At 40.7% G+C, this 144,179-nt stretch overlaps 4 protein-coding genes across 7 annotated transcripts; 3 read left to right on the top strand and 1 right to left on the bottom strand.

The window, feature by feature from the left end:
* The first annotated feature begins 4,598 nt into the window (after nt 1-4,598).
* ECHDC3 (enoyl-CoA hydratase domain containing 3) lies at nt 4,599-26,457 on the top strand. 2 transcript variants are annotated; one of them, XM_054593755.1, is made up of 5 exons: nt 4,599-4,984; nt 8,158-8,279; nt 10,007-10,104; nt 14,366-14,566; nt 21,010-26,457. In XM_054593755.1, exons 1-5 carry the CDS (start codon nt 4,815-4,817, stop codon nt 21,319-21,321), a joined length of 903 nt encoding a protein of 300 aa, XP_054449730.1. In that variant the 5' UTR covers nt 4,599-4,814; the 3' UTR covers nt 21,322-26,457. The 2 variants fall into 2 exon arrangements, with proteins under 2 accessions (XP_054449730.1, XP_054449720.1); XM_054593745.1 differs by having other exon boundaries at nt 4,682-4,984; nt 14,366-14,561.
* A 29,241-nt stretch (nt 26,458-55,698) lies between these two features.
* On the top strand, nt 55,699-104,736 carry LOC129086956 (sperm-associated antigen 6). 3 transcript variants are annotated; one of them, XM_054593706.1, is made up of 11 exons: nt 55,699-55,741; nt 55,826-55,921; nt 74,972-75,138; nt 78,834-79,017; nt 82,087-82,292; nt 83,374-83,547; nt 84,910-85,062; nt 87,531-87,722; nt 94,869-94,985; nt 100,561-100,706; nt 104,456-104,736. In XM_054593706.1, the coding sequence occupies exons 1-11, from the start codon at nt 55,717-55,719 to the stop codon at nt 104,523-104,525; spliced, it is 1,530 nt and encodes a 509-aa protein (XP_054449681.1). In that variant the 5' UTR covers nt 55,699-55,716; the 3' UTR covers nt 104,526-104,736. The 3 variants fall into 3 exon arrangements, with proteins under 3 accessions (XP_054449681.1, XP_054449689.1, XP_054449696.1); XM_054593714.1 differs by lacking the exon at nt 84,910-85,062; XM_054593721.1 differs by lacking the exon at nt 100,561-100,706.
* Nucleotides 95,407-96,828, top strand: LOC129086974 (elongation factor 1-alpha 1-like). Its single transcript, XM_054593733.1, has one exon. It carries the CDS (start codon nt 95,407-95,409, stop codon nt 96,793-96,795), a length of 1,389 nt encoding a protein of 462 aa, XP_054449708.1. The 3' UTR covers nt 96,796-96,828.
* Nucleotides 104,737-119,855: 15,119 nt separating the features above from the next.
* Nucleotides 119,856-143,613, bottom strand: LOC129084805 (pre-mRNA-splicing factor 18-like). Its single transcript, XM_054591019.1, is given in 8 exon segments — nt 119,856-120,015; nt 120,147-120,201; nt 136,164-136,191; nt 136,524-136,560; nt 137,023-137,141; nt 140,022-140,093; nt 141,696-141,836; nt 143,593-143,613. Coding segments are annotated over 8 exon segments (633 nt in total).
* Nucleotides 143,614-144,179: the final 566 nt, after the last annotated feature.

Genomic DNA, 144,179 nt, shown 5'->3' with positions numbered 1-144,179 from the left:
AACAAACTCCAGAATTTGCGCTAAGTGAAAACAGAAGGAAGTTAATTTCATCCTGCACTGCTCCCCTGCCCCATGTAGTTTCTAAATGTTCACCCAGCTGAAGGCATGGGTCTTCGTGAAGAAATTTTAGGTTTGGAAAAGGCATTTGGATATTAACTGGTGGGTTATAAATAAAATATAAAATAAAACCAGGTATTGAAAAGCATCTGCAGCTGTTTGGAACAATGAACATCTGAAACATTCCTGGTTTATGGGTGCTTGACCCTCTTATGATTTTTTCAGGAGAGGAGGGGGGACAGATGTGGGGAAAGTGAGGGTGAAGCTGGCACTGGAGAGGCAGCCGGATGCCAGAGGGGCCTCTGCTGAGAGTAGCTCCCGCATCTTTCACATTGTGCCTTTGCACTGTGTCTTTACATACCTGTCTTAGAAGGACCTGAAATCAATAAAAAGTTCAAAAACCTTTCCATATGCAGCTAAAAATCTGCCCTTTTCTTTCTCTGCACCCTGAGGAGTTCTGAAACTTCCTTCATTCCTACATCAAGCCTGAGACACCAGGCTCCCTAGAACTGTCGTTTATTCTGCATTATGTCTGAAACATTCTGCCAGGCATCTGTGGGTCTTTAGAAGAAATGTGAAAAGTAGCGAAGACACATCTGTACAGCAAAGACATGTGGCGCAGGGGAGGAGCACATAAATCAAAGGCAGAGAGAAGCCTGCTAGCAACCTGGAAGTCAAATTGTGTCAGGGAGAAGGCCCACGTGCAAAACTAGATTAGAAGGGCACTGAACAAGGGAGAAAAAAGATGAGCAGCCCCTACCAAAATTAATGAGAGGCAGAGGGAGCCTGGAGAAAGAGACAGAATGAAAAGACTCTTGCACTGCTGAAGGCTGGACAAGGTTTCAGCAAGTGATATCGACTCCTGCTCGGATAATGCATGGCCATCCACCTCTACTTTGCTGTTTGTGTACCTCCACTCTCAGGCCAGAGCTTCGGGCTCTGGAAGAAGTGAGGGGAGGAAGGAGACATAAAAGGGTTGGGAGAGCAGGTGTAGGAATGTAGATGAGCATGGAAACTACCAGCGTAGCACTGTCCTTCATGTGACCTCCAGAGCCCTGTTCCAACTTCAAAACTACTGTGCTGAGTGTGAGCAGGGCTGACAGAGCCCCTCTGAAGTGGGATGATGAGCCTCACAAGTGATCCTCAGCTGGCATCCGTAAAGCACTGCGTGCGGGCGCTGGCACAGAGCGGGGCTTCTTAAAGAGTAGCTGTTATTATTATTAGATAAAATGTGAAAGCAGGTGGGTATTGTTCCTAAAACATTTCATGTTCATCAACTCCTGTGTTGGAATAAAGCAGTCCCTTCACCCCCAGCCCCAATTCTTAAAATTTAATACATATCTAATACATTTAACAAAGACAAACAGAAACAAGCAAAAGTTAATGTCAGAAAGCTCCATCTACCATCCATTCTTGCCAATAACAACAACATCCAAGATGCAAGTTTGAGCCTATCGAGACTAGAATCCCAGAAAAGCAGGTAGCTTTGACAAATGACTTCAGTGATGTGATTCTGGACCATCCAGAATGTTGCCACTCTAAGTAACTGAGCACTCCAAAAGCAATTGCCCAAACAATAAAATTACTTCCTTCTACTGACTGCCATGTGCCCCAGAGATGGAAGGGTCAACTAAATTGATCAAAAACCTCGTTAAAATCCAGGAGTTTTGAAATTTCATTCACTGTCATAGATTGTTCCATACACTGTCATGGACAATTACGACTCACGAAAGAAGTTTAAAAGCCAAAAGAGAAAACCCCAGAGGGTGTCTTTTTTAAAGCATAGGTATTAGCCTCCAAGAACTCTAAATAGCCTTCGCTCATCAGATCTGTCGCTGAGCGCATGCCCAAGCCATCCTCTGAGCAACACCTCTCTGTTTAACTGCGCTGTTCCCCATCGTTCTTATAGGGAGATGAGCCTGACTCACCGAGCCCATGAGAAAGCACTGTCAATACTTTGTACTAATCTTAGTACGAAGGTGAGAAACATCCTCTGATGGTGGACCATGATGGCGATCATTCTGATCAGACTTTATGATTCTGCATGACGTGCAGCCTCAGGTAGCATGCTCTGCCTCTTCTGCAGCACTTGACATGACTACGAGGATAAATATAAATCTCAGGGCAGACACTCAGGTGTTCCAGAAATTTAACTTCATTTTATTTATGAGCTTAACCCCTGTTTCAAACTTCTGCTTGTTGGCAGAAACTTAACCTAAGCTAGTTCAGAGTTCTATCTCTGATCCCTGAGTAATAATTATGAGTAGTTTATAACACCAAGGTCCTGTGCTTAGGTGGTTGTGCTAGTCATTAGGCAGTCATTGCTCAAAAAGACACCAGCTCTCTTCCTCCCAATATATGAGATGGTTATAGTTCCTCCTACACCAGAAGTGTGGCCACGTGACTTGCTTTGGCACGTGAAACGTGGCATTTCCAGAAGGAAGCTTTAAGTGCCAGTTCATGCTTCTCCTTGTTCCTTTTTTTAACATTCCTCTGCCATAGAAACTGCCAACTTTCCAGACAGAGGCTGCTCCATCGGGTCCCTGGGTGAGGAGAGTGCTGGCCCAGCACAGAGCTTTCCGCTGATCTGCAGTAGCCCTATAGTGAGATAAGAAATGAGGCTTTGTTGTTGAGCCACTTAGACTTGTTTTGTTGTTGTTTTTGTTACTTCACCATATTTCAGCCTACCTACAGGTCATGGCATCCATCCAAGGCGTCCTCATTCCCCCTCTGTCTTCAATTTGCTGATCCGCACTGGCTAAGCCATCTTCCATTCTCCACCTCAAAGCCTCCTCAGGTCCAGACCTCTCTCAGCGGTTTGCGAGCCCCTTTCAGAAGACGGGGACCAGCCTGTTGTCACAGCATCACAGTGGGTCATGTGAAATTCTGGGAGGTGTTCAGCCCTATCTGCCCAGGTGTTTCATGTGCCCTGGAGTCTCATGACTCCCCTGGGGTTCTAATAAGGAAAATGAGCAAGCCTGCCTCCGCCCTAGCTGAGGCTTCCCACCATTCCCACGTCTTCAGGAGGCTTTGGTCTGTCCATTTTCCAAATCCTACAACAGTTGCCCTTTTCTGGTTTTTCCTACAAGGCCTACTTGCCCTATCCTTGCCCTCAAACCTGGGGGACTTTTCTGGTCTCAGGCAGAAAGCCTTGTTCTCGCTTACCACTGCCCCCCCACCCCCACCCCAGTACACCTGTTTGGTGTTTCTCCAACCTCCATCTGCCGCGATTTTACAACTCAAAAGCCAAGAATTGCCCCGTTTGCTCTGAATTCTGTCAGACCCCTTCTTCCTTGGAGGGAATGAATGAGAATACCCCAGCTGCCTGCATGGAGCAAGGACCAAGGAAATGAAGTGGTAGTGGTGATATCAAGTGACATTTCAAAATATCCTTCTGTACATGTGTTCTGTCCGATTATGAAGCTGGGAATTAAGGAGAGCCTCACTCAGAGGCACCCAATGTGCGACTATTTTAAGCCACTGTGCAATCTCAGTGGCCCCATTTTAGTATGCTTTCAGGGGTGTCCGACTTTTTGGCATCTCTGGGCTGCACTGGAAGAAGAGTTGTCTTGGGCCACACATTAAATACATTGTGACATGTAATCACACACACACACACAAAATCTCATAATGTTTTAAGGGAATTTACAATTTTGTGTTGGGCCAGATTCACAGCCACCCCGGGCAGTATGCAGCCTGTAGGCTGCAGGTTGGACATCCCTGCTGCAAAACTCCTAGTGTAAAAGGTGAGGAGGATCTTGGGCATGGTGTCTCCCCTAGAGACTATAGGATCTTTGAGGGCCAAGACCGTATCTTCTAAGTGTTCTGCAAATCTCCAGACTTTGAGAATTTAACGAATACAGGAAGCAGTTAGCTAACAATTGAGAATGAGAACATTCTCATCATACTTAAGCTTTTAACTGCAGGATATGGCTCGTCCCATGGCACCCACTTAGATCCTGAAAAGGGGCTATCATTTCCTCCCGGGTGCATTTGAAAAACCCAAGGGACATATGTAGATCCCAGAGCTTCTCAAAGGGAGGATACAAAACATTCAAAAGTCATCGCCTGAATGGGATACCCTTCACTTCCTGAGCTGCGATTATCTGCCAGGCCTGCGCATTTTTCCGCGGGTGAGGTGAAGCAACATAGTGGCGTCCGTAAGTCACACCACTCCCCACCTGATGACATTCATTTTTCTAATCTAGGCAAACCACCATACTACTGGAGTTGGTGCAGAAAGGAACAGATCAAACCACTCCTCGCCTTTTTAACTCTTTATCTTGCCCTCCTACGGCACACCAAACGTGGAGCGCGCCGGGGGATTTAGAGTCCTGGTCCTCTACCCTAGGCTCCACCCGCCGGTCTCTCGGGTCGGAGCGCCAGTGGCCCGAGGGCGAGGTGAGGGCGGGATCGGGCCCGAAGCCTGAGAGCGCAGCGCCAGGGGGCGGGGCGTCGTAGGCGTGTTTGGGCGTGGAGGGTCAGGGGCGGGGCTCCAGGGTCCCGGGTCGGGTGTCTCAGAAGTGGGCCGTGCTGGAGGCCATTCTTTGGAGGATCCCTGGCCGCTGGGTGGCGGGCCGAGAGGCAGGGCGGCGGAGGAGGGATCTGGCCGTGGAGAGTCCCATCGAGTTCTAGGACTGGGAACTCCAGCCGGATCTGCCCACGGCGGAAGCGCAGCGGCCGGACTCACACCTGCGTCCCTCGGAGCGCTCGCGACCTCAAGGCTTCCGGCCTTCGGGAGCGCGTCTGGGGCCGCTATGGCAGCCGTCGCGGGCTGGCGGGCCTTCGGGTCCAAGGTGCCCGATTGGCTTCGGCGCGGCCTGTGGGCTCCGCTCGCCGCCGGCTTCTGCAGCAAGGGGCCGCCCTGGGCCGGGCAGCGAGAGCCGGGGCAGCGACCCACCAGCGCGCAGCAGCGGGACGGCATCAGGTCAGCGGCCGGGCCGTGGGCGCCCTGGCCTTCCGGAAGCGTCCTGCGCCCGCAGGCGTGTGGGGCTGTTCCCGGTTGGGGTGGACTGGTCGGGGCACGAGGAGAGAGGTGGGCAGAGGAGGCCAGATCCCGTCCCCGGTTGCCCCGTGCGGAGTCCAACGAGGGCCCCGTTAGTGGTCAGCGCCCCACCGCCTTGGACTCCCGGTTATCCGTCATTGTGCAGTCCGGCTCGTGGGGTAGTCCAGACGGAAGGAATAGTGGATATAGTGCTTAAAGCGGTCCCTTGCCTGGGCACAGTAGCGTTTGGGACTCTGCAAGACTCACACCTGAGGATTTCAAGTGGGACTGTCCCACGCTTCCCCTAAACTCTTAGTGCACTCGATCTGGGTTGTCATTGAACTCTCAGACTAAGTGTGGGCAGCTCGGCTGGTCGCCCCATTGCTGCTGTGGCCTTTGAGAAACCCTTTTACTAGAGGGTACTGTGCCTCATGAACTCTATCTGGCTCCAAGGCCAGGTTAAACCCAGCGGAGCTGCGCCTTGGCCGTCACCCAGAAGTGCTGGAACAATAAATAGAACGAAGGACACAAGTACTGAGCGCTGCCCTTTGGCTCAACAACCCCAAAACTCTTAAAACCTTATCTATGCACACAACGGAAACTGAACAATGAAGTAAAGGTTGAAGGGCTCCAAGCCCCGTCCAGGCCCGATCCTGACTTTTGCCTTGCCAGTCAGGGGCCCAAGGGAAGGCCCAAATAGCATATCCAAGTATTTAAAAGTTACAGATCAAACAAAATGCTAAACATATTTTCTTCTCCTGCCCTGACAAGTAGACTTTCATAAAACCTCAAAGGCCATGTTTGAATTTACAATCCTCAGGTTCCTAGGAGTCCCCCAAAAGTGGAGAACCAGCCAGAGGCCTACAGTTTTGTTTTTTTTCTTCCCAGCCTCCACTTACCTCCTCCTACCACTTTACCCCTCCTTTCTTCTAGGGGCTTGGCTCATAGGTCTACAGATTCCTCATCCATATGCCCACGTTCTGTCCTCTCACCCCTATAGACAATTCCTCTTAGTCACCCTGGGGCGTAGAGGTGCCCACTTGCCCAGCCAGGGAACTCTAGGGTTGCAGTGGCTGCAGCAGGGTTTGGAAGTGGGAGGTGATTCCACATGAGCACATCCCATTGTCTTAGTGATCTCCTGCTTGCTTGGACAGGCACACCTGGAAGAGGGCCCAGAACACTGTGCCCCAAAGTTCAAGGCCCAGGCAGGGACCCGTCCTGCCCATTTTCAAGGGCAGTTCTACTGCAAATCTGGTTCCCTCTGGTCAGAAGCCTGACTTGTGGCAAGGCAGCCGCATGACAAAAGGAGGCCTGGTTGCGTTCTCCAGCGTTAAACAGGAATCAGGAAGGGGGACGGACGACTAGAACAACCCATCATCCATTCTGGGACTCATTTAGTAGGAAGGAAGCCCCCAAATCCAACAACTCAGTCAAGCTTTGAGTGTCCTGTTTCAAAGCTGTTCCTCTCTGCAACACCACTGCCATGCAGTGAGGGCGGGCTATGAATTGGGTACTGCTCTAGGCACAAGAGGGAGCTCTGAAAATGACTGGCATTTAGAGGTTAGCAGAAGGCTAGGAGCTTATGGAAGGAGGAGAGAAGAGCCAAAAAACCTGCAGAGGACGAATGGGTTTCTAAAAGGAGAATGTAATCCAAATGGCCACTGGATTTGGTTTAGACAATTAGGAGCTGCTAGGTGAGAATAGTTTTACTGGAGTGGCAGGAACGGAAGCCTGGTTGTACTGGACTGAAAAGTGAACTCAGCAGCTTAGAGCACTCTTGACAGGGCATGTTACACACAAGTCAAAGGATTAATGGGACGCATGTGAACAGACACTGCCATGCAGCTCGGGCATTTGGGGGTTGGCATCTTTTTACATAATTTTGCCTGAGGCCTAAGAATTTAATTTCAACATATGTCATGGGTAGGATGGCAGCTTTTTAAGTCTGCTACAGCGAGCACACTCATTATTTTACTCGAAGGTTTATCAGCAGTTTTCTCACTACCATCCCCCTCCGCCCCCCGTCCAGGTTTTAAAGTCTATCAACACATCAGCTGCAAGTCATTTTTGTACCTAGGACACAGCATGTATGAGAAACAATGATGAATATCACAGCCACCTAAATGTGGCAGCAAAACGGAAAAGATATTCCAAAGAAAATGGTATTGTACTGAAATTTAGTCATCAAAGTGATTTTCCAGAACACAGTGGCACAGGAGGCTATGGAGAATCCACGCTGACACATGCGGTAGGAATATCAGATTCGGAAAAGAATGAGGAAGACAGAAAACATGGGTGGAGACTGACGGGAAACATATAAAATACATAACAATCTGGTTACTGTTGCTGCTTGTTCCGTACAACAGCAAAAAGACAACTTTTCTGTGTATAAGCGGTAAGAAGACAACACAGGTTATTTTAATCGGCATACTTAAAATAGCAAGCAAGCCTTTGAATACCAGCTTCTAGTGAGATGACATGTCCAAAGGAGCCCTGTTGCTGTACGGTTCTGTCCTTTCGTTCTTCATGAACCATTCCATTCTTGCACAGCGTGAACTATCGTGCAGCATTACAGGATGCCACTATAGAAGACGGAAAAATGTCATGTGTGTATGAGCAGCTGCACTTTGGCTGCCTGTTCCATGAGGTGGGTGGGTGGGAGGAGATGGGGGCAGGTTGTATTCTTGGCTCTTCTATTATTTTTCCTGAAGGACCATGGGGAAAAGTTGAAGGGGGCACTCTGTGTCAGATGGCTCTGGCTCCTGCCACTGTCTTACAGACTGTGCAGCCTCTCGGGGTGGGAGGCAATGATTTTGGAAACGACTCTGACTCGCCCTTTCAGTGGAGGTCAGGGTAATGTTTCTGATAGCAAACCTGGAGAAAAAGAGAAATAAATCAAGGGGAGGAGAAAACCCTGCCTGCAGTTTAGGAAGTTTCCTTGTTTTGACTTAGGTGTAATTCCAGAGGGTTTACAGACCATCTCAATTGCCTGTAAGCAACAGCAGTTCCCTATTCTAGTATTTTAAAAAACAGCTCCAAAATTAGAAGGGAACTGCAGGTATCCTCACTTGTTTTGACTGGTGCATGACCCAGTAATTATAGAATGTTATTTGCAGGAGCATTGTCTTGAGCAACCCGAAGAAGAGAAACGTGCTGTCGCTGGCGATGCTGAGCTCTCTCCGAAGTGACATTCTTTATGAAGCTGAAAGCAAAGATCTGAAAGTCATTATCATTTCAGGTACTTATCTGATCTCCATCCTTAGGGTTCTGCAGTACCCAGAAGACTTCTCAAAATTCTATGGCTAACTGGGGCATTCCTTCACTTAACAGGAGACTTGTTTGGAGGCTCCTGTACAAGAACACTAATTATGAAAAACTCTCGAGGAGGATGTGTATAAGGGGGATAAGTAGTAATTGGAAAAATATAATTAAAAAAAGAAGATAACATTTTTAAGCCCTATAAAAATTTACAAAGGCACCATTCACATAAAATCTGTTGTAGAGATTAAGTGGGCTCTCATTGAATGTTGGTGCACATGGTATTGCTCAGCAATGGCAAAATAGCCATGAAATAAAGTAGCAGGGTAAATATGGGAGAACAATAAAAAGGTAAAACAATGCAAAAAGAAAAAGAAATTCTTGAGTAGTGGAGGGGTTGGTCCTAACAATTTTTTTTTGTCTGTTTTTGACATTATTTATTTATTTAGTTTTTCCTATGCTGTTAATTAGAAATTACAGCAAACATTACTGTGCAGTGAAAATAAGTCTTTTCCTTTTTGTCAGATATGAAACATTGCAACACTAGGCTGAGCTGGTCTTCCCATCAAAATCAGATGATTGGTTTCCTCATGGGCCTGATAAGATGGGTTTAATCACTGATCCTTTGGGTAGCCTATCACATCAGCTGGGACCATGCTGCTCAGGCATTGATTGGTTTGTCTTTTCTGTTCCTACCAAACTTTCAACCAATAGCTATAGTCTTCAGTGGTACCAGAAAGGATGCCCTAGTTTGCTCATTTCTTTCCGTGTTTTTTTCCAATAAAATTTATTTCCTGAATTATGTAGTGACAATAGTGACGGTATAAATATCAGTCTCAGCATCTTGAATCATCCACAAAAAAATAAAATGAGTGATGCTCTGTGATGTACTTTATTTTGTTGTAGAAATTAAGGATCAGTATTTCTGGAAGCAGATACTCAGAATGCTACCTCCTTATCTATGGTTGAATATAAATTTTCAACTGTCTTATATGGTGAATGGAAAAGAAATAGAACAGATATTATTCATTAACCACAGAGATGTTACCCATAAGCAATAAAAACAGCTAACTTCTGAACAACACAATTTCCCCACCTGTTTAAAGGGAATAATATTGCTTATCAAAAGAGCCACAACAAAAGGAATATTTGAGATAGTGTTATCAGCTTATCAGTGGAATTCCATTTTGTTGTTGTTAATGACAGATTCCATGTAAAAATAAAGGGATTCTCTTCACACTCTGACCTTCCTGACTGCAACCCACATGGGTGTCCCTTGTCTGTAGACTAAGTGACAAGGATGCTGCCAAAGGCACGGTAGATTCTGATGAACCTATAAGATTCAATATTTTCAGGCCAGACCAAGTCCAAAAACAAAACTGCGGGACTGGAGGGACAACTCTGAAAGAAGTCCACTCACCCTGGCTCCTGAGCCCTCTCCATTGCGTAATTGTATGTCTTGATTGGTTTCTACCAAGGACCATTCAGGATGCAGATACCTCACTTTGAATTGTCATCATAAAATACTGCCTGTAACTTTTCAAGTTACCTGTAATTATTCTTTTCAAATTGGGCCATTAACTTTCTCTGTATGTCCATGCATCGATACAATTGTTCATTGAAGTTATTTAGTAGACGAACAAGTGACCTCCCCAGCCCTGCTTTTATACCTTTTTATTTTCTTTTCCCAATTGGGAATATTTGCAGCTGAAGGGCCTGTATTTTCTTCCGGACATGATTTAAAGGAATTGACAGATGAACAAGGTCCAGAATATCACTCTGAAGTATTTCAAACCTGTTCTGAGGTAAGCCAGGAGGACGGTTGGCATTGCAAACCTGAAAATGGTAATTATACATATTATAGATGGAATCATGCTTCTAGTTTAAGGCAAGTTTTTATCTATGAGACCTAACCACTGCAGAACTACTGAAACCTCTGTGGTCATTGGTGAAACCTTCATCCAAGCAACAATTTGGTTTTGACTTGTAAGATGCGACCATAGTTTGCTATTTATATTGTGATATGCCAGAGAAAGTGAAATATATGCTGGATTGATAGTCGCCATTTCCAGCATCATGGATATGTCTCAGTCTACCTGTCTTAAGAGGTACAGTGTGGAAATGTCCATCTTTAGAGAGACAGAACCTAAGAATATAATTTAAAAATTTTTTAACTAAAACAACTCTGTTAATGGGAGAGAACATTCATAAATGGAATAACAATAATGATTTTTAAAATTATTTTCAAATCCTTCTTTCAACCAACTTTTAGGATCACCACCTCCAAGTAGGAAAATTACCCTCTTCATTTTCACTTCTGCCTACTTAACCATATTAAGAAGGGAACCTACCAACACATACAGAGGAGGAAGAACAAAAACTTTGAGATGATTTATAAATGTATTAACCCCTGGATAATCAAAAATTAAATTTAGAATCCAACTTTATGTAACACATTGTTCATTTCTGGAGCATTTATTGAGCGCCTGCTATGTATATGGTACTTGCAAGATACTAAGGAAAGAGAAGAAAAGAAGTTTCCTACCAAACTGAAAATGGAAGTCTAGTTGAGAAACAAGACATATAAAAACAGTTTCATAACTTGACCCTAAGATAACTTAGCCTAATTTTTCACCATTCATTGACTTATTCACTCATTCATTGGGTCATTTATGATTCAACAATTAGATAATGATGCCCACTGTGTAGACAAGATAGAGGTGAGCAACAAGAGGTGGGGACTGGAAGGTGATTAAGATACCTTCTTGACCATTGTTTGTTTTCCTTGCCATTTCCCAGAAACCCTTCTGGGGATCACATTATATTTTTCTCACTTGATGAGGGACAGATAGGAAAAGCAATTGACTTGAGGCTTCATAGAGAGGAGAAAACAAGCCAGAACTGAGGCTTAGGTCTTTTGTTTCACATTAATGATTATGTAACATCCTGCTCCTGTGTTTGCCAAGGCTTGGTGCTTTACAAGTTAATTTCCTATTAATACCCAGTATGTTTGACCAAAATAGAAAATCATCAAAGATAACTAGTAGGGCACTTACACGCTGCCAAAAGGACCTGATTTTATTACTCTGCCAGGGTTCTACATAAACTGGGATCTAAACGGGTTACCGAAGGGCCACAGGGAACCAGGGTTCCTTCAGAGGATAAATACCAGATTTTGTGGAAGCTTCCAAGCCCTGGATGCCTCCAGCTCACTGAAAAAGACCCAGTGCCTAAACAAGACCCAGCCCTGATGCAGTCACACAGGAGTGAAAATGCATTGATTTCTTTAACATTTTTGTTCTACAAAAATCAAATTGTCGGAATAAATATGGGCGCCATAAACTTGTGCAAGATTTCGATTTTCAAGTGTAATCAACAGGCAGATTGGAACAGAATGAGCTAGATATTTCATGTTGGATTCATGCATGAGAAAATTTGATTTCAGAAAGGAAGATAGAGCTGAATTAGCTTAGTATCTAAAATCTGTAACGGATTTGTTATAGACCACAAGTACAGCATGATAGTTAATTGTTAAAAATCAGGAATAGGACAAATTGAGAATGAGAATAAATGCTTGATTATGGAAGCGTGGATAGTAACCTTTGTGAGCTGATGTGGCAGCTTTCACTAGACACCTATCCTTGCCTGCTTTCTTTTATCCTGTGAAGTGTGACAATGGAAACCCCAGCCCAGGAAGAGATTCTCCTCTTTCTCCTCACACCCCACCACAGAAATGACAATGGGATAGGACCTCTGGCTTTTGGATATAATATGGAACCCTCAGCAATGCTGTTTGATGAGGCTAGGGCAGTTAAATTTATGTCACATTTTGGAGTAGACTGCACCGCCCAAAAATTACTTCATTCAGGAGGTAAAATAGAAGGAATAATCAATTCTTGACTATTAAGGGATCAATTCTCTAGCTGCTTTATTCTCTGAATTCCTCTCTAACTTTACAAGTATTTTTTTAATTTTCTAATTATAAAAGTAAATTCTTATTATAGAAAATTCTGGAAACCTTGAAAAATAAAAGGGGAAAAAATAAGTTATTGATACCATACCATGATCATACCACTCAGAGAAAACTATAATTAACAAAAACATTCCCCACCTTTCTTTTTAATAATTTTTCTACATGTACGTATTTGTCTGAATAATCATACATAGATATGATTACATTGTATAATTGTATAACATTGAATGCTTACTATGTTCCAGGTAATATTGTGAGTACTTTAGACATATTAATTTATGTTCTGTGAAGTTGGTACTCAAGTTCTATAAAGTTGGTACTATTATATACCCATTTTACATATGTGAAGACTGAGGATTTAGGCAGTGAGTAAGTGACGAGACTGGGCATCAAACCCAGCCACCTGCCTCTAGACTGCTACACAGGCCCAGACTATCATGCTGATATTTCTCTTGGAAAATTTCACTTTAATGAGAACACAGCATTCTGTGAAATAAATATAGTCTGGTTAATATGGCCATCTCCTTAGTTCTATATGTTTATATTATTTATTGTTTTTATTATTATAGAGTGATGATTTGGTGAACATCTTTGTCCAGAGAGCTTTTTACTCTCTTAGGTTAGTACCTGTTAGTACAATTCCTAGATCAAAGGTATGAGTATTTTTAATGTTGTTGATAGACACTGGATTACCTAAATAGTGTCCCCCCAGGTAGTTTGAAATCCTAGCCTTTCACAAGTGGCAAACAGAAGACAAACTGTTCAACTCAATTCAGTCAGTTGATCTTTCATAAATAAAGTTCATTGGGTAACAGACAGGTGACACCCAGAGCTAAAACAAATCTGCCTTTCTTTGCAGTTCTTTTGCATCCTTCTCCTTGTCACTATAGCTCACTGTGAATGAGCTCTGCCACTGGCCGTCCCCTTTCTCACCCAGAGTACATGAAGCCCATAACCCATGAACAGTTTGGGGTACAGGTCCATATAAGTGCATTCTTCTTTGAGGAGGGTCACTAGCACTTAGATTCTCAAAGGTGACCCCCCTAAAAAGTCAAGAGCCACTACTATAGAATATGATGGCATTATCCTTATACATGTAATTGGTTATAATAAAGCTGACAAATATCAAATGCTTATAAGGACAAAGGTAAGTCTCTTGGGCAAAATCAGTGAAGGTGCTTTTTCTCTGAGTTGCCATCATGGGAGACAAGCCCAGAGGAAGCTCCTCTCTGCCTCTCCTCCCTCGCTGCCAGGGTTCAAAGAACTACCATTTATAAATTGAAATTACTATAGCAACACAATCTGTGTGGAGTGTCATAAAGAAATGGAGAAATAAATCAGATTATTTCATAAGCTGCAAAACTAAAGTTCTGGAGACTTAGGAGGCGCAGGGGGGATCACATGAGCAAGTATGTGGTTGCCCCGTCTGTGCCAATGGCACTGTTTTAGGAATTTTGTTCATTTTGATGACAGCAGGGTGTTCCCCACCATTTTAATAGAATTGAGAGAATATGATGGTGATAATTTTAGAAATAATTACTAAAGAAACTGCCTTCCAGTCCCTTTTCCATCTTAATTTTTCAAGGAAGTTCCAAATACCAGTTTCCGACTTTTAACACTAGAGCCCCACACAGGCTCAGTGAGAACAGAACTGTTCCCAGAGATCAGATCAGCTTTGTGCCCCTTTGGGGTTGCTGGGGAAGCAGTTGGAGAGGAGGGGGCTGTACCGTCGAAGAGGCCAGGGCTGGGAGTCGGACAGATGCGCATTCAGACCCCGCAGCACCTCTTGCGGATCTCGAATCCTGAGGCCTTAGGCCGGGTCCTTCCGCTCTGAGCCCAGTGTCCAAGTTGTAACGCAGTGTTCCTTGCCCTTGGGGCTCGCAGGAATTAAATGGCACGGTCTGGTTCTTAGTCAATATTCAATGGAAGTTAGTTCTCTTTGTGCCTTCTTTTGTCCTTTTCAAAAAAAACTAGAATCTGATACACTAATGGATATGAAAAGTGCCCTGAAAACAGGAAAGTCATATGAAACAAGCATTAATGTTGTACTTCCCTCTTGCATGGATGTGAACGGGGTGTGTTTGCTCCTTCAGGTCATGATGCTGATCCAGAATCACCCTGTCCCCGTGATCGCCATGGTGAACGGCTTGGCCACCGCTGCTGGATGTCAGCTGGTTGCCAGTTGTGACATTGCTGTGGCCAGTGACAAATCCTCGTTTGCCACTCCGGGTGTGAACATCGGGCTCTTTTGCTCCACCCCGGGGGTGGCCTTGGGGAGAGCAGTGCCGAGTAAGGTAACTGGGCCCCCTGCAGCCCCCTATTTAGTTGTAACCCTCCAGTGTACCTGAGGGTTAGTTCCGGGATTCACTTGTGAAAGTCCCACTTGAATCAGGACATTCTGCACAGGACATAGCCGGCTGGATGTGCCGCAGTGTTCCTCCTAATGTCTCACGTGGGGGATGGAACATGCAGCGTCTCACAGAGTGCTTCACTTGTGACTCATGCAGTCCACTCTTGCCTGCCCCTCAATACAGCTCGTTAGGTTTTTGGACTTTTTTGCTTGTTTTCATAAAGGCACACTTTTTCTTTGTAATTTTATTTGAAATGCAGCTGACACTCAGTTCTGTTGCACTGAAACATTGCCCGTGATAGAACAGCATGGTGACATGTGCCAGTATCAAGAGTCCAGGATACAAGTGTTGCTGGCTTATTGTTTGCTGATAATCTGTCTTATTCTAGAAAGGGCAGAAAGTAGCTGCCATAATGAGTGCATCAGCTTTATGATGGTTATATTTCAGGAGCATGAACATCCTGTGCCTGGCATGTTGAAGCTGCCCCAGGAGCCACATTGTAAAAGTTTTGTCATTGCTAACCAATGTGAAATCCATTTCCTTTACAAAGCTTTCCCCCTTCCTATAACACCATAAAGTAAAATTTACTGATCATCTCTTAAGTAGAAAGCAGTGGGTTCCTTGTTCCAGAAAAAGTTCATACTCATTCTCAATTGGAAATCTGTTTAAAAAATGGGGCGGCGGGTGGCATATACCATAGCAAGTAGGGAACTAAATTGCTCTCTAGAATATCCACTTTAGTATCTACTACAAAAATTAGCAGTCGCTCACATGCCTGGGGCACAAAAGAAATGAGACTCAAGGGAAATCAAGCCACAGGACCAAGATATTTAGAGCAGCACTCCTTTCTTTCCTCATTAGCTTTTATAGAGGTGTGTGTTTTGAGGAGATTCTGCAATCATATACCTACAAGCACACACATGAAAACTGGTTGAACATGGGCTTTGCAACTGCAAATAGTGGCCTGTCAAACAGAGCTTGCTGAAACATCCTCAGCCCAACGGGTGTTTTGATCCTGTCAGGATACACATTTACCTTGAGAGAGAGAGAGAGAGAGAGAGAAAATATAAAGTCCCTACTTTGTGCCAGTACATTAAAATGCATTCATTACAAACATATGGTCAGAGCTTATTAATAAACTATCTTATAATTGTACAAATCATTCCAGGAGGCCTTTTGCATAGTAAAAGGTGGTTGCCTGGTTGGCCTACCTATAGCTGCTGCTCACCTTCAACACCTGACATTCTGGAAGGATCCATGTTAAGGCATTTGAATCTTTTAAGTCATGATTGTCTTGACCTGGCTGGTGTGGCTCTGTTGGTGCACCGTCCTATAAACTGAAAGGTCAAGGGTTCAGTTCCCCATCAGGGTACGTGCCTAGGTTTCAGCTCGGTCCCCGGTCTGGGTGTGTATAGGAGGCAACCGACTAGTGTTTCTCTCTCATCGGTGTTTCTTTCTCATCAATGTTTCTCTCTCTGTCTTTCCCCCTTCATCTCCTACTGGAACCCATAGATGTATCCTTGGGTGAGGATTTAAAAAAATAATGATTATATATATAAAATACATAGATAGTATATATAAATCATTTTATCCTACTGACAGGATAAGAATCCATTTTTCCTTAAACTTTTAAAATCAGGACTTACAAGTGCCTCTTAAAAACTTAAACATTATATCATATTTGTCAAATTTTAAATTAGTTTTTGAGAAGAAAGGGAAAATGTGGCAAAAATAGGACTTAAGTTCCCAGTGATTCCAATTATTTTCAAAATCACATTACATAATTATCCAGCATGAGAGATTAAGGGGCAGGATGTTGTAAGACCAAAGCAACTTTCTCCTCCCACAGAAAGTTCTGGCCGTGTCAGGCCCACTCAGAAGATGGGCAGAGATGCTCCAATATTGTCCCACACAGATCCCTGATCTGTGCTCCTGCCATTCTAATCCCCTGAAAGCCTCTGAATCACAGGAGTCCATTGGAGCATTCTGGTTTTGAAGTCTGCAGTTTTTTTTTTCCCTGGTCTGCCATCCAAAAGTGTTTCAGAGTTGTAATGCAGGGGTCCCCAACCTTTTTGGCACCAGGGACCAGTTTCATGGAAGATAATTTTTCCACAGAACCGTGGGAGGAGGCGGGAATGGTTTCAGGATGATTCGAGCTCATTACATTCAAGCTCACTTCCTGCGGTGTGGCCCGGTTCCTAACAGGCCACGGACTCCCTGTATAGAAGTCCTTGCATGTGGGGCTTGTTAATGTTGGCCTATTTGGAGGCATGAAGCAGAGAGATAGTTTCAGGTCAATATTAATGAACTGAAGTTGCAGTACTGATCATCGAAATTTAGTGGGATGAAAGGCCTGTTGGCACCTAAGGCCTCTGCCAGGTTTCTGGGCTGCAGAACTCACCTGGGATCTCACTCTAGGAGAGAAACTGGGGATTCACAAAAATCTAAACCTGGACCAAACACACCTACCTGTCACCATTGCATGATTCACCCACAGGAACACATTCACACATGGGCCTGTCGGCTGCGTGGGTGTCGGGCATAGGTCCCCGTGCACGTCCACAGGGAAGCAAGCAGGTGCTTTTGTAAACTGGCCCACTTGGGGAAGCTCAGCCCTTTTGATGCCGGCTAAGGCTACACATGTGGGTCACCAGCACCCTCTGCTGGTCACCTTGGGAAACTGCTTGGCTGTGCCACAGACGGACAGCTGCATGGGAGCAGGAATGATGACATAGAGCTCTTATGTTTAAGCCAGACTGAGCCTGGGCATGAATAATATTCCACATTTGTAAAGGGTTTCTCTCCTGTGGTGTGAGTTAAATAATTCATCTTCATTGCACCATATAAACAACCTGCCTGGGGCAGCAGCTCCCTGCCCCTGTCAGAGCTGGCCCTCTTCAGACACGAGCCAGTGCCTCAAGCTGTTGGCATCAGGGGACAGCACAGGAAGGATCTGAACGCCCTCATCCCAAATCACTCATTTTTCTGCTGTAGGAACACTTTGTTCCATCTATTTACCCACGATAACGTGTGTATTTGTAGAATCTGGTTCCTCAGTTTAATTAGAACAGAGTAGAACTTCGAAGCCGGAAAGTGTTAAGGCATTGCTGCTCAGCTGATGTGCAGTTCGCCAGAGAGCCCGGAGAAATGCAGGGTCTGAGGCCCGCCCAGATCCAGTGCACCAATATCTACAGGTTTTTCCAGCCAATTAAATTAGCCCCATGATCCATCAGCTTCGTTCTTCTCTGGGTGGGGCTTCCAGCATCCCAGCCGCTGATACTGACATGCCCTGGCCACCAGATGGTTCTTGTCATAGATGGGATTGGAAGGGATCTGGAAGGCTCCTCTGCTTTAAATAGTCACCCCTTTTCTGGGGCCACGATCCCTAAAATACAACATTAGAGATTCATACAAATTTACAGCAGGAACAAGCATGTGAACAGTAGCCACTGCATTTAAGAAGTGCCTACTGAGTGCCCAGCACGATAGTAAAAGCTATACTTACATTTTCTCTAATCTTCACAATTCTGCAGGAGGATGGTAGTCTGATTCCTGTTTTTCAGATAAGGGAACAGACTCAGAGGAGTGTAATTGTTCCCTTAAGGTCTATAGTTAGCAAATGGCCTCAGGGACATCCAGACACAAGTCCCACTACCTTAGGGAACCTTAAGGACTTAACACAGGACTGCCTCCAGTCCTTTTTGTATTTTTTAATGCAATTAGCCCAGGAGGAGGAAGTGTTAAATCATCAACTTGTTAGGAGGACCCAAGAAGTGCCCTCTAAAAGGCAGTAGGAGTTAATTTAGGGAAAAGGAGGTATTTTCTTCTCTCACACCTGAAGTTTCTGGGGCCCACTACACAGAAACTTAAAGAAAAAGTAAAGATTTTGCTGATGCACTATAAAATAGCAGGCTTTCTTTTTCTTAGAGAATGCCATTCCATTTCTTAAGCTGCCTGGGTAAAGTCCCCATAAATCAACATTCTGCTAAACAATATCACCCCACTAGGCAGGTAGGGAAACTGAGGCCCAGAGAGGCATAAACTAGGTGGGGGTGACTTAGAAAGCCGGAGGTGGGCAAGGAACTCAGTCCAGGCCTCTGGCCCTGACCCCGCCCCAGTCAAAACTTCTTCCGTGAGCAGCTTTAATACCATTAAGACCTCCTTTGTCTTTTGGACAGAAGGGAGAGGTGCCAGGATAGCAGAAGCATAATCTAGTCTCACGATTTAAAAACCCATCTAAATCAGTGGTTCTAAACTTCGAGCAATATTGGCCCTGGGGACATTTGGCAATGCCTGGAGCCATTTCTGATTGTCACAAGTTGGGGGCAGGGGAGACTACAGGCACCCAGTGGATAGAGGCCAGGGATGCCACCACGCACAGGACAAACCCACACAACATTTTCTGGTCCAAAATATACAACGGCACCAATACTGAGAAACCATCATCCAAATGCTCTCTCACCTGAAGTGTCAGGGGCCCTCTACATAGAAATTTAAACAGTAATTAAAGATTGTGATGATGTGCTATATCTTATTTATAGTTTAAGCTATTCCCATTATCTTTCACTGCATAACCACCCACTCCTACTGGCTTAAAACAACAGTCATTTGTTCAGCTCACGCATCTCTGTAATTTGGACAGGGCTCGGGGCTCAGTGAGGAAAGCCAGCCTTTGCTCCACAACGTTGGCGCCCTCAGCTGGGAAGGCTTTAAGATGGGGGAGTGGCAGCTGAGGCGATCTGTGTAAGGCTTGTTTGCTTATGCTGCTCTGCAGGGAGCGCGGGTGGGACACTTAGCGGGGCCTCTCAGTGTGGCTCGGGCTTCCTCAGAGCAAGACAACTGGTTCTCAGGCTGAGCTACCAAGGGAGAGAGCCACATGGAAGCTGTATTTACTACTCTTTTTTTAATGCTCACCCAAGAATATATTTATTGATTTTAGAGAGGAAGGAGAGGGGGGGTGGGAAGAGAGAGAAACACATCAATGTGAGAGAGAAACATTGATAGGTTGCCTTCCATCTGCATCCCGACCTAGGGATAGAACCTGCAACCTAGGTATGTGCCCTAATGAAGAACCAGACCCCCAGCCTTTAGGCATACAGGACGCTGCTCCAACCAACTGAGCCACACTGCCGGGGCAAGCAGTATCATCTTTTGACCTAGCTTCCAAAGAACTACAGTGTCACTTCTTTCTACTGCGTTTGCCTTCATCCAGTCATTCACTGATAAATATTTAGTAGGTTGCCTGCATTATGCAAGGCACTCTTCTGGTGCTGGAGATACAGAAATGAACAGAACAATAAAAAGAAAAATCTCTGCCCTAGTCGAGTTTACCTGCCAGCAACATAGATAATGCAATAAACAAATAAATGTGCAAAGTATATAGTTAAATGATGAAAGTACAAAGGATTAAAATACTGTCAGAAAGGGGGATAGGGCTGAGGTTGGATTTGCAGCTATAACCGGTGGTCATGGAGGACCACATTGATGAAGTGACGTATGAGCAGAGACCTGAAGGAGATGAGGGAACAAGCCATGAATGAGGACATCTGAGGACAGAGCACTGCAGGCCAGGGAATGGCAAGTACAGGGGACTGAGGCGACAGCATGCTTGGCATGTTCAAGGCACAGCAAAGATGCCAGCCGGGCTTCAGGACTGAGCGAGGGGAGAGGGAGTGGAGAGGAACTGTGTTTCTTGTGCACCTGGAAACCCCTGTGTTAAATCATAAATCTGAGTTTCAAGAAGCTGAGCTTTGCAGAATTACAGAATGGAAGCACAATACATGGCAGGCGATAGAGCCAAGGAAACTGGAGAAAATGAGGAAGGTGTCCCCCCCGCTTTCTGCAGGCCTTGAAAACCTGGGGGAGAGCATTGTTGAAAGAGGGTGTCCTCTCCTTATGCGTTAAAATCATGCTAGCCTCCCCCGCCCCCATCTGTCCCTGGAAGGCGTTTCCTTTTCACTCCTCCTCCTTTGGGGGACAACATTGCTCTTTCAAATCAGAACTGAGGTGGTGGCTTCTCTGGACATGCCCGTCCTTCTGGAAAGCAGCCATTGCACTGGTTTGTGGGAGGCGATGGGCCTCACTGCCGTGGCGTTTTTAGTTTCATCCCATCAGATGTGGCCGCTGGCCTGTGCTTGGCTCTTGAAAGATGCAGCTCAAATCTCCTGCCTCTGCAGGGCTATGAGCTCAGCTCTGGGGAAGGAGCAAGGGGACACGGAGAGTCCCGCCCTCTCCTTGCTCCAGGAAAGACCATCTGTTCCTCATACCTGGGCCAAGGTTGTCTGGACACCAACCATCTCAGCAGAATGAAATGGAGAGGGTGGGACTTAGGTGGCAGTGGGTCAGGAGGAGTGTGCCTTAATAAGTGCCCATGTTTCCTCCCCCAGGTCGCCTTAGAAATGCTTTTAACTGGGGAGCCCATTTCTGCTCAGGAGGCCTTGCGCCACGGGCTGCTCAGCAGAGTAGTGCCAGAAGAGCAGCTGGAGGAAGAGACCCTGAGAATTGCGAGAAAGATTGCCTCCTTGAGCCGCCCTGTGGTGTCTTTGGGCAAGGCCACCTTCTACAAGCAGCTGCGCCAGGACCTTAGAACGGCCTACCACCTTGCCTCCCAGACCATGGTGGACAATGTGGCCTTGCAGGATGGGCAGGAAGGCATCAAGGCTTTCATCCAGAAGAGAAAACCCGTCTGGTCACAGTGAACTCGCCATATGACAGGAGCGAGGGCAAGTGAGCCCCGTGAGCAGCGCTCAGGACACCCCCTCCCCGATCTGATCCCCAACCATTGCTGCCTCATGATGGTAACAGAAGAGAGACTGCTTCTGTAACATTCAGAACGGCCTCACTGTGTGTGGTCTGTATGATTCCATGGGGAAAGGATGAAGCGGAAAGTCCAAGGAAGTGTTAATGTAAGGGTAGTGAGCACCTGTGCTGGGCCAGCTACGGTAGAAAGCCTGGAATTCGATACAGTTCTTCACAGGACTCGAAGTGAGGGATCACCCTGACATGGGAGAAGGTGATGATAAAATGAGGCATGAAAGAAGGATGCCAACCTGCCTCTGTTACCAGAAATGTCCCCTAAAGTGGAGGTAGTTCTGATTGCTCCAGACGCATGAACCCTTTCAAATCTCCATGAGATATTCTACACATTGAACATCTTCTTGGTTCTATTGAGAAATAATCATGTCTATGGCTTTGGAATAATCTTATGTGAGTTCCAAAGATTAAGTATTTAGAGAGGCTGGCAATTTTATCTTCATAACCGACTATAAGCAATCTGAGAGGGGGAAAGTCAACTAATTTTTTATTTTGTATGCCCATACTATGGATATACAGTGGGTGTCTGATGTTTCTGTAGTGAAAGTCCCGGCCATTGGAGCTACTGTGAAACAGGCACCTTGGGCCAATCCTGAGAATAAAAGCATTAAGCGAAGCGGGAAGGATGCAGAACACACATCCTGCCCACTAAAAATCACCTGCTCCAGACACACTTCCAAACTCTGCTCACCTGGTGAGGATCCACAGTAGCACCAGGAGGTGAGGCCCCCAGCTGCCCAAGAGCTTGGATTAGGACCTAAATATATTCCTTTCTGGCTTCTGGTTCATTATGGCCCATGAAATGTTCTAATCTTTTGTCGTCAAGCTTGCCCAGCTGTCTTACGTAAGAGTAGACTGTGTCCCTAAATGTAGTTAGTACCTCAGCCCAGATGAGAATCGCGTGGCTGTAACCAGTGGCTCTCAGGGCAGGCATTTCTTGGTATGATGTGCCTTAGTGTTTTCAAATATTTCTACTGAGATTGGCATTTGTTTTTTTCCTTCGCCAGTTTAGAAAGGTAAAAACCACTGTTTTCTTGGAGAGGAAGCACGTATTCTAAGAGTGCCCCTCCTGAGCAGAGATACCACCTGCTGGACGCCTGGCATGTGCTACACTCTCCTTCAGTCCTCACCAGGACCACCCAGTGGAGCAGGTCCCACAGTGATCTCCATCTCACACTTGAGGGGGTAATTGAGGCCCACTTGGTCCCAGCCGACACTGGATAGAATGAGGGCTCCAAACTCTTCTTGCCTCATAAAGCCATGGGGCACGCTTTCTCCTGGCCACACTGCCTCATGTGGGAGGCCAGCCCAAAGAAATGACTTTCCTGCTCCATGGCAGCTCTCCGACCCAAATAATAGACCGGGTGCTCCTTGCTACAGAACTTTGCCAGTGTGCAAGGGATGTCGGATTTGAATTATTGGCAGACCACTAATGGAGTTTTTACTACAACACTAATAACGACCTGGCTGCAGCTCTAAACCAGGTCCTGAAGGATGGAGCTGTCATGGTTTGCTCAAAATGGTGCTGTCAGTGGGCCCCCACCGCACCCTCTCTCCAGGCGGCCTGCTTTGGCAGTCCCTGGTGGTTGCCAGATCACACAGTGTAGAGGAGAGGGTGTTACAAAAACTCTCTGGGCTTTCGAGGAAGTAACACGATTTCTCTCGTTGGGCAAATGAAAAGCAAAAGTCTCCACTGCCTGTGTGAGCCACACAATACCCTCAAACCATGCAACCCCGGGGCCTCTGGGCTGCCCTCCCAGCCTGTGAGCTGATGTGCCCTCAGGGACTAGCTATAAATCTTTAGTCTCCTGTGTATAAAATCATCCAGGAAGAAAGTCTGCAACCCACCCTCTGATGTTATATAATTCATCCCAAGGCTAATGTAAATTTGGGGTTAATTTGTATCCACTTCCACTGGGACATTGAATGAAAATGTTCTGATAACCACATGTGGTGACTGCCTTCAGAAAGTCTAGTAGATTTGTCTTTCCCTGCACCATTGTACTTCTCAGGGAGCGGTGCTGAGCTCAGCCCAGCGTGCAGGGGCTAGAAAGTAAATGAGACAGGTGTTCACTCCTGCTCCTCTGGGCTAGGCACCTTTAGGAAGGCTGGCTTGTGCCCCGGGGAATATAAACAAATGGAGTGAATGACAGATTAACTTTACACCAGAGAACTTGGTGATTTAATGAGCCTAAGCTCCTGCGCAGTCAAGCTTCCTGCCCCTCTGCTACCCAGGAGTTTCGGAGAAGTTAAGGCATTTGCCACGGTGGAGCCAGTGTGTGGGCGTGGACCTGTATGGTTGTGAAGCCAGGGCCCCTGCCTCCCGCACTATATTCCTCTCCGCTTAGCGAGAAGATTGCAGTTCCAGCCTGGAGAGAAAGGCGACCAGTGTGCGAAGGAGGCCAGTCAGAAGTGGCACAGCCAAGGCAACACAGTTTGGCCTACCAAAGAGGATTCGTGAAAAGAATGACTTTGAATACAAAGAGCGCTGAGTCCCAGGGTTGCCATCAAGGAACTGTGTCACTGTGTGCAGGTGATGTATCCTCTTTTGCCATTGAACACCATTTTGACACCATTGAGTACTTTTCCTCTTAGTTCTGACATTCTGGGTTCCAGAATACTGGGTTTGGAAATTTGCTGTGAACTTGAAATGAGAAGCTTGTGTTCATAGAAAAATGCTCTTTTATGAATGGAGAACATGGGCATATTATTTTTTGCATTGAAAACACTGGACTACAATTGAGAACAAGACCTCCATCACAGACACTCCGAGCTTTTTCAGGCCGCACCAGAACCCTCCGATGTCATGGCCAGGAAAACCCTCCACCAGGCAGCTCTCTATCCAATCCGGCAGCTTCCCTTACTTTTGTTTAGGTGCATCACTCAGCCAGCACCCTGCCCTCTCTCCTTCCTCTGGAACCGCCCCCCTCCCCACCCCGCGCCAAGAGCAGCATTTTCGAGTGTGCCCTTGGATGACCTGGACTGCCCCGGTGCGGATTCCTGAGCTCCTCCCCACACCTCTGAATCACAAATTCTGATTATTAGGACCACCCCAAAAACATGCATTTAAAAAAAGATTTCCAAGTGATTCTGCCGCGCACTGAAATGCATGAACTACGGCATCAGGGTGGGAGTGACAGGCCGCCCTGGCAGCGTCTACTGAAGTAGCGGGGCCTTAGTGATGGAGGAGTGAGCAGCTGCTGGTGGCCTGAGAGGACTGAGGAGACTCACGCACTCCCAGGCGTCCCTTAAAACCTTCCACGTGGCCAGGGCGCAGGGCCTTCCCCAGCCCTCGGTGCTCAGACTTTTGGAAGCCTCACCTCCTATCCCACTAAACATCAGAATACACCCCAATTCCACAGTAGATATAATTCTTTGTGTTAGGGAAGGAAGTTGAATGATTTGCTTTTAAATTTAAAAAAATATATATTTTATTAACAATTATTTCTGGGCAATCACCAAGTAGGCAAGAATTAAATTCAACATTATTGAAGTTGATGCATAATGGTTAATAAAATACTACATTTCAGTCGGTCTTACAAGGGTTTTTCTTTCATATTTTGGAGCTCAAAACTTATTTTTCAGGTCCCAAATAGAGAACATGAAAAGCTGCAGGCCATCCAGGCTGTGCCTGCAGTATCTTGGATGAAACAGCCCAGCCCATGAAGGCTCCTGGTTAGGGAGGTTGGCTGTTCCACAGGGATATGGGAGGAGGGGAGGAGGGGAAGAAGGGAGTGAATCCGGTGTTAGAAGGTTTATATTCCCAGCGTGCAGCCTTCAGATGTCCTGACTGATTTTATATTGATGTTTCCTTTGAATCTCTTTTTCTGCCCAGGAATGTTTAAGGACAACCCACAAAACAATTTGCAAGTTGTTTATTACACTTTTAAGAAATATTTCCATCATATGTTGTATGTTTTCAATATTTACTGAGTTCTGTATGGAGATGGTAATTCCCAGTTTTAGACATTTCTGGGAATTTAGAAAAAGAAAAGTAGTATTCATCAAAGTGGAATGTAATTTAGAACTTATCAGTGCTTAGATTTGTGTTGTGATTGCTCCATGCCAGGCAGTGTGTTAAGCATTTTGCAGTTATTAATACTTTAATTCTCACCAAAGCTCCGTGAAGTAGGCTTTATGAACCCCATTATACAGATGAGAAACAAAAACACAAAGATATTAAATGACTTGCCTGTCTTCACACAGCTAATAAGCAGCATGTTCTGCTCTGCTTTTTAGCTTTTTTCAGCTGATTTAGGAAATGTGGGCTAAGAAGTCTGAAGACCTGTCAGATCATGTAGCCTGCACAGGGGAGCGGGGTTTTGAAGGCCAGGACCCTGGCCTCCAGAGCTAGAAGACCAGCTTCAGTCTAGCTCTGAGCATGAGCTTGCGATTCCTGCACCAGGCGCCCTGCCCTCTTACCCACTTGTAGGTGACCACCACATTGCATCACTTTGCAGATACTGTACTTCTGTTCTGCATGAAGCACATGGAATTATTGTTTTTAATTCACAGTCCCCTCTCTCATCCTCCCCGCGCCCCCAAGAAAAGCGTGCATCCCTGCAGGGCCATATCAATTCCTGTTCATTTTATAAATTCTCAGAGCCTGGACACCAACCAGCATAGAGCAGACTTGCTTGGACCAGTTCAATGTGGCCAGGGTGCACTCCCCCTCACAGGCTACATTACAAAGACAGGTGTTTCTGTTTTTGTTTTGTTTTTAATTCTCAGACCACATTTTCTAAATCAGTTTCAGAAAGTTAAATGCCTGAGCAGAACATGAATTGAATCAGCATTTTCTTTATAGGTCCAGGGAAGTTGTAATCATTTATTTGTGAATGTAGGTCAATATTAGGAAGTCACACCGCTCACTTGGGTGAAATCAGACCCAGGGATTCTGTAACGCCCATTTTCCTTTTTTTTTTAATCTTTTTTTCTTTTCCTTTCTTAAAATTTGTTGTTCAAGTGCAGTTGTCTCCATTTTCCCACCACCACTTCCCCACACTCCATCCACCCCCACCTCCCACCCTCAATCCTACCCCACCTTGACTTTGTCCAAGGTCCTTTCTACATGTTCCTTGATTTGACCCTTCCCCTTCCTTCCCCGTTATTCTCCGCCCTCCCCTCTGATCTGTCAGTTTGTTCTTTATTTCAGTGTTTCTGGTTATATTTTGCTTGCTCGCTTGTTTTGTTGATTAGGTTCGACCTATAGGTGAGATCATATGTTATTTGGCTTTCATCACCTGGTTATTTCACTTTGCACAATGCTCTCCAGTTCCACCCATGCTGTTGCAAAGGGTAGGAGCTCCTTCTTTCCTTCTGCTGCACCTGACCTTGTCTGATCTCAGAAGCTAAGCAGGGTCAGGCCTGGTATTTGGATGGGAGACTGTTTTCTTTCTTTACAGCACAGCGGGAACATGTTTGGGTATAAAATGATTGCATTGCTGGTGATAACACATTCTTCACATATATGTATGCAACATATGGTTGGTTAGCAAGGAGGGAAGGCATGAAATAGATTTGTTCTCCACAGAATCCATTAAAGTGGTTAAAATGCTTATTTGAACTTGAAACCAAAATTGTCTTGTTTGTTACTGTGTTAGGCACTATAGAATGGGTTTTTGTATAAGACAACTCTGACCCTCTGGGAACTTAGTCTAGAAGATGAGGTAAATTATTACTACATTATAATTCAAATACAAAATAGTTATCAAGGGACAAGAGTCAGACAGTTGCGTTGCCTCTGAGCCCAACCCTTATGACTAGCTTTGTGATGTGGGGCTAGTGCTTAACTTCTTTAAGTTTCCTTATGGTTACAATAGGGACAATCATAACACCTATCTCCTAAGTGGTGGGGAGGATTAAACTGAAATGCACATGTGGAGCAGTGTTGCTGATGACCCGCCTCTACTCCCTTCTCCCCACAACCCACCTCCATTTTACCTGCAGCCGTGGGGGGCAGTTTCCACAGGTAAGAGCTTCCCCATATCATGGACTGAATTGTGCTACCTCAGAATTCATATGTTGGAGCCCGAGCCTTCCCCCTAACTGTGACTGTATTTGGATAAAGGGCCTCTAAAGATGTAATAAAATTAAATGAAGTCATAAGGATGAAACCCTAACCCAGTAAAACTGGTGTATTTATAAGAAGAGGGAGAGACGCTAAGGATGTATGTGTACAGAGGAAAGGCCATGGGAGGACTCAGAGAGAAGGTGGCTGTCTGCAAGCCCAGGGAAGAGACCTCAGGAGAAACCAAACCTGCAACACCTTGATCTTCGGCTTTCAGCCTCCAGAGCTGTGAGAAAATAAATGCTTGTTTCATCCTCCCAGTCTGTGGTATTTTGCGATAGCAGCTCAAGGAGCCTAAGTGACTCCCTCAAGCACTTGTCTCTCTGCCTATCTGAGGTGATTTTTGGCATCCAGGATCTTGCTCAACCTTCAACAGGCCAACCTAGAAGTAGGGGGAGTTAGAGCCTCCAGGGATACCCCTCAAGCAACAGCAGATGTCCATGGATAAATGCCTCAGCCCCCCCCATTGTCTGAGGGAACAATTCTGAGATGTGTTTTCTCAGAAGGCTCAGCAGGGTTTGAGCCTCGTTACCTACAGCACCAACCTGCTCATTAATGAAAACTTCATGGGCTTCTCTCCCTCCCTGCCTGACCTTGGCCCGTGCCCTCACTTGTGCTTCCTGGGATCACTTTCCATATAACAAACTTCACACAGTCCTTGATTCAGGGTCTGCCACTGCAGGAACCCAAACTCATCCACTCGGTGAACATCCCCTCCCCTAATAAAAAAGTGAAAACAAGACTTAACAACAGAGGACCTGTTACCATGGAGCAATAGGATGGCTTTCTAAATGAACACCATAGGTGTTAAGTACTGTGGGACTCCAGGGGAACAATCAGTTTTGACTCTTTGGTGAGCAAATAGGATCATCTACATAAAGCCTCCGCTTACCCAGCTGGAAGGGGTCTTGATTCTCAGTTAACTACAAACTGTGACATCACACAGACAAGGCATTAAAGACTCAAAAATACAGGCCTAACCAGCACTGATACCAAAACCAGGATCCTCTGACCAATAACTGGAGCGACTCTCTATTGATAGCCCCTCAAAATTATTAGGGTAACCCCCTCATAACTGTTCTAAGCTTTCTGGAAGTTTATGTAGCAACATTCAGGAAAAAAGAGGTGTGTTGTCCTAAAACTCCCCTCTAGAGGCCCCTAGGGAGGGAATTTATGAGCTGCTGCATCTCTAGTCCCTTCCTCGACATTTATTGGCTTTTTGATGAATGTTAGAGCGATTTTTCTGTCAACAGCTTCTCATTAAGGGTTTGGTGATGTTCTCGCTGACCGTTATTTTAGCCAGCATCATGCCTGGTCACTGTGAGGAGAAGAGCTTCCACTCAGAAGCCATCCATCTTTGCAGCAGCAAACAGCTCAGATAATCCCACGTAAATGCCCCTCCTGCCCTGACGGCCACTCGGAGCATGCACGGAGAACTGAGACAAACGGCCCACCCTCTGGCCTCGTGCCTCTCCATTCCTTTAGGGACATATTTCAGGCTTCATTCTCTCTGTTCCTTTTTAAAATAAATTATGGAGAATGGGGTGAAATAATCACTGGGACTTATTTCTAAAAGGCGACAGGTTCTCACCGTGAATGACAAGTGTGCCTTGGAAAGTCTGGAACTAGCAGGTGTTGGAAGAAGGCGTCCACTTTTCTTAATGGACTTATTTCTTTCCCCTGTCTTAACACGATTATGTATCTGGAGATGCCTGGAGTTCCTGTCATTCACTAACATCAATGCCAACCTTCCTGTGCCCTCCTCCATCTTCCCTACAACAACTCTAACCTGGAATGGCACATTTTTAAAAGGGTTTTTATTATGAACAATTTCAAACATGGAGAAGTTGAGAGAATGTGTGATAAACTACCATGTTCACATTACTCAGCTTTAACAATTATCAATGAATTTATTAATTATATTGGCCATTGTATTAGCTGCCCCCTTCCCATCCCCTGGGATTTTGAAGTGAATCCCACAGTCACCTTATTAGAACAAAAGACACTGACATCACCCAGAAAATGCCAAGGGATTTAAGAGCTCTGTGTCATAAACTGAAGTAAAAGACCAAATATTAGAATAAGAGATGCTCCTGGTGCCCTTATCACTGAGGAAATGACAAAGGCCAGGAATCGGGGGCAGGGGCCAACATACACAGTTTCTCTTATCTCACAACAACACACTTGTATGCCTTTCCCACCTGTTTCTTGCTCCTACTCCTGCTCCTTGGGGTCACTTTCCAATATAAACTACCTGCGTACAAGCCGGGGACTCAGGTTCTTCCTTCTAGGGGAACACAGGCTGAGGTACCAACCCAGGAGAGGGTCAAAGGAGCGCCAAAAGTGACAGCAAAGGGAAGCCCCAGGGTGACCACTGGGCAGGAGGCTGGAGAGGACCCAGCCCATACAGGAGAAGGGAGGCCTCATGGGGGACGTGTCCCAGAACAGACTTAAACTGCATGTGACTGACTTCATAGGAAATTGCCATAAGAGGCTAGAAGAAGGGAGTTAAAATAGCACATGCCTTTTTAGGTTAAGTCAAAGGTCATCACTGCTGACAAAAGGATGGTGGAAAAGGTGCAGTGATGTGTTACTCAAGCGAACAGGCAAACTGTAGGAGGAAAATTTGAATCAACACCCTTAAAAAATGGCCATACCCTGTACCCTCAAAGAAGACTTGAAAATTGAGAAAAAAAATTTTTTTTAAAAACTGTGAACCAGTGTATTTTTTATATTAGCATTAAAAAAACAAAGAGCAGAATTACTCTGTGCCCAGCACAGTGTGGTAATTCTAGAACATCTGCTGGAAGGAATACCGTGAAGCCACTAAAAGTGATATGCTCAACACATGGTGGGGTCCCACACTGTCCAGAAAAGGGACAGCAATAGAAAACTGATGAGATCTAAGTTAAGTTAGTAGTTTGATTAACAGTATTGTACCACTGTTAATTTCTTAGTCATGGTGAACACGGTGGTGTAAGATGTTAACAAAGGAAGCTGCATGAAGGAGATAAGGGAGCTCCATACTACCTTTACAACCCTCTGTAAATAATAGTATTATTTCAAAATAAGTTTTTAAAGTGATATGTGTCTGTAGTAGGGTTCTCCAGAAAACCAGAACCAATAGGATAGCTGCTTGGATGGCTGGACGGATGGTTATTTTTAGAAAGAGTTTTATTAGAAGTACTGGCTCACACAATTATGGAGGCTGAGGAGTCCCATGATCTGACACGTGCAGGCTGGGGACCCAGGAGAGCCAGTGGTGTAGTTCAAAGGCTAAGAGCCAGAGGTCCGATGGTGCTAATTCCAGTCAAGATGTGAAGGCCTGAGAACCAGGAGTGTGGAGGGCAGATGTCAGTGCTCCAGCTCACAGGCAGGCAGAGAATGAGCAAATCCTCGCTCCCTCCAGCTTTGTGTTCTTGTCAGGCCCTCAACAGGCTGCGCGAGGCCCACCCACATTGGGGCGGGCCAACCCACTTTACTTAGTTCACCAATTCAATGCTCATCTCTTCTGGAAACACACTCCCCAGGAATAATGTTTAACTAGCTATGCAGGCATCCTGTATGCGGGTAAGTAGCCACATAAAATTAACCATCATAGCATCAAAATTTGCACGTGTACAGCCCAGTCCTATTAAGATACTCTCAAGGATAAACATAGTTTATCTCTAGGGAGAACAATGGGGGAGTGAGGTGAGGGTTAGAGGGAGACTTACTTTTGCACTGAATAACTTTTTCTACTATTTAATAGTTTTAAAAATATATTTTATTGATTATATTATTAGAGTTGTCTCAATTTTCCCCCTTTGCCCCCCTCCACTGGGTACCCCCATTCCATCCAGCAATCCCCTCCTTAGTTCATGTCCATGGATCATGCATATAAGTTCTTTGGCTTCTCCATTTCCTATACTGTTCTTAACATCCTCCTATCTATTCTGTACCCACCTATTTGTACTTCTTAATTCCTGCACCTTTCCCTTCATTCTCCCCCTTCCCCCTCCCAGCTGGTAACCAGCCGAATGATCTCCATATCTATGATTCTGTTTTTGTCTGCTTGTTTGCTTACTTTGTATTTTAGATTCAATTGTTGATAGTTGTGAATTTATTCCCATTTTAATGTTCATAGTTTTGCTCTTCTTTTTCTTAAATAAGTCCCTTTAACATTTCATATAACAATGGCTTGGTGATGATGAACCCCATTAGCTTTACCTTGTCTGGGAAGCACTTTATCTGCCCTTCCATTCTAAATGATAGCTTTACTGGATACAGTATCTAGGTTGTATGTCCTTGCTTTTCACCACTTTGAATACTTCTTTCCAGCCCCTTCTTGCCAGCAAAGTTTCTTTTGGGAAATCAGCTGACAGTGTTATGGGAACTCCTTTGTAGGTAACTCTCTGCTTTTCTCTTGCTGCTTTTAAGATTCTCTCTTTATCTTTAACCTTTGGCATTTTAATTATGATGTACCTTGGTGTTATCCTCTTTGGGTCCAACTTGTTTGGGACTCTCTGTGCTTCTGGGACTTGTATGTCTAGTTCTTTCACCAAATTAGGAAAGGTTTCTTTCATTATTTTTTCAAATGAGTATTCAATTTCCGGCTCTTCCTCTTCTTCTTGCATCCCTATGATTCAGATGTTGGTACATTTGGAGATGTCCCAGAAGCTCCTTATACTATCCTCACTTTTTAAAATTCTTTTGTCCTCCTGTTCTTCTGATTGAATGCCTTTTTCCTCCTTATGTTCCAAATCATTCATTTGAATCTCAGCTTCATCCCTTCCACTGTTGGTTCCCTGTAGCTATTTTTTCATTTGACTTAACGTAACCTTAATTTCTTCCTGGGTCTTTTTGATACTGTTGCCATACTCAATGAGTTCTTTGAGTATCCTGATAACCAGTGTTTTAAACTCTGCATCTGATAGGTTGGTTATCTCCATTTTGTTTAGCTCTTTTTCTGGGGTTTTGTTCTGTTCTTTCATCTGGGCCATTTTCTTTGTCTCTTCAGTTTGGCAGCCTCACTGTGTTTGTTTCTATGCATTAGGTAGAGTTTGCTATGCCTCCTTGTCTTAGTAGTGTGGCCTATTATAGAAAAGGCACCTGTAAATTGTGTGGGGTAGAACCTTAGGTGCTCACCAGGGCAGGATGGCCCCCCTCACCGGTTTGTGGCTGTGTGGGGAGGGCTCTGAGAGGGGACAGTGCTGCAGTGCTGCCTGGCTTCCGGAGGTTTGCCCAGGAGGAAGCTGTCTCTGGGGACTCGCCCTGTTTCCAGTCACTTCACTTTCTCCACGTACGCCACTGGTGCCCTTCCAGCTGTTGCCCTGGTGCTGAATCCTAGCAGGGGTGGGTCTGCGTAAGTCTGAAGTCTGTGTGGGACCTTTAAGAGGGTGTCCTGAAAATCTGGCAGTTTCTTCCACTACCTCAACCCCCAGTGATTTTTATAGCTAGAAGTTATGGGGATTTATTTTCCTGGTGCCGCAACCCTGAGTTGTGTGGTGTGGTCTGGCCTGGGGCTGGGATCCCTCATTCCTGAGGTATCCCTCCCAAGTTTTGTCCACCACATGTGAATGTGGGACTGCCCATTCCACCACCTGTCCAAGCCTCACCACCTCTCCAAGCCTCTCCACCCATCTCTGTGTCTCCCCGTGCCCCATCCGGATAAATGCTGCTTCTTTAAATCCTTGGTTGTCAGTCTTCCATACTGTTTGATTTTCTGACAGTCCTGGGTGATACTTGTTTTGTGGTCTAGTTGTAATTTTTTCTGTTGTTGTGTGAGGAGGCAAAGCATGTTTACCTACATGTCCACCTTGACTGGAAGTCTAATATTTTTAAACATATGTAAGTAGTACTAATTTCAAAAAATTAGAAGTTATGGGCACACAAGGTGTACTCTGCAGGAAGCAGATGGTGAGAGAGAATTTTGTGTGTATTCAAGAAGTGCCCTCCAATGAACAGCCACGGAAGATAAGAGAAACGATACTGGCAGGAGGCAGAGGTTCGGCCTCAGCCGACCCCCTGGGGAGCCCCCGCCCTAAAAGGGCCCACCGGAGTTCTTCCTCACTGGGCCGAACTGGTTGGGCCATCATACCTGCCTCAGTCAGTCCCTGGATGCTGGCTGTGCTGGGAAGGGCATAAGCCTGGTCCAAGTGGCTCCCTGCAGCTGAGGCAATCCCTGAGGGGTGGCAGCCAAAAGCAGCAGCCGGGGCACCAAGTCCTCCCCTAGAAAGTGGGCCTGGGTGACACATCACATGTCCTTCAAAGTATCATCCATTTTTTTCTGTTATTATGAACAAAAATACTCAAAATAACATGGAAAAACAATGATGACATCTAGAGAGGAAAAAAAACAGGACACAAATTTTTATCTACTATAATATGTAAAAACTGGGCAAAACAAACAATAAAAATATTTTTAAAAAACATCTTTATGTTTCCAAAAGGAGGACTGGAAGGAAATATTCCAAAATGTAAAAAACATCATTTTTTTCTTGGAAGTGGGACTGCACGTAATTTTTCTTCCTTTCACATTTCTATACTTTTCCCAAATTATCCATAACTTTTAAGTAATCAAAAATTTCAAAAGAATATCCTAATACCTGCTTCTGCTGTTTCTATCATTAAGCTTTGATATTGTTTCATGAGTTAATTCTGTGGTTATAGAGGACAAGGAACATTTAATTATTATCAAATAACGTCTAAAATTTTATGGTACTATGTAAGAAAAAAATTGATCCTATAAACCAGTATAAACCCAGCCCTTTTAGGCAATCACAAGTTCAAAGAAAAAAGTTGGTGGCTCAGACACCTGCTGAATTCGGATGACAAAGGGTCAATTATTTCTAGTTTTCAACACTTACACTACTAAGCTGCAGTCATAACCTTCTCCAGCAGAGGGCGATGGTAGCTTAGATGATGATCGAAGTCTTGCTACCTAACTTGGATCTAGGTACCCGTAACGGGGAAATCGCGTTTGTTTTTTTGATCCTGAGAAAAAAGTAACTTATTTAGCAAGTTATATACTAAAGTTAGTTAGTTAGTTCATCTGAGGCAGTGGCGAGGAAGAAGCTCATAAATATGGTTGTTTGCTTTGTATATTTTCTTTAGATGACAGAGTCAGCTGACCTCACAGCACCCTATAACTATTGCTCCCTTATTTTTTGTTCCATGGGGTGGTCACTAGAGGAAATGGTCCATATCAGGGTTTCTCAAGCTTGACACTATGGACATTTTGGGCCAGAGAGTTCTTTGTTGTCAGGGCTGTCCTGAGCATTGCAGAATGTTGAATGACATCCACATTCCCTACCTACTAGATGCCAGTAGCACCCTCCCACCCAGTTGTGACAACCAAAAAATGTCTCCAGGCATTGATAAACATCCATTAGGGGAGAAGCATCACCAGATGAACCCCTGCCCGAGGGAGCAACCCAGGCTAGTGTATTTGTTAAACATAGTGTAGGTGTTACAAATGAAGCAGAAATGAGCTTTCAAACCTGTGCTGGGACGAAATACTAAAAGACAGCATTCATTGGGCTCTTCCAGGCACTGGGCTAAGAGCTTCCCGGGTAACTCAGGAGTTGCCACTTCTGTTCTATACTCAGTAGAACTCAGGATCTTCAATTTCTCTCAAATAGATTCAACTCTCAGAAAACTTTAAAGAGAAATGGAAACATTACTAAGGATATCCTGAGGAGATGAAGAAGAGAAGCCTTTTCATTAGATTCTCCCTTTGACATTTCTGTTCTTGACCCCCCAAAATTCCTTTACCAGGCCTCTGGAGGAGCAAATTTTTAGGAGTCTAGAGCTCCCTAAAGTCATCCTGCAGCTCTGAGATTGTTTGGTGAGGATGTAGCTGACACATGCCTACTTGATATGGGACTGGTCTTGGTCAAACATAAAGCTAACCTCAATACCAGGTGAGAAAGTAAAGGTACAGTCTTATCTATTATGAGTCAATGGTATCATTTTCATATATTCATTTATTCACTCAATGAACATTTCAAATGGCCTGCTATAAATTAAAAAATATTTTAAAATATTATCAAACTTTTGGTTTAAACAATACATTAATTCCAAGTTATAAAAATAGAGAGTATTTGTTTCATTCTACACTAAACCTTGAGTGACCACAACCTCATTAGCTCCCTTTCCAGCACTGATTCGGGGTGGGAGGGGCTCATCCTCCTTCACTCATCTCTGTCACAGAGATGCACCATCTCTGTGACAACTAGAGGTAAGGTGATGTCTTAGTCTGCTATGGCTGCCATAACAAAATACCAAGGACTGGATGGCTTACCAAGCAGGCATTTATTTTTTCATAGTTCTGGAGGCTGGAAGTCCAAGATCAAGGTGCTGGCATGGTCCTGGTGAGGACTCTCTTCCTGGCTTATGGGTGGCTGTCTTCTCACTGTATCCTCACATGCAGAGAGAGAGCTCAGCACTGGTGTCTCTTTCTCTTCTTATAAGGGCACCAGTTCTACTGCATCAGGGCTTTACCCTTATGACCTCATTTAACTTCAGTCTCCTCCTTAATGGCCCCTTCTCCAACACAGTCACTTGTGGGAGTTGGGGCTTCAGTATATGAATTCCAGCATGACACAGTTCATCCCATAGCAGGTGAGATGGTCAAACAATTTATAGTTGGTAGTTTTTAGTACTTGATTGCAAGTGTGATCTAAACAATCAAGGAGGAAGGGCATCGTCCTCTGATCATTCTTTCCAAAGCCTCAGCTCTTCTCTGATCTTTTGCTGCAATTAATGATGTCATACCCTGATGTCAATCTCTTCCCTCATTGTTGAAGTTGGTGAGTATTAGGGGTTATTTCTATTTGGGGTGAGGTGGGATGTTTTATGTTGGGTTTCGTGTCTTGACTTGGAGCTGATTGGTTTGGTTGTTTTCTTCTTCTTTCCTACTCTGATGACAAGAAAGGGTAAGATTCCTGCCTAGGAAGGATGGAAAATTAATTGCCAAGGAAAGAAATTCTATAGAAGTGACTATTCCATTCAGCAACTAACAGTTGTCTCGTTTTTGCTGCTGAGCTGTATTTCTCCACATTTGAATCTGATTCAACAGTCCATTTTAACAAGATATAAAGAAGAGAAATAAAATTTTTAAAAAACTTATTTAGTGGGGCACAAAATTATGCTGCTAATTATATTTAATTTGGTCTGATCTTAAATGTGTAGTCCCTGGGCACACAGGCCCTCCTGCCTGAATGCCCTGCCTTTTGATGGTAGTATTGATGATTTCTTCACAGTCAGAGCTCAGATGTTTCATCTGCAACAGCCCTTCCCTTACCACCTAGTCTAGAGTCCACCAGCCACATTATCCATCATCTTATTCTAATTTTCTTCTCAACGCCTACAACTCTGATTCTCTTCCTTTTCCTCCTCTTTTTCTTTCCTTCCCCCCTCTCTCTACACCTTGTTTTCTCACACAGAAATATGGAATACAAGCTTCTGAAAGGAGGGTGAGGACTTTATCTGTCTTGTTCATCTTGGGATTCCTCATTACAAGAACATGCCTGCCATAAAGTAGGCACTAAACAATTATTTGTAGAATGAGCAAATGAAGAAATGAGTGAAGGAGCCCTGGCAAGTGTGGATCAGTGGATTGCGCGCCTGGCTGCAAACCAAAGGGTCACTGGTTCCATTCCAGTCAGGAGACATACCTAGGTTGCAGGCCAGGTCCCCAGTTGGGGGCATGTGAGAAGTAACCAATCAATGTTTCTGTCCCTCTCTTTCTCCCTTCCTCCTCCCTCTCCGAAAATAAATAAATAAAATCTTAAAAATATAAAGGAAAAGAAACGAGTGAAGGAGTTCTCTGCAAGGAGGCTTGTTATCATTGTTCAGCCTTGGGAGCTCTTGTATCTGCGCCAAGGAAGGAGGATGAAGTGCGGGGACTCTGCCCAGAGGCAGCCTGTTCTTTAACACCCAGTGCTCACACCCACAGAGGCCAGCACAAGTCCTGGAGTTCTGGAGATGGGGGACTGAAGGGCAGCAGAATATGCCCCCCCAAAATATGCCACTTGGGTATATGGAGTATTTTGAGCTCCATATACCCAAGCATTTGAGAAATGGAAAATGCAGGGAAAGACTTTCTCTGAACTCCCCTAATCTGCCTACAGACAGATCCTCCAAAAGGTGCTCAATTGTCATAAATCCCCTGCTGAGCAGTCTCAACCAGGGAAGGTGGACTCTCTTCACAAGAGACTGGAAGTCACTACCACACCCAGACAGACTTTGTCACAAACTGACACGCTTTCCACCTATTCTCCTAAGGACCCTCATCCTTTCTGAAAATCATTTCCTTTCACCTGGGAGGCCTTAGTCCTCCTTCAGCTTTTCCTATTATGATGGTATTTCAGGCCTGAATTCTAAGTCACCTTGGAGAGTTCCTCATCTTTTCCTGGCTGTCATCCATATATACATGAGGTATCTGGGTTAATAAACCTCTTTTTTTTTCTTTTAAATCTAGTTAATCTATTTTAGTAGAAGGCCTCAGCCAAGAACTCAGAAGGGTAGAGGGAAATTTACTTTTCCTCACCTTCAAGATCAACAGTGCGAGGGACCAGGGGAGAAGGTGCAGAGGAAAACGAGAGGCCAGGCTGAACGGCAGCAGATGCGGGCAGACGGGGTGAGCGTGTCTGCTTTCCCTGGGGTGACCCAGGTTTACTTCCAGGATGTGAGAGGCCTGCTGCAAACTCCTAAGTGGCGTAAGTCATGTTGGTGCCAGGAGTGGCCAAGGGTCTCATCTGGCTGCCCTGGGAGATGGCAGGACTGCCCTGGTGGGTTGAGGTCTGAATAGAGTGGAGAGCTGGTGGGGAGAACGTGAACGAACCAGTGAAAGGATGCCTTAATGTTCGAAAGACTAGTGAATAAATTCAGTTGTTTTCCTGAACTTTCCAAACCTCATATACTCTGGTATCAGGTGGATATGTAAACTTTTTATCCTTCAACGAATTTTAAATGGGCAGAGAGAACAGAGAGCTGATTAGTTTAAAAAAGAATAATCTAATGATTCAATTAAAGAGTGCACTAACACTCTATAATGTTTATACAACAGTAATGACAATACTTTTGTTTTTCTTAGAAAACTACTACTATGCAGCCACCTAATACAATTTTGTAGAGGGGAGGCATTGCAGGAAAGAATAAGAAATGTGCACGAGGGTCCTTTTCATTAATTAGTTTTCAAGAGCAGCCTAAAGTCCCTGGACTCCATCTTGTCTTCACTTTGGTAGCTCAGACACAATCACAGGTGATTGTCAAAATCTCCTCCTGGGACCATCTGAGGCAGGAGATAGTCAGGAAGGAGGAAACTCCAGAGGTGCCCCAGGAGATAAAGAACATGGATAAAGGGCCGAGACCCTGTCCTAAGTCTGGTAGTTTCTGCATCTGGAGAAGCACTGAATCCTAGTGAATCAGGACTGCCCCTGCGCAGAAGATGCTACCTGACCCCTGCTTCATTATAATGAATTAGTATTGTGGGACCCTCTTCCCAGTAGCCAATCAAGGAAAGGAAGGCCCACCCTACGGAATAAAAGTCCTCTAGCCCCTGAGTTCCTCCCTTTCTTTTTGCCCTGCTCCCGCTGCCCCTGCTGCTGCTGCTGCTGCTGCTGCTGCTGCTGCTGTTAGGCTCTTCTCCTTTCTTCTCTGCTCCACTCTGCTCAGAGTTGGCCGGTTCCCATGTTCTGTGTGGCTTAATAAATCTGCTTTTCCTCGCTTTCTGCTATAAACTCTGTGTGTTCGGTTTAATTTTTTGTCCGCGACCACCAAGAACCTGGTTACCTGTGCCCACCTGTGACACATCCATATTAGAAGCACCTGGAATATTTCACACAGGACCTGCTGAAGCAGAATCTCTGAGTTTGAAGTGATGTAGGAATTTGCAATTTTAACAAGGTCCTCCACTGGGTCTCATGCATTGTATCAACATTAAGAAAAAATATATATCCTTTCATCATTCTCTATGTATTTCTTTATGAAGTGACCAAGTAGAAAATTTTCCTGTATAGCACAAATTCACATTTAATAACCCTCCTCCAATTTTGTGTTTGTTTTGACTAGTCCTAAAGTTTCTTTTAATAAGAGAGTAGTAATCCTAGCTCATTGAGCATATTTGTTTGCTTTCTAAATGATGCGTTGACTTCACAGTCAGTCTGTGTTTATATTCCCCTTGGGGTCCTCCTGGAAAATTATAATGCCAATAAGAAAATGTGTCTCCTCAGATCCAGGAATGGGTCAATTCTAGTTTGCCAAAGCTCTAGGAAAATCCTTATTCCAAGAGAATGAGAAGAGCTAGTAATAGTTGGTTAGTGAGTTTGAATTGGACTCAACACTTGAGTTTGAATTTTGATCTTGGCACTGACCAGCTTGTGGTTGGGCAGACCCTCCCAGCTTCAGTTTTCTTGTCAATGAAAAGAGGACAATCAGATCTATCTTGAGAATGTTAGAAGGACTATGATAATAATCCATGTTAATTACCTAGCATATTTCAGTTCCTCAGTAGAAGTTATTTTTATAATAAGTTTATGGCTTAGCTGCAGTCCCATGAAAAGCAGGACTCACTCCAAAGAAAGAATTTGGGGAAGGCCAAACTATACCTATCTTCTTTCACTTATTACTCAGAAAGGGTTATAATGAAAGCGAGCCTGATAATTGGAAAGAATTGCAGGAAAACCAGAGTAACATACTTCTGTGCTCATCTATAAATTGGGAATAGTAGTATTTAATTTATAAGATTTTTGTGAAGAGTGGATGAGTTAATATATGTGAAGGCCTAACACAGTATATAGCATGTAGGAAGAGCTTATTATTATTATTAGATCATTGCTAGTAAAATTATTGTTCCTATAGAATAAAGATTAATCTTAGGCTCTGCAGTCAGGGAGAACTGGGTTTAATTCCCCAAACTTTCTAAATGGGCAACCTTGGGTATTTACTTACTTCTCTGAACTTAGTTTCATCTGTAAAATGGAGACAACGTTGATCCCTCTCCAACAGGGCTGTTTAAGGGTAAAAAGCAACAAAATAGGGTTCCTGACTCATTTGAAGTACTTGGTAATGTTAGATGTTTATATTAACAATAACAGTTTTTCATTTACTTGACATTCCTTTGAAAAATTTTTATCAAGCACCTACTTACCATCTGCCTGGCAGAAAAAAAAAAAAAGAAAAGAAAAAAAAAGAAAATGTGTCTCCTTATCCTTTCCATTTCTTGAGCACAATGTCCTAGGATGTCCCCAACTTTAGACATCTGAAACTGAGAGTTGCACAGAGATGCAGAAAACCTTGGCTAGCCTTCAGGACCAACAGAAGAAACCTCTAGGGGAAGAGGACCTTCCCCAAGGACACTTTGAGAACAACAGAAAGCTACAGAAGTCAACTTCAATAACAATGAAAAAACATCTGTGGTTCTTTCTAGATGTGTTGTATCAATGACTATTCAAATAGGCAGGATGTTGTATCAATGGCTGCTCGTATGAGAGGGATGGCCACTACCTCCTGCTTAAGCTCCTGGAGGGGTAGGGAGTTGAAATGAGGATCTTGGAAGAAATGCAAATGCCTTGAAGATAAGATCTACTCTTATGAGTTGCACAGAGCACCCAAAATAAAATAGACGTATAAAGCCTCATTACTAACCACGGTAGTTTAAATTCTATTGAATTCCGAAGAGTTTTTGGTGTTTGTCAAGAGATTCTCAACCAAACAAGTACACAGAGTAGCTTGTCTTCCCCCAAAGGGAAATCAATAGCAGGAGACAGCCTGGGGACCCACCTCCACCTCTGCCAGCGCCATCCTGCCTGCTCCACCCAAACTTCACCAAAGCAGCTCCATTCTCACCTGTTTTACATTGGGCTTCCACAACGGTTTCGATTGATTAGTATCCTGCTCCTTTACATTTTCCATTAAATATTTGAAAACCATTGTGTATAATGCTCCCTAGAGTACTGAACCTTGGGCCAAGAAAGCAGCAATTCCCCGCCCAAGAATCAAACAACGCCAGCACCTGGGCTCCCAGCGCGTCCACGCATCCCACCCTTTCCCGTCTGCCCCTCCGGCCAGACCTTGTCCTCGAGCCCCTCTGCTGCTGCGCCCCAACCCCTTTGGCGCGCCGGTTAGAGGGTGCGGGCACCTAAGCCACCCAGCACGTCCACGTGCCACCCGCCTCCCTCGGGCCTTCCTGGCGTTGGCGCAGGCACCTCGGCCGGAGTCTGTCCACGCACGCCTCCCCGCCCCGCCGAAGCACGCACGCCTCCCCGCCCCGCCGAAGCTCTCACGGAAGCCGGAGCGCATCCGCTCGTCCCCCGCCCGTCCAGCCCCGCCTTTGGCGCGGGTTTGTGTGGGACCCGGGGCACAGGTGCCCGCGCAGGCGCAGGCAGGAGCGCCGGCGGACGCAGTGCTGGGCGAGGCGGCGCTGAGCTTCAGGACCACTGACCTGAGCCTGCTGGGGATGACGGAAGGGGAGTACACGCAGCTGCACAGGGAGGGAGCCAGCCCGCGCCAGCTGGAGACAGGCCTCAACTGCGGGCGCCGGGCGGGGGGAGTTTCGCAGCGGCTGGGAGGGCTTCGCAGCGGCAGGTGGCGGAGCAGCGGAGCGCGCGTCTGTGTACTCGCTCCTGGGCTGGCTCACGCGGGCCCAGGCTGGCTTTGCTGGCTAGGTTCCTGGTCTACATCCACTTGCAGGAGCTACACCAGATGCCGCTGAGAGAGGCAGGCACACCCCCACCTATAGTGAGCCCAGAGAGAAGACCGGAGTGCGGCGCTGCTCTGACGTCCGAGGGCCAGCAGGGCAGTCAAGGGGAACAGGGCGCAGGGGCGGGGGCACAACCCAGGCGCGGAGCGAGTTGGCGTTGTGTGTCCCGTGGAGCCTGGAGGACGCTTCACCGTCCCCGCGGAGACCTGCCGCGCCGCCAAGCTGAGTCCCCGCCCCCACTCTTCCCCCACCCCCAGCCCTGCGTGGTGGTCTGCAGTTTGGTAACTCGTTCCACATCCATCCTAGTCAAGGAACATTCCCCTTCCTCAGCAGCAGAACAGATGCACAAAGTTCCTGAAAAGTAAGAAAGCTGCTGCCACCACTGCTCTGCAGTTCACCTACACGTCTTCCCTGCGAATGCCCGCTGAGCTGTGGGGGCGCCAACCTGCCACAGAGTTCTGTAACTCCAGTCCTCTACCTGAGGCTGCTAAGCGTCCCGATTGGGCTGGCCTAGAGCCTTTTCTATTATCAGCAAGAAATTCAATCTACTAAACAAAGGTTAGTCAGTAGAAACGGTTTTGCCTGAGCAGGGTTGATTTAAAGTAGAAGAAGAAACGCTATACAAACAAGCAATAAAGAAGAGGAATCTGAGTAAAATAGTCATTTGGACACAAGTGCGGAGCAAAGAGCCCTAGAGAGACTCAGAGGGTGGCAATTGGCGCCACCGCTGCCCAGAGCGCGCCTGGCAATCTAGGGGGTCCTCACAGTCCCACCTTGGAGAGCGGGCCCAGAGCCCTGGGGAGGAAGGCCTCACCTTGGGGAGAGAGGCATAACCACATGGAGACAGAATGTAATGCCAATGACAGGTTCATCTGTAGGCAGTTACCTTAGACACGTAAGTTTATTGTTATTAGTAATAATAGCCAACTTATTGTATAAATAAGAGTTTAGCCATTTCTATGTTCAAAGGGAGGACAAGTTGGCAAAAGTAAACATTGGCTTTGTTTTGCTTGGTGGATCATGGACTCATGGGGAGCCCAAGTACTAGGAGGATTCGGGCTTTGATTTATTACAGGGAGAGGACAGACCAAAAATTGCAAAGGCTCCAGGGGAGAAGTCTGGGAGTATCATGCACTAGCTCCCCATGTCCCCTCTCAGAGGAGTCACAGGGAGCATTGAGCTCCCCAGCACGGAGTTCTGGGACAAGGGAAAGGCTGCCCCAGAGACTAAGTGCCCTGAGGTTTTGTTGCCGGCCTACACTGTGGGCATCTCCTACCTGGCCCACAGCCAAGTTCCAGACCCCAGAAGGAAAGCCCACGTTTAACACAAACCACATTATTTGTACAAACCATGTAGCACAGGGAACTCCTCTTAACTAAAGGTTGTGAGAACTCTCTGGAAATCTGAGTTCCCAGATGCCGGGCGGCCTAACCCCTGGGCAGGCCTTCCTCAGGAGAGGACCCGCTAACGTCCCTGCACCCTGGTTCTCCTGTTTTGCCTGGTTCTCTTAAGAATGTTGGGGAAGGAGGAAGTTAAACCTGATATTTAAGTCATTTTATCTGTCGATTTGATTTGTGGTGTTCTCTGTGGAATCAAAAGGTGGTTAATTTTTCTTACAACTGGGTTTTTCTGAACATAAAATTAATTTAGTCATTTATTGAGCACCATGTGCCAGTTTCTGTTGTAGGCTCAAGAAATACAGCTGGAGTAAGGCAAATACTCAACTTTGAATCCCAGTGTTGAGCTGAGGCAGGTTATTTCTTTTTAAAGAGATAGCCCGCGAGATACCATTAAATATGTGATGCATACACACCTCACTGAACTCACTGGAGTGAGAAACGGCATTTTTTTCCTACTGATTTTATTTAATACACATTTTTAAAAAAAAAAGAAGAAGAAGAAGAAGGTCCTGGCTGGTGTAGCTCAGTGGATTGAATGCCGGCCTGCAAACCAAAGGGTCACTGGTTTGACTCCCCGTCTGGGCACATGCCTGGGTTGCTGGCCAGGTCCCCGGTGGAGGGCACGCAAGAGGCAACCACACATTGATGTTTCTCTCCCTCTCTTTCTCCCTTTCTTCCCCTCTCTAAAAATAAATAAATAAAATTTTTAAAAAAGAAGAAGGGAAAAAAATTCTACTCTCAACACTGCAGGCCCTTCTTAGAACTTGTCTCTTAAAAATTGCCTGAGATTTGGGACTGTAAACCCAAAGGACATTTGGGGCTGAAACTGACCTGTCCAATAAGCATCAACTGCCCTGGTGGTACGGCAGACACCCTTATTATATTTCAGAGCATCATATCAAATAAATTAATATCAACCTACATGCAGTGAGAAGAGAAAAGATGGGAGAAGAATTCAGAAGTCATGGAAAGAGAGAGATGGAAGGGGCACTGGACATTTTACTAAAATGTGAGTATCAGCAGCATCAAAGGCCCACTTCCTAAAAACATCTGGATTATAATTTTCTGAAGTTGGAAATGAGAGTTGTTCCGCGTCAAATCAAGTATAGTCATTCTTAGCATTTTTGTTTATGTATGCTTTTGAGAACATGATGATAATGATAGACTGGGCTCAGGAAAAAGGTACATATTACACACAAAACCCTGTTCTATAAGAACCACTAGTTGCAATACTCAAGCTGGAACTCTGTTAGTCATAGTACACATACACTATGTAACCCTGATCACCTAACTGCCATAAAATGTTTCTCCAAACCTAGTTTCATTCTGTAGCTTAAGCCTCTCTCCACTGTTTCTGTCCTGATTGCCTAAGAAAATATTATTACAGACCTGCTTGTGTAAGTTTTTAATACATGCTTGCAAAAGGCTATGAAATTTTATCATGATCATTCCTGAAGTTGAAACTTTTCTAATCTTTCCATACAGAGTGTGACATAGTGTGCTAGTTACTTTTCAGTAATTATTTCTCCCTTCTATGTTAGTTACTCAGCTATATGACTACATTTTTTGAGCCTCTCTTGCAGCTAGGTGTGGCCATGTGACTAAGCCTTAAGCCAGTAATATGTAAGCACTGTGCTATGTGGATATTCTGAAAACTCTTCCTTTTCTTATTCTGCCCTGTTGTCTGGAATGAAGATGCAATAGGTGGAGATCAATAGCCATCCTGAGCCGTGAGTTTGAGGTGTGATGGACACCACTGTGTGTTGACCCTTCAATTAGAAATAAATTTCATGAAAACAGTCACCTTGTTTATTTTGGTCAAAGCAATATCCCCAGCACCTGAAAACGTGTATGGTATGTGTTAAGGGCTCAGATACTGAATGGGTATTGAATGAATAAAGTAAATAAATAAATGAGTTTACTCCAGGCTATATAAAACACTGATCATAGTTTCCCAGGGGAGATTAAGCCATCAGTAGCAGATGCAATGTCTTCATTTCCATTACAAAATCAGACTCTTGATTAATTCAAGTTACATTACTCCTGTTAGCTTCCCTTTAGTTTCACAGACTTGCCACTGTTACAGGAGTTTTCTCACTGCTCTCCAATGTTCTCTTCAGACACAATATTCTCAAATATATTTTCTTAATAATTCTCCCCCCCCTTTTTTTTTTTTTGCTTAGCAAATCTAAAGTTCTTTAACATTTCAGGTCATGAATTTCTATTTGTTGTAAGTTGTATCTGTTAAATGCGGGCACTATTTGGTAACTTAATCTTGGACATTGTCTCAAGCCTACAAGAATCATTCAAAATGGTATGCCTAGGACTTCAGACAATAATATTATCATGGAACGCAGCTACTAGGTCCTAAGGATTTAACTAGATGCTGTTTACTGAAACTGAACTTTATCGAATCCTTTCCCAATCCACTGTGGTCTCCCACATTTCAATATATTGCTCATTCTGGTCACCAAACCTGACATATCTTTTAAACTATTAAATATTAATCATATCTTCTTCCCTGATTTTTGAGGAGATCTTTCTCTCCTGCTATCCTTTTAATAAAGGGGAACACTCCCTCTGGTCCTTTTAGCACCTTCTGTGATTAAAAGGTTTCTGAATGTTCACACCTCTTTTGCAATTATATGTCATTCTCTTAACTTTTTTACCTTACTCTTTTTCAAACGTTGTTGCTATTTCTTTTACTTATTTGGGAGAAATGATTAGTGCTCTCTTCTACTTTTGTCACATACCTATGAGTAATAGTGCTCCTGGGTTTTGCTTAAATTTCTTTTCAATCCACCTTTGAAGAAAGATATTTGCTTTCTGTTAGGAATTTTGAGCTTTTCTGAAGTGTAGGCTTCTCTACATATTATTCTCTTTCCCAGAATAGCTTTCCAAATGGAAGACTGTTGAAATAGAGAAAAATGGAGGTCACCAGATGAGCTCTTCCTATGTCTCTCCTCTACCAGAAACGTCTCTGTAGCGACACAGTCCTTTCTGCCACCTTGCTCTCCCATCTTCCTGACGCTAATCCATCCCTGCTCTGGACTGCACCCACCGCTGCCTTCTCGGGCGCCTTGTTCTGGCATTCTCCCTTCTCCACTAACTTCATCCTTTTTTTATTCCTCCATCCGCTCTTAGCCTTTAACATATGAATATATTCATATTTTTTATCTTAAAAAAAAAAAACCCCAAAACAACAACCTAGCAGTGTATCGTCCTCCACTACGACATCTCTCCTCAGCCAAATGTCTGGGACGGGAAGCCCTCCGTGGCTGCCTTCGCTTCCTTGCGCGCTGCTCACCTCTTCACTCGCTGCCTGCCATCCTGCAGGTGCGCAACCCAAAGCATCCGGTTGTCACAAATCCAACGGCCTTTGGAGTTCTGCTGCTCTTCCCGCAGCATCTGACTGTGTTTAGGGAGTTACGATGGCGCGCCCACCCGCCTGGCACTGGGGTAGGTGCTGCTGTAACAGAAATGGAAGGCAGATGTGATCCCCACCCTCACGGGGCTCAATGGGCCAGGCGTTCCTGAAAACACTCAGGTTTATTTACTTCCGCTGCTCACCTGTGCAGACTTCACTTACATGCTACCTAAATCTCCCTGTTCTCCAAGACTCCTTTTTCTCTCTCTTACTACACATATCTTCTCAAAGCAATCACTTTTATACTCATGGCTTCAATTGCTATACATACTCTAATGACAATATAATGTTAAAGTTTTAACAGTTTTGTTTTACATAGGATACCTCATTTACTAAGACCATAGATTCCAAGTTACCCCATGAAAGCAATCACACACACAAAAAGTGATATTCTTAGCATATCAACTTTAAGAAATTACCCAAATTACTTGTTTTTAGTTTGATTTAATGTGTGCTATTTTCAAAAATATACCAGCTGGGATATCACAAAAGTAAGCCAGCCTCCGAGGCCCAGCTACCACGTTGCATTCACGGAAGGCGCCAGTCGTTGGATGCTCCCGAGGCGGTGACAACCCCAGCCCCAGAGCCCTTTGGCCCTTCCTGCCGCACGGCTGAGAGTCAAGGGACAGAGGGACAGCAGTGTGTGAGCAGGAGGGAGAGCCCAAGGAGCAGCCTGCCCAACCGCGAGTCGAAGCCGCTTTCCAGCGCCACCTTTCTTCCAGGAGCTGCGCGGCTGCGCGCTCCGCAGAGGCTTGGTTGCCAGTAGCAACCACACTAACGCGATTTGCAGCCGGGGCTGCTTCTGCTGCTGCCAGCACAGCTGCCGCCTCCTACACCTCGAGGGTCGGGTGGAGCATTTGCAGCTATGGGGGTGACCCTCCTAGACATCTGTCGCCCTTGCCCCAGATACTCATCCTTCAGGATCCTCAGCTCCGCTTCAAAGCCAGGTCCCAGGGCTCGTTGCTTCGCCCCAGGCAGACAGCAGGGAAGCCGGGAGTGAGCCGGCCCGCCACACCGCCGCGCCCCGCCGCGCTGCACAGGCACCTGAGCCTCGACAGAGGGGCGCCTCGCGTAGTCCCAACCCCAGGTGCCCTCTTCTCCACCTTGAGCTGGAATTCTTTGTCTAATAGCCACTCTATTAGAAAGCTTTTCTGTGACATCAGAAGTAAGGATGGTGGTGAAGAAAGAAGTCAACACCAGATGCCCACTCCGTTTCTAGTAATATCCACAAAAACAAAAACGTATTATGGCTGTGTCTGCTCTTGGGAATGGTGGCTTTCCTCTGGGTTAGAGCCACAGGCAAGCGTTACTATCTCCCGTCTTTGTCTACCACGAATATTTTGCACGAAATTCATAATAAAAGCACTCCTGTTAACCCAAACGTTATATCCATATACTTGTACAGAAGATGATGGTTCATTTCGTTTGATGAACTGCATCACCCCTTGGCAGTGTGAACTGAGTGGTCTGATGCATAAAGAAAGTGACTAACATTAACTCTTATGAATTTTCTGCTTTTTCTATTTTCTGTGGTTGTAGGACACTAATTTATTTTTTAATAAAACTTTTCTTAGTGTTTTAAACTTTTTTTTCCCAAAGATTTTATTTATTTATTTTAGAAAGGGGAAGGGCGGGAGAAAGAGAGGGAGGGAAACATCAATGCGTGGTTGCCTCTTGTGCACCCCCCACTGGGGACCTGGCCTGCAACCCAGGCATGTGCCCTGACTGGGAATCAAACCAGTGAACCTTTGGTTTGCAGGCCAGTGCTCAATCCACTGAGCCGCGCCTGCCAGGGCTAAACTAGCTTTTACTGAAGAAAAATTTTGAAAGTATCTAGCAAAGTCTTTTACGTAGTGAGTAGGACAACTCAGGAAATAATGTGCACTGCTAGGTTTCTTCGCTCTTAATAATTGTCCTGGCTTTAAATAGTTGCTAAGTTAGTTGAGTATTCTTTGTCGATTTGATTGTGATGAAATTTCTAAGTTTAAAGCTCTTTGAGGAAAGCATCTGTTTTATCTTTGTATGCCCTAGAGTCCTTTTAACATTACTCAACAAATATTTGTTGGATTTCCAGAGCATTCCAGAAATTCAACAACCCTTAAAGAAAAACAAAACCTTAGTATTTACTACTATAAAGCGTGGATATCTTTAATCAACTGAATAGAATGCTAAACATTTTTTCGGGCTAGTAGCATTAATCAAATATTCTCACTCATTGTATTTTTACCTAGTTATATTTCAAATGTGGAATTGTACTAAAAATACCCGACAGATCTTCCAGAATTCTAGGGAGAATGATAAGTTGTAAGTATAAAGTTGTAACTTTCCTATTTTCCCACCAGAAGTGTCTGAACACTGGTTAAATAGCCATAAGTAAGATGAGATTTTAAAGTTACTTCCACACTTTCATGAAGCACAGACACAGCCTTAACTATCTTTACAGTTCAACAGCAACACTGACGGGGCTAGTATTGGGTACTGCAAAACTACTAAGGCAACGCATCTTGAAATATCCTTTCTTTTTTCTGACGCCGTAAACATTTTTAAAATTTTTTTAAATTGAATTTTCGGGGTGATACTGATTCGCCAAACCATACAGGTTTCAAGTACCTGCACACTGCATCGTGGCCCACCGCCCTACGCGAAGCGGTCTAGGGTCCAAGGAGCTGGTTGATGTAAGGTGGTGCAGGGTCCCCGCCCCCACTCCGGTCACAGGGAGTCTGGAGACGCCACACCCTTTAACAGGACTCCAGGGGGCCCGAGGGCAGAACGTCGGCGGGAAGCCAGGTCGACCTGAGCAGCCGCGGCGAGCTTTTTTCAGATGCGCTAGCGCCTCGAGGCCGCGGTTCTCGGGTTCGGGCCTCGGCCTGCTCCAGACTCGTCCCTGCGGGTCGGCCGCACCGCTCCCGGGCCCAGGGGTCGCGAGCAGGCTCGAGCAGGACCTCTCCAGAAAAGCCCGCGCGGGGTGCGCTTCCGGCTGGAGGCTTGGCGGTGGAACCAAAGCTAAAGGACGGAGGCTTCTCCGTCTCTCCTCCCCGCCACCGCCACCCCGCTCTGCCGAGGCCGCCTCCGCGAGACTCCCGGCCCCCTATCTTGCAATCCTCAGGCCAGCAGCCCGGGGGGCGGCGAGGAATCAGGAGACAGGGACTCCCCCGACCCACGCCTGCGCTCCCGCGGCCCTGGAAGGCCCCGCGTGGGAGGCCGCCCGGGGGAGCCCGCGCCCCTCTTCCGCACTCGCGCCCTGGGGCCGCGCGCTCCCGCCTCGCCGCAGGTCCTCCGATTGACCCCCTTTTCGGCCCGTCGAGCGACTGGAGGTGGGGGCCTCTCTGGGTTCTAACCCAAATGATAGCCTGATGTCGCCGCCAGCAGACTCCTGGTGCCTCTTCCTCGTTAGTAAATGCTTGGAGGTGCTAGTTGGAGTTCTAGAAGCATCGGAACATAGGGAAAGCCTTGGAGGTCGCGGAGAGGTTTCTGCCCTTCTTTTCCTCGCTAGCCCCAGCAACCTCGCCGTCACCGAACGCAGGTGTCTCTAGGGCCAGGGCCGTGGAACCCAGAGCTCCGTGCCCGGGCCGCTCAGGGACACTCCCGTGTCCAGCTTTGCAGACCTTCGGCTGGGGGCTAGCGGTGCCCGCACCTCGAGCCGCGCGGGCCGCCTCTTCCCGGATCGCAGCTCCCGCGAGGGCGTGGTGGGCGTCAAAGGTCCTTTCCTTTGCGGCACCGCCGGGCCATCTTGGTCTCTTGTGTCCTGTACTAATAAAAGTGTGGGAAAGCAAGAGTATGCACCTTCTCCGAGATAAGTCCAAAAACGCCAAGATTTTAAAGGGGTGGTGGGCCGGGGTGGCGATGAGAGGGAGCGGCTGACAGGCTTCTTTGGCAGGGCGCTTACAGGCTTCTATCTGGGGGTAGAGGGTTGGAGAGCAATTTTTAAAGAACACCCACATAAGTCTTCAGAAGGATGGTATTCACACATCCCAAGCAGCAATAATGATTTTTATGCATGTCCCATTGTTTTAGAATATGTCATGCTGTATTACAGACTTCTACAGTAGAAGCATCAACTTTAAGTATCAATCATTTTGTGCTATAAGGTGCCTTTGGAGATGAAATTATTCTTGTGTGCATTCTCCCTAATGGTGGTTTATTTTGGGAAAGATCTCTGCATCCACTGAGTTAGTGGAAAAGATAACAGGTGTGTCTTTAGAACTTTGGGGCCAGCTAAATCACTGTCATCTTGATATTTTCACTGACTTTAATACTAAAAGAAACACACAGACTTTAAAGTCTAAAATGCAAAGAACTGACTTTAAAAGACTTGAAAAACAAAGAATGAGGAATAAGACATGAGCATAGGAACGTTAATCTTCCCCTCCTGGACCAAAGCATTCGAGAGTCTTCTGCTTTGCTGACAAACTGCGTGGCAGAGCTGGATAGTCTGCTGAGACCTAAATGTAGAATCCTGATGTCCCTTACACCCCAAAGAGTGGCGATGTAACTTCTTTGCTTTCCTCATTATAAATAATATTTTGAATACATTAATTTGGTTATGGGGCATGTAATGCCTTTATTTTTAAAGTATGGAAATGTGGAATTATCTCATTAATTTTCGCTTTGGTGTTGGCAAAATGATTATTGTATCCTCATAATCTGAATTACATGCAATTGCCAAATGAATTCATATTTAAATGCTAACACTATGTTTTAATTGGGAGAGGGAGGAAGGAGATTTCATATCTAGATAAAACAGCTAATTTTTCTTTAAAAAACAAGGAGTCTTTTCATTAGATAAGTGATGTTTTAGTCTCACCTCTTCACCTAGGTTACCCTCCTCTTTGCTCCCACAGTGTGCTTAGAGCAGCGATTTTCACCTGGTGTGCCCTGGCAGGCATGCTTGTGTGTCGCAAGAATTTTTAAAACATGCAATACCTGACCATTTAGTTAGGGGCACTGACCTCTCTTCCTTTAGATTGGCAAATTAAAGAAGAAGAAGAAGAAGAAGAAGAAGAAGAAGAAGAAGAAGAAGACAACATTACTCTTCTACAAATATTGCCCTGGTTTATGCACAAAGATGTCCATCATAGAATTGCTCACAGTATTTCATGTCTGGTGCCTTGGGCTACTACAGTGAGTTATGGAACAGCCATTTGATGGAATGTTATAAAGCCATTCAAATTAATACTGGCAAAGCAATTTTAAAACATGGGGAAAGCCTTATGTCATAATAGAAAGTGAATAAAGGAGACCTATGAATAGCATGCATTAAAACCTATCATTGTACTAGCAGAAAGAAAGAAAGGAAGAAAGAAAGAGAAAGAAAGAAAGACAACAGCCAACACAAGTCATCTGACATGAATGAATCAAAATTATACCTTTTTGGGGGGATGGATTGGCATACCAGAGAATTTTAGTAATTTGTTTACATGTCATAAGATGAAAAAGGTTGAAAATACCTGGCTTAGAGTAAGCAGGGCCCTTAAAACAGGGCAGGCTGCTGTATATGCTCATTGAATGAATTAATGCTTTGTTTACATGTCTGTCTCCCACTAAATTTCATGTCCTAGACGACAGGCACATTCTGTTATGAACAAATATGTCTAGCACATATGTACACACATTTGATTAATCTCAACAGCACTTTTAAATATGCAGATGTTAATATCTAATTAGCATATGTAAAGCTTTAATTTTTAAAATTTAGGCACTTTGGAAAAACAAATGTATGTTAACATCAAAATTTCTTTTAGGCATATGTAAAATATATTCTGATGATAATGGGATCTTCTGAATTTCCACAGCAGATTTTTAAAGAAAAACAGAACAGGATTTTTCGACTGGCTTTATACTGTCATCTTTTTGAGTCTCATTTTCATAGAGGAATGCAAAAATGATTTTTAAGTTACATATTATTAGCTTGTTACAAAAGAGCCAAAGTCTTCCAAACAAATCTCTTGTGGAAACATTTTTGTAAGTTGTTCAGATAATATGTTTCATTCTTAATCAAATGTATAGTTTGTGTCAAGTACATTGTATATCTGTATTTAAGGGCACCTGGCATTTTAAGCACTTTTTTAAAAAAAAAACCTGAAATATCCCTTTACAAAGTTTTCTTTCTCTCTACGTGTTAGAAGTATGTATGTGATCGTGGGTCATTCAATTAACTTTGTAAAAACAGAATTGTATTTTTTAAGATTGTATTTATTTTTTTAGAGAGGGGGAGGGAAGGGAGAAAGAGAAGGAGAGAAACATTGACCTGTGAGAGGAACACCGACTACTACACCCACTACTGGGAGCCGGGTCCCCAACCCAGGCACATGCTCCGACTAGGAAGCAAACCAGTGATCCGGTGACACTTAAGTTCACAGGCTGATGCTCAATTCATTGAGCCACACCAGTCAGGGCCAGAACTGTATTTTATTTTTAAGTTAGAAAGTTGACAAGTATGGGTCAGAAAATATAGATTGGCTTCCTTATCAGTAAAAATAATCTATTTATATTTGACTTGAAAAAAATTTACATGTATATTATGATCATTTTATGTTACATGTATTTATTTAATTTTAAAGACTTCTAAAAAAAAGAAAACTAGAATTAAGAAGCAAGGATCTAGCTTCTTTAATATGTCAATTTCATATGTAAAGTGGGAATCCTATATTGTGTTTCATGAGGAACAATACAATTTAATCCATACACATTGTTAATGACAGACTCTCAGGATCTAAAGTTAAAAAATAAATTAGGTACCATTTGAAATGAAGTTTTCAAACTTTGTAGCATTCCATAAATATAAGTAGACTTAGGTTTAGACCTTTTCATCACTGAGCTCTTATCTCAATACTTCTAAAGTAGAAAATACATCATAAAAGAAAGTATTAAAATAATTACTAAAAATGGCAGCTGTACTAGCTTTAGAGTTAGATTCTTTAAAGACTGAAACCAATTACAGAACCTTTTAGTTTTAAGGGGATTTTCCCCCCATCATGCAACAAGGAAAGTGTAAACAAAATTACGATGAAGGTTTAATTGCAATTTTAATTATTTGCTCAGTCTGTACCTCCCCCCCCATACACAAATGTTGAAAGGGAAACACACAGAAGGTTTAATTTTCAAGATGTATGTATTTATTTATTTATTTTAGAGATAGGGGAAAGGAGAAAGAGAGGGAGAGAAACATTGATGTGTGAGAGAAACATGGATCACTTGCTTCTCACATACTCCCAGCCAGGGACCTGGCCTGCAGCCCAAGCATGTGCCCTCACCAGGAATTGTACCAGCGACCTTTCAACCTTTTGGTTCTCACAGCCTAGGACTCAACCTCCTGAGCCACACCAGCCAGGGTGAAAGACTTTACTTTTAAAGGATCTGTTTCCTTAGGAAAATGTGGAGATCACTGTGAAACGGATGCCTTAGAGTTAAGAAAAGGGATTGTTAGCTCTCACTGGCATCTGACATGCAGAGCAACAGACAGACACTTGACTTACAGAACACGCTTGGTGCTCTCCCTGCTGGCGGGCCCCCTCCCCAGCTATTTGCGGCCACACGATGTCAGGACTTCGTCAGAGAGCTCAAGGTGGAATGAGATCGCCAAGAGCCAACTAAGTCTGTGTGGTTCCTTCTACTGAAGAGGAGTTATCCAGAGGTTTCCTGTGTTGGCACGACTCGGCAGCAGCGTGGCTGTCTACTCATCTGAAACCTGGTGCAATTGTAGTTTCTGATGGAGAAACATTTTAAGTTGACACCTGTGACTGAAACATTGGGTATACAGCTTTTAGAAAAGCTAGAAACTAGTAATAGACAAAGTACCTAATTTTTGTTGAAAGAGACTCTGTAAAGAGTTAAAGTTATATAAGCTAGGGAAGTCTGGTAAAAATCATTTGAGTTAAGACTTTCCAGGTAGAGATTTTCATTCTCTCCCTCTCTCTCTTTCTCCCCACCCCCACCCAGATTCAGCAACACATGAAGCCTAAAGTTAAGAGGCAAAAATGTTTAAAAATCACACAAAAGTGAGAAAACAGAAAAGCTAGTAGTGGTAGGAGAAAGTCGTGGAAGACAGGACATTTATCACATTGTTTCCTCGTCTGCTTTTCTCCTTGAACATTTAGGAGCGCTTACCAAATGCTTGCAATACAATATAATTAAGTGTGTGAACGTCATTGTTTTGACCCACCAGGAATTCTGAAAACCGAAATGTCGGGTATATAAAAGCTGGACTGCAGAGGAAAACGTTTGACGTTAAGGTGGCATTGACAACCATGTATCGATCAGATTATACAATGGCACCTGTGACGGTGTCTCCTCGTCTCCCCGCACTTGCACCGGGTTCTCCCTGGCGGGTGGGGTTCCTGGCCGGACGAGTCGCGCGCGCTGTCAGGCTGCTACGCGGGTCTCGGGTCGGTCTGTAAAGAACCTGTGCTCCCGGCGACGCGCTGCCGAGAGGGCTGGTGACACTCGCCGGCGCACGGCCGTCCGCAGCGGCTGGCGCGTTCGGCACGTCGGGGCGCCCCCGCAGGCGGAGCTCCCCCGGGGCGGGCCGTCCTCGCGGGCGCGGGGCCAGCGGCCGTGACATCACTCCCGGACTGGCCGTTGCATCGAAACGGCCGCGTTCCGGTTCCGGCCTGTTGACCGGGAGACGCGAGTACACAGAGGACCGGCGCCCGGCGCTGAGGAGCCTGTGGCGGGCGGAGAGCTGCGGCCGCGGGCGCCATGAGTCAGAAGCATGTGCTGCAAGGTAGGCGCTGGGGCGGGCGCCCCGACGGCTGGCGGCGGGGGCAGGGACGGCGGGGCGGCCCCTCCACCGCGTCTGTCCCCGCAGTGTTCGAGCAGTACCAGAAAGCCCGGACGCAGTTCGTGCAGACGGTGGCGGAGCTGGCGACCAGACCCAAAAACATCGAGACCCTGCAGAACGCCGGTGAGCCCTCACGGAACCCGCGCCGTCCCAGACCTGCGGGGCGCTGCCGCCCGGGCCTCGGCCTTGCTCGCCGCCTCGAGCCTGTAGTCGCCCCGAGTCCGCGGCCCTGCCTCGCCCGTGCCCCGTGTCCCCGGCCGGTCGCCGCCCGCTGTCCCCTGGCCTCTCCTTGCCCCGAGCCCCCGGTCCCCGCCCTCTCACCCCTCGCCTTCCCCCGGCCTCCTTCCCCACCGCGACCCCCGCCGGCCGAGGCTGGGGAGGAGAAGGGCGGGGAAGGGAGGACGGCGTCCCTAACCTCCCCCAGTTCTCCGCGAAGACGCATTCAGACTCTTGCGGGCCTTTGGGAGCGAGTCCGAGAGGAGGGCGCTTCCCGACGCGAGGGAGGGAGGCCCAGCGTCCCTATGTCCGTCTTGGGCGCCGTCAGACAAGTTTCAGGTTGAAAGTCAAAGCCAAAGAAATGGGCTGGACGTTATTTTTACATGAATGGCAATCTACCCTAATCAGACCCATTTTACCCGGGTGCCGGTGCGTGTCACCTTGCCTTTGGGTCACCTTCGACTTGTTCACACCAAAGGCTTCCCAGAGCGGCCGACGTATTGTTTTCCGTTTTGCGTTAGTGAACGAGCAATGATATTCTTGAATATTTTCCAGGAGATTCAAAGTCGGAAACGACCTAGCTTTGAGACATCCTTACGGTCTTCGCATTTCACCCTCAGCTCGAACTCATGAAGACTATAGAGAGATGAAGGGTGTGTGAGTGTGGGTGGGTGTGTTGTGCTTCTCTGGTAACAGGAAGAGAGAGTGGCCCAGGAGCTCTGCGCTCTCCCCCCATCTCCCTCTCTCTCTCATTAAACATGATTCTACCACCATCTGAACTGAAAGTAAGATGGCATTTTATTACTACATTGTCATAGGAAACCTTCAATTTATAGGATGATATTTAAAACATTTAAATTAACATGGAATTAAAAGAAAATGAAGAACCTATCAACAGGGCAAAAATGTTTAGATGTGATATTTACTCTGGGTTTTTTTTTTTTTTAGGGGAATTTCTACTGTACCTAGAATGAATGAATGAATGAATGAGTGAGTGAATGAATATATAGAGATATATAGATATAAAGATAGAGATAGATAATAGCTATAATATAAATATAGATATATAGTCACTGGGAGGGAGTTGGTGTTTGTTCCTTGTATGTTTTCATTTGGGGTCAGGAAATGTATTTACAATAGAGAAAATCTGTTTTATCATAATTTTTTAAAAACTTTTTTTTTAAATTTAGGGGTAATTATATATTCACATGTAGTTGGAAGATATAATACAAAATTCTATATACCTCAAAACTGTAGTATGATATCACAACCTGGATGTTGACATGGATAATTTATTGATTTAGTTCAGGTTTCCCCAGCTTTACTTGTACTTACTTGTGTCTGTATATGTGCTATACAGCTTTATCCTGTGTGTACCCATCACTACCATAGTCAAGATACAAACTTTCATCACCACCAGGATGCCTCCTTGTGTTGCCCTATTATAACCACACCCACCTCCCTCTTGTCCCTAACCCTGGGCAATCACTAATCTGTTTTCCATTTAAAAAATTTTGTCATTTCTATATTTGCTTTGCCACAATTTTCTCATATAACTGACACAAGTATGAAGGTGTAGACTTATTACAGATGAGAATTTTCTTCCTCTAATCTTTTCTTTGCGCACAGCAAGGTACGATAGGCGGCAATGGAATAAACCGAGGCAATGGTAGCACCCGAAAGACTTGTTGTATCCGAAAGACAGGCCAAGATGGAGTCAAAGTAGCTCTCCTGTATGTACAGAAGCAAACACAGGGAGGCTGCCAAATTGAGAAGACAAAGAAATAAGGTCCAAATGAAAGAAAGATCAAAACTCCAATAAAGAAGTAAGCAAAATGGAGATAGCCAACCTATCAATTGCAGTGTTCAAAACACTGGTGATAAGGATGCTTAGAGTTCTGGATGAGTTTGGCAAAAACATAAGGAAAGAAATGGAGGCTACACTAAGTATAACAGAAAAATCCACAGGAAACCAACAGTGAAGGGGAGGAAGTTGGGGTTCAAATCAATGATTTGGAACATAAGGAAGAAATAAACAGTCAACCAGTATGGAATGAAAAAATAAGAATTCAAAATATATGAAAAGAGAATAAGAAGATTCTGGGACATCTCCAAATGTGCCAACACCCAAATCACAGGGATGCCAGAAGGAGAAGAGGTAGAGCAAGAAATTGAAAGCTTATTTGAAAAAATAATGAAAGAAAACTTCCCTAATTTGGTGAAGGAAATAGACATACAAGTCCAGGTAGTACACAGAGTCCCAAACAAGTTGGACCCAAGGAGGACCACACCAAGACACATCATAATTAAATTGCTAAAGGTTAAAGAGAAAAGAGAGAATCTCAAAAGCAGCAAGAGAAAAGCAGATAGCTACCTAAAAGGAGCTATCTCCCAAAGACTATCAGCTGATTTCTCAAAAGAAACTTTGCAGGCAAGAAGGGGCTGGAAAGAAGTATTCAGAGCAGTGAAAAGCAAGGACCTACATCCAAGATTACTCTGTCCAGCAAAGCTATCATTTAGAATGGAAGGGCAGATAAAGTGCTTCCCAGACAAGGTAAAACTAAGGGAGTTCATCATTACCAAGCCATTATTATATAAAAGGGACTTATTTAAGAAAAAGATCAAAACTATGAATGGTAAAATGACAACAAACTCACAACTATCAACAAGTGAATCTAAAATAAAACCAAAAACTAAAAACTAAAACAAGCTAAGCAACAACTAGAACAGGAACAGAATCATGGAAATGGAGATCACGTGGAGGGTTATTGGTGAGGAGGGGAAAGGGGAAGAATGGGGGAAAAAGAACAGGGATTAAGAAGTATAATTGGTAGGTACAAAATAGACAGGGGGATGTTAAGAATAGTATAGGAAATGGAGAAGCCAAGAAACTCATATGCAGGACCCATGGACACCAACTAAGGGGGTGGTATTCCTGGAAGGAATGGGGTTACCGGGTAGAGACGGGCAAAGGGGAAAAACGGGACAGCTTGTAATAGCACAATCAATTATATATACTTAAGAATGATTTAACAACAACAAATAGACTTGTTCAGGGTATTGAGCAGAAGTCTTTCCTACAGTCATGTGAGAGAACACATGACTGTCTGCAGAGCTGATTGGGAGGCAGCTGATGCTTGAGCTGTTGACAACAGCCCAGCTTTTGATGTTTCTTCTCTTGCAAAAACAAAACAAGAAAGGAGGAAGAAAGGAAGGAAGGAAAGAAGGAAGAAAAGAAAGGAGAAAGGAGGGAAGGGAAATAAAAGAATTTAGAACTAATTATCTAAAAGTAAATATTTTGTTATTTCGAAGTCAATAATCTTTTGTGATGCAGTTTCATGTGGATACTTTCTTCTGTATGTGTGTGTGCTTTTATGCATGCGTATATTCCTCAGAGTACTCAGTGCTGGTCACACAATGTTTCATACATACTAACTAATTAAAGCTTATTAGAGCATATTACATTTTTAAAATGCTTATTTTTTAGTTTTCCCCCACCTAGTCCTACTCAATGGCTTTTGTGAATGGACATTTGCAATTTATAAATATTTAGTTTTTGGACAATATACACATAAACTAAAACATTTTTTTAAAGAGGAAAATGGTTGACATATTAAATATTTGATACTGAAAAATAGAAGTAGATAACATTTAAGATACAGAATAACATATTAGTATAATAGCAGCAGGGTTTTTTTTTCTATAAGTGTACAATATAGAATATATTATGGAATTTAATCAGTTCAAACTGTTAGATTAAGTAATCACCAAAGTATAAGTGACTTAAATATGATATTTTAAATAGCCACCTATACTTCTGGTCAAGATGGTGGCGTAGGCAGATATGGCTCGCCTGTTCACACAACCACATCAAAATTACAACTAAAATATAGAAAGACGATCGCTCAGAACTGTCAGAAATTGAGTTGAATGCAGTCTGACAATTACAGAATTAAAGAAACCACATCTATCCAGACATGTAGGAGGGGTGCAGAGGCAGAATGGGCTGGTCCCTCACACATGTGTGGTGGATGAAAATTTGGGAGGGATATCTTGGGATGGAGGAGTCCCAGCCCCACACCAGACCCCCAAGCCCAGGATTCCAGGGCCAGGAAGATAAGTCCCCACAAATTCTGGCTGCAAAAACCAGCTGGGATTGAGTCCAAGGAAGAAACTTCTGGAGCCCCAAGCAGTTCCGCTTAAAGAACCCACACATGGACTCACCTATTCACACTCACTCCCTCTGAGCTCCAGCACCAGGGTAGCAGTTTGAAAGGCATCAGTGGCGCAGAGGGAGAAACTGAGGTATCTGGCATCAAGGCGAGTAGAGGCCATTGTCCCTTTTCTAAACCTTCCCTGCACAGAGCCAACAAGCTGGTGCCATATCTGAGACTCCATCAACCTAGTTAACACTGTTTGACCTGCCTTGGAGATCCCCAGAGATTCTACCCCACCCAACTTGCCCACCCAAGTTGCTTTTCCATATGAATGGCTCATGTTTCACAACCTCCTAAATCCAAACAAACAAGCAGCAGCTGGCCTCAGGGAGCCCCTGGCATAACACTGATTCACAGCTTGGTTTAGGAATCTACAAGCTCAGCACAAGTAGCAGCCATCTCAGATTGCTGTATAGCTGAGGAAGGGTGGCCCTGGGGCAAAACACAGATGGGAGCTGACCTTGGCCTGTATTACCTGGGAAATCCCCAGGCCAGCACACCCAGTGGACAGCTACAGGCCGTGTCACACCATCCACCATCCAGAGTGGAGAGCACCACCACTCTGCCCCTGCACTGCTGGTCCTCCACAGAAGGCAGAGGCTGGTGGCCAGTGGTCACAGCCAATCCTTGGAGCTGACTGGCCTGGGTAAGTCCCTCCCAATGTTCTGCCAACAGTAACCAAAGGTCACCTGCAAGAGGAGGGTGTACTCAGCCTACACAAAGTACCCAGCCTGGGTGATAGGGAAGGCTATGCCACAGGACCCTACAGAACACCTACTACATTAGGCCACACTACCAACATGTTGAGTCAAAACAGCTTTACTTAATACATAGAAACAAGGGAGGCTGCCAAAATGAGGAGATAAAGAAATATGGCTCAAATGAAAGAAGAAAACTCCAGAAAAAGAGCTAAACGAAATGGAGATAAGCAGTCTATCAAATGCAGAGCTCAAAACACTGGTTATAAGGATGTTTAAGGAACTTAGTAAGGACACCTCAGCAGCATAAAAAATGTCCAGTCAGAAACGAAGGATGCACTAATTGAAATAAAGAACAATTTATAGGGAAACAACAGTAGAGTGGATAAAGCCAAGAATCAAGTCAATGTTTTGGAACATAAGGAAGCAAAAAACAACCAATCAGAAAAAGAAGAAGAAAAAAGAATCCAAAAAAAATGATGATAGTATAAGCAGCCACTGGGACAACTTCAAGAGGTCAAACATTTGCATCATAGGGATGCCAGGAGAAGGAGAGAAAGAGCAAGAAATTGGAAATCTATTTGAAAACTTCCCTAATTTGGTGAAGAAAATAGACATGCAAGTCCAGGAAGCACAGAGAGTCCCAAACAAGATGGATGCAAAGAGGCCCACGCCAAGGCACATCATAATTAAAATGCCAAAGGTTAAAGCTAAAGAGAGGATCTTAAAAGCAGCAAGAGAAAAGAAGTGAGTTGCCTACAGTGGAGTTCCCATAAAACTTAGGGAACATGTCAGGTGATTTCTCAAAAGAAAATTTGCAGGCTAGAAAGGATTGGCAAGAAATGTTCAAAGTCATGAAAAGCAGGGACCTACAGCGAGGATTGCTCTATTCAGCAGAGCTATCATTTAGAGAATCAAAGGGCAGATAAAGAGCTTCCCAGGCAAGAAAAAACTAAAGGAGTTCATCATTACTAAGCCTTTATTATATGAAATTTTTAAGGGACTTATTTAAAAATAAACAAAGTCAAAACTATGGACAATAAAATGGCAAAAAATACAGATCAACAACTGAATCCAAAAAACAAATGAAGCAAACATGAACAGAGACAGAATCATGGATACAGAGAATATTTTGTTGGTTGCCAGATGGGAGGGAACTGTGGGGAATGGGTGAAGGAGGTGAGACGATTAAGAAGTACAGATAGGTAGTTACAGAATAGTCTTGGGGATGTATAGAGTACAGTATAGGAAGTGGAGTAGCCAAAGAACTTAGACACACAACTCATGGACATGAACAGTGGTGTAGGAACTGCCTGAGGGAGTGGGGGATATTGGGTAGAGGCAGGGCAAAGGGGGAAAAATCAGGACAACTGTAATAGCATAATCAATAAAATATAATTTATAAATAAATAGCCACCTATAGTCTGGCTTATAAAGAAATGGGATGCAAATGAAACATAACAATTTTTAAAGTTATCTGCAATTGACTAATATCTTGACAGAACACTAAGATTTTCCTTTTCCTGAGAAATTTATTTTAACATATTTCATGTTTTCTAGATTCAGGCACTTCTTTAGTTATTTTAAACAGAGACAGATAATGAATATCCTAATGTATTTATTCCTTTAATTAAAAAATAACCTGTAACCTTTGTTATGAAAACTTTTCTGAATAGTCAATGAAACATTCAAGTGGTTTATTCTCTTTTTAAATCACCCAGATTTTAAAATGCTTTTCAGTGAGCCGCTATATGTATCATCAATTATATATTCTCATCATACTTTTTTTTTCAGTCATGTGACTAATTTTGATAAATACCTGGAGACTTGAGGGAGACGGAGTTGTATTTAGGGTTGAACTGGCTTCAGAGCTCTTTGAAGAACTCCTTTAAAGCATGTAGGGAAACCTGTGTAAAAGCCACTGGGAGCTGAGACCCAAGAGAGTACCTCAGAGAGTTGTTGGACTGAGACCCTGCCAGGATCAAGGAAGGTGCAGAGGAGGCTTCATCAGCACCCACAGCCCGGTGACTGACTGCCTTTTCTCCCGGGCTCTTTGAGAACAGATGAGGTAGAGCACAGAGAAGGGGGAGGCACTTGATAAGTTGATTAATTGATGTGAATGCATACTCAACACTTCTCTTTGTTTTTCACTTAATCACACTTTATGTGAAAGATTTTCTTCCGTGTTCTTTGGGGGCAGAACTTTGGGATTTCTACTGAGTAGATGTACTGACTGAGGAGAAATGCAGGGCCACACCTTTGGAAAAAATTCGGCCTGGCCTTGTGGTGGGTGGGGCAGCCCATCTGGACACAACTCAGATTTCACTAATTTCCAAAGTAAATAATGATTTGGTTTTGCCATTTTCCCCATGTTTTCTATCAAAAGGGTAGCTCAACTTAAAAGTTATTGTTATTCAAGTTCTGTTAAAAGTCTAGGTGAAAACAAGTAACGTTTGTGTTTGTGTGTATGTATGCATGTGTCTCCAGAGGAAATGACCTCTATCCATTTCCCACATATTCGGTCTCTCTGTCAAGTTAGAATTACTATTAGATTATGTACATTTACTAGATTATATTAGTTTGTCCTAGAAATGTCTTTGTAGAGAATTAGTCTAATAATATGCCCTCTTTTTTAATTTTTAAATTGAGGTCTTATTTTAAAAATAGACAATTTTCCTATAGCTTCTTTTAATCTGTCATTGAAGATACTGTCCATTATGTTATTAAGTGTTTTTAATATAAAGATACATACTCTCTTTTATTCAACCACTCTTTATTAACTATTATATGTCAAGCTAGTCCTTGGTATGAAATTTCAGGAAAAAGCATTGTTCTTATTTTCTTTCAGAGTATTTCCCCTTTTACTTCTGCCACCATGAATCTCAGCGCTATGTTCAGAGCTCAACTGAAGCAACTGTCCCTAACCTATGTTTCTAATAAAATTGCCCCCCATATCCACCACATAGCTCTTAATAATCATCTTTGTATACATGTGTTTTAGAGTAAACTATTGTCAAAGAATTTAGAGTAGCTAGAGTATGAATAAAGTAAAAGTTAATTCTACCTGAATATATGGTTTTGAACTGACTGCCTTCCAAAATCTTCCTCTTCAAATATTGCCCATGAAGTGTCTTGGGGCAGACAGTCCTTTTGGAACTGTCCTATTTATTCTCTGTATATTAATGTTCACAGTTTGTTCATTCATCATTTAATAAACATTGAGTGTCCAAGTGCCAGATGAACGCTCAGATGGTGTTCAAGCAAAAATAGAAAGGCCTTAAGGAGCTTATTTGCTAAGGGAAAGATATATCCATAAATAAAATACCATTTGATAAGTGTCTGAAGATAGACATATGGAGGGTACCTAACTCCAGCTTTGGGAGTCAAGGGTACTGTTTACAGGAGATTTATAGGAGGAGATCCCAGGAGTTAGCCAGACCAAGAAGGCGGGGGGAGTGCATTCAAGTAGAGGGAAATTATGTGTTAAGACACAGAGACAAGAGAAAATGTATGTTCTTGTTAGAAAGCAAATGTTTAGGTATGGCTGGAGCTTCTCGGGATGGTAAAGCAAGGGAGAGAAAAGTTAGTGGCCAGAGAGGAAGGACCTCATCTGAAGTTTGGATTTACCCTGAAATTGATAGAAAGCCACTGAAGAGTTTTAATTAGAGGAATGTTGGGACCGATTTTGTGTTTTAAAAAAGATGATTTTCGCACTAGTGTGAAGAGATGGAGGGGATTAAGACAGGACCAGGAGACCAGGTATCTATTTTTGCTTAGCAGTCACGCTGGATAAGAGATGTGCAGGACCGGTGACTTAGTGGAAGGGGGCAGGAGCGGGGGCAGTGGCAAGTAAGGAGGAAGATGAGTTCACGATGCCTCCCAGGCTTCTGGTTGTTTAGGCACATTAACGCCATTCATTCCTGGAGAAAGAGAGTACAAAAGGCAGAGGAAATGGTCATTCCACTCTAACAGTGTTGAGGTTGTAGTGTGTCTGGGCTATCTTTGTGCCAGTGGCTGTGGTAAGCAATTTGGAGTTACAGAGCTCTGAAGCCCAGGAGAGAGATCTTAGTTGGCAGTAACGGTTTAGATATGTGGAGCACACATGCTCATTTGAAAACTGTAGTAAAAGCTCATTTTTCTATTTCTTTACATAAGCATAACATGTAAGTTCCAATCATTTTACCTAAAGTATATGTAAATCAAAGTTGCTATAACATGTAAATTCTACATGCTCACTCAGTTCAAATCTCCCATACATATATGTTGGCTGCTGTGATCTAGGTAAGAATCAGACAGTTTCACTGGGAGAACGAATGGAATTTCAGTTTAATACACTAATCATGGAAGACAGCTACAGTAATGTTAATGTCAGCTCAGCAGATTCTACCCTTTGGTATGCATTCAAAACCTGACAATAAGCCCGTTTTCACTGATAAATGGTAAAGTCTATATAAGTATATTTTAAATAAGTAAATAAATACATACTGTGCTTCCTTACCCTCTTAGAAGAGTTGCTAGCTTGTTTAGTGAGTCAGGTCTCAGTCATGGTCCCACCTCCTCTTACCTCTCCCCACTCAGAAATGATGTATCAGGCCATGGCCAGGTGGCTCAGTTGGTTGGAGCATTGTCCCATATACCAAAAAGGTGGTAGGTTCGACTCCTGGTCAGGGCACATACGTAGGTTGTGGGTTTGATCCCCATTCAGGGTGTATACAGGAGGCAACTGATTGATGTTTTTCTCTCACAGCAAAGTTTCTCTCTCTCTCTCCCTTCCTCCCTCCCACCCTCTTCCTTTCTCCCTCTTTCCCTTTCTCTCTCTAAAATCAATAAATCATGTATCCTCGGGTGAGGATTTAAAAAAATGATGTATCAGGTGTGATAGACCTTCACTTATAAACAACTGAGTTAACAGTGAATCACCTAACAAAATTCAGAAGCTATTAACTATAGTATTAACTATAATGAGAATAATTTTAAAAGGAGAAAATTATTTTTATCATAATATAAAAAGACTATCATATATTTTGTGATTCTTTCTGACCCTTTAAATAAATTATAAGACTCAATGTGTTGTAAAGGATATAATATCTAAAATCATCGCTGGCGGGTGTGGCTTAATGGATTGAGTGCTGGCCTGTGAACGTAAAGGTCACTGGTTCAATTCCCAGTCAGGACACATGCCTGGGTTACAGGCCAGGCCTCCAGCTGGGAGCATGTGAGAGACAATCTATTGATCTATTGTTCATACACTGATGTCTGTTTCCCTCCCTTTCTTGCTCCCTTTCTCTCTCTATAAATAAATATATCTTATATATATATATATATAAAATATGAAAATGAGTAATTTTTTGTCTTTCGAAATGTTTGACATTTCCTTCCTAATTTATATATGCTTTTAGCATGCAAAATCAAAATAATTATGCCTGTGTTGCATTGAAAGGAATTAAAAGAAAAAGCTGTGATTATTTTGAGGCTATTTTACAATCTCCTCCATCTGATTATTAGTTTCTTTTTTTAAAAAGATTTTTATTGTTTATTTTTAGAGACGGGGGAAAGGGAAGGGAAAAAAAGGGAAACATTAACATGTGGTTTACCTTGCACACGCCCCCTACTGGGGACCTGACCTACAACCCAGGCATGTGCCCTGATTGGGAATCAAACCAGCAACCCTTTGGTTCACAGGCCAACACTCAATCCACTGAGCCACAACAGCCAGAGCTGATTATTAGCTTCTTGAGAGCAGAAGCTGCCTTAACTCTTATGTGTAGTTCACTCCTTGCCACTTGGTAAACCCTGATCTGTTTTTTGAATAAATGTTGATTGTGGAGGATCAGCATAACTGGATTGCAATGTATGTATTAGCAGTGATGTCTCGAGTATGGCACTGGAAGAAGAAAAATAGAAAAGGAACTCAAAGCTAAAAGGAACTCAAAGCTATGAGGGAGAATTGTAAAGACTTATCCTAGAAGTCAAATTTCAAAAATAGTTTTATGCTATTTTATTGGTTTGTATAGACTAAATTGTTTTATAGATATTAGAGTATAATGTATGAATTATTTTTAATATTAGACATTAGATCGATCTTGTTGGCTCCTTCAGTGGAGACCCCAATGAGGTCATTAGCAGCTTCCTAGAGACCTTGTGTATCTGATATTATAGCAACTATTCAGACTGCTGTAATTTATGGACTCTAAATTTTCATGCATTCACTCATCCAGAATCAATCACTATGGATCCCTAATGGACAAGCAGGTAAGGGAAAAATTTCTTTTTATGTTATATATATGTTATGTTTTCTGTCTCCCCTCTTCTCCTCCTCTCCCTTCCTCCCCAACTCAGTTTCTCTTGCATCATCATCTGTATTTTTAGGACAAATGTGTAATTAAATAATAAAGTCTCCATGCTTTATCTGTCTAAGAGATTTAAAAAAAAATGTCTTTGGGGACTAATGATTATAAAGTACTAAGAGGCAATTTATGGACTAGAAATTTGGGGCAGTATTTTCTCTAATAAGAATACTCTTATTTAAACAAAGATATTTTATTTCTTTTTATTGAATTTATTGTGGTTACAATGGTTCAAAAAATTATATAGGCTTCAAGGGTACAATTCTGTAATGCATCATCTGTATATTGTATTGTGTGTTCACTATCCAAAGTCTAGTCTCCTTCCGTCACCATTTATCCCCCATTTTTCCTCTCTACCTGCCCCTACCACCCAAACAAACATATTTTAAATGGAAACTTTAGCTGTTACTTTTGTAAGTTCAAAGATTTAAAATTTTTCAAAATCCTCATTGTGCTACTGCCTGAACTAATGAGTATAGAAAAAGTATGAGAGAGCAGAGGTTTCCATGTAGAAGCATAACTTGGATACTGAATACAGGAATAGAAGGAAAGGAGTTGTGTGTCATTTTATTGACATTATTTTTCCTGGGCCAGATGCAATAGAAAAGTGGAGCAGAAAATATACAAATTAGAAAATTCGTTTGAGTATATGGACAAGTGAAATACCTTTGGAGGGAAGGGTAAAATAGTTTACTGCTAAAATTGCAAACTGAATTCTTCCAAAATTAGGGACTTTTGGTATATTAGCTAAATACTATAACTAAAAATAAGCACATAATTAAGTTAAATATTATAGACATAGATAGATGAATTCATCAAATTCTTAACATAAAAGTTCAAAATTCTTGAGATTTTAATTACAAATATCTAGGCTGAATGACCCAGTGTGGATTGATTTTTGGATTATATTTCAAAAGACAAAAAGCCACTGTCTTCACATAAATTTACCAAATGAGAAGAAAAAAGGAAATAACAGAACCATCAGGAAAAAAATATGAACCATACATTATTTTTTCTGTTTTTAAAATTGTGATTATTTTAAAACTATTCTAAGCATACTATACTTTATATTTTTGGCCTCTTTAATGTATTGATTATGAAACTTGAAATATATGTTAACAAATTTAGGTTTTCTTTTTTCTTTTATTTTTTAAAAACATCTTTTAAATTTATTTTGAGAGAGAGAGGAAGGGAGGGAGTAAGAGAGTGAGAGAAACATCAGTGTAAGAGAGAAACACCAAGTGATTGCCTCTCACGTGCACCCCTACCCGGGCAGGCCTGCAACCCAGGCTTGAGCCCTGACTGGGAATCGAATCAGGGACCTTTGGATTTGTGGAATGATAACTGAGCCACACCAGTCAGGGCAGCTTTTCTTTTTTAAACGGTGCATATTTATTATCAAAAATGTAAAGTTATATTCAACAACAACTTAACAATCAAATTAAAAATGGGAAAGGGACTTGAATAGACATTTCAATAAAGAAGATATACAAAAGGCCAATAAGCACATAAAAAGACATTCACCATCATTAATGCTAGGGAAATAAAAATCAAAATGACAATGAGATATCACTTCACACCTATTAGGATAGGTATTCTTTTTAAAAAAAAAAATCATGGAAAGTAAATGTTGGTGAGGATGTGGAGACATTTGAGCCCTTCCACTTTGCTAGGGGGAATATAAAATGGTGAAGCTTCTGCAGAAAACAGTTGAACAGTTTTTAGATAGTGGTGGTGATTACACATCATTGGAAATGTGCTTAGTGCCACTAAATTGTACACTAAAAATGGTTCAAATGGTAATTTTTATGTTATGTGTATTTAATGACAATAAAGAAACAAACAAAAAAAAATCAAGTAATCAGGTGAACTACAAAGAAGAGATTGACAATTGTTTTAAACCCAACTTTGTAGAAGAAACCCATGTTAATACTGGCTAGTAATTCTAATACCTTACTCTGTGCTTGAAACATTTTGTTGTGAGATATTTCAGAAATGTCGTTTGGAAAAAAGTATAGATAATCACATAAGCAACACTTCCGAGCACGGACATGTGGAATGGTTGCGCAGGAGCTACGGCCTCAGCGCGCAGGAGTGCTCGGTCCGTGTGCTGACCAGCCTGTGTGGGGTTGAAAATCACAGCTGTGGCCTCGTATAAGATGACCTGACCAAGCCAACTTAGACATAAACGTGACCACTAAATGAAATTGGAAACTATGAAAAAAAGCCACAGGCCGTGTCATTAAATGTATCTGAGATAAGAATAATTATATATTGTTTTTGTTATTTGGTAGTACTATTTATCATACTTTAGTCCAATCCTAAAAGTTGTTGTAAATGTTTTTCTTTTATTCTATTTCAAATGTTTCTGGATATAACATTTTTTTAAAAAAATTGGTAACATGCTTTTAGAGATCACTATAAAAGATGTAGTAACATCAGTTGAATAGCCTGCTATAAATTACATCAAGTTTAGAAAGTCAAGGGACACTTCGTTTCAGTTTGAACTGCATCATTACCTTTCTTGTAACCTTAGACCAATACACCCACCATCATTAAAGCACAAATAGCAGTTAACTATTTTACAGATTTTCCAGTAATGCAAAGTTAATTAAAGAGTTGGAATATCCAATAAGATAACTAAAATGCAATTATTTGTCTCCCTTCGCCTACTTCCTCAATTTTTAATACATATTATTTATTTAGTAGTTATCAATAAGAATTTCAGAATTTCTTTTTTAAAAAGATTGTATTTATTTATTTTAGAGAGAGGGGAAGGTAGGGAAAAAGAGAGGGAGAGAAACATCAACTGCAAGCGCCTCAACCAGGGACCAAACCCTCAACCCAGGCATGTGCCCTGACCGGGAATCAAACCAGCAACATTTCAATTGTTGAGCTGATGTCCAACCAATTGAGCCACACCGGTCAGGGCAAGAATGTCAGAATTTCTAACCGAGCTCTACCATTTATTAGATGTGTGACAATTTTTTAACCTTTCTCAACCTCAATTTCCTCATCTGTAAAATAAACATAATAATAGGGCCCACATCATAGGTTTGTTATGAGAGGTCACTAAATTAATAATATGGAAAACAAATTCTTTTTTTTTTTATTTTTTATTTTTTATTTTTTTTTATTAATTTATTTACTTTTTAAATACATTTGTCTCTGCCTTCCCCCCCCCTTTCCCTTGCCCCCTCCCACCTTCCCTCCCTCAGCTCTTCCCCTTTGGTTTTGTCCATGAGTCCTTGCTATATGTTCCTTGACTTTCCCCTTCCCTTCCCTTTCCCTGCCCCCCTCTTCCCTCTTGTCTCTGTTGATTTCTTTTCCTTTCAGTGTTGCTGGCCATATTTGCCTTGCTTCTTTGCATTGTTGGTTAGGTTCCGCTTATAGGTGAGATCATATGGTATTTGTCTTTCGCCCCCTGGCTTATTTCGCTTAGCATGATGCTCTCCAGTTCCATCCATGCTGTTGCGAAGTTTAGTACTTCTTTTTTTCTTTCTGCTACGTAGTATTCCATTGTGTATATGTACCATAATTTTTTGATCCAATCATCTACTGATGGGCATTTAGGTTGCTTCCAACACTTGGCTATTGTAAATTGTGCTGCTATGAACATTGGGGTGCATAGGTTCTTTTGTATTGGCGTTTTGGTGTTCTCAGGGTATAGTCCCAGCAGGGGAATCGCTGGATCAAAAGGCAGTTCCATTTTCAGCTTTCTGAGGAAATTCCACACTGCTTTCCATAGTGGCTGCACCAGTCTGCATTCCCACCAACAGTGGACTAGAGTTCCCTTTTCTCCACAGCCTCGCCAGCACCTGTTGTTTGTGGATCTGTTTATGATGGCCATTCTGACCGGTGTGAGGTGGTACCTCATGGTGGTTTTGATCTGCATTTCTCTAATGGCTAGTGATGCAGAGCATCCTTTCAAATGCCTCTGGGCCCTCTGTATCTCCTCCTTAGAAAAGCATCTGCCCAGGTCCTTTGCCCATTTTTTGATTGGATCGTTTGTCTTCTTGGAGTAAAGTCGAGTGAGTTCTTTGTATATCTTGGAGATCAAACCTCTATCTGATGTATCATTAGCAAATATATTTTCCCAAATGGTTGGCTCCCTTTTCATTTTGCTGATGTTTTCTTTAGCCGTGCAGAAGCTTCTTATTTTGATGAGGTCCCACTTGTTTATTCTTTCCTTTATGTCCCTTGCTTTAGGAGACATATCAGTGAAAAAATTGCTGCGTGGGATATCTGAGAGTTTCCTGCCAATGTTCTCCTCTAGGACTTTGATGGTGTTGCGACTTATATTTAAGTCTTTTATCCATCTTGAGTTTATTTTTGTGTATGGTGTCAGCTGATGATCCAATTTCAATTTTTTGCATGTAGCCATCCAGCTCTCCCAACACCATTTGTTGAAGAGGCTGTTATTGCTCCATTTTATGCTTCTGCCCCCTTTGTCAAATATTAGATGTCCATAGAGACCTGGGCTTATTTCTGGGCTTTCTATTCTGTTCCACTGGTCTATGGGTCTGTTCTTGTGCCAGTACCAGATTGTTTTGAGTATAGTGGCTTTGTAGTAGAGTTTGATGTCCGGTATTGTGATCCCTCCTACTTTGTGTTTCTTTCTCAAAATTGCTGCAGCTATTCGAGGTCGTTTATGGTTCCATATAAATTTTTGAAATGTCTGTTCTATTTCTGTGAAATACGTCATTGGTATCTTAATAGGGATTGCGTTGAATCTATAAATTGCTTTTGGTAGTATGGACATTTTAAGGATATTAATTCTTCCAATCCATGAGCACGGTATATGCTTCCATTTATTTGTGTCTTCCTTAATTTCTTTTTTCAATGTTGTATAGTTTTCTGCATACAGGTCTTTTGTGTCTTTGGTTAAATTTATCCCTAGGTACTTTATCTTTTTCGTGCTATATCGAATGGTATATTTTTCCTGATTTCTTCTTCTTCTATTGCATTGCTGGTGTACAATAACGCCTTTGATTTCTGAATGTTGACTTTGTATCCTGCTGTTTTGCCAAATTCACTTATTAGGTTGAGGAGTTTTTTGGTAGAGTCTACAGGGTTCTCTATGTACACTATCATGTCATCTGCAAACAATGATAGTTTTACTTCCTCCTTTCCTATTTGGATGCCTTTTATCTCTTTCTCTTGTCTGACCGCTGTGGCTAGGACTTCCAATACGATGTTGAAAAGAAGCGGTGAGAGCGGACATCCTTGTCGTGTTCCCGATCTTAGTGGGAAAGCTTTCAGTTTTTGCCCGTTGAGTATGATATTGGCTGTAGGTTTTTCATATATGGCCTTTATTACGTTGAGGAATGCCCCATTGATTCCCATTTTGCTGAGTGTTTTGATCATAAATGGGTGCTGTACCTTGTCAAATGCTTTTTCTGCATCTATCGAGATGATCATGTGGTTTTTGTCTTTTCTTTGATTTATGTGGTGTATCACGTTTACTGATTTGCGTATATTGAACCATCCCTGCATCCCTGGGATGAATCCCACTTGATCGTGATGGATAATCTTTTGAATGTATTGCTGGATGCGATTTGCCAATATTTTGTTGAGGATTTTAGCATCTATGTTCATCAGCGAAATTGGCCTGTAGTTTTCTTTCTTTGTAGGGTCTTTATCTGGTTTGGGGATCAGGGTGATGCTGGCCTCATAGAAGGAGTCTGGCAGTCTTCCCTCCTCTTGGATTTTTTGGAATAGTCTGAGAAGGACAGGGGTTAGCTCTTCCTTAAATGTTTTGTAAAATTCTCCTGGGAAACCGTCTGGCCCTGGACTTTTGTGTGCTGGGAGTTTCTTGATTACTGCTTCAATTTCCCCAACTGTTATCGGTCTGTTCAAGCTTTCTGTTTCTTCCTCCTTCAGTGTTGGAAGATTATACTTTTCTAAAAATTTGTCCATTTCATCCAGATTTTCAAATTTCTTGGCATATAATTGTTCATAATAGTTTCTGATGATCATTTGTATTTCTGTGGTATCAGTTGTTATTTCTCCTCTTTCATTTCTGATATTGTTAATTTGGGTCCTCTCCCTTTTATTCTTGATGAGTCTGCTTAAAGGTTTGTCCACTTTATGAATCTTTTCAAAGAACCAGCTTCTGGATTGGTTGATCCTCTGAATTGTTCTTTTTGTCTCTATGTCATTCAGTTCTGCTCTAATCTTGACTATTTCCTTCCTTCTACTTGCTCTGGGATTTATTTGTTGTTGTTTCTCCAGTTCTTCAAGTTGTAGTGTTAGGTCTTTTATTTGAAATGTTTCTATCTTTTTAAGGTAAGCCTGTATTGCTATGAACTTCCCTCTCAGGACCGCCTTTGCTGTGTCCCATAGGTTTTGGACAGTTGTCTGTTCATTTTCATTTGTTTCCAGAAATTTTTTGATTTCTTCTCTTATCTCATTATTGACCCATTCATTGTTTAAAAGTGTACTGTTCAGTCTCCATGAGTTTCCAAGTTTTTGAAGTTTCTCTTTGAGTTTGATTTCGAGTTTCAAGGCCTTGTGGTCTGAGAAAAAGTTTGGTATTATTTCAATTTTCCTGAATTTGCTGAGGCTTGCTTTGTGTCCTATCATGTGGTCTATCTTTGAAAAACTGCCATGAGCATTTGAAAAGAATGTGTATTTTTCTTCTTTGGGATGTAAGGTTCTATATATGTCAGTTAAGTCTCTTTGATTCAGTGTTTCATTCAGCTCCACGATATGTTTATTAATGTTTTGTTTGGAAGATCTGTTCATTTTGGACAGTGGGGTGTTGAAATCCCCTACTATCAGTGTGTTGCTATCTATATCTTTTTTGAAGTCATCCAACAATTTCCTTATAAACTTGGGGGCTCCTATATTGGGAGCATATAAGTTTACAATATTGATGTCTTCTTGATAGATTCTTCCTTTAAGGAAAACAAATTCTTAAAACAATGCATGCATGTAAGTGCTCCATAAGTATAAGCTACTTTTTTAATTGTTGTGAGAATGAGATACCTACTATGTATTCAACTCTAAAATGAATATTACGAGAGCTGATAATATGATATACTTTTTTATATCAGAGAATTTATTTATTTGGAGATAATGCCAGAAATCTGATTTGCAGCCCTTCATGAATGCAGCCCTGGACAAATGGCACTCTAAGTTTCCCTGGCTCTGAGTTTGATCCTGATAAAATATCTGTAATAAACTCATTTGGAATGAGGAAAGTCTCAAGTGTTGTAATCAGAGGGGGAAAAAAAAAGAGAGACTTCATGGGGAGGAAAAGATCTGAACTGAGCCCTGAAGGATAGGATTTGCAAACGGGGTAAGGCAGGTCGGGGCGGGGGGAGGGGCAATCTAGCCCCTCCCACCTCCATGTGCTAGGCATCATACTGCGTGCTTCACAGGCCTTCTTTACATTTGTCACGACAGCCCTGTCTGGTCACATAGCTAGTATTTGCCAGCTCAGGGATTTAAACTCTTCTCTAAACCCAAAGCTGTGCTTATTTCCACACTATGCTGCTTTGATAATTATAGGTTGTATTATTCTGTGTCTTGGCCAGTTATAGACTTCTAAATATTCCATTAGTTTGCAGTGGCTAATTTTTTGTTTTTGCTGATTTTCCCCTTCATTTTCTTATTTGCACATGTGCTAAATTGTATGCTTGTTTTTTAATTTAAATTTTGCTGATTCTGTTCCTTCATACTTTATCTCAGGTGTAATGTCTTTGCTGAGGCCTCTTCTTCTGGATGTGGTCCCAACAATTCAACAGACTGCTGTTTTGGCTCTTGGGAGACTGGCTAATTATAATGATGACCTAGCCGAAGCAGTTGTGAAGGGGGACATCCTTCCACAGCTTGTCTATTCATTGGCAGAACAGAATGTAAGAATTTTTTAAAAATAAGTTATGATTTTGACTTAGAAATTTTGATAGTTTGGGTACAATTGCAAGGTTATCGGCCTTAGAGTTATTAAGATGTTAACATACCTTTAATTGTCTCAATTGAACGCAGTATCATCAGGGCATTCTACTTTGAGGCTGGCATGCAGCTTTTTTCCATTATTGTATTAACAGATTTAAAAATGTGATGGAGGTATACATAAAGCAGTATTTCTGGGCATGAGAGCCCTAAAATGATAGAATTAGTCTTAGGTATATAAAGCACTAAGCAAACAAAAACCTGTTTATAGAAATCTTTATATAAAGGTGAAATTTGGTTGATGGCAACTGTAGGAGATTGCTGTAGAGGAAGAGGGAGAGAAGCATCCACAAGGAAGGAGGTTGTGTTTAATGGAAGGTTTGATAAAGCATTTACCAAGTATGCGAGCGTGTCAGGCCTTTTAAGGGTCACCTAAGAAAACCTCCCTCTCTGTTTCTCCTTCTGTCTGGTTCCATTCTATGTTTCTGTACAGCACCACCTAACTCTACCTAACAGTAGGTAAGGACCTTCCTTTAGGTAGGGTCTTGGACTGTTCATTCCATTCTGCTAGTTTATCATACCTAGGAATATATCTTTCTGGAGAAATCTTTAAGATTATATGCCTATTCATGTAGCCCAAGGACAATCTGATTAAAAATGGGCCAAAAATGTTTGGAACAGCATGGCAATTTTCTCAGTAAGTTAAACATAATTACTATATGACCTGGAACTTCTACTCCTAGTTATGCTTCCAAAAGCATTGAAAATAGGTGTTCAAACAGAACTTATACACAAATGTTCATAGCAATATTATTCACAGCAGCCAAAAGAATTACAGGATAAACAAAATGTTATATGTCCATACAGTGGAATATTATCAACCATAAAAGAGATCAAGCAATGATACATGCTACAACATGGATGAACCTTGAAAACATTATGGTAAGAGAAAGAAGCCAGACACAAAGGCTACATATTATCTGATTCCATAGCTATGAAGTGTCCAGAATATACAAATCCAGAGAGACAGAAGCAGATTAATGGTTGCCCGGGGCTGGGTGAGAGGGGAATGAGGTGTTCCAGCATATTTTTATCAACCCAACAAGGAACCCCATTAACACATACGTCAGTTGTTAACATACAACTCTTTGGGTTCCTTGTTGGGTTGATAAAAATACTCTGGAACTACAGCTCTGACTGGTGTAGCTCAGTTGGCCGGGCGTTGACCTGCCAAGGGAAAGGCCCCAGTTTCCATTCCCAGCTAGGGCACGTGCTTGGGTTGCAGACCTGGTCGCTGGTTGGGGCACTTGCAAGATCAATGTTTCTCTTTCACAGTGACATTTCCCTCTCTTTCTACCTCCCTCCCCTTCTCTTAAAATAAAGTAAAATCGTTAAAAAAATATTCTGGAACTTACAAAGGTAGTTACACAACATTTTGAATGCACTAAATGCTACTGAATTGTATACTTCAGAATGGTTAAAATGGTAAATTTTATGTTATGTGTATTTACCAGCATTTAAAAAAGTAAACACAAATACTTTTGTTGAAAAATTTGCCTCATTTTTATAAATTGCAGAGTCCTTCACTAGTGACTGTTTATCTCTACAAGGAGTCACCGAAATTTTATTTTTCTTGTAGGTATTCCTTCTATCATCAAATACTGTTAGACTTTATTCTTCCTGGACTCTTAATTTCTTCCTGTGAGGACAGTGTGCATTTTGGTGTCCCACATGGAAGGTTCTTCTGGTTTGTTTTTTTTTTTAAAGAGGGTTCTTAATAGAAGTTTTCTGTGTGAATGATGTCCATTAGTTATGAAGACACAGAAAGTATTAAGGCAGAAAAGTGTTGAGAAAGTGAGAATGTGAAGCATTATTCACAAGCTTCTGTCTCCTTCACCTAACAGTCATTTTATTAATTTCTCACAGGAGATTTATGAGGTACAAAGTCCTTTTCCCTTTTTGTTTTTTTAAAGGAAATTCCTCTGGTGAGAAATGGGAGAGAAGAGAGGAATTTGAGGAAGGAGAAATTAGGAGAAAGGGGGAATGAGATCAGAAAGTAGGAATTATTGGCACTGTAGTTTGTAGTGACTATTAATACCCAATATATTATGAATTTGAAAATTCTACAATATTAAAAGTCAAATTAGCTTAAGGGAATGATAAGAAATGTATCGCCGTTATTTTTCCACAATTATAAGAAAATATGTGCAAAGCTACTTTTAAACTCTGTTCTCATTTTTACAATACATTCGTAGCAATTTGGTTACTGACATATAAAATTAAAATGTATGCCCTGGCTGGTGTGGCTCAGCAGGTTGAATGCTCTCCTACAAAGCAGAGGGTCACTGGTTTGATTTCCCATCAGGCACAACATGCCTGGGTTGCAGACCAGGTCCTTGGCAGGGGATGCTTGAGAGGCAGCCACACATTGCTGTTTCTCTCCCTCTCTTTCCCTCTCTCTAAAAATAAATGAATAAAATCTTTAAAAAATTTAAAAAGTTAAATTTTACAACAAATATTTTAGTATCTACATGTTACATTTAAGAAACTAAAGAAATAAATTAAAACATCATTACTTAGTATTTCTTATATTATCAATATATACCAGGTTTTGAGATTTAATGTTAAAAATATACTTGATGTATTTTCTCTCCCCTATACATATTTTTGTATCTTAATATTTTAGCCTAAGTAAATAGAATGCTTTTGAAGCAGGTGCTATGACTTCTGGTTGCTTTTTAGTAGTCACTGCATGAAAATAGAAACATGATCTAAAATATGGGACTAACTGGGTTCTATTAATAAAAAGAAGAAAGAGTAAGGAGACCATTACTGTGTCATTAGGTGAACCATAAAACCACAGGGAGAGTCACAGCTAAATACTTTCTAAACATTTAATTTTCTTAGCAATATGAAGAAAGTCATGTTTCAGTCTTTATTTCTTAATCTAATAAAATTTATATGTAGAAAATATTATAAATGTGAAACATTACTTAACATTCACATAATGGTAAGCCATTTGTATTTACCTTTTTAAAAAAGTACTTCTAAAATGGGATATATATCGCATCCCATTGTTTGGCTAGTTTCTTTGCCAGTAAAAATTTTAAAATGTATCATGAATGTTTTGCCTTTATGTTTATTCAGGGATTGATAAATGCATCTCGAAACATGGTTGTATTTCAGGATGGCTTAGAACACCAGACAGATTAGCTGAGACCATGAAAGGCCTGCCAGGCTTAGAGACTGAGGGCAAGTAAAGGAAACAAGTTTGTCAGTTGACAGGTTAGTTGTACATGCTGACAATCCGAGTTCCTGTGGGTCAAATGCCTTTACTTTAATGCAGATACATAAAAATCCCATTATTTTATGAATTTGTAGGATATACATTTTGCAAGAAATATTTTATTTTATAAAGGCATGTTTTAGAATAAAATATTTGAAATGTAATATAAGACATTGTTTTTATTTAGTTGCAGAACAAAAGCAATAGAAATACCAAAAAATAAAAATGATATTGCAGGATGTTTTTCTTTTCTATTCAAAAGCTGTTGAGCTTTATTATATTAATGTTATTTTTACATTGGTTTTGGTCTTTTTTAACTTTTTGTTATATAATGCTCACTCACTTTGAATTTTATCTATTTTATCCTTGCAGCGTTTCTACAAGAAAGCAGCTGCCTTTGTGTTACGAGCAGTTGGTAAACACTCTCCTCAACTAGCTCAGGCAATAGTTGATTGTGGTGCACTGGATACGCTGGTGATATGCTTGGAAGATTTTGACCCTGGAGTTAAAGAGGCTGTAACCTGGGCACTTGGAAATATTGCAAGACATAATGCAGGTAATGGAGCATATATTAAAATAGAATTATTAAAGTTTATATTTATTAGGCAAATCTGTCTTCGCTTAGTAAAGCATAGGTGAGCTTTTAATGATGTTTCTATACATTATGGGAGATAAGCTTTGAATGGTGCCTAAGTTGTTTGAATTACAAATTCAAACACATACACACACACACAATCTCTACATTCCAATCTTTATCTTAGCAGAAGAGAAATTTGTAGGTGGAAAGTGGGGTGCGGCAGGAAATGGGGCACATGAGATATTAGTTCTCAAATTCTTAAATTCCCAAATTCTCATTTAAGAAATGATTTTAGTTTGTCGCCCTTCAGAGTACATTGAGTCTTTATATATTACCCTTACTCATAATACAGGGTATTCCAAATCCGCGAGGGGCTGTATCATATGAATGAGTAATGTTAAAAAGACATGGACATGACTTTCTAGAACATGTTTATACTCAGCCTGTACGGGGCAGGAAGAAGAAAGAGAAAGACCACCTTCTCTTAGAAACTGACAATTCGGTGCCTAGACCTCTTTTGTGGAGGTCGTGCTGACACACCTGACTAGTTAAAAATACATAAGGAACAAAACTGCTATCATATGAACAAATAATACAACAAGAATATGCAGTTTAACAAACACATGTAAAAATGATCAACTTTGCTAGTAATCAAGAACTGTATATTAAAATATTAGTGCAGAGATCTTTCCCTACCTATTATTATTTGGAGGACAAAAGGGTAAAGCAGAAATAGAACCAAGTGGTTAAGAGCACTGTGGCGTTAGGACAGACTTTGAGTCTAAGTTCTACCACTTAGTTGCTATGTGACATTGGATATGACTTTTAAACTTTTTGAACCTTAACTTCCTCATCTGCAAAAAGAGGGTAACTCCTTCAGAGTTACCTCAAGGATTTGCTGTAGGATGTGCAAAGGAGCTCCCTCAGAGGTTTGTTATGAGGATGATGAGATAATACATGTGAAGCACTTAGAACAGTGGTTGGCACATGGTCAATATTCAAAAAATGAACGGCATTAGTATTAATGCTGAAGGTTAGAATGGACTTGATAATGTTTATGCCCTTTGGTGGAGGCACTACAAATTGTATAAACTTGTGGGAAGTTGTTTGGTAAAACTAATCTAAGTCACAAAATAGTTTATGATTCCTCTAAAAAGCCTGCTTTGGGAATCATAGAGAAAAAATTCCACAATGAAAAACTGTATCCATGCAAATGTTATTGTAGCATTATTATTATTATTCTTTTTAATTTGGAAATGAACAAAAGTATTTTTAAAACTGGTTTTGGGGACAATGGCTGGGTAGATACTTGAGGGTTTTCCAAAGAGAATTATGTGTCGCTCTTTAGACTTCGTAAAGCGCCCTGGCAAGGTGGGAGCAGGTGCCGACCACATCTCAGGCCCAACTTCTCCTCCTGCTTCTGCTTCTTGCCCACCACACCTAGGTTCTAGTCCTTCCACATGCTCTTGTGCAGCTTGATGGGGTTTTTCATTCATCTCATGCATGGCACATACATAGTCACTGGGATCCTTAAAGCTAGGGAAGCCATAGTCCCTGGTCTTAGCCTCAAGGAAGGATGGGAAATGGCTGAAGACACAGGCCAAGATGTCATCCTCCACCCCGTGCCCAGGTTTCCACAGAAGATCTGGAAGACATCCGCATCCCACTCCAGTAGGCTGGGGTCTCCCCAGCCACTCCCAGCTGCCTGTTGAATGAGAGAGAATCCATTAAGTAAACTGCCATTATTTAACCTCTGAATTCCTGCCAAATATTTGAGGTTTTTTGATATGACAAATAATACCTTTGCCTGAACCTGAGCCCCTGCCCCTCCCTCTGGAAGTTGTGTGAGGCTGGCTGTGCCAGCTACACATCCCTGAGCTCCGGTCCTTGCTTTTGGGACCTGGCCCCCGTGGCCTGGGCTGCTCCCTGGCCTCATGGCCGCTGAGGTCCCAGAGCCTCTGGGTGAGGACAGGATGAAAGGAAAGCCAGAGAAATGGAAAATAGAATCTTGAAACTATGTATTGTGCTTTAGGCTGCTTAAAAGGCATTTATTTTAACATGTATATTATACAGGGTCTGGCAGAAGTAAGGCCTGCTTGTGGGTGGTTGGTAGGGTATGTGAGTGTCTCCCACAAGATGGACAGCAAGTTGAACATTTCACCTAAAATGTCATAAAATGTGCTTGAGTGTGATATTGTTACATTACAGAATTACATGCTTATGATTTTGTAATAAAAAGGGGCGTTATTTGTGCTGGAGCCTGTTTGGGTCTGCATGACCATCTCTCGTTACCTATAATTTAAAATGTGTTACTTTTATAGCTGTTATTCTTGGACACCCAAGTAAATTGGCCTGTGTATTCAAAAGATGTTTCTTCCTGACAAGTAAAATGATTACGATAAAGTTATACCTTTATCTAAGTAAACATTCACATTTCTATATATTAAAGGATGCTGTTTAGCTGGAGATCTCATTTTAAAAGTGTTTTTTATATATACAATATAATGTACCTTTTAATTTTGTATAAAGTTTTAAAAATATTTAAAAAATACTGATACTGTAAGATGAATGGAATTTAAAAATCAACATTATTAGCGCAACATTCATGTTAATGTTTACTCATGTAAATAGTATAAAATACTGTGTAATTAGTGTGGTTGGTCCATTTTTGGTACTTTAATTTTCTCTGTTATTGTAAACCATGCATAAAATGCTTGCCGATTGAGAAGTGCAGAATTGTCAGAGCTTAAACAGCTGACATCTGCTTACTCTTGTAAAAAAAATAAAATAAAGAACAACAAGCCATTTCAGACTAATTTACTTCAAATGTGTCCATGTAAATGGAGGTCCATCTATTGACCTGTATGCCTTTCAGCTCTGGATTGGTCCACATGGTTTATGAAACCAGGAATGCTGATTTGAAATGCAGATATTGAGACAATGGAGTACACCCTCCTCTTTTCTTTCTTTCCTCTGTCAGGGTAAAAAAATGGTTTGCTTGCACAAGGGTCAGTGATTCATACACAATTATTCTTCTTGGACCCGCAGAGCTGGCACAAGCTGTGGTGGATGCAGGAGCAGTTCCTCTATTAATACTCTGTATCCAGGAGCCAGAAATTGCTTTGAAAAGGATTGCTGCTTCAGTCCTCAGCGATATTTCAGAGCATTCTCCAGAGTTAGCACAGACAGTAGTGGATGCAGGAGCTATTGCTCACTTAGCCCGGATGATTCTGAACCCTAATGCTAAATTGAAGGTACTTAAAAATAAGTTTAAAAAAAATCAGACTTCTGTTAATCTAAGAAAAATGGAAATGTGTATAGATTAATATTATACGTTCAAAATAACTTAAATTATCATCGAAAATGTGACTATATTATGTATTTGGTCTCTTCTTTTTCTTTTTCTTTTGTTAATTTTTCATTTTTAAATCATGTTTATTCTATTACAGTTGTCTTGATTTTTCCCCCTTTGCCCTCCTCCACCCATCCCACCCCACCCCCTCTCCCACAGCCAGTTCCCACTCTGCTGTCCATGTCCCTGGGTCATTCATACATGTTCTTTGTTTAGTCCCTTCTTCTTCTTTCTTTTAATATGTGAAAATTATGCTGTAAGGAATAGATGAGAAAGACATGACTGGGAAAATATGTGCCATGCTAAAAATTAGAAGTAGTATCACTATTAATATTAATCACTAGAATAAGGAATTACATAGTGATTGAATCTGAGGGTAGGAAGGCACTTAAAAGTTTTTCTAACTCACCACTGTTATATTTAAGTTTCTTATGAAAATTATCATATTTATATTTCTTTTTATAACTTTCTAAAATCTAATTTTCTGTTAATAATCACCAATTATAATTTTATATGCTAATAGTAAAATCCCATAAGGTTTAAAAATTTTTTAATGTTAACTAAGCAATGAAAAATTCTTTGAAATGTTAACAGCATCATGCCAAAAATGTTAGTTCTGCCTGAACTTTTTTGTACTATATTATCACATGTATTATAAATTAACAATTTAAGTGTTACATAGTTAAGGAATAGTATTTATCCAAAGGTCATATTCTTTGATCACCTATGATAGGGATTTAAACAATCCACAGAGAACTAAGACATTTAATTTGGAAATTAGGGGATTTAAGAAATTGAGTATTTAAATATAAGACTAGGAAGTGAATGTCTCAAGACACAGAAATCTTAGGTTATGCTGGGTACATAATTGTTTTTTCTTTTTATAAAGGAATTCGGCTATGTGTAAAGCTTTTTAAGTTATATCTGAACTCTAGAGTGGACTCTGCTTAATGTTTTGTTCTATTTTGGTTTTTGCTTGACAGCGTCAAGTCCTTTCCGCTCTCAGTCAGATTGCAAAACATTCTGTGGATCTGGCAGAAATGGTGGTTGAGGCGGAGATTTTTCCAGTTGTACTTACCTGCCTGAAGGACAAAGACGAATACGTGAAGAAAAATGCTTCCACTTTAATTAGAGAGATTGCAAAACATACACCTGAGGTAAAAACAAAACAAACAAAACAGCTTTAACTACAACAATATTAGCCACTTTTCACTGTTAAGTAAAACATCAATTTGTGTAAAAGACCGCTATGCTGTGCCTCATGGTTCGGTCAGGTCAGGGTTTCTCATCCTGAGCACTGCGGACATTGTGCACTGGATTATCCTTTGTTGTGGGAGACTGTCCTGTACACGGCAGGCTGGATATTTAGCAGCATCCTTGGCCCCTGCCAGTAGCATGCCTTCCCACACTATGAGCATCAAAAGTGTCTCCGTATACATTGCCAAATGTTTCCCAAAGGACAAAAGAGCACCTTGGTGAGAACCCCACAGGGTTATATCAATGGAGTTTGAGACAGAAACCTCAGTTTTTAATCATTTCCTGTTTTTACATTTCTAGATTGGAGGGCCAGTGTCCTTCACCATTCTTGTCATTTCAGGTCAACTGAGAGTAGTGAGAGACTGTACAGTTCTAGGGTGGGAGAGACCACCAGGCTGCCCGCCCCCAGCCCAGTGGAACTACTCTAGTAGCTGCTCTTACATGGTGGTTCCTGCTCTGAGTTCTTAGATGCCAAAGGCATAGAGGTGAAGCAAGCCTGGGTGGATTCTGAAGTTGTGTCTTTTTCTGTGTGTGTTTTGACTAATCAATTTCATTTTACTAAAGCTTAAAGTCCTCATTATTTCACCTAACATCTTCACTTGGTTGAAATTTTTATGATTGAATGTAATCAGCTAGTAATCATAGTTTGCAAAGAGGGGATAATTAGGCTAGAATAATTCAGGTCTGACATTGTCACTCAGCATTCAGTGATTAACCTGCTTCATACTCACACATTGTGATTGGGGCTCTCAGTAGTTAGCTAGTTATGAACTATCTCTAGGCTTAGTGTCTAGGTGAGGAATTTTGACAACCATTTGAATAGGGATAAAAGTTGTGCCATAAATGCATGAAAAATTGAAGCACAGAGTAAGCGTTGTACAGTGAATATACTTGTATATTTACAATAGTATTATTATGCCCTGACTGGTGTGGTTCAGTGGGTTGAGTGCTGCCTGTGAATCAAAAGATTGCAGGTTCAAGTCCCAGTCAGGACACATGCCTGGGTTTCAGGGCAACTGACCCTTGTTTCCCTCCCTTCCTTTCTCTCTAAAAAAATAAGTAAAATCTTTTAGCAAATAAAATAAAATAGGATTATTATACCTGTATATTTCTTTAATAAGTAAGTTCACTAAATCATATTTCAAATTTTACGAGACGTTTTTAGGTCCTAAGTAAAAATGTTTGGCAATACTAAAGTAGTAGTTAAAGATTATTTAATGCTTTCTGGTCCCACTTACCTAGCTCTCCTTCCTTTCTCTTAGCTGTCACAGTTGATAGTCAACACGGGAGGAGTTGCTGCCATCGTCGATTGCATTGGGTCTTGCAAAGGAAGCATAAGGCTGCCTGGCATCATGATGCTTGGTTACGTGGCGGCCCATTCTGAGAACTTGGCAATGGCAGTGATCATTTCCAAGGTTTGCTCTTGCTTGATTTTCTTCTAGTTATTGTAGTGAGATATTCTAAGAATCACAGTAATACTCTTGCCATAGATTATACATTATAACTGACCAGAGTGAAAGGAACCTGAAGAATTCTTCAGCTTGTTTTCATGGCTGATTAGTAAGGTTCTGAAAGCAAGACTAGAGTAAGGTTTATTTTGTAGGCAGTTTAAAGTTTTACTCAGCATTTAATATCTACAAAATATCAATACCCCTGAGTATTAGGATTATAGTTCCAGCGTGGGAGAGACCATCAGTCCCCTGGTGTATTTTTCAGTGTATTTTGTCTTGAAGGATGGGCTGTATATATTTACACAATGTAAAGCATACCGTGATTAAAGACATTACATTCCCAGTAGTCATTCTCCCCTTTCCCATCACTGGTTAGGAGAGGACGATGGCTAGGACATCCCTTTTTATCTGCTTTCCATCAGCTTTCATGAACTCATCTCTCCTTTTAGATGGGGGCAATTCAGAGCACATGTCAGATAGCAGCGTTTTGTGTCCTTGCTTTAGGAATTTGGCCTCATCTGAATTTAGAACTTGGTATTAACCCACCACACAGTGTAGCCCTGACACATATTAGGTACTCAAAAATATTGGTTGAACAAATAAATATCCATCTTCTGAAGAATAGTCGGAGGCTATGTGCTTACAGTGTTTTTGGCAATCCTCTAGGGTATGGGTTTCTTATCAGCAGGAAAACCTGCTGCTATATGTTAAACAGAAGTGTGGAGTTTTTTTTTTTAAACCCTTGCTAATCCTCAGAATAAAAGGGAGCCTCAAATCTTTATTTTCTACCTATTCCTTGATAATTCTTTGCTTTGCTCATTTCTTTCTCCTACACATTTCTTTTTGTTCTTCTGTTACCAAAGACTATGATAGAGACTAGAACAGTAGCGCTGCTTTCTGAAGGGTCACTCTGGAGATATTATTGGGATGTTACTTGGTTCATTTGCAGGGGGTCAGAAAGCTTATGCGTAGGAAAAATGATGAAAGAAGCAGCAATTGCTTTTGCTTCCCATATTTCCCCGCCAAATTAAGCAGGAGGCGCTCCCTTCCTGTGGTCTAGGGTTGCTGCTGGCCGCTCCCACCCGACCGTATCTCAGTTAGTTGAAGATGAAGGTGGCAGCCGCAGTGTGAGGCAACCCCACAGTACTGCGACGTTCTTTCTTCTTCCTACGTAATACTGCAAGGACTAATAGCAAACAGTACTTCACATTTAAATTAATGCTTTATAATTTTCAAAGCACATTCATATTTCCTACTTCATTTGCTGTTCATTACAACTGAGGCCAGTAAGTCAGAGTTTGGAGGACAGGGTGGAGGAGGCCGACTCTTTTTCCTCCTGCTTCTTTTAGTCTTAAAAGTTTCAGAGTGTGGACTTTCTCGAAAGTTGCCTCATTCTGAAGACAGGTCTGATCTTTTGTATTGGGAGACAAACATTTTTAGTTTGAGAAAAAAGAAGTCAATGAAGAAATATCGTAGGTGTCTTCAGGAAGCTGGTCTTAATAACCATACTTAAAGGTACAGGGGAAAAAAGTACATATGATCATTTGGCCTTTGCTATGGTAGCATGACAATGTGAAATTCACTTTTGTGATACTAAATTTAAGGTGATAATTATTATAGTCTTAAATTAGTTGGAAAATTATTCCTATACAGAATCTGGAATTATAATTTGATTTGGCTATTTGGTACTTCCTTAGATATAGAAACTGTGATGTCTTTGGGGTTCTTTAGTTAATTCTGTTTTGATTATTTAGATAAAACTGAATCCTAAAGTGCAAAATATAAGCATGTGCTATTTGTGTAACAAAAGTCATTATTTCTACTTTGACATTCAATCAAGTTAAACTATGGGCAAAACTATCATTTAAAAGGTGACCAAAATTAATGAAAATTTATTTACTATTTCAGGAAAGGTTTTAGGGAATACATTTAATCTAAAAGTTACTTAAATAGAATTCTGGCTCATATTATTCATTGGATTTCAAATCTATAGTAGTTGTTTTGTTGATAGATTTATTATAACTAGTGAAAAGGAAATTTTAAAGGATTCTAAATTAACTTTTTTTAACAAAGGAAAGTAAAAAGTTTTAAAATCTAAGCATTTTAAATTTGTCACAGTGGAACTTGGTTTTGCCTGTGTACTAATCTGTGGCATCTGTGGTTTGATTAAATGCCTCTTTATTTGGGGAGTAAATGCTAGCAGAGACAGTCTTGGTTTAGCTGGATTGTAACAGATAATTAAGGGAAAGTAGTGGTAGCCATTTTACTGACTTGAAAAGTGACAGCCCCTGTGATGTGCTCGTTTATTGAACCATCTAGGGAAAAAAGGGTCAAGGCCAAAATGATTTCTTTTAATGTTGAGAGACATGGAAGACTCCCTCGCCCTGCTCTAGAGTCATGCCGCCTGCTTGCTCTCTTGGCCAACGCTGCAGGGCGTGCCGCGGTTGTCAGTCTGCCTGTCAGAAGAACCAGAAGATCACATTAAGGCTGCTGCCGCCTGGGCCTTGGGACAGGTTGGGAGACACACTCCGGAGCACGCGCGCGCTGTCGCAGTCACAAACACTTTGCCAGTTCTGCTTTCCTTGTACATGTCACCAGAAAGCTCTGAGGATCTTCAAGTAAAAGTAAGTGCTTACTTCTTACTGTTTCGTGAAGATTTGTGAGATTTTGACTCATTCTTAAAAACATGTCATTTAAAATGGTTTCGGACAATTCTGCTTTTATGAGTTGAGAAATAACAAATTTATTAGAAAAACTGAGGCGACTCTTCTTTGAAAATGGGCTACCCTTGTCTTTAAAAATCAGTGATGTATTTTAAAGAAAGTTTCCTGCAGGTGCAACGTTGTTTGTAAAAAGAATATCTGGTTGTTGCCTTCTGCATTCCTGCTGACTTTTCTTATAGAATAGGAATTGAAGAATAATAGAATTTTGGAATTAGAATTGGCTGCAGAGAACTTTAGTCCATCTTACATCAAAAAATGGAGTCCAGATGAATTTAAGGTGCTTTCAGATGTGTACTGTAACAGGGTAGGAGGTTTTCCTGAAGCCATGATCCACCTTTCCTAACTCCAACTCAGCCTGGTCTTTTAATTATATGTCTTAAGTCTGTTCCTTAAAAAAAAAAAAAAAAAGCCCATGGTATCCACTAAATTAAACATTTTAAAATATGCATTTTTAAAAATCCAACTTTTTGAAAAAAGTATTGCTAGCTACTAAAATGATTCACAAAACATGAATATAAAGTTGGATGGGTTGATTAATAATTATAGAATTTCAAAGAAAGAAAATGTTTCCATCATACTACCATATTAGGAAAACATGTAACTTTTTTTATTGTTGTTCAATTATAGTTGTCCCGATTCCCCCCACCCCCCGCATTGTTCTCCCCTGCCCTGCCCACGCTCCACTCCCCCAGTCAATCCCCACCCTGTTGTCCATTACCAGGGGTCCTTTATACATGTTCCTTTACTAGACCCTTCCCTTCTTTCCCCCGTGATCCCTCTCCTCCCTCCCCTCTGGTCACTGTCAGTTTGTTCTTTATTTACATGTCTCTGGTTCTATTTTGCTTGTTTTTTGTTTTGTTGATTAGGTTTCACTCATAGGTGAGATCATATAGCATTTGTCTTTCACTGCCTGGCTTATTTCACAGCATGAGTTATGAAGAATGACTGTGGTAGACTTGTTTGTAAGGGAAGCCTCTATCGATTGCAACTGACCAACATGAGGACGTCGTCTCCAAGAATACATCGACTGTCTTTCCCACCAAGAAATGGAAAGAAAACAGAGATGGGATATAGGAGATAGCTACTAAGAAGCAGAAAACCAGTCTGACATCTGTTGTCAACTGTGAATGGAGAACGACTCCAGAGATAATTAGAAGTGCCAAGGATGAGAATTAATGTCTTCTTTCTATTAAATGCACTGTTTATAATCTATTGAAACCTTAAATTAGCCATAAATAGAACCTGATGTAGTAAGACGGAGGGTGCAAAGAACTCAGAGCTTCAGGGAATACCATAAGGAAGTCTCTACTCTAGAGAACAGCAACAAGACACAAGTTGTATTTGCTTAAATTTCCCCTTTTTAGCTGTATAATTGTGATTTTGCTCTTAAAATAACAGCATATTTTTAATTGATGCCTTATAATCAGTATAAAAGAAACTAAATCATGTGCTAGATTGGGCTGCCTCTGATATTTACGTTTAGTCAAAGAATTTAGATTAAGCTTCTTCAAAGCTAATATCTTATTATTTGGTAACAAAACTCTGAATTTTAAGCCTAACAAAAAACATTGCTTCCAGCGAATCAAGATGGCGGAGGAGTGAGTGGAAGTCACACTCACCTCCTCCCAGGAACAACCTGGAATTACAACTAAATTGTGGAGAAATCACCTGGAACAAACAACTGAACTATTGTTCAGTTGAGCAAGATGAGCCTTATAATCTCAGAGACAGAAGAATCAGCTTTAACACAACCTAACTGGTAAAGAGTGCAGTAGAGACTCAGAAGGTGGGCAGAGTGCCCGTGGGCATCAGCACCAGAGGATATTGAAAGGGCCAGTTGGATCCTCCTGAGAAGAGCGGCGTCTAAACCAAAATCAGGGATCTCCAGCCTATAGCACCAGAGCCCAAAAAGTACACAGAAAACAGTCAGCTCTCTGCTGGAGACAGGCGGCTGGAGATGCAAAGAACCATTTAAAGTGCCAACGCATAAATTTTTATTTGCGGCCACTTACCCTGGTCTCCAGCAAAGGCAGGGCAGAGTGGGTTGGAGATGCCTGAGGAGAGACTGGGAAGGAGGCTTTGGGAGAGAACTGAGAGAGAGGCCAGTGGGATCTCGGTGCTGACTCATCCCCCATGTGGCAGCAGCCATCTTGCTCAGGCAGAGACCACTCCTCTGAGAGGCAGCAGCATCAGAGGACCCAATAACCCCAGCTCCAGGAGGGACTCTGCCCTACCCTGAGCTGTCTGAGCTGGCCTGCTAAGTGCAGAGTGACTTGATTAACAGCTGAAGGAGACAGCCACAGACAGTAAATTCCTGGAAGTCTTGAACAGACTGCCTAAGGTCAGGCAGGGACATCATCTGACATCATCAGAGGCAGATCCAAAAGTAAAAACAGTGGTCTCCTACCATAGAAGTTCACACCACAAAGTCAGGAAAACAAAACAGATCAATTGAAGAAGCAGAAGCAAAAAAGAAGAGTCTCGCAAATAATGGGAATACAAAGAAATACCCCCCATTTGAAGGGAAAGGAGGAATCCCCAGAAAGAGAACTAAATGAAATAGAAGCAAGTAAACTATCAGGTATTAAGTTCCAAACAACGGTTCTAAGGAAGCTCAATGAGCTCACAGAAAATTACAAAAAACTAAAGAGAAACTACGAGCTACTTGCTGCAAACTATATCAGCATGAAAAGGGACATAGAAACTATCAGTAAGAGACAAGAGGAAATGAAGAATACAATTTCTGAATTGAAGAACACAGCAGAAGGAATCAAAAGCAGGCTGGATAAAGCCGAGGACCGAATCAGCGAGCTAGAGGACAAGGTAGAAAAAAGCTCCCAGAGAGAGCAAGAAAATGAGAAAAGACTCAAAAAGAATGAAGAGGCATTTAGGGAAATGCAGGACAACCTGAAACATAATAATATCCATATAATAGCGATACCAGAAGGAGAAGAAGAGGAGGAAGGGATAGAGAACCTGTTTGAAAAAGTCATGATGGAAAACTTCCCTAATTGGAGGAGAGAAAAAGTCACACAAGTCCAGGAAGTACAGAAGGTCCCATTCAAGAGGAACCCAATAAGGCCCACTCCAAGACACATCATGATTAAAATGGCAAATATCAAAGACAAACAAAGAATCCTAAAGCAAGCAAGAGAGAAAGAGGTAATAACATATAAGGGATCCCTGATACCACCAGCAGCTGACTTCTCAACAGAAACACTGCAAGCCAGAAGAGAGTGGCAAGAAATATTCCAAGTCATGAAAAGCAAAGGCCTGCAGCCAAGATTGCTCTACCCAGCAAGGCTCTCAATTAAAATGGAAGGTGAAATAAGGAGTTTCCCAGACAAAAGAAGGTTAAAAGAATACACCTTCACCAAACTAGCATTGCAAAATATGCTAAAGGGACTGCTTTAAGATGAAGAAAAAGAGTCTATGAATACCCAGTTCCTTTCACAGTTGCCACTACTTGATATTACCAATATTTTTAATATGTATTAATCTGATTGTGACAATGATGTGTTATTTTAATTGTTCCTTTATTATGTGTTGAAACTAAACCTGTTTTTGTATATTTCTTGCCTATTTCTATTATTTTTAAAAAGCTTTAAATGACTTTTTGGTATTCTTTATCCATTTATCAATTCATGGTTTGTAGAATTTTTTTCCCTAAAAAAAACCCCCAAAACTATTAACCCTTTTTTAGATGTGTGGCAAATACTTTCCCATTCTATTACTTGTCCTTTAACTTTTTTATATGTATATTACTGTACAGTCTTAAACGTTTCATAGTCATATTGTCATTATTTTACTTTATAGCTTCTGGGTTTGAATATTTTACTTCAGGGTAAGAAATATATTAGTGTGTATTATCTCCTAAAACTGCTTAGATTCTACATATTGATTTTTGAATATGTAGATATTGTAGATATATGATATTGAATACTCACCTGAATATTCTTGTATATTGTGTGAAATAGGGCTCTATATTTTTTTTATTTCAAGTAATAGTGGTCCATGCACCTTATTTGTTGAATAAGCCTTATTTTACCCATTGACTTGAAATATCAACTTAATCATGTATTATATTGTTAGACAGATATACATGTTTGTCTCTAAAATGCTCATTATATTTCATTAATCTACTTGATTATTTCTGCATTGGTGTCATGTTGGTTTAATTGCTGAGACTTTATAATGGTTTTAAATTTTTTTAATATTTTATAATTAACTTTGACATTTAAAAAAATAAATAAAATCAATCTGCATTTAAGAAATAAAGAGAGAGAGAGATGAATCTCCCACCTGTTGCGACAACATGGATGGAACTGGAGAATATTATGCTAAGTGAAATAAGCCAGTTGGTGAGAGACAAATACCATATGATCTCATCTATAAGTGAAATCTATTCAACAAAATAAACTAACAAACAAAATAAACCACAGGCATGGAAACATGGAGCAGACTGAAAGTCACCAGAGGGGATGGGGAAAGAGGACAATGGTGGAAATAAGGGGAAGGGACTAGATGAAGAACATGTATGAATGACCGAGGTACATGGACAACAGAGGGGGAATTGACTGTGGGAGTGGGGGGTGGGAGTGCGGGTGGGATGGGGGGAGGGGGGATAAAAGGAGAAAATTTGAGACAACTGTAATAGAATAAATATGATTTAAAAATTAAAAAAAAAGAACACTACAAAAAAACCCAAAATGTGATAAATATGTATAATGGAATACTATTAACAATAAAAGGAATGAAGTACTAGTAGATGCTATAAGATGGATGAACCTCAAAAATATTGTACTTAGTGAAGACGGCCAGACTCAAAAGTTCTTATATCATATGATCTCATTTATATGAATTGTCCAGAAAAGTTGAATTTATAGACAGAAATTAGATTAGTAGTTGCCTAGAGATGGTGGGGATAAGTGGGGTGAGGGAATTAGGAGTGACTATAAATGGGCATGAAGTTCCTTTCTAGGATGATGAAAATGTTCTAAAATTAGATTGTGTTGATGGTGCACAACTCTGTAAATTCACTAAAAATCAATTAAATTGTGCACTGAAAAATGAATGAATGAATTTACGGTATGTAAGTTGTATTTCAATAAAATTGTTATAAATCTTAAGCTCAGAAATTGAGAGGTAAACAAAATCTTAATTAATATGTTAATATTCCTTTCATGCTGGACAATACAGCTGATTATTACTCAGGACATATATTCCTATCTAGAAGTACTGGTATATATGTTCATATAGTCATAAGTCTAGTATATTTTTGGCAAAGGATAGTAAAGCTCAGTGAACTTCTAGGGTCATTAGAAGTTTTAATCCTCTAGGGTTCTTCATTAATAACTTAAGGGTACATCACCAATTTGAAACTGTTAGAGTAAGGTTGTCTCCATGATATGGTGAATGTGATCTCTGTTATACTGTTAGTAGGATATTTCACCAGTTAAATAAAATTTGTTGACCTGTTAAGTCACCATGGCCCTAAGATGGTTCACAAAGGTATAACTAGGTGTGTTGAGAATTGAGAGTTTAATCCCAACTTATGTTATACTACTTGTAGGCGAAATTTGGGTTCCATTACTTAATTTGTTGTTTTATTTAATCTAGTTTATAAACCAATATTTGAGGACAAGGGTGTCAAGAGAAGAGATTACAAGACTGCTTAGCCTAGGTCTCTGGGAAACCATAAATTCAAGAGTTCCTTAATTAGAGAGCACAAATGTGATGAATACTTTTGCAGAATCCATTTATCAACCATAAAATTCATGATGTGAGAATCAAAATGCTCCTTGACATTCAAGAGCATTGCTAAATGTTGAATAGCAAGATCCCAGAAGACCAGGTCAGCTAAAACCTCAGAGAGAGAACAGGTGACGGAGGAAAGGCTATCAGGATGTACTGAAGCACAAACCACATACAGAGAAGCAGATGTGGATTTCTAGTGCAAAACAGCTGTAGATGAACCCAGTCATGAAGCCTTCCAAAGTGAAGGGGTCAGGCTCTAACACAAAGAAACAGAATCACAACCAGCCATGGCCTTAGAGCTGGCTGCAGGGATGAGCTACAGTCACATTAGAGCCCTTCTTCAGCTACACTTTTGACAGGGGGCCGCATGGTGTCACCATGAAATACAGAGTAATGGGGGGAGAATGGGAAAGGTACCTGTGGGTACCCATCCTTTGGTTCATGGGTGATACACTCACTATTGTTGAGCTTTCCTCTATACTTGTATAGATTCTCTTTTGCTTCTATCTGTGAGTGGGGCAGTTGCTACCCATGATCTATAGCAGCGTATCTACAAATGCTCACTGAGTAGTGCACACAGTAGAATATTTCTGACTACATACCTGTAAGCCATGAAGCCTTTTGGAGAACATAAAATGCCTGATAATGGCTTTCTACAGTAAACTATATATTTTCTCATATTTGTTGATTAGAAGGAATAGGATATTAGCTATCTCATAGTTTCATCTATACAAATTTTTACACTAATAAAATGTAATATATATTAATTTTCAGTCTAGAGCTTTATGATTTATAATTTCAACTTCTTCATAGGTATTTTAAGAGCTCTATAATACACTCTACATTTTAAAATTTGACACAAAGACAACTGGCAGAGTATTTATGATAAAATGAATGAAAGATAAAAGGAGTTTTTTCTATTTAAAAAAATAAAACTACTGTTGTCATTGCTGGGTGGACGGAGGTATAAGGGAAATAAATGGTAACAGAAAAAATACAATAAAGATTAAATAGAAAGAAACATCACAGAGCAAGACCCTCTATTATAAAGTATTTCAAGTTGAGTTCACTCATAATGAATAATATGTTCAACTAATTTACGTATTTTAGATCCACTGGATGTAAGTAGATTAAAATTTTCATTACACATTTAAAAAATGAAACAACTGCTGTTTGGACCAGGAAATTGATTTCATTTTCAAATTCCTGGAACATGAGACATTCATTAATTTTTGTGAAGATTTCATTGATTGCTTACTTTGGTATATACTTTGCTTTGTATTTCAACAGAGTAAAAAAGCCATAAAGAGTATCTTACAAAAATGCACCTATTTACCAGCCCTTGAGCCATTTCTATATGATGCTCCTCCCAATATTCTGAAGTATGTGGTTGGACAGTTCAGTAAGGTAAGAAGTGCTCTTAGCCTGGAAGCAGGGGAAGAAAATGAAAATGAATTAACTTGTTTTTTTCTGTTGGGTCTGTTTTTTCTGCAAGATGGGGGCAGGGTTCTCTTAGCTCACTGATTATATTGACAGGGATGGAAACATAGATTAATAAAATTCACATTTCTTTCTTCCTCACAATTTCTGTACAGTCTTTTTTTAGTGTTCCTGTGGGGAGGTGGTAAATAGTATGTCAACACATAAAAACCGCATAATATAGATAACCAATATCAGTAAGTAACTTTTAATAATTTTCCCAGTGTCTGTTAGTTTTACTCATCAGGGAACTCTGCAAAGATTCTTAAAAGAAAAGGAGAGCTTTTCCGCAACGAGTTTGTCACCAGAACACAGGTGTCAAGAAAACCACCACTAGATCAAAGCCAAAATGGGAAAGGAAAAGACTCACATCAACATTGTCGTCATTGGACATGCAGATTCTGGCAAGTCTACCACTACTGGCCATCTGATCTACAAATGTGGTGGGATCGACAAGAGAACCATCGAAACATTTGAGAAGGAGGCCACTGAGATGGGGAGGGGCTCCTTCAAGTGTGCCTGGGTCTTGGATAAACTGAAAGCTGAACATGAGCGTGGTATCACCATTGATAGCTCCCTCGGGAAATTTGAAGCCAGCAAGTATTATGTGACCATCGTTGATGCCCTAGGACACAGAGACTTTATCAAAAACATGATTACAGGCACATCTCAGGCTGATTGTGCTGTCCTGATTGTTGCTGCTGGCGTTGGTGAGTTTGAAGCAGGGATCTCCAAGAGTGGGCAGACCCGTGAGCATGGCCTTCTGGCTTACACACTAGGTGTGAAACAGCTTATTGTTGGTGTTAACAAAATGGATTCCACTGAACCTCCCTACAGCCAGGAGAGAGATGAGGAAATTGTTAAAGAAGTCAGCGCCGACATTAAGAAAATTGGCTACAACTCTGACACAGTAGCATTTGTGCCAATTTCTGGTTGGAATGGCGACAACATGCTGGAGCCAAGTGCTAACATGCCTTGGTTCAAGGGATGGAAAGTCACCTGCAAAGATGGCAGTGCCGGTGGAACCACACTGCTTGAAGCTCTGGATTGCATCCTGCCACCAGCTCGTCCAACTGACAAGCCCCTGCGTCTGCCCCTCCAGGACATCTACAAAATTGGTGGTACTGCTACTGGCCCTGTGGGCCGAGTGGAGACTGGTGTTCTCAAACCTGGCATGGTGGTCCCCTTTGCTCCGGTAAATGTTACAACTGAAGTCAAGTCTGTTGAAATGCACCATGAATCTTTGAGTGAAGCTCTTCCTGGGGACAATGTGGGCTTCAACGTCAAGAACGTGTCTGTCAAAGATGTTCGTCTTGGCAATGTGGCTGGTGACAGCAAAAACGACCCACCAATGGAAGCAGCTGGCTTCACAGCTCAGGTGATTCTCCTCAACCATTCTGGCCAAATCAGTGCTGGTTATGCACCTGTTCTGGATTGTCACACAGCTCATATTGCTTGCAAATTTGCTGAGCTGAAGGAGAAGATTGATCATCATTCTGGGAAAAAGCTGGAAGATGGCCCAAAGGTTTTGAAATCCGGTGATGTTGCCATTGTTGATATGGTTCCTGGCAAGCCCATGTGTGTTGAAAGCTTCTCTGACTATCCCCCTCTGGGCCGCTTTGCCGTTCGTGACATGAGACAGACAGTTGCTGTTGGTGTCATCAAAGCAGTGGACAAGAAGGCAGCTGGAGCTGGCAAAGTCACCAAGTCTGCCCAGAAAGCTCGGAAGGCTAAATGAATATTATCCCCAACCCCTCCCACCCCAATCTTAATCAGAGGTGGAAGAATGGTCTCAGAACTGTTTGTCTCAATTGGCCACTTAAGTTTAATAGTAAAGGACTGGTTAATGATTACAATGCATCGTAAAACCTTCAGAAGGAAAGGAGAATGTTTTGCAGACCATTTGGTTTTTTTGTGTGTGGCAGTTTTTAAGTTATTAGTTTTTAAAATCAGTACTTTTTAATGGAAACAACTTGACCAAAATATGTCACAGAATTTTGAGACCCATTAAAACAAAGTTTAATGAGTTAAAGAAAGAAAGAAAGAAAGAAAGAAAGAAAGAAAGAAAGAAAGAAAGAAAGAAAAGGAGAAAGGTCTCTTAGCCACAAAAATGTTTTCCACAAAGCTCATGCACTTACTGGGGATGCTCTTGAACAGTCATTTTAAGTTTATTGACTTATTTTTTTTTTTAACAATTTTAACAACTGCAGCTGTTTAATACAGGGTCCGGCACAAATAATGTCCTTTTCTTACTACAATTTTTTTTTTTTTTTTTACAAAATCGTAAGCATGTAATTCTGTAATGTAACAATATCATACTCAAGCACACCATGTGACATTTTAGGTGAAATACTCAAATTAAAACTAAATTATTACACCCATATTATTACCCTACCAACCACACTCAAGCAGACCTTACTTCTGCCAGACCCTATATTTCTTAGATTATTGCAGATTAGGAATAGTAGGGCAGGAAGGTCAAGCTGCTATCAATGGGCAGCAACCAGCAGGACTGACAACTGATAACAAAGGCTGTGAGAGAATGATTGCATTGCCACAGCCATTGGTGGCCAGGACGGTGACCCTAAGCCATCAAGCACTGGTTAAATTGTACCCATGGGATTTGATTTAAGAAATCAGGGTCTGTGGAAATAGTATCCAGTAGTGGCTCTGATCTCAGGCTGTGGAGTTGGGGTACCTCGGTTCACATTTACCAGCTGTAATATCTTTAGCAAAGTCTTAACCGCTCTAAACCTTCGTATGGTTACCCATAAAATGGGGATAGGAAGAGTACCTGTTTCATAGGGTCATTGTAAAGTTAAATGAGATGGTATATGAAAAGAGTTTAGCTCAATCGCAAGCACATGTTAAGTACACACACACACACACTCACATACAGAGTTGTTTTTAATATATAGAACATGAAAGTAATTAAGGCTGATTTAAAAACTAATAAAAATGAATGGGGGGCCAAATTTATTTGACTACTCAGTTATAATACTATATAAAGGAGGTACTACTATCTATATACTCTATTTCTGCAAATAATGAACAAAACTCTGTATTGTTATAAGTTGTAAACTAGTCTTTACAGTTCAATAGGTCTAGTTTTAGTTACTCATCTGAAAGATGCTAATAGTCCTTACTTCTCTGAACTCTTTCCATAGTCTCCAGCAGTTTGGCTGACCCTCAGACACCATAGCCACGGGATAGCAGGTTTTATGTTGCTGAAGCTACCTCAGGATGCAATTCTGTATACCAACACCTATGTCCTGTCTTCTTCTTTCAAAGGAACACATAAAGAAAATAATTAAACCCTCCCCCCAACACAGCTAAGTAAGAAACTGACCACCTAAAAAAAAAGGGTACAGTAAGAAGCTGAGTGGATCATCTATAGACAGAGTCATCAGCTCTCAAAAATGAGCAGTTGACATTATTTCTGAAAGTTTCATTTTAAATCGTTTAGGCTACAGAGTCCTGGCTGGTGTAGCTCAGTGGATTGAGTGCTGGCCTGGGAGCCAAAGGGCCGCTGGTTCGATTCCCAGTCAGGTTACATGCCTGGGTTGCGGGACAGGTCCCCAGTTGGGGGTGCACAAGAGGCAACTACATATTGCTGTTTCTCTCCCTCTTCCTCCCTCCCTTTCTCTAAAAATAAATAAATAAAATCTATAAATCTTTTAGGCTACTGAGATAGTCCAGTTTTATTGAACTTGCTATAAAAATGAACACTAATCTGAATTGAGTTAAAAATCAGTGACTAAAGAAAATAAAAATAAATCAGTGAGATTTGTGGAAGATTAGATAGCCAAGATAAAATACAGTACATCATAATATGTACTCTTATAAATGTGCCTTCAGGAATATTTGCTCCAGGCAGAATTTTGTGTGTTCTTGATCTAAGGATACCAGAGCACTAGAAAGAGATGGGAAGGCAAAGCAGAAGCTAAAAAGACAGTTTAATGTGGCTGGGGACAGACATAGAAGGTATGAAGACTCTCCAGGCTGAAAAAAATATTTAAAACTGATATATCTGTAACCATTCCATTTTTTTTCTGAAATACATACTAGTATAATCTTTTATTTGTCCAGATGATATCTATTAACATTCTATTAGCCACATCCTTTTTGTAGTTTTAAATATTTGTTAAATGCCTACATGTACCCTGCAAAGTTTTGAGGGATAGACAAAAAAGAGTAAGACAAAGTTCTTCTTCAAGAAATTATAATCTGGCTGGGGTGACCAGAAGAAACAATTAGGAAATATTTGCATGTGCTAGAATTCACAATAAACCTTTTTAAAAGGAAGAAATAAGTGAATACCGTTTGAGGCATTCAGGGAAGGCTTCAGTTCAAGAAGTTCAAGGGAAAAGAACTGGTTTCAAAGAAAGTGTAAGGATGGTGGGGGAAAGAAAGGATGCTTCTATCAGGGAATAGTAGCAATGATCAAATCAAGGAAGAGAATGGAAATTCCCACATTGTGAACCCCCTTCCTTGTCTGGTCAGTTGTTACCATGCACAATTAATTTCTTCACCTGCACTGGCTCTTTCCTCTCAGCAAACAACTACTGTCTAATCTGGGGAATTTCTTTAGTTCTCATTGGTTCCTTCTTAAAATCTTCTCTTGGATTTGTTGATTCCTTACTTCCTGATTCTTCATCTACCTTTTTAACATCTCAATTTCCTTTTTCTGCCTACTCCTTAGTATGTTCATTCACTTGTTAAACATTAATTGAGCATCTATTAGACACCCAGCACTAGAGAAATAAATGAATGAATAAATGTGCAGATCCTGCCTTCATGACATTTATGTGTGACAAACACATACACTGATCATGAAAATATTGTGTGGCAAGTGCACTAATGGGGTTTAAAAGAATGCTCCAGGAAAAGACAAGTACCTAACTCCTCCTGTGATAAGAGAGTAGGGGAGTCCCAGAGAAAGTTTCTTAAAGGAGGTAACACCTGAGATGAATCTTAGAAGATAAACAAGAGTTATCCCAGCAAATGGAGGCAGGGGAGGTGCGTGGAAGGTGGAAGGGCATTGTAGGAAACAGCACGGGCAAAGGCAAGAAACGACCCAGCATGCACATTTGGGATAGGGGTTGGTGGAAAAGGAAGCTGGAGAAGTACTTAGTTGCTGGGTCGCAGAAAGCCTTCTGGGTCTGGTTAAGGAGGTTACTTTAACACTGTAGGTAGTGGAAAGATTTTAAATGTGTGTCAGCAAAGGAGGGACACCACTTTATGTTTTATGTATGTGAGTGCATCTCCATCACTTTTGCTCATGTTTATTGCCTTTATTCCATCTGCACAACATAAAAAGTTCATACATTTCTAAAAAGACTGAATTTTACTTCTAATCATCAGCAAATTTAGGTTCATTATGTTACAGGTATATTGGACATAAATACTCTTTACATTTCCTCAGATATATTGTTGCTTTTCAGTAGTAACAATCCAACTTGGAAAAGAAAAGCTGACATTTTAATGTGCTTCACTTTTCAAGGTGCTGCCACATGATAGCAAAGCTCGACGACTTTTTGTAACAAGTGGTGGACTTAAAAAGGTTCAAGAGATAAAAGCAGAACCTGGATCTCTTCTTCAGGAATACATCAATAGTATTAACAACTGCTATCCAGAGGAAATAGTAAGGTGGGAAAAACAGACTTTGAGAAGATCAAAATTATAATGTGGTTTTTCTATTTTCAAATCTGGATTTTATATTTACTCTGTCAAAATGTGGACTTTGAAATACTACATGAGATCATGTATACCTTTACCTCTGCTCTTGACCACTTTCCCTCAAATTAAATAATGTTCTGATTGAAAAACACATTTCCAAGTCAAACTGCAAAGTCATTTAAGACATTTTTGTACTAATTTAAGACATGCTTTAAGAAAGATTACCCAAATACAAAATTCAGGTTAAATTAATCTTTAATGTGGGCCTGATTTAGAAATGGCCTATAGATTCCGATTTTCATAATTCCCTGCATATTATTATTAAGCTTATATTTATATTAATAGGAGTATTACAAATAGAAAAGAGGTGTTGAGTATCAAAACAAAAGTTACAAACTATATTTGAAAGGAAATTAAATAGATAGTGTTGTTTATAATATGCAGGTGCTCCACAGTAGTGCAGCAGGAAGCTACTTTCAAGGTTAATTTTTTAAAATGAGGTTGATTTGAAGAGCATTAAACCCAAGCCTCAAATCTTATAAGCCTAAAATAGAACCATACTACTAAACCCAAAGTTATCAAGGAGGTGAATTTCCTTTCATTATATGAAAAATGCCCACAACACATGCAGAATTAAAAGCCATATTTTTCTAATCCTACACTTATTTCTTACTTTCTCTAATATTGAAGAATATAATTTTCAATTTTAAAACATGTACAAACTTATAGAAGTTATATAAAACTATTCTTCCTATTTAATATCAGTGCTTTTTCATACATATGGTAACACTGATTTTAAAAACACAAAAATAATTTTATTTAAGATTATAATTTTCTTCTGTTTATATATATTCTGCAAGTAAAATCTTTTCAAAGATATAAGTTTATGCACTTTTGGGAGATTTTTGAGAACTCCTTGACCAAAAGAGTTCCAATAAGTTAACTTTGAAAATATTAATATACATAAAATATGCCAAAGGAATAGTATATCATAAAGTGAGTATCTACTATATATAATTTACAAATATAATGATACACCAAAAAATTTAAATAACATATGTGTAAAACCACTAAATGAAGGAAATATGAATATCTTTTCTCAAGAAAATTAAAATTAATTTTTACACATTTACATGTCACTTTAGGAAGAATGCTATTTTATGTAAGTTTAAAAAACTCTTAATACAATTTTATAAACATAAAAAATTATAGAAAAATATAAAAAAGCAAACTAAAGGCCTCCCCAAATGGAATGACCTATTAAAATTAACCTATGGTAAAGTACTTTCTTGAATAGAAACATTCTTTCTACTCCTTTCTAGACTATTTTACACAGGGCATGAGGGAAAACAAAAAACACACTCTCATGTTATACAGAATCTAATTTGGTGCTTTGTCAAAATACCATGGTAAATTTTTAACTTCTAACACCCTGTCATCTTGTATTTTATTTTAAAAATTGGCTAATTATCATGAAGAATTTTGGTTTGCTGACTTTTTCAAGTCTCTGATATATCTTTAAAGCAGTAGGTTCTATAAAATAGTGTTTTATAGAAATATTTGAAACATTGTCTTTCTATGAAAAGACAAATATAATCTTAAAGTGGTTTTGTTTTTGCAATCATATTCTTAGTTATCACTTGGTAACTATTTTATAACTAATTATTCTTTGTAAGACAGATTATCAATGGTTACATTCTCTCTGCTCTTGTTACTCTAAACATTTACTTCCTATTGCTTCCCAACTTTGGTAATCTTTAAAAATTTCTAATAAAGGTAGTTGGTATGATGAGAGAGAAGGAACCTAGGACTAGGTGTTAGAACTCTTAAGTTCTAGTCCTTGTCTACTTGACAGCCAGAGTTGTTTTGGGAACTCTTTTGTCTTCTGGATCTCTGTCCAGTAGGGAGGGGAAGATGCTTTTAGGAAACATTTAATTTGGGGAGAGGAGCATGCATATGGTCTTCTTTTTGGCATGTTTCTGATATGGTAACTGTATAATAACCCAAATCTATGGGGGCTAGAGTGAGGTTAATCCACTTACCATTCTTGAAGGCCATATAGAGGTAAGTTGGGATAGCAGCGGTTGACAGGCAGAGAAAAGGAATTTTTCGTTCTTTTTTAGAGGTTCATTTTAGTTCTTTTATGAGGAGTGTGTGGTTAGCAGCTACCACATAGCAGCATAATTTTCAAAGTTTGGTGCTTCTTTTAAAAAAAAAATCTACTTCTTGACACTTACATAAACAAATAACCTATCTTGTGCCTGACATATTTACTGTGTAAGGCCTGGGAAGGCAAAGCCTACTTTAAAATTTGTGACCAACGTAGAGAAACAGCTATGAATTCCTCAGTATATGAATACTCTGAAGAGGTCCACTGTTGAAGGGACAATTTTTTTCCCAAGTAGGAGGCCTTTAGAGGAAAAACATTCTTTAAAGTAGCTTTTGATGTTTGTATAATATGTATATATCTATTTAACTATGACTATCTATACAAGCTCACTACTGAGAAAAATACAGCTCTGTTTTGTCCACTATAACTTGACAAATTGTGGAAGAAATTAGTATACTATGAATTATGAGTTTTTAAGTCAAGCATCTGAGGATAAAAATAACTGACAAAGGACAAAGTAGGTCTCAAACATTTGGTTTTACCTGGAGAAAACAACGTAGGAGGCTTACTTTTTTTAAGTGTTTTGGAAATTTTTAAATTACACTTTAGATTTTTTTAGTCATTTATTATATTCTAGAATGTCTACCAAATTTTGACATATTTTTATATGTATGTAAATTCTTTCCATGGTATATGAAGCATTCCACAATGCATTAATCAAAATATTTAATACTTTCATACTAAATCTTTCATAAAATGTTCTATTTATAAATGTAAATTTATAGTACTATAGATGACCTAGAACAAATGAAATTGATTAATTTCCCACATTTGTGTAATAGAATATTTGTAAAACATTTATGAAATAGTTTTTAAAAAATATTTTGTTTTTTTAAGATTTTATTTATTTTCAAAGAGAGGGTAAGGAAGGGAGAAAGAGAGGGAGAGACATAAATGTACAAGAGAAACATTGATCAGTTGCCTCCCACACACTCTAACTGGGGACCTGGCTCACAACCCAGGCATATGCCCTGACTGGGAATCGAACTGGCGACCCTTTGATTCGCAGACCAGTACTCAATCCACTGAGCCACACCAGCCAGGGCTAAAATAGTTTTTTAATATGAATTATGTTGCCAGAAATTTGTTTTTATGGGTGACCAGATCTGATTAAAACATAACTTGAGAATAATCTCTAAGATAATCAGAATGTAGAACTTGATTAGTAATGATAGACTGTGTTGTCTAATGAAAAAAATCTATTAGTCGAGATCATTAAAGCAACATCAGTCACTTGTCATAATAAAAACAAAGTCGCTTTAATAAAATACTATCACTAGATTTGAAGACATCCATTTTTTGCCACTGCTTTGATATCCCTTAAAAGTTTTGTTCTTTATCTAGCACAGTCTTGTGAGTTGATGGTCTCTTTCTTGGTAATTTCTAACCTTGTGCACAAAGCATTACTAGAGCATAATTTATCTGAGATAATCCTATTATTATAGAGAGATAGTAGAATTATCTCAGATAAAAACCTTATGTTGAATCTTTTGTGCCTACTGTGCTAAATCTTTTCACCAGTATCTAATAATTTTTTTTTCTTTTTCAGGTATTATTCTCCTGGATATTCAGATACACTTTTGCAGAGAGTGGACAGCTATCAACCAGTTACTAACTAAGCAAAGTTATATTTTTCTACTCAAATTCACAGCAGAGTAGTTATGAATAACAGTTGTTAAACCTCTTTCTAAATATTTGAATTAAGTACATTCTAGAATTCATTCAATATGAAATACCTGTAGATAATATTTTCTAAATTTATGTAATACTTTAAAAATTAGTGGTTTGAATTTATGAGACAATTTTCCTGGTCATTTATTTATACAGGATTTATCTTAAAAGTAGATTTAAAAAGACATTAAAGAATTTTAAAGCATTTGTTATTGTTCTATTAAAAATCATACACACATACACACACACCTTCAATTAGACAGATGAAAGGTGGTATTCAAAAAACTCATAGTTATTTTGGCCAATTCTTTGTAGGCATAGGCAAGGAAAACTGGCCTTGCAGATTCCATAGTAGGTTAACGAAAGGAAATAGTTGAAAGAGGAAACTTTTCATCTCGAGTTTTCTAAGCTCTTTTCTTATCATACCTAAACTGTTTCTTACCTCTCATGGAGCTGGAGAGGACAGACATCAACACGCAGCATCATACAGCTGGGGACATGCTTTCCACTTTCACTGAAAGGTTTCTCAGTCTAGCTCTGCTCATGAATAAACAAGGAAGCAGGCATGTAAAGCAGGTTGTCAGTATTCTCTGGCCCTAGCTTCACTTTCCCAAGTTTCAAAAGTCACATTTTCAGAGATTTAAGACATAATTTGAAAAGAACACCATCTGGCTTGGACTTCACATGCATCTTCATTCACTTAGGGAGCTAAAATGGGGTGAAAGGGGTTTCAATAAAATTTTAAATAAAAACAGCATTAGAATTGTCCTTTTCATTTTTCCTATCTAGTGTGTTTCTGGCCTTGGGGAATATGTGATTCGACTTGGGAACCTTGGTTAGTTGGCATGTGTATGTCTTTTGATCTAAGGGGCCGTCCTTACAGTGATGCCCCCTGGAAGACAGGAGAGCAGGTGAGTGATAACCAGGGGGCCCCTAGCCCACGGTGCTTCCCAGGTGGCTGGCCTTCAGGTTTCCTTCTCAGATTCTTTTTGTCCCTTCTCAGGAGGAACCTGCGCGTTTATTTTTGGTATTTTCTGGATTCATCTCTGTCATCATTTCCTAACAGTGCATACCTTGTCGCATCTTTTAAAAGATCATTATACCCATGATTGTCCCATTTCCTTTTGCTTTGTATCAGCCTAGAATTGCTTGTAGCTTTGCTTTTTAATACTTCCTTGGGCCTATTTTGTTTCCTTGCTATAATTCCTTTGGCTTATTGCATAAGAAAATATCATTTTTAATCCCAATTTTGTAGTTTTCATTCCTCCTGTGTCTGCCTGCTTGTCTTATGAACCTTTTAAGAATCTCAGAAGATAAAGGTAGCTTTCATCTTTTGTACATTAAGGACTTCTTTTTTTCTCAGATGACCATGTTGGTAATGAAGAAACTGGTCGATACAGGATAAAACTCCTCCGATGTTATGGGAATGATGCATTTCTTATTATGTATTTCTGGCCATTTTATATTGTGCTTGAAGGTTTTCACTTCACACATCATTTCATACTTATCATTTAATGGTGTATGGATGGGTGCTACAATTTGATCATCAATTTAGAAAATTTGTGCTATGAAATGTTCCTTGACATAAAACACTTAAAGCAAATGAAGCTTTATTTTTTTAAAAAAAATCTGTTATGAGACTTATTAAAATAGAAAAAAATATTTCCTATCTGTGCTAGATCAAAAATAGTGTGTCTTGTTGCTGGTGTTCTTTGGGATTTTTACCCCTGGTTTGAATTTTGTCAGTTTCAATTCTCTGAGCAGACCAGCTGGTCTACTCACCCCCCTCACCCCTCCCCTACACCTTAGTTTATTTAAAATTCAACCATCATTAGGATATCTCATTTAGTGGAACAATTTTTTCTTTTAGGACTTCAGTTCAGGAATAGAATTGGCTGAATCTTATTATTGGTTGACTTTTGTTCATACAGTTCACCTGTTGTGGAAATACAGCTGCCTATCAGCAACCACTAATAGAGATGACGAAAGAGATGTTGAAAATCTGGGTTATAGTCATATCTGTTAAGTAGTAAGGGTCATAACACTTGCTCATCCTAATGATAAGATGTTTGTGAAAATAATCTGCAATGATGCATGTAACAGTTTTGTAAACTGTCCCATTCTCTGCAAGTCATTATGTGAGTTACGGGCATTGACAGTTGATGACAGATCACACGTTTGGGCCAAAAATCAAGGAATTGGGCAAACCAGACCCCATACCCTTAGATAAGTGGAGTTTGTGCGAGATGATTTATGATAAAGAAAAGCTACATTTCCTGACCTCATGGAATTTTCTAATTTCCGGATCTCAGGGAATTTTCTAATATCAACACGTTTGCCTGGACACAGTATGTAAAATAGGCACAAGACACTGAATACAGAACAGGCATATTTCGTTTAATATAAAACACAAATGACAACCTCATATTTACAGAAGATGGACCAGTTTTTCTAAACTTTTCCTGTCAAATTCTCCCCTTAAAGAAAGCATTAAAGATTTGTTTATTTCAAAACTTACCCTGCTTAATATAAACCCTGACCTTAAATTCCTGGGTGAGGCTATTTCCCATTTAAGATGTTAAGTTTAGAAACTGACCTTGAAAGTGTGAAGGATTCATCTGTTATGTTTTCAAATCGCCAACCCTTTGATTAAGTTAGGTGCTAGCAAATGTTGAGGCTTGTGTATACTCCGGCTTATTTTGCCACAACACCTCCTAGGAAACATTTACTTGTAGTTATTCTGCCTCAGAGATTTAACAGATCAAACGACAATTTTAACTATAACTATTGTATTTGCCCATTGTTTAAGGGACTTTGGACTTTTAAAATTTGATTTGTCTATAAAATTATTTCCCTAGTGATATGTTTTGTTTTTAAAAGGTCTTGGAAGACCATAAAATTAGACACATATTCAGTGATAATTGCTTTAAAGAATGATGAGTTGTATTATTTGTAAAAATCAGTAAGTTTTAAAAAATTTTTAGGATATATGAAAGGATAAATTAAAAAGCAAAAATAGTGCTCCAAATCTCACAACCCAGAAAATAATTATTAACAAGTTAATTTAGTTCCAAGTGCCTTTTTTGAGCTTTCGTACAGATAGAAAAAAATTTAGAAAAGTGTATTCATGCTATACATGCTATTTTAAAGTATAAAGCAAAAGTTATAGCAGTTTGCTTATTTCACAGATAGAGTTTTACTTTTTTTTTGTCTATCTTAGTGAGTTTCGGGAAAAGTTCTCCTCAATGATAAATAAGGTATCAATATAAAATATGCATAAATGGCTTGCTTTTTACTAATTATTGACTAATATTTGCCAGGGAGATTTTAAACTGAGTGCTATTTATGGCTTACCAGTTTTACAGCCTTGAATCAAGAATATTATACTAATAATACATCATTTTGCAAAGTGATTTGATATATTTATACATGTTAAAAAGCCTTTCCCATGCATATAGAATTTGTGGTAATTCAGTCTTGCTAAAATTTATATTAAAATATGAAATGTATGCATTACTGATGGTGCTTAATAATGTATTTTTGACACAATTTCAATTCTTTGAGAACTACTTTTTAAAAATTTAATATTTATTGTATATTTTTACATTAACTTTTAGTCCCTTTATACCTCCTCCCCCCGGCAATCACCACACTGTTGTTCATGTCCATGAGTCCTTTTTCCTTTTTGCTCTCTCCCTCCACTCCCTCACCGCCACCCTCACCTTAGCTGTCATCCTGCCCCATCTATGAGTCTGTCCCCATTTTTCTTGTCAGTTCAGTTTGTTCATTAGATTCTACATAGGAGGGAAATCATATGGTATTCGTCTTTTTCTGACTGGCTTCTTTCACTTAGCATAATGTTCTCCAGGTTCATCCATACGATTGCAAAGGGGAAAACTTCATTCTTTTTTACAGCCAAGTAGTATTCCACTGTGTAGATGTCCTATAGTTTTTTTTATTCATTCATTTATTGAGGGACCTTTGAGAACTAGTATAACCTATACTGGCTTCTCTGTTTTTCTAAATCTCTTTAGCATGTATAGTTTGAATCATACAAATGTAATTAAAATGCCAAAGAGAATGTCATTCTATTAGTTTCTTCTTTACTAACTCAAGTATGACCTTCTTCTGGGATGAGTGATGTGTGTCCTGCTCTTCAGTCCCTAGTGGCACCCAGCACTGCGATAAGCACACAGGGGAACAGGTGGTGGGCTGGACTGAGCGTCAGGGCAGCAGGCTCTCTCTCTATGGTCAAGTCTCCTTAAATCCCCAGGCCATAGTTTTCTGAAATATCATTGTTTGGTGTAAAAGGGGACAGACTCTAGAGTTAAAAGACCCAGATTAGAATCTCAAAACTACTTCAACCTGACTCACTGGCTTTCTGCAAGTTATTCATACCACTCATTTCATAGGATCCTGAGGATTCAGCCAGGGTGAGTGAGCATTGGCCCTGGCACATAGTAAGCAGTGCCACCAATAGTCTATATGATATCTGGTATTTTTTAAAAAATACTTGTTTTTAGAGTGGGGGAAGGGAAGGAGAAAGAGAAGGAGAGAAACATCAATGTGTGGTTGCGTCTCCCACACCCCCAACGGAGAACCTGGCCTGCAACCCAGGCATGTGCCCTGACCGGGAATCGAACTGGCAGTCCCTTGGTTGACATTCCTGCACTCAGTCCACTGAGCCACACCAGGCAGGGCTATATATCTTTATGTACATAGAAAAAGGTGCACAGTCCTCAAGACACTTTACTTCCATTTGGAGGACTCATAATATTCTGATTTGTTCAGGCAAGACACTTTACTGCCACCTGCTGGAAATTTTTCTTAAGAAATATGCAAACAATAATGTTTACAATGTGAACCACACCCCCTTAGATGTGTTGGTGCCTTTGTGCAATCACAGCCTACACAACTGTGCACATACGTGCTCAATAGAATTTGCTACTCTTCACTTTACTAAGTTGGGTTTGGAAGAGAATTCCAGATAATGCTACTATGGCATGAAGCAATTCATTTTACAAAATCAAGGGGTCAGTTAATCTCTATAAAAACAATCAGCACTTTTTATTACAAAACCTGGAAATAATGTGAGCTTACTCCTTCCCCCACTTCCCATTTCCCCCACAGACAAGTATGTTCTACAATAAAACCTACAATTTAAGTTAGCAGAGATACTAATTAAGCCAATACTCTTGTGTTTATAAACACTGAATAGAAGATCAAATCAGGTGACATTTTATGTATGCAAAAGCAAAGCACATTTTAGAATAGTCCATATAGACTTTCAATCTTAATTTTTAAGATTGGATCAAGAATAATGTCATTATTTCAAGATGGTTGATCTTTGGAAAGCATCTCTGCTGGGGCTCCATTCACCTTCCTTCCTCCTGCAACTTTAGCTGGGATAGTCCTTATTCAGAGACCATTATAGTAGCCTTTTGACACACAAAAGGGAAAAAAATCAGCTCAAACATACCAGTAGAGTCATGAAGATTGATTAAATATGGATTAGGGGGAGTTTATTGAGAAAGGGAACATTCTCCCAAGATAAAGATTTATTACCCTAGAAAGGACCCCAGGAGCAAGGATGGCTCTTGGAAGCTAGAGAAATGAACAGCCCACACGACAGGAAGTAGAGATACCACAACTGCCATGGCTGACTGGAAAAAGATATCAAATGGCTCATAGAGGTGGTTGTGTACAAGTAGGGATGAAAAACCCACCCGCTGACTGTTCAAAGTTCCAGAGAGCATACTATTTACCAAAGCGATAAGCAATGCATTGTTAAGAGGGTAAGGATCATTGAGAATTTCAGTGGTGGTGGTGTTCTATTTGCTAGGGTTCACTGGAGGAGACACTGTTACAGAACTGGGCTCCTTAATAGGGATGAGAGGATCCAGACACAATAGAGGCCAAGTGACAGTGTGTAACTGTCAGAAGCGAAGTGTGTGCAATTAGCCTTGGCTGGCTAGCTTGGTTGGTTGGAGTGTTGTCCCAATACTCCAGAGTTATGGGTTCTATCCCTGGTAGGGCACACACAGTAGTCAGTCAGTGAATGCATGACTAGATGGAGCAATAAAATCAATGTTTCTCTCTCTCTCTCTCAAAAATAAATTTTTTAAAAAATGTGCGCAGTTATTGTAATGAGTTGCGATATTGGTGTGGCATTCATAGAGAGCTATATTGATGGTTAATAGAGCTCAGTGTTCCCAGAGGCAAAATAGATAGGCAGTCAATAAAAGTATCAATTTATAAAACAAAAATAAATCAAGACTGGGTTGTCAGGAGGCTAGGGGCACCTGCCCCAATGAAATGGCACAGTCACTGGCCTAGTTTCCAGACCTGAGTCAATTATCAGATCAGGAACCCACTGACTTAAGAGGCTAGTCCCTATAAAAATGGAGCTTGAAAGATCTCCATTAACTGTATTTAGTAGTTATTTCCCATGCACTTCAGAATATTGTTTTAATCCCTTTACCAGGTGACAAAGTTGTAAAAGACTGGGTTCCGACGTACGTCTAGGCACCAGTGCAAGCATCTCCACCATATCACTCAGCAGACTCAATGGTGTTAAAGTTTATCTGTGGTGGGAAAAGATATCATGTCGAGTTACCAGTAATCCCACTAGGAGAAACCCAACATAGACTCCCAGGATTCTGAAGCAAGGTTATACTGTCTCTAGTAAAGATCTATGTACCATTCAAATAGATATTCTTAGAGCCTAATGATCCTTGATTGAAATGGAGTGTCTGACAGTGGGACAAAAAGTGACTTTGTGGCAAGAGATAATCCTTGTGAGCTGGGTTCTGTCAGATCCAACAAGTTGTAAATTGGGTGGGCCCAGCAGCAGTCCACCACAAAATGGAAGTGGCATATGTAGGACTGGGCATGAGTTGGGTCAAAGGACACAATGAAGTTCTATCAGCTAATGGCCCAGATCCCCATGTCTTGCCACTATTGTACTGGGTTCACAACTACGGTGTTCACTTCTATGGTGTAATCTGCCTAGACTAGCATGGGTAACCTGAGGCTGAGGCAAAGCTACAATGGATGGTGGAGAAGGGAATAAAATGTCAGTTCCTTCAGGCTTGATATCCATTTCAGTTACAGCAACTGTAGTTCTCCCACTAAATTTCTTGTACTTCCTCAGCAATAAAGGCCAACCAGAGTCCTGGAGTGGCCAGTTCCTAGGGGGCAGAACTTACTGTAAGAAACAAGTGGATCTGAGCAACACAAGGGCTGAACCATAATAGAGACTCTAACGCTCCACCTTTGGGCATCTCCTCTTCGGGGCCAGGGCCAATGCACCCATCCTCCAGCTGCTGCTGTTTTCTAGTCACACATTTTATAGGCTTCCCACAGATAAAAACGGAATTAAGTCCTCAACCCACAACCAGAGTGGACCTTAATAATTTGCTAATAATTTGACTGGCTTAAAATTAACACCTTAAGTTTAACCAAAAAATTTAACTCTTGGGCAACTAGTTCAAATTGGAAACAAACCAAACCAGAACATCAAATTTTCTCAGATCTAAACCCAAACCAGAGTTCCAGACACTTTAAAAAAATTTTTTTTACTGATTTTTAGAGAGTGAGGAAGGGAGAGAGAGAGAAACATCAATTTGTTGTTCCACTTATTTATGCATTCATTGGTTGGTTCTTGTATGTGTCCTGAGGGGGCTGGGAGTGGTGGGCGAACTTGCAACCTTACATATGGGGACGACATCTAACCTACTGAGCTACCAGGCCAGGGCCAGACACTTGGCACATATAGCTCTGAGTAGACTCTCTGTAGCCTTCGCAGCTCTTGCTAATTAGAAGCCCTTGACTTCACTCTGGCAGCTTAGCAGATAAATGTCTTCCAAAGTGTGCTCCCATCTGAAGTTAGAGTAAATGGCTAGAATTTTAAAAAATTAACTTGCACTCAATTTGGTTCAGATGGGGAAGAAAACATCAGTTATTTTTCAAAAAGTAAGTTCATGCCCACCCAGCATCATACCCATCAAAATAATAACTGTGCAACTTATTATTCAATATTACTTATAATTTTTTGACATACAGATGCTTATGCAGATATATCGGTGATTCCTTCCACTGTTTTGTGGTTCTTTCCCATCCAAGAGCCACTTACATATTTATATTCATATATATACAGACACATATATATATATATATATTTAGATCTTTTAAAATTTCATTTTCACATTTGCCTCTTTAATCCATCTGGAATGTATTTCAGTATACAGTATGAAGCGAGCATCTAATCTGTTTTTTTCCCCTCCCAAATGAATGGCTGGTTTTCCTAGTACTAGTTATTGAATAAGCCACATCCTCCTTATTGGTGATGCTTCATTTACTTGTATACTGAATTTTCTTTCAAGGCTATTTGTTCTTAAATATCAATCTATTTACCGATCTTTTCTCAGTCGTTCAAAATCATTGCATGTGGGTTTGTATTAACATCTGGTACAGAGAATCTACTGTTTTGACTCTTCCATTTCAAAAGTATTCTGGCTACTCTCTCCTGTTTTTTCCCTCCAAGCGGACATTAATCTTTTCAACTTCAAAAAACAATCCCACCCTGGGCGGGTGTGGCTCAGTGGATTGGGTGCCAGTCTGTGAACCAAAAGGTCGCCAGTTTGATTCCCTGTCAGAGCACATGCCTGGGTTGTGGGCCAGGTGCCCAGTTGGGTGTGAGAAAGAGACAACTGATTGATGGTTCTCTCACACATACATGTTTCTCTCCCGTTCTTTCTCCTTACCTCCCCCTCTCTCTAAAAAGATAAACGAAATATTTAAAACAAAAACAAAAAACAATCCCATTGGCATTTCAGTTAAAATCACAAATAAAAAATAGATAAATATATCTTAGAGCATAACACATTTTTCAATTTATTAAAATCTTTCTGTTCTCATGTTTTTTCTCTTTTTTGTATAGATCCTCTCCAGTTCTTGCCAATATTATATATGTGACTATATATATATACACATGTGCGCACACATGCACGCACACACACACACACACACATATACATTGTCTGGAAAAAGTCCACTATTATTAATATCATGAGAATGGTTTGCACAACATCAATGTAACCTGGCAGCCAAGGAAAGTAGACTGGAATGTGCGTGTATGAACAATGACGACTTCATTGTACTAGTCAGTGGGGGTGGTAGACACTGTTGACTGAGCCTGTATATTTTGTGGCCATCGCATTCAAAATGACTGAGCAAGTAGAGGAATGAATTTGCATCAAATTTTGTGTTAAGCTTAAACATTCTCCACAGAAACTATATGGATGATTCAGAAGGCCACAGCTATGGGCAACTGGTGATTGGCAGCTTTATCATGACAACACGCCCACTCATGCATCACATCTCATGCAGAGATTTTGGTGAAACATCAAATCACCCAGGTGACTCTGCCCCCCTTCAGCTCAGATTTGGTGCCCTGCAACATCTGGCTTTTTCCACAACTAAAATCACCTCTGAAAGTGATGAGATTTAACACTGTTGATGAGATTCAGGAAAATACGAAGGGGCAGCGGATAGCAATTGGGAGAACTGTGTGAGGTTCCAAGGTGCCTATTTTGAAAGGGACTGAGGTGTCATTGTCCTTTGTACAATATGTCTTGTATCTTCTTCAATAAATGCCTCTATTTGTCACAGTACATGGTTGGATACTTTCTGGACAGCCTGCGTGTGTGTGTGTGTGTGTGTGTGTGTGTGTGTGTAATTTCCCAAGTTTTTGTTGGGTCACTGGAAAAGTTATTGATTTTTTAAATAACTATTTTATAATACTTTTTCAATTAGTTCTCTTGAGTTTCTTAGGCAGAAGTATCATCTGCAAATAAAGGCATTTCTTCAGTTTTCAAATATTTTAGCTATTATTTCTGTTTCTTCTCTTATTACAGAATTATTTCAGCACAACTTTAAAGAATAAGAGATAATCTATGGCAAAAAGAATAGCAGGCATCTTTATACTAATTTTATTAATGCCTCTACTGTCATATTACCCATATTTTGCCACATACAATGTACATGTTTTTACTCAAATTTTTCAGGGAAAAATAAGGATGCACATTATACATGGGTAGAACCTGAAATACTTTGTATCTGTTCTTACATTTTATAATTATTTGTTACATAAAATTTCTTGTACCATAATATGTTCAAAAATAAATGCTAAAATTTGTTTATAATACAAAAACAAGTATCTAAATATAAATAAATAATTGAATTAAAAAATTATAATGAAAAGTTTTTTTCCTGAATGTTTGGGCCAAAAACCTGGGTGCATATTATACATAGGAGCACATTATACATAGGAGCACACTATACACAGCAAAATATGGTAGATCCAGCAATTCCATTGCTAGTCACTGATCCTACAAGTACACCAGCACCAACAGGCAAAGATATTAAAAAATGCTCACTGTAACTGTACATAATTGCATTAACTAGAAAACAGGCTAAATGCTCTCCATTTGTTTCAGTGGAAAAATGCTGCATTTATATAGCAGAACTCAGCTGCTATGAAAAAATTTGTCAGATTTATGTGCTGATGTGGGAAGATGTCAAAGTTACTTTATAAAATGGAAAAGGGAAATGTAGAACAATATGTATAGTTTGATTCTTGATTTTTTTCAAAGGAAATAGTTATATGCTTTTATGTGTTGGAAAATTTCTGGCAGGATATGGAATAAACTGTTAATAGCAGTTACCTCTGGGAGGGGAGGTGAAGAGTGGTGATGGGAGATTGAGGAATTAACCTTGAACTTTCTGTTCTTCCTTAGAGTTTGGCTGTATTACCATTAACATTATAATTTTTATAAAATTTTACTTAAAAATCTGATATTGACTATTGATTTAATATTTACTAAGAATTTTTATAAAATTTAGTTGTTTTAATCAGGAGGCAGTGTTAAATTTTATCTTTGGAGATTATGGCATTTTTCTTTCTTATATGACCTACATGTATGATTTATTTCAATTATTTTAGTATTATAAAAATATCCTGGCATTTCTATGGTAAAATCTACCTGATCATGTTAAAAATAACTGACTTCATTGAATATAATTTACTGGTATATTTATGGGAAATTCTGGCATTGAATTTCTTATGTGAGTTTATACTAGTATTTTTTTAGTGTTTTTCTGTACCATTTTGATATACTTTATAATAATTATATTTCTTCCTAAAATGAATTATATTTTAATATCTTTATGCACTTAGAAAGGGAATTATATATCCTTCAAATTATGCAAGAATTTGCCAATATAATCTCTAGGGCTAAACCTCTTTAAAATTTCCTCTCTGTTTTTGATCTACCTGGATTTTTAATTTCTTCTTGATTCAATATGGGTGATTTATATTTTTCCAGAAAATAAATGTTTTAGCATACAGTTAACTACACATAGTATTCTCATATAATTAAAAAAAGTTTCTATGTGTTTTTTCTCCTCCTTTATAATTTTATGTATATAGTCTCTCTCGTTTATTAAATGGATTTGCCAGATATTTCCCTACTTTCTTCCTATTTTTCTGAAAAAATATTTTTGGATTTATCAATAATTGTGTTTTTGTTTTCTATTTCATTAATTTCTGCTTCAATCTTTTAATTCTCCTTTTCTCACAGTCTAATTTTTTAAAAAGCACTACTCAGTTCACTTATTTTTATCCTTTCGTGTTTAATTTTTCCCTGCTAAACAATGTTACTAAACTTGGTCTGGTTTTAAATGACTTTTAGGTATTTCTAATAATTAAATCTACTCTGATAGGCAGAGGGCTATAATTGACTATGTCCATGTAAAAGAATGGGACTCAGTCTCCTGTGGCAAATTTTTACAGAATTCTAAAACTGTGTGAGGAATGGCAATTTAATTGCAGCAAGCTTACAACTTATTCTAAAGGGGTCAATATCTATTTGTAATATAAAATCGATATGTTTACTAGAATATTATCTGCCCTCAGATATTTGGAAAGAATCAAGTGCCAGGATTTAAGGAGAAACTGTTATGTCTGCTTAATGGGATGTCCTCAGATAGGGCAAGTTTGTAGAGCAAGATATTTAAAAATGTTTTTTCTTTTTGTGAAAAGGTATTTAAATACATTATGTGTACAGCCTGACGTCATGATTGGAATTAACCTCAGATAAAACATTTTTAAATGTTAGGATTATACATTGTTCACATGATAGGATGACAAAACTTTCACTGCAAAAACCAATTTACTGCAATGATACCGATGTTGGCAGAACATGCTTTTAAAAATAACTTTTCGCCCTGGCTGATGTAGCTCAGTGGATTGAGTGCCTGTCTGTGAACTGAAAGGTTGCCGGTTCTGTTCCCACCTGGGGCACATGCCTGGTTGCTGGCCAAGTCCCCGGCCAGGGGCGTGGGGGGTTGGGCGTGGGGCATGGGGCGTGGGCAAGGCAACCAATCTGTTTCTCTCATCCATCAATGTTTCTCTTTCTCCTTTCCTTCCCCCTTCTTTAAAACTAAATCTTAAAAATTATTTTTTTAAAACAATGCTTTGATAGGCCAGATTATAAACAAGAAAAGTAAATCTCTCATAAAAAAATATTGTGTTAATAGAAAGGTAGATTTGCAGATGTGATCTTTACCAGCATATGCCTCAAAAGATCACCAGATCCATGTGTTTGTATATTATGTAACAGTGTTTAAGTGGCCAGGAAAGGGAGGATTTTGTAGTCCAGAAAGTGGAAATGTCCTATTCAACATATGACCCTGGACAGTCCCCTCTCAAATTACTGTTGATCAAATTACAGATGGTTGGCAAGTCAGGTGGGAGGGAAGAAAAGGTCTGACAAACTTGGCATTAAACAGGAACCACAAAGCCAGTGGCTATTATTAAAAACACAAACTTGTCCTGGCCAGGTGGCTCAGCTGTTTGGAGTGTTATCCCACAAACCAACAGGCTGAGGGTTCGATTCCTGGTCAGAGCACATGTTTGGGTTGCAGGCCCCCTTCTTCCTCACCCCTCAGCTCCCATGTGTGCGAGACAACCGACTGGTCACATCTCTTTCTCCCTCCATTTCCCTCTCTATAAAATTAATAAGCATGTCCTCAGGTGAGGATAAAACAAACAAAAATCTCCAAACTTACTGAAGTCTTTAATATATTTTTTAAAAAATGCAAAGAAAAATTGTTTTGCAAAGCATTCTGGACCAAAAGTTCCTTTAAAAAGCTTCAATATAGCATTCCCTACTCAGTTTTAGAAAAGGTAGAAAGAACATGGCTTAATGAATGAACCAAAAACATATACCTAGCTGCTCCCAACACTAACAGTTTTATGATCATGTTTGAAAAGCATTTACTTTGTTTTGCATCCACATGCATTTCAAGTTTTTCAAACTTTCAAATGTTTAAACCATGTACATACCTGTGGTCTAGGAATTTATTCTTGAAAGGAAACACCATTAGGCACCAATAAATGGAAAATCAAACTTTTATCTCTACCAACTTCAAACAGGAATGTATATATAAATGTATGTATTTAACAGTGAGCTTGACTGGATGCCTTTCAAAGCAGCAATTTGGGGCTAATAGGAGAGTAAGTCAGAGCCCAAAATAATCTTAATTTTGTTGGTTATTGTGGCTGTGAAATTGTAAGTAAAGCACAGACCTAAAGCCCAAATTCTGCTAAAGGATTACCAAGAAAGTAGAGCCTGAGGCCAAGTTTAAGTGTTAAGATTTTGTTAGGAGGGGCAACCCAGGGCTGTAAGGATGAGGGGAAATGTAAAAGAAAGCAAAAAATACGAGGAGATGCAGCACTGAGCTGAAAACAACTTCACAAGAAAATACAGCTTATTGCTCAGTCCCAAAGGGCAGCTTCCAGACAAGCCACGAAGATCCATCATTACTTGAGAAAGTAGAGGGGGAGGAGTTTATATGCTGGCTACTTCTTGCTTTCTGTATTCTTTGATGCAAGTTTGTCTCAACGGAACCCTCCTCTCACTTGCCAGGGAAGCAAGAGCATGCTGAGTGAGTCGCACAGTTTTTTTGCATGAGTCTAGCACTGGTTGGAGGAGCAAGAGCCTCCATCAGAGCTCTGGTGTGACAGAGGCCCTGCTGAAGCCTGACCCGGGAGACTGTCCTGACCGGAAGCCACAGAAGCAGAGGCCAGACCTCGGTGCTGAGAAAGAGGCTAAAACAGGGGCAGTAGGATTGGGACCCACCAAATCTGGGAAGGTGCATAAACTGGGTGCGGTGTAGTATATCCTTTTTGGACCTGAGCAACTCCTGTGCTGGTGCTCACTGATTCTCAGGAAACAAGAAGGAGCTACTGAATTCAGAGACAGCACTCATTTAACGCTCAGGTTTTGTAAATCGTAAAATTTTTCCACCAACCTGTCCTTTATTTCTCAACTACCCCTGGCCACTACTTTAACTCTTTCCCTCCTAACTTTTTTTGAGGGGTAATTGGAATATATTAAAATTCACCTATTTTAAGGACCACAGCGTGATACATTTTTGTCATCTGTCTTTGACTTGTAACTACCACTGTCAAGACATGGAATTGTTTGTTCTATTACCTTCCATTACCCCCCAAAGTTCCCTCCTGCTCCTGGCATTGCATCCTCTTCCGTTTTCACCCCTCCCCAGGGAACTGCTTCCCCTAACTAGTTTTGCTTCTTTTAGAATTTCATAGAAACAGAGTCACTATGGTCTTTTGCGTTTATCTCTCCCCCACCACCACCGCCCTCCCTGCCCCAGCAGAATGTTTTGAGATGCATGCATGTCGCCGCGTATGTTAATAGTGTGTCCCTTTTATTCCTCACTCTATTTTGGAGAAATTACTGTGTATGCCACATGTGGGTATGTTAACCTGCATCGTTTCAGTTGGAACCCCCACAACCTTCCGGTTTCACAGCCGAGGGGCCAGAGGCTCGGACGCCCAGCAGAGGAGTTTGGGGAGGTGCATCTAGCCAAGTCCTGGCAGACACTCAGCCTGGCTGCCAACACCACCACGGTCCACGGCACGACCTGTGGCACCAGCTGTCAAGCTTCAAGGGGAAGAGAGGGCCTGGCCGTGCGCAGGGTCCAGCCAAAGATGCGGGAGCCGCTGCCTCCACGGCCGACCCGTCCCAGCCGTCTGCCTCTCCAGCTGCCTGCTGCGGCTGCGGGTACTTCCCGAGCAGACGCAGAGAGGCCGCCAGTTTCCCACGCTCAGGGCGGGTGGGAGCTGCTGCAGCCTCCTTTCTGCGGACGCGTCACCTGACGGACAGGAAAGCACGCAGCGCGCGGGGCGCTTAACCAGCGCCGCCCGGAAGTTTCTCTCCGTACGCGGACGGCACTACTTCCCGAGGAGCCGCGTCGCGATCGGCGGGAGGCTCTGCGTCCTCGGTCTGAGGGGAGAGGCGAAGTGCAGTACGGCTTTGCCTCCGCCCTCGCAGAGGTGGTCGCCTGTCGCTACCCGCCAGAAGAGAGTGGTCGAGAAGAGTGATTCAGAGTCGTCTTTTCCTCTACGCGTCCTCCTTGTTATAACAGCATCAGGAGGCTTCGTTTAAAGAACGCGGTGGAAACAAAATAGGGTGTTTTGCCCTCTGGCGTGGTGCTGCTTGGCGGACAGGAGCAACAGCTCCATTTTTCTTATTCCTATCGTGATTATTGGGAACAGCGGAGGGGGTTACAAGAAGGCTTTGAGGAAAAGAGTTGCTGCGAAACCGTCTTTCCTGATTGGCCCACGGAGGTCTTCAGCAAGGGAACAGCTGGCAGTGTTTTTCCACATCAGTTAAAGAGAGGACAGATCTGCTGAGGAGGGAGCGTGGACTCTGATCCCACAGAGCCCGTCCTGGGGTCGTCGTGGATGGGGGAAATGAAATAAATCATTCCAGACACTTCTCTGTCTGCCAGGAGAGGGGTGGCACTTCCCTGTAGTGAGGAAGGCCCTGAGCCCTTCTCTTGAAGTGGCTTTCATTGAGAACCATGGGTGCAGGTATGGATGCAAAGCCCATCAATCAATGTTATAAGGCTATGTTTACAGAAAACAAATGGAGACCATGGATAATAATTGAAGGAACACAAGAGATCTGCCTCAGGCTGGGGTTTGTGAATAATGTAAATTTCCTTCCCAGCATGAGCCGGTTACCATAGTTTTAGAGGGAAGGCAAAGCATGCTTCAAGGAATCTACTTCTAGGCCTGATTCCAGCCTGCCCTGCCCCGCCACTGAACCTCTGGATCCAGTGTAGGGCTGTACCTGCCTAATTATTGTTTGAAGCCTGAGCCAGGAGGGCGGGGCAGAGCTGCCAAGAGATAAGGAGACTTCTTTCAGATAGAATGAGGACTCCGGCCATGTCCAAGCTGAGGGGTGAGAGTCTTTTGCCTTCTCTCCGTGTCCCCTAAGTCCTTTCCTGATGGCCCCTATGTGACTGTGTCTGTCTTAGGTTGCCCCTGCCATCGAAGGGTCTTACCTGTCATTGACTAACCAGCCATCCTCTGGGGCCGAGCAGGGTGATGTGAGAGAGGCAGAGGCTGAGCCCCTGCCACGGGGACAGATTTTGTCTCCTCAGTGGCCTATTTTCCCAAGGCCTCCTTGCTCAGCTCCAGCATTGGGACCCTCTCGCTGTCAGTGGGGCTACAGTTCCTGAAACCAGATGGGTGTTTCCCAACAGTCTGTGTTTGCCCTCACATCTTCAGATTTTGGTATTAGTGTCTGCAGTGGTAGAAAGCTGTCATTCACATTAACACCATCTCCTTTAACGTTGCATTCCTTTGCTACTCTAGGAATTCATATGTAATCAAATTGTCTTTGGACCTTTCTAACATCTTTTCTTTTCCTCTTACAAATAATGGGATTTCACAGAAAACTGTGGAGGTGGACAATGCTCATTGATTGAGAGCCATGTTGCCTCATACACAGGTCCCAACAGAAACAGCCAGCGGAGGGGAGGAGAGAGTGGGAAGAAGGATAGGGCTGGGGTTTGGGGGTGGGGGCAGGGTGGGTAACATTTCTGGGGATCCCATGATTCTGTGATTTTTATGAGTAAAAAAAGTGTCTGGTCAGAGAAGGTGGGAGGCCACTGAACGTAAGTAAGTGGCATGGAGTGAGCTGAGAAAGCATCTATTGTATGAACAACAGTCTGCTATGATGCAGAAGAGGAAAATAGAGTATTTTTTTATAGCACCATGTAAAGTTTGAGTTTAGAGCTTGTGACTGTTTGTCTCCCATACTCCTCGTTTATTTCTTTTCATAGCCTTATACTGTTGCATATTTTATGCGTTTATTTAATGGCTTCTCTCCCCACTTGAAAACCCATGAGAGCAGGGTGTTGTTTGTTTACTGTTATTCTGGGGAGCCTAGCACAGTACCTGGCAAAGTATTTGGGGCTTTGTAAATTATTTACTGACTTGGTGAACAAAAAACAAATATGACACATCATTTAAAGGTGTTGTGAGAGATGCACAAAATAAAAAACCACATGACATAAGGAAAATTGATCTCTTCAAACCTGCTCTTTTCATTCTGGAGCAATAGTTGATAAAGGATAGCCAAAAGATAGTCACACCAGCATTTCCGTTACCCCCCCCCACCCAAAATAAATAAATAATGAAAGCAATGACCTCTCGCTTTATTTTTTCCACTTCATTCTAGACATTCTGTGTGCAGGGGATGTAGGAGGGAGGGTGGAGTGAGGAGGGTCAAAAGGCACAGCCTTGCAATTACAAGGCATGGGGATGTAATGCACAGCATTGCAACGATAGTTAATACTGTATTGCATATTTGAAAGTTGCTAAGAGTAAATCTTAAAAAAGTTCTCATCACAAGAAAAAATTCTGTAACTATGTCTAGAGACAGATGTTAACTAGACTTATTGTGGTGATTATTTCACAATATATGCAAATACTGAATCATGTACACCTGAAACAAATATATGTCAGTTATATCTCAATTTTAAAAAAAGAAAAAGTTGTAGGAAAGTTTAAGGTAAAACATTTGTATACTTCACTAATAGTTCTAGGGCCTGAAAGAAATCCTGTTGGATCTTACAGAAAGTTAATCATTTGAGTTAACTACTGCCGTGTTATAAGCCACCCCCAAATTTGTGGTTTAAACAAAGACCATTTTATTTGCTCATGACTCCTTGGGTTAGAAATTCAGGCAGAGCTCAGTGAGGGTGGCTCTACTCTGCTCCATGTTGTCTTGACTGGGGTGCCTCAATTGAACAGAGCAGGGTCTCTGTCTCTATGTCTCATAGTCTGTTTGTTGGTCAAAGCAAGCCAGGGGGCTAGCAAGCATGGATGGACTCAAGAGACTGGGAAATAGATTCAACTCTTAATGAGACAATGGTACAGGCACATTGCAAAAGGGATGTGGTGATGAGGAGTGAAAGAAGCCAGTCACAAAAGAGTATATTATTTATATGGAATTCTACAAAAGGTAAACTAATCTGGAGCGACAGGAAGCAGATGTCTAGGGCTGGAGGGTGGGAACTGACAAAAGGGCATGGGGGATCTTTATAGGATGACAGAAATGTTCTGTACCCTGATTGCGGTGGTGTATGCATAGGTGTATATATTTTATTATAATCAGGCAAATTATACAAAAAAGAGTAGGAAATTGGAGGTAGGAGTGACTGTTGCAACCATTTCCAAAAATAATCTACCATATGTAAAACCTTTCATTTGACAGAACCTGTAAAGATTACCTGGTTCAGTGTCTTCTTTTTACAAATAAGGAAAGTGAGGTCCAAAACAGGAACTTGTCAAAAGATACTGTTAGTGACAAAATCAGGATTGGAATGGAGACTCCTAACCACAGTCTTCCTGTCACTTCTCCCACATCCTTTAAGAAGGCCAGGGAAAAGGATACCCTGCACCTGAGTCCCACTGAGACTCAGACAAGTATATCTGGGAATGAGGGCCGGACCACGCTATCCCTTTGTACTCTAGAGTCTTCCAGGGAACTCCAGTAGACATGTACTCTGTTCCTAGTTCTGAGAGACTATCAACAAGTTACTGTAAGTCAGTGTCTATAATAAAGGTAAATGTAGCAATATTTATAAATAGAATTGAACTCCGTGGGGGAAAAAGTAGAAGAGCAGCTATGCCATAGCCACCTGTTGTCTACAGTGATATTTTTTGGATTCCTAAAAGGATACTGGTAGAAAAGGACTATTGAAACATTATTATTTACTTAAGCTTTACTAAATTAATAAACCCATTTTCAGCTAAGAATTGCTAGCTTCTATAAAGTGCTTCATACAGTAAAATAGAATTGAAATAATAAAAGTATTGCTGCCCATACTAATATGCAAATATTAGGACATTTAGGGAATTCAAAAATGTGGATATAGTCCATTCTCCATTTTTAGTATAATGTCTTTACTCAGAAAAAAATGACTTTGATCCATGTCCAAAGTGTCTCAGGCATTTACCAGGTATAGTCAACTCCTCTGGATGCCAAAGAACCTTTTAAAAAATATCTGTGCCCCCAACCAGTGTGGCTTAGTTAGTTGGGCATCATCCTGCAAAGCAAAGGGTCACCAGTTTGATTCCTGGTTGAGGGTACATGCCAGTGTTCAGGTTTGGTCCCCTGCTGGGGGTGCAAGCGAGAAGCCACCGATTGATGTTTCTCTCCCTTTCTCCTTCCTTCCCCTCTAAATAAATAAATAAATAAATAAATAAATAAATAAATAAGTTATTTAAAAAATATCTGTGAGAGACAGCAGAATAATGTGGGCTGAAATGAATTGTGGCTGATTTCAGGCCATTACCCAGAAACCTATAGACTTGAACTGTGGATGGAATCTGAACTTTTTGCTAACACAAAGTCAGTTTTGAAATTATTTACCAAAACACTAAAAAATGATCAGCAAAGGAAGTTTGTTTAAGAGAGCACCGCTCTTACAGATTTCTGAAGCTTGGGTTTTTCTTCATTTTAGTTTTGGGTTGTTATTATTTCCCCATTTTTCTAATACCTATATCTTAAACATCTTATGTTTATATAGTAGGCATTTTACTAAATGAGAGGACACTGATTTGCATCTTGAAGTTGTAGTTTCTGTCTCAAAACTGCTGATTGAAAGGAGTCTAATCCTTTCACAAACTTGAAATGTAGTTGCAGAATAAACTCTCCTGACCTAACACTAATGTGAGGTGGAAATCGATGCATTTATGGAAATAATTCAAGCCCCCCAAAAATCTACTGTTGTTTGGATTACCCCAGCCAGACGGTGCTTTGGTCCTGAATGGATTCCCCTTGTTTTAACTTGGGTTAAAGAAAGCAAAACAATAGAGCATATAAGGGAATCAGCCTGAGGCTCTCTTAGTTTTAACCTTAGCAATTCTACAAAACTTAGTTCAGTTTAGGCCATTCTCAACTGAAGACCGTTTTAGAAGTTACATTTCCACTCCATGGCTGCCATGTTTTGAAATATCTGAACTACCCATGTAGTATTATTCATAACCCTTATAGCCTTTACTCAGGTACGCACACATTTAGGTAAGTTGTTGTTGTTGTTGTTTTCCAATAGCATTAGGACCATATACAAATCACTAGTTCTACCTTAGGAACTCAAGAACCCAGCATGACACAAAATTCATGAGGGACATAAACCAAGGCTTCTAGGTCTTTTACACACTTTCCTGCTAACCTGGTTCCCACTTATCACCATCATTGCTCTTCCTCTGGAACTGATGGTGGTTGTAATCGCCTCCTATTCATGCCATTGGTGAGGGAGAGATTCCCGCTCTAGAGTTATAGGGGTGACCAGACATACAACACCTGACACTAGACAGATGAGACTAACAGCAGTTTATGAGTCGCCTATACTCAGCCAGGGGGAGGAGTAAACTGAAAACAGGACTACATGGAACAGAATAAACAACCAGTAGCTGTGGGAGGGGTAGGCTTCTTTGTAGAATCAAAAGAATGGGTGCCTCCTGGTTCCCATGAGAGGATGTGAGGCCTAAAAATAATCGTGTTGGATCTTACAGAAAGTTAATCATTTGAGTTAACTACTGCTGGGATACAAGCCACCCCCAAATTTTGTGGCTTAAACAAAGACCATTTTATTTGCTCATAATTCCTTAGAATAGAAATTCAGGCAGAGCTCAGTTTGAATTCTGAGGGCAGGCTGGGAACTGAGATCCACTACTCGGGGATAAGAAGGAGTGACATCTGATCTATTTGCTAAAGGGTTGTTCGGCTAGGGGACCTATCTGGAGGAGGGCAGGGAAGAGAACTTGTGGTTAGGCCATTGGAGGTCTCCCAATATTCTCCCGATATCAAGGCATATATAATATTGGACCTTCATTTTTAGGCCTTACACCACTAAAGAAGGTCAGGACATTATTTCTAGATTGCTGTATACAATACTCTTTTACAACTGGGAAGGGAAAAAAGGAAGGGTGGGGCAAAGGGTGCACTCCAAACCTTTCTAGTTTATACTTTCAAATACATAGTCATAAAGCAAATGTTTACGAGTATCTTCACGTGTAGCACTAGACTAGCAAGAGACTTAAAAGTGAATGGAATGTAGTCCCTATTTTGAAGGACCCAAATGAATGTGAAATAAAGACAGTAAGCTGATTGTCATAATACAGAGCAGTGGATGCGGGGACAAGGATCTGTGCATGTCTGTGAGAGCCCAGTGATGGGAGAAGTTAATTGAGCTGGGACACAATGAAAGGTTCCACAAAGACAAGGGACAATGGCCCCTGAGCTGGCCTTGAAGGATTAGTGGGAATTGGCTAATCAGAGAAAAGAGTTTGGGAGCATCATGTCAGAGGAATCAGCATTACCAAAGGTGGAAAAGATCACATGTTAAAAATGAGTGATAAATCATCCAGTGAGGGTTGTGGGGGACACTGTTAGCATTGGGTTGGGGGGACAGGGTTGACACTGACTCGGGTAGTATATGATTTTTTTTTTTGGATTTGACACCAAAAGCAAAGGCAACAAAAGCAGAAATAAACAAGTGAGACTATATCAAACTAAAAAATTGCTGCACAGCAAAGGAAACCATCAACAAAATGAAAAGGCAGCCTATAAAATGAAATAAAATATTTGCAAATCATTATTTGAGAAGGGGTAAATAGCCAAACTATGTAAAGAACCCATACAATTTTCTCTAAATTTCTGAGGGTCCTAGGTGAACATTCATTTTTCTGAGTAAGGCACTAAACAACTAAAGGAAACTCCCTGAATAAGCAGGACTTGTCAGTGGAACTTTATCTTAGGACACTAGGGCAGCAAGCAAGTTTTTTCATAATTCTAAATGTTAGTGGCTGTAAGTCTTTTCTCTTGGGCTGGTTCACAGAGACAAAAGCTCCAATTTCCTGACTAGAGTTAAAAGCCTGGCTGTCAGCAGCAGAGGAGCCCATGGAGAACAGGAAGTAGAGGCCTCAATTGCAACACATAGATTTTCACTGAAGTCACCTGTCCTGCTATAGCATCACCCATTCCTGAGCCATGCAAATCCCTCAGAAAGTGAACCTGATTTGTGCCAGAGTGGGAGAAGGGCAGCAGGGCCCAGCTGCACAGGGTAGAGGGAACCTCTGGACTATTTATTCTAATTCTCAACAACTGTTTTCATCCCCTTCCCATCGTATGGCCTTTTACAAGTGCCTAACAGTCCCGAGTCCTGAGCCTTCACAGAGTCTACAGATTCTACATGAATGGTTCCTTGACTCCTTCCCCCACTTAATATTTAACTAAATTAATTTTTAAAATCAGCATATTTTTAAGAAAATAGTCTGCATTTAAAAGTTTAATTGATGCACTGTACACTTAAAAATGGTTAAGAGTGGTAAATTTTATGTGCATTTCATAATTTAAAAAAATCTAATTGAAAGCTTTATAGAATATGCTAGATAAGGTACATATCAAATACAGATACAATTTGGTGTATCACAGGATGTGATACAGGATACAAATCCTGACCAAGAGTTTTTTATATCCAGATAATCAAGAAACCATTAAAACTATCAACCTGATCCATTAATTTTTTTTATTATTGCAGAACACAAATGTTTTTAAACCAAAAGAAACCATAATAACTCTTTAGGTATATCTCCCTTTTTTTCATAAACTATCATTAGTTAATAGAATTTGAAAAAAGATTTGTTTATTTTTAAGTAACATTTGTATGGAAGTATGAAAAAGATACTTTATTAAATCAGTTATTTCTGTACCTGTCACTAGTCTACACTATAAGAACAAAGGCTTGGAGAGGAAAACATAGATCCACTTAGTCATACAGCCTAAGAAGCTGAAGAATAAGAGAGAAGTTGAGTGACATGTTCCACCTAGCTGTTTAAAAAATTCCGTCAGTGAACTGCCAAAGTTCTAATAAAGGAATGAGTTAACATGAGGTTTTGAGTTGGCCAAAATGTTTTTTTTTTTTCCATAAGATGGCTTTAGTAGCACTTAATTGTCTCTAACGTCATTTGAAACAATTTTTTTATATTGTATTGTGACAGTTGTCATATCAACATGCATTGAAAAAAAAATCAAAATTGGTGAATTTTTGTGTAGCCATTTTAATATTGAAGATGGAAGAAAATATATATTTTTGGCATATTATGCTTTATAATTTCAAGAAAGGTAAAAACACACAAAAAAGATATAAGCAGTATATGGAGAAGGTGCTGTGACTGATCAAACATGTCAAAAGTGATTTTCAAATTTTGTGCTAGAGGTTCCTCACTGGAGGATGCTCCATGGTCAGGTAGGCCGTATTATACCAATGCAAGAGATAACCAACATACTCAAAATATCCAAATCAATAAAGTTATTGGTGAAAATGAAAAAGGTGTCTTTTATTTTACAGAAAAAAGCATACAGACTTTTCGGCCAACCCAATACTTAAATTAAGAGTAAACTTCAGAATAAAGGAATACTCATTTGACCTGTAATGTAATGTTAAAAAAATGTGTATTCAGGGATTAAAAATTAATTTCTACACTTTCAATTAACATCCATAATTATTCATAAAAAGGTCAATCTGTCCAAAACTGCCTACAAGAATTCTTTCCACAACCATATCATTAAAATTGAATTCATTTAAATAATTCATTCTACACTATTAAATAATTGATCTGGATTGGGCCACTTGGAATGAAGGCAGATAAAGATAATTCCACACCTCTTCTTATGAAAAGTCCCACTGTAAAAAATTTTTCATTATCTGTAGGACTTAATGGAAAATGAAAGAAAATTTAACTTGAGACTAACTTAATCTACTTTTATAATTTATGGTGCAAAACAGAGCTGCTCTTGTTTTTTTATTTACCTGCTTTTGATAAGAGAACATTTCCAGTTCAAGGTTCATTTCACAGAAAATAACAATTACAAGTGACAATTCCATTTTGAAAATAGCACTCTTCTCTTCAGCTAAATTAGGTAAAAACTTAGGCCAAATGATTAATTTGGGGAAGATTTTATTTGACTATGCGGCTTTCTCAGTACAAGATGGTCCGACTTTTCTTCAAGCATGCAATTGAGAAATATAAGATTTAATACCCCAAGTAAAACATCTACTTGCTATCAGTTAAGCTGTCAGCTGACAAGAAGCATAGCACAGTTTAGACCAGCATTCCCCAAAATGTGTTTCTATCAAAAGTGATATTAAATACTGATGTATGTGAAGATAAATGTTAGCAGTATTTTTTCCTAACAAATTTGTTTTAATATGCTGGGGAGTATTAAATGGTAGACAGTTTGTTATCACTACAATAACTTGTCTTTAAGAAATGGTTTATGGGAGCCAACTCCCAGCACACAAGCCCTGGACTGGATGGTTTCACAGAAGAATTTTACAAATCACTTAAGGAAGAACTAACCCCTGCCCTTCTCGGACTATTGCAAAAAATCCAAGAAGAAGGAAGACTTCCAAACTCTTTTTATGAGGCCAGCATCATCCTAATCCCAAAACCAGATGAAGACACAACAAAGAAAGAAAACTATAGGCCAATATTACTGATGAACATAGACGCTAAAATCCTCAACAAAATATTGGCAAACCGCATCCAGCAATACATTAAAAAAATTATCCACCATGATCAAGTGGGATTTATCCCAAGGATGCAAGGATGGTTCAATATACGCAAATCAATAAATGTAATACATCACATAAACAAAAAAAAGGACAAAAATCTCATGATCTTATCAATAGATGCAGAAAAAGCACTTCATAAGGTACAGCACCTATTTATGATAAAAACATTCAGCAAAGCAGGAATAAAGGGGCATACCTCACCATAATAAAGGCCATATATGAAAAATCTACAGCCAGCATCATCCTAAATGGGCAAAAACTAAAAGCTTTCCCACTAAGATTGGGAACAAGACAATGGTGTCCCCTTTCACCACTTCCATTCAACATAGTATTGGAGGGTCTAGCCACAGCAATCAAACAAGAAAAAGAAATAAAAGTCATCCAAACTGGAAAGGAGGAAATAAAACTGTCATTATTTGCAGATGACATGATAGTGTACATGGAAAACCCCATAGACTCCACCAAAAAACAATTCAATCTAGTAAGTGAATTTGGAAAAACAGCAGGATACAAAGTCAATATTCAGAAGATGAAGGTGTTTTTGTACACCAACAATGAAATATCAGAATCAGAAATCAGGGGAAAAATCCTATTTGCTAAAGCAACAAGAAAAATAAAGTACCTAGGAATAAACTTAGCTGAGCAGGTAAAAGACCTGTGCTCAGAAAACTATACAACACTGAAGAAAGAAATTAAGGAAGATACAAATAAATGGAAGCATATACTGTGTTCATGGATTGGAAGAATTAACATCATCAAAATTTCCATACTACCCAAAGCAATTTATAGATTTAAAGCAATCTCTATTAAAATACTAATGATGTATTTCAGATATAGAACAAACACTTCAAAAATTTATATGGAACCATAAATGACCCCAAATAGCTGCAGCAATTTTGAGAAAGAAGAACAAAGTAGGAGGGATCACAATACCTGACATGAAACTATATTACAAGGCCACTGTAATCAAAAGAGTCTGGTACTAGCGTAAGAACAGACACATAGATCAATGGAACAGAATAGAGAGCACAGAAATAAACCCATGTCTCTATGGTCAATTAATATTTGACAAAGGGGGCAGAAGCACAAAATGGAGTAAAAATCGCCTCTTCAACAAATGGTGTTGGGAGAGCTGGACAGCTACGTGCAAAAAATTGAAATTCGACCACCAACTTATACCATACAGAAAAATAAGCTCAAGATGGATAAAAGACTTAAATATAAGCCATGACACCATAAAAGTCCTAGAGGAGAACATAGGTAGGAAATTCTGAGATATTCCACGTAGCAATATTTTCATTGATACATCCCCTAGAGCAAGGGACATAAAGGAAAAAATAAACAAATGGGACTTCATCAAAATAAGAAGCTTCTGCATAGCTAAAGAGAACATCAGCAAAATGAAAAGGGAACCAACTGTATGGGAAAATATATTTTCCAATGATACCTCTGACAAGGATTTGCTCTCCAAAATATATAAAGAACTCACACGATTTCACTCTAGGAAGACAAATAATCCAATTAAGAAATGGGCGAAGGACTGGAACAGACACTTCTCCAAGGAGGACAAGCAGAAAGAAGGCCCAGAGACATATGAAAAGATTCTCAGCATCACTAGCCATCAGAGAGATACAAATTAAAATCACAATGAGATACCACTTCACACAGTCAGAATGGCCATCATAAACAAATCAACAAACAACAAGTGCTGGCAAGGTTGTGGAGAAAAGGGAACCCTAGTACATTGTTGGTGGGAATGCAGATTGGTAGAGCCACTGTGGAAAACAGTTTGGAATTTCCTCAAAAAACTAAAAATGGAACTGCCTTTTGACCCAGCAATTCTACTGCTGGGATTATACCCTAAGAATCCCAAAACACCAATCCAAAAGAACCTATGCATCCCAATGTTCATAGCAGCACAATTTACAATAGCCAAGTGCTGGAAGCAACCTAAGTGCCCATCAATAAATGAGTGGGTCAAAAAACTATGGTACATTTACACAATGGAATACTGTGCAGCAGAAAGAAAGAAGGAACTCCTACCTTTTGAGACAGCATGGATGGAACTAGAGAGCATTATGCTAAGCGAAATAAGCCAAGCAGTGCAAGACAAATACCGTATGGTCTCCCCTATAAGTGGAACCTAATCAACAAAACAAACAAGCAAGAAAAATATAACCAGCAACATTGAAAGAAAAAATAAACCAGCAGTAACCAGTGGGAGGGGTAGGGGGTAATGGGGGAAAGATGGGGAAGTGTCAAATCAAGGAACATGTATAAATGACCTATGGAAAAAGCCAAAGTGGGGAAGGACTAAGGAGGGGGGGTGGGGGTGGGTGGGGCAGGGGAAAGTGGTGGCAGGAAAATGGAGACAACCGTACTTGAACAAAAAATAAATAAATTAAAAAAAACGGTTTATCAGAGCCAAGCATGCCAGGAAGTAGCATGAAGCCACGTGACCGACAATGGCTGTCACATGATTTGATGCACAAGAGTATTTACTGACCAACCATGATGTTGTGGATGTTGTGTATCCAGCATACAAACCAAGCTGTGATCACTCATTGCAGTTACAAATGTTTCTGTTACACCATTTTGGCAATACATGAAAACATTATAAATTTATAAATGTTCCATGAATAAATAGATATGGCAAATGCTAATATAATGGAATATTTCAAAACTGGAAATATGGACTGAGATAACTGATATAAAATGTTGGAATGATGTCTTTACTAGGGAATTTACAAACAACTTGCCAGAGAAAAATAACATAGGATAATTTTGCCTGCTGTAATAGTGAAAGCTTAAGCAAAATGATTGGAAATGAATATTATTCCTTAATCTTCTAATGCCCCTAAAAATCTGTGTGGTAATACAGTACACAAATCAATTAATCTATATATATCATGGAGGACATCAACAAGAAACAAAGGGCGTACTTTACTGATTAATGTGATGGTAGCAGTTCCAAGGACTTTACAAAGGAGTGGGCAGGACTTGGGACAATGAGATAGTACAGTATCCCAGAGCTGACAATGCCTGGAGGTCGTGGCCAGCCTGAGTTCTGAAGGGGCACGGGGAGGGGAGTGGTTACTGTCAATGTAAGAAATGCCCAAACCTGTACTTATTTTTATGAGTTTATTTGAGCCAAACAGATGACAATTTCCAGGAAGCAAAACTACAACAGACTGAGAAAATGCTCTGGAAAACAGCAGTTTTGCACCTTATTTTATACATTACAATCAAAAGAGGAGGTATAAGTGAGTTACATAAAATCCACTGGTGATAGATTAAGGAGGCAGGAGAAAGCAAAGCAGGAAAACTTCTGGGACTGGATAAAAAATAAAATTATAGACACATACTTCTTTTACACAGATACGTATATGATAGCTAACAGTTAACAATGAACACAATCGGGGGATTTGCGGTTTCTCTCTGGTGTAGTGCCTGTGCTTTGAGGGGTCTGGAAGATGGAAATTATTTTGACATTCCAAAGGTATGCTATTGTAGGTGCAAAAAGACAAAAGAGATTTAATTGGGTAAAGACTGACTTTTGTCAGGGAAGACTCTAGTTTAGGACATGACTACCTGCCGTAAACTGCTTTTAGTTACTAAGTTTTAATTTCAGCCCATCCTTTGTGGTTACTTTAGGTCTGTGAGTTTGTAAGGCTGCCATGCAGACTGCCCCTGAGCTTGTCAGGTTAGTATGTAGCCCCTTTTGGTCCACTTTACTGAACCCCAGAGAGGGTAACTGCATGGAGACAGGCACTGAGAGAAGACATGGCCTTGGGTAGAAGGTGCAGATATGAAGACTCCACAGGCAGGAACCCAGAGAAATAGATACCCCAAAATCATTCTGCTCCCACCTACAAAATGCCTTCCAGTCCCTCTCACTGCTTGTCCCAATCAGAAGCCAGAGGCTAAAAGAGTCTGTCTGTGTTGTTCATAAAAGCCAAGTTTCTGCGACACAGGACAAAAGAGGGTGGAGAGGGGACCTAAAGATGCAAATAGTCATTGGATGTCAATTTTCACCGTTTCACCCTTCTCTTCTTTACCAACCAATAAAGAATGCCCAAGATGTGAACCTTTTCAAGAGATGTCTTGAAATGACTGAATTATAAAGTCTAAATAATCAGGAGCTTCCTATAATCTGTATGAAAGAAGCTTTATACCCAAATCTGGGCCAAAAGCTACATCTGTATTTGGCAGAACAAAGTCCTTGAAGTTACTGTCATCAGTTTAAATCTCACCCTTAGATTTGAGACTACGTAATAAGCTACACAACTTTTCTTTGACCTGCATGGTGAGAAAATTCTCTAAAAATTTGTTTTAGTTAAACATCCTTGTGGTGTGAGAAAGGGAACACTTCAAACAAATTCTAGTTTAAATTCTATAGAGGTTTGCATAATACCCAAGGATGAAATCATATTATAGCTAAATAACGCCTTGAATTTTTTCCTACTGTATTTCATAAAACAGATATTTCTCACCAGTATTCCTAAATAAAAAAATTATTCCACACACTACAAGCTTCCTTTAAAAAGATATCCAAGAACAAGCAAAATTAACCAATAATGACACAAATCAGAATAGTGGCTACTTCTGATGGGAGGGAGGATTAGGTCTGGGAAAAGACATGAAGGAAACTTCTGGGGTGCTGCTAGAAATGTTCTATATCTAGACCTTGTTTTACATCTTGATACATATTACACATATTAAGAATCGTTGAGCTTAACAATTAATATTAGTGCAGTTCACACACTACACTGTTTGTTGGTATGTTCTATGTCAATTCGAAAAGAAATAATTACCCCATTAAATGACTTTTGCAATTACCTCCACAGGAAAAATCATATCATAAAAAAGGTCTGGGTTTAGGCATTTACCAGGGGTCAGCAAACTACGGCCATAAACCACCAGCCTCTTTGCTAAATGAGGTTTTACTGGAACAGCCGCAGGCAGCGTCCGCACTACAGCTGCAGGGGTGAGTAGTTGCGACAGAGGCCTATCAGCCTTTAACAAAAGGTGTGCCAACACCAGACTTATGCTTCAAATAATATATTTAAACTGTTCCTTTTTTAGGATAATTCAAATCAACCTCACCTAAATACCAAAGTAACAAGGAGTTTAATAAGACAGCTGAGTAAGTCACTCAGTTAACTGTAACCAAAAATTTCATGAAACTCTCACATGAGGGTGGCAGCATTCTTTTGCCTTGAGCTGCACTATGGGCTTAATGACACAGATCACAAATTGCAATTTTATTTGGCTTTATGTAATGTCAATTTTTAAAAATCTGTTACTAATATTTTAAAAATATAGTGTCCACTTTAAAAAAACAATCAAGATTTTGGCTGCTCTTACAAAAAAAAAAAAAGGAAGATGAAGCAACTTGAGGATAATATTCCTATAAAGTAACAATAAGCTACAGGGACTCCAACAACACTGAGCCTAGACATTGGCTTCCACATCACACTGCGCTTGCACTGTCCAGAAGATCACAGTTAAAAAGGATGACCAACTGAAGGAGGACAGATTACTATGCAGCTTCCAATATAAACCAGAAAGCTTTAAAAATAAACACAAGGTATACTTAAAAAAAAAAAGTTTATGGGGAGGTACCATTATTTAAAAAAGAAATGCTCTTCAATTAAGACAATTTATCTAATTATATGAACTCTTACCCTACTATAGCTTTGATCAGGGTAGAGCTGAACAAAATTAGCAAATTTAATCATTGGAAATTGTTTTCTATTGTTAAAGCCAAACATCTTTTTTTCTTTTTCTCAGCTAAAAGCTTTTTGCCTTCAATACAGCCACTGGTGGTTATTAATAAGATGGGAATGTCCTAAAATTTCCATAAGTATATTTGAACTCTATAAATTCTACAGTTCATATCAGGGATTCAGGTTGAACTTTTTAAAATGCTAATATATGTGAATAAAACATAAAGTGTAACATAAATTAATATCTACCACTTGGAATTGAAATACAAACAAAAGATGATTCATGAATATGGTAATGATTGTTCTTTGGCACAAAATCTGAAAATACTTTATGCATTTTAAGTGAATTTAAATTTTAAGTAAACTTCTGGAGTATCATTTTCAAGCTTTAGAATTAACATTCAGCAAAAGTCATTACATAGCCACAACCTGGGATTCTTGAAAATCTAGCAAAAGCTAAGAATATAGTTGATTTTATTCCCACTAAGAAGAAAAATTTAACAAATACACCTATCTGTGTAGAGAAGTGTTGTTATACGTTACTTAAAATTAAGTTCATTAGCCCTGGCAGGTGTGGCTGAGTTGGTTGGAGCATCATCCTGTAAACCAAAGGGCTGCAGATTCAATTCCTGGTTGGGGCACATGCCTGGGTTGTGGGTTTGGTTCCCTAGTCGGTGGCATGTGAGAGGCAACTGACTGATGTTTCTCTCTCACATCGATGTTTTTCTCCCTCTCTCCCTTTCTTCCCCCCTCTTTAAAATCATCAAGTATGTCCTCAGGTGAGGATAAAAAAAAATGTTAATTAAATCAAATTTTTACTATTCATACCTTTTATCCTAGTAGATGTTAAATCTACCTTAAAAGTAACAAAATGAAATTCACTGCAAAATACTCTAAATTTGCTGCTCTTCACTAAACTCCCAAAGCAAACACAACAGTCTTATTTCAGTGCTAAGATAATTAAAACACAACCCATCACACTTTCTTGCATCATATATAAAGCTGAGGAAGTTTTTATTTTATTCAGCAAAGATGTCTTAAATACAAGTATTTATAAGGAATGGACTTACATTCTGTCATGCTATGTCCTATTTGTGGTAATTCTTTTACTCTCAAAATTTACAGTTTTGGAATTAGAGAGTGTTAACCTCCAGGTAAGTTTTAAGTTTTTCTCTCCAAACTGCTTACCTGATTATATTTCTGCTGTGTTTCACCATTTAAAACAGTGATTTTTCTATCAGTGTGCTTTAGTTTTTAAAGTATGCACTACCTATTTAGTCAGGGGCACTGACCTCTTTTTTTCTTAGATTGTCAAATAAAAATATGCAACAGCCAACCCTGGGCAGGGTAGCTTAGTTGGCTAGAGCATTGTCCCCATACACTAAGGCCGAGGCTTCTATCTCTGGTTAGGGCACACACAAGAAGCAACCAATGAATGCGTAAACAAGTGGAACAAAAAATCGATGTTTCTCTCTCTCTGCCCACTCCCCAAAATCAATGAGTAAGTTTTAGAAAAATGACAACACCCAGCACAACAATCACTATCCAGTGTGAAAGAATCAAAATTGTACCTATTTTTTTGGTCAGATTGGCAAAAAATGTTTTATGTTTTTTGGTGTGCTGCAGAACTTTAGTAATTAGTATATGTGTACCATGAAATGAAAAAGGTTGAAAATAGCTGGAAATATGTGCAGCATGCTTGGAAAACATCTTTTCCCTGCCAGCTCTGGCATGGATATCAACCATCGTGACATCAGGGGGTCAAGGGGCATTTCCAAGGCCCATCTAGAGATAAACATCATTAACCTAAGAAGATAGATTAAGAAGAAATCAGAAAAGCAGAGATATTGTGTTGGTCAAAATTTTCATTTCAAATGTTTCACAGCTTTTTATGATGTAATTTTCAGCCCTCTCGTAAGCATGTTGAAAACATTACCATTCCCCTTATTCAAAAAAAGAAAAAGAAAAAAAAAGGAGTTAAAATATGGGATGACTCACTGTCCTGCCCAGGACCACAAATGTCCATGGGAAAACAGAAACCAGAGCTCACCTTGTGAGTGAAAGACAAACATCTGTTTGCAGCCTTTGTGCACTGAATATGACTGCGTTTTGACCTAGAGTTACCAGGCAGGGAATTTGATGCACTGCCAGAAAGCTCTAGTTTGGCTCCCCTTTCTACCCAGCCTTCTCCACAGGTGATCACGCAGAAGACAGAAGCTGACTAGTTCCTCACCATCCAACCTGAAATGCTGTCCACTCCCTGCACAGCAGCCAGGCCTCTGGCAGCAACGGTAGCTCTGCACGCCCGGGCTACGAATGGAGGGCCCACGCAGAGGTGGCAACAGAATAAATGCTGGCTCTTGAATCAGCTCAAGGACGGGATCCGTTCACCGTGGCCCCCAAACCTCCCACCTGCCTGGAACCTTAAGTTACTGTAAAAGCTATGAAACATAAAGACAGAAACCAATGAAGACAGATGGCCCTTTTTCTCAAACAAGCCTGGTGACTTGTGAGTAAGGAAAACAAAATAGCAAGGAAATTCTAAAGGACTTTGAGGGTTTCAGAGAAGCCTATACAGCCAGTCTCTAAGAGATTTTCATTTAAAAAAGCATCAAACACCTGTGTGTTTGATATGCAGAGTTGACTTTAAAAAAATCAGGTATTACAAAGTGGTTAACTGAAAGATTATTTCTTCCCTAAAGATAAATTTGAATTTGCTCTACTCAATTTTTCTGAAGTTTAATTTTAAAAGGGCAAATACACATTAAAAAAAAATTTTTTTTTATTGACTTTGTTTTTAGAGAGGAGGAGGGAGGGAGAAAGAGAGGGAGAGAACATGGATGTGTGGTTGCCTCTCAAGTGCCCCCTATTGGAGACCTGCCCCGCAACCCAGGCATGTGCACCCTGACTGGGAATCAAGCTGATGTAATTTTCGGCCATCTCTTAAGCATGTTGAACCCTTTGGTTCACTGGCTGGCACCGCATCCACTGAGCCACACCAGTCAGGGCTGTGTACACATTTTATCACTGATCCCCATGTGTGTAAACTTTAACGCTGGATATTAACTGATAAAATTTCCAAAGAAAACTGTCAAATAGGTCATTAGAGTTTCGTGGTTCTTTGTGCAGTTTATACAACATAAATCTTCACCTGATTCTCAAATACGAGAATGGGAAATGTAACAAGAGGAAAGGCAAGTGACCTGAGCTCTTTTGCAGTGACGGTGGCCTTATCCATCCATTCCACCACTGTCCTTGGTAAGCAGGATGCAACTAACAGAAACCATCCAAGAATACAATTAATAGCCATAAAACAGAAGCATTTTTCTTTGATACGATTAGCTGGCTCTCATGTAGAGGAACTCAGAACAACACTCTAGCCTCATCCGCAGGAGGCTCTGATGAAGGAGACCACCCAGGCACCCAGGAGGGCCTGCAGTCCCTCTGAGCACAGACACGCAGAGCCCGGAAGAAGCAATGCCACCCCCACCTTTCGGTCAGAGCCTGCCTCCTGTTCTGGACCTGCTGCACCCAAACTGCTGCACCGAAATTCTCCACGGCTGCCCTCTGGGGGGCCCAGCCACCGGAAGGCCCGCTCCTCCCCCTTGGCGTACGGCCCACCAAGGAGTGTCCCATTTCCCATGCCCACCCCTGGGGCACCAGGCCCTCCTCTTCTTGTTCCGCTCCACCAACTGACAGCCCTTCCTTCGCCCCTTTCTGAACTCTACCCCAGCAGCGCTTGGACACCAGAGCTCTTTCCCCATGACCCCTCCTCCCAGGGCCCATTCAGGAGGGAGTAAGGGGAAAGGGTCCCCCAACCAGGGGTCGGCCATGGCTGCGGTCCTGAAGTGGGACAGCTGGACGCTGGCAGGCTGACATGGAACTTATTCTAATAGAAACAAGTGTAAAGGGTGGTCAAATTCCACTGTATAATTAGTACAACTGTTCAGCTATATTATTAGTAGTAGGTATTTAAATCTCCACAACATTGCTTGTATGGAAAAAATTTATCCCGAGCTGTAACCAACAATCTGCAAATTTTGAAACTCATTCCCAGTCATGAAATGCACCTTGCCCATATGGAGTACATGATCTGAAGAATCTTTACACTTGCCTTAAGAAAGACAAATACCATATGATCTCACAATATAAGCAGAACCTAACCAACAAAACAAAGATGCAAGGAGAATAAGACAAGCAACACTGAAAGAAAAAGAAACCAACAGAGACAAGAGGGAAGGAGGGGGGGGGCGGGGAAAAGAAAGGGAAGGGGCAAGTCAAGGAACATATAGTGAGGACTCATGGACAAAACCAAAGGGGAAGAGCTGAGGGAGGGAAGGAGGGAGGGGGCAAGGGAAAGTGGTGGGGGGGAGGCGGAGCCAAATGTATTTGGAAAAATAAATAAATAAATTTTAAAAATATATAAAGCAAAAATAAATAAATAAACTTTTTTGTAAAAAAAATGACTAAAAAATACAGTGTGGTCTGAAAGTTTAATATTCAATGCCCAAAGTTAAGGTGGCAATACATTAAGAAAATAAAAGGTCGTTTTTAAAAAAATTATCCATTTTACATTTATTCTTAAATCTCCTACATAATAAACATTTCCACACTAAATGAACATATTAGGCAAGCAACCTAGATATGTTCATAACCATAATTCTAATGCACAGCATGGTAATGTACCTTCACATATTCTCTCTGCAACATGAATTTAATAATATCTGTTATAGATTCTTTAATATCAGCAGGAAGATTCTGGAAAAGGAAAAGAAGAAAAATTAATTTTGGAAGATATCATGTGTAGATACAGACTGAATTTATTCTTATTTCATATATTCTATTTTCTTTAAAGATTTTATTTCTTAATTGGGTTGTTTGTTTGGTGTTGAGTTTTTAAAGTACTTTGTAAATTTTGGATATTAACTCATTATATGTCCCAGCAAATATGTTCTCCCATTCTGTGGGCTGTCTTTTTACTCTGTTGATGATTTCCTTTGCTGTGCAAAAACTTTTCAGTTAGTTTGATTAGTCCTATTTGTTTATTTTTTCTTCAGTTTCCTTTGCCTGAAAAGATATAGCTGATAAAAAATTGCTCTGAGCCATTTCTGAGATTTGACTGCTTATGTTTTCTTTTAGGATTTTTATGGTTTCAGGGCTAGCATTTAAGTCTTTGATCCATTTTGAATGTATTCTTGTGTGTGGTGTAAGAAGGTAGTCTAGTTTCATTTTTCCCTACGTATCTGTCCAACTAAAAAACAGGCAAAGGATCTGAATAGACACTTCTCCAAAGAGGACATATGGATTGCCAATAAACATATGAAAAGATACTCAATGTCACTCATTACAGAAATGCAAATTAAAGCCACAATGAGATAGCACTTTACACCTGTCAGAATGGCCATCCCTAATAAATCAACAAACAACGAAGTGCTGGTGAGGAGATGGAGAAAGGGGAACCCTTTTGCACTGTTGTGGGCAATGCAGACTGGTGCAGCCACAGTAGAAAGCAGTGTGGAGATACCTCAAAAAATTAAAAATGGAACTGCCTTTTGACCCAGCAATCCCACGTCCGGGAATATATCCAAAAGAACCGAAAACACTAATTTGAAAGAACATAATCACCCCTACGTTCACTGCAGCATTTTATACAACTGCCAAGATAGGGAAGCAGCCCAAGTGTCCATTAATAGGTTATAAAACAACTCTGGGACATTTACACAATGGAATACTTATTTGGCTGTAAAAAAAAAAAAAGAAAAGAAAAAGAAAAGAAAATGTTACTCTTTGCAACAGTATGGATGGACCCGGAGAACATTATGCCAAGTAAAATAAGCCAGTCAGAGAAAGACAAACACCATATGATTTCACTCATACATGGAATCTAATGAACAAACTGAAGTAACAAGGGAAATGCGGACAGACTCATAGATGGAGAGCAGGATGACAGCTAGTTGCACGGGGCACGGAAGGAGAGGTTAGGGGGTGGAGGGATTGAGCAAAAACAGAAAAAGGACTCGTGGACATGGACAACAGTGTGGTGGTTGCTGGGGGAAGGGAGGATATAAGAGGACTAAAATGTAATGTAAAAAAATACAATAAAGATTTTTTTAAAGATTTCATTTTTTTTTTTTTTTAGAGAGAGAGGAAGGGAGGGAGAAAGAAAGGGATAGAAATATTGACTGGTTGCCTCTCATATGCACCCTACCAAACCTGCAAGCCAGGCACAAGCCCTGATCTGGAATTGAACTGAACTTTCATTTTGCAGGATGATGGCCAACCAACTAAGCCACACCACTCAGAGCTATATGCTATTTAAAAAAAAATCAGTTATGAAAAGCATATTTTGAGATACCTCACCCTTTTTTGCAGCTTTCTGAAAAGGGGTCTGAGATAGGACTCAGTCTGTTTCTGCATAGCTCTGTTCAGTTTGCCCTGCACACTGCACTTCATGTAGTCTCCTTGGGCATTCAATTCTTCAGCCCAAACACCAAAGAGGAACTGTAGAAAGAATGGGTACATTTAGACCACAATGCCACCCAGTGGTTGAACAATTTGAAAAGTTCGCTAACACACAAAGCCATATAGTATCATCCTTAGAGTAAATTTCTTTACTGATTACATTATTATCCACTAATACTTAATGAACTATATCTGCTGATTCTGTCACATATGCTTTAAAGGAGCACCTTTGGCAATTCACAAACTTTCCTGTTCTATATATATTCCTAGTTTTAAGATAATCCATTTCTCCCTGAAAAGAATTACCAAATTACATGAATAAGTATTTGATAGAAATAAAGTTTTACTTATATTTCTGTCACATAAAATTTGCCCCACTTAGATTATCAGCCATAACACCATATATACTCTGCTAGTTAATTAACCCCTTAAGTACGATGTTGTAGTATTTGGACTTTCTACTTTTGCAGTAGAGACAATAATTTAATTTAAAATTCCCACTAAAGCACCTAATTAAAAGAGACGAACAGAACAGAAATAGAAGAAACTATTACCCATATACTCCCCCAACCAACCCCGGTAAACTACCGCAGTGCCCACTGGGTTCACCTGTACAATGAGTGCCCTTCTACAGGCACATAAACCACAAAGACCGAGGAGAACATTCCCAACTACTGGCCTTCGTGTACAATTCTATATAAGGAGGTGCTCTTATTCTAAAATTCCAGTTCATAATATACAGTTTCATGCCCTATCTAGTTTCCTATCATTTCCTCAACAGATTCAGAATCTTTTTAAAAAAAGATCTTATTTATTTATTTATTTGTTTGTTTGTTTATTTTTAGAGAGAGGGAAGGAAGGGAGAAAGAGGAGGAGATGAACACTGATATGAGAGAGAAACATCAATAGGTTGCCTGTAAGACATGCCCAAACTAGGGACCCAGGCGTGTGCCCTGACTGGGAATCAAACTGGAGACCTTTCACTTTGCAGCACTGAACACAAAATATTTTTGAATAAATGCTAAACTACTAAAGACACATATGCTGAGAAGAAAGACGGAGTGAGCATATCACAGCAAGAATAAACAGCTATCTGAAGAGCTGAGAAAATTAACAGTCTCTAAAAGGTTACTGATGTGTTCACATTTTTCACTGCCAATGTTGTCTTCCCTCCTTCCTTTCCTTACTGTCATCACCTCCCATAAAAGCTTCTAGAACGTTGGTAGTATGCATAAAAAGTCTTAGAAATGTACAGAGACTTTAATCTTTCATACATACACTCCAGAAATCACACTTCTAGAAAATTTTCCAATGGAAATAGTCATACATTATTATGCATGCAATCACATCTTTAGAAGGATACTCCTCTTAGTATGGTTTATCATAGAGAAATGCTGAAGCAATATAAATGACCATTAATAAAGTAATGGTTTTTAAGATGTCTCTATATTTTGCCCTAGAAAAATGTATGAAGGGAAAATAAGTTACAAAATAGTACATTATTTAAAATAATTTAGACAAATAGTATAATTATTAGAGTATACACATTAAATCAATGTGCTTAGTTTTTAAAGTTTAGAATGATAGATACTTTTAAAAGTTTAACATAACAGTATCAAGAAAAGCAGAGATAATTTAGAACTTCATGAAGAAAACTGGCTAGCCGCACTACAATTGAGTTCAGTAAGTCATCTTCTATGGGAAACAATCACATTAAAATACTGGATAGAACTAGAAATAAATGCAAATGCTGTGCAGTTTTCTTTTTTCTACAAAACACTCTACATAAACTTACCTCTTGCCTAGAAAGAGTCATGGGTAACCTTTTCCTCTGCCAGTTCAAGTTCTAACACTGGATTCGATGAAGTTAATGGTTTCTGATCCTCCTCTTTTGGCTGTATCAATAATAGCAAAAAAAAAAAAAAAAGAAATGAAAATTCAGCTTTTAAAATATAGCTAATATTTATCATTCTATTAGCTTAGCTGTTCATGAATATTAAGTATATTTTAAATATTGAAGGTCTTCTAAACGTTCCTTCAAGGAGAGAGCTCACAATAAATGTGCAGCTTTTAAGAGCTTACCAAACTTGTCAAATTCGGGGATGGCATAGATAGAAAGTATGCACGTTGGAGACAGCATTGTTGCTACAGAAGAGTGACATAAATATAACAGTCTCCAAAATCAAAACCTTACAAGAGCTGAAATTTAGACTCACTTTCTCTCTCAACTCTAAAGAATCTCACTCTTTTCTCAAAAAACAATCAACCTGCTTCTCCTCTTTCAGAAAATCATCTTACAGGGTTGTCTGATCCTTGCTCTGGGTTCGAAATGAAGGTCAGAGAAAAGAACTGCTTTCCAACAGAAACCTGTGAAGCCTCAAG

Source organism: Pteronotus mesoamericanus, unplaced genomic scaffold (assembly GCF_021234165.1).
Source record: "Pteronotus mesoamericanus isolate MK-2021 breed Mesoamerican mustached bat unplaced genomic scaffold, CSHL_Meso_final contig_130, whole genome shotgun sequence".
NCBI classification, from domain to species: Eukaryota; Metazoa; Chordata; class Mammalia; order Chiroptera; family Mormoopidae; genus Pteronotus; species Pteronotus mesoamericanus.
The sequence above is the reverse complement of the archived record's forward strand: the minus strand, read 5'-3'. Positions and strand labels throughout refer to the sequence as shown.

Bases quoted from the DNA above. Each gene is read 5' to 3' on its own strand.
- ECHDC3 (XM_054593755.1), top strand. From the start codon at position 4,815: ATGGCAGCCGTCGCGGGCTGGCGGGCCTTCGGGTCCAAGGTGCCCGAT. The intron at 4,985-8,157 runs GTCAGCGGCCGG...TGTTATTTGCAG, and splicing joins CAGCAGCGGGACGGCATCAG to GAGCATTGTCTTGAGCAACC. The intron at 10,105-14,365 runs GTAAGCCAGGAG...TTGCTCCTTCAG, and splicing joins TATTTCAAACCTGTTCTGAG to GTCATGATGCTGATCCAGAA.
- LOC129086956 (XM_054593706.1), top strand. From the start codon at position 55,717: ATGAGTCAGAAGCATGTGCTGCAAG. The intron at 75,139-78,833 runs GTAAGAATTTTT...TTATCCTTGCAG, and splicing joins ATTCATTGGCAGAACAGAAT to CGTTTCTACAAGAAAGCAGC. The intron at 100,707-104,455 runs GTGGGAAAAACA...TTTCTTTTTCAG, and splicing joins TATCCAGAGGAAATAGTAAG to GTATTATTCTCCTGGATATT.
- LOC129086974 (XM_054593733.1), top strand. From the start codon at position 95,407: ATGGGAAAGGAAAAGACTCACATCAACATTGTCGTCATTGGACATGCA.